Source organism: Lissotriton vulgaris, chromosome 7 (genome assembly GCF_964263255.1).
Source record: "Lissotriton vulgaris chromosome 7, aLisVul1.2, whole genome shotgun sequence".
Classification (NCBI taxonomy): Eukaryota; Metazoa; Chordata; class Amphibia; order Caudata; family Salamandridae; genus Lissotriton; species Lissotriton vulgaris.
The window spans coordinates 137,779,532-137,923,710 of record NC_141695.1 but is presented as its reverse complement, the minus strand read 5'-3'; positions in this window follow the sequence as shown (position 1 = coordinate 137,923,710).

The following is a 144,179-nucleotide window of genomic DNA, read 5'->3' as shown; positions in this document are numbered from 1 at the left end:
TCTTATCAAGCCACGCAATAAGCTTGCCTGCCTTATCCCCTGCATCGTAGATCCTCCCCTGCTGTTCTCTGCCCATCACCTTGGCTGCGTCAGTAGCAGTGGCTTGGTACTCCGCCTGCTTGAGCGAGAGAGCATGTAACAGGGCAGGCACCGGATCAGTCTCCAAGGTCCTCAATCTCTGACTCCAGCCGCACCACATCCTCATCTCTGCGTCTGCACGCCTCGGCTATTAAGGAGAAGGCTTCTCCTCTCAGGACAGTTTTGAAGGCCTCCCATAGGGACAAGGCCGACGTCACAGAGCCCGTATTTTCGGAAAAATATAGGTCAATGGCTTTAGCCAGGAGGTCACGAGTTTTAGGGTTACGGAAGTACCATGGATTGACCGGCACTACTCTGGAGGCTGCTACGATATCAAAATCAAAGGACACCCAGACTGGGGAATGGTCCGATATGCCTCTGGCCATCAAGCGGGCCTCAGAGATGGCTGATGCATGGGCAGCCAAAGCCAAAACGTAGTCAATCCTGGAGAGGCTGCCGTGCGCACCGGAGTGAAAGGAGTATTGCCGCCGAGCGGGATGGAGAAGTCTCCAGCAATCAATAAGCCCCATGGTATTTAAGAAGTCAGGAAGCCAGGACTGCGCACTACGAAGATCTCTGGATAGAAAACGGTCTAGGGTCCCAGATCCAACCGCATTGAAGTCCCCGCCAACTATAAGCAAGCCATCCGGCAGGCCCAAAATGGCGCCCCCAAGATCTTGAAAAGTCGTCGTTTGTAGGCCAGGGGGACATAAACAGAAACCAAAACCAGAGTACGTCCCTCCCATCTGCCTGTGACGGCGACGTAACGTCCCCTATCGTCAACCACACTAGTCTCCACCTCAAACGGGAGAGACATGCGCACCATGATCCCCGCCCCTCGGGACACCGAGGAGAACCCCGAGTGTGCCACCATTTTAAACCCTTTTCTGTTGAGTGCATGGCATGTATTGCCAATGAGATGAGTTTCTTGCAGCAAGATGACATCGGGTACACACCTTTTAAACATTTGCAACACGACCCCTCACTTATTGCGATCACCCAGCCCATTAACATTCCAACTTAGAACATTTAACTTCTAACCCCCCATCATCAATGTACGGGCCCCCGCCACCCCCACAGGGAACAGTCGCCACTACATAATCAGCAGAAGAGTAGTCACCTTGCCATGGAAAAGAAAAGAAAAAGAAAACACAGAAGAAACAGTTAGCCCAACCACCCCCCCGCCCTGCACCCCTACATTAGACTAAAGAGCCCCCCCAACTAGCAGTGTGCCTGTCGCCCCAAAAAACTAATCTACGAAAAGCCCCTAGAGGAGAAAGGAGTCAGCCTATCTCTCCCGTTTCCCCCGTTCCCTGAGAAAGATCATCAACAAAGTACAATAGTCCGCGACTGACTGCGTGTGCAGACTCATCCACCGAAGACGGTCCGAAAGGGATCACTCACTCCTGAAGATCTGGGCCGCCCGACGCCCCTTCCGACCTCGGGCGTACTCCGACGTTGGGGCAAAGTGTCCAGCCAGTCCCCAGCCGCTTCCGGCATGTCGAAGAACAATGCCCGGCCGTCATGTTCAATCCGCAGTTTCGCTGGGAATAGCATAGAGTACTTCATCCCCAACTCTCTCAGCCTACGCTTCACACCCATGAAACTTTGCCTATGCTTCTGCACCGCTTGGGTGAAGTCCGGGAAAAAGTTGATATCAGCGTTCTGAAACTTTAGCGGCCCACCTCTCCTCGAGGCCTGCAGGATAGCGTCTCGGTCCCTAAAATTGAAGACCCTGGCAATAATTGGGCGCGGAGAGGCCCCCAGTTTCGGCCGGCCTCCAGGTAGTCTATGCGCCCGCTCCACCGAGAATAACTTGCTTAGTCCACCGGGAGCTAAATGATTCTGAACCAGGTTCTCGACAAAGAGATCGGTAGCATCCTCCTCTGGGCCCTCCTGACCTCCAATGATACGGACGTTCTGGCGCCTGGCCCATCCTTCGAAATCATCGAGCCTGCGGGCAAACAACATGTTCGTAGCTTTCAGATCCCGAATCTCCGACTTCAGGTCTTTCACGTCAGAGGTTAAACTCGACGATTTTATGTCAAGTGACTTGACTCTGTCGTTAGTCTTGCCGAGATCGGCTCTGATGAGGTTGATCTCGATGGCCAACGTGTCGACCTTGTGTGTTAGCACCTCATGTTGCTTATGCATCTCAGCCTTGATGCCCGCAATGGCTCCCATGACATCCCGGAGGGTGGGTTCTGAGTCATCCGGTGACACATCTGGCTGCGTGTCTTTAGTGCGTCCTGTGGCTCCGGGCTATCCCTTTGGGAGAGTGTAGCGATCGGAGATAGTGGGTTGAGAAAGGGACGGTTTTCTGCTGACTCTGGGTTTCCCTTTGTCCGGATAGCCCCGGCCCGCCATGTTGGGTAAAAGGGTCGCTCAGTCAGGAAGATAGCCTGGTCGTCCTTGAAGCCCCAAGTCGGTAGGAGACAGTATTCGCCTCCACCGCTCCTCCAGCACTTCGATCCGCAGAGTGACCTGGCCAATATTTCAGAACGGGGCGGCCTCTCCCTCCCCGGACTGCCACCGTGTAGCAGCGCTGCCGTCGCCCACGTAATTCCGGGCTGTAATGGCGTCGTCGTCCCCAATCTTCAACACAGTATAACTTCACCTAGAAAACTCGGATCCGCAATCGGAGAATGAGTCCCGTATCAGCAGCAGTTCAGCAGCATATTCCCACTATTGTGGGACAGGATAGGTGGCAGGATTAATTCGGAGGATCGGAGGGTCTTCGGAGCTCCGAGCTCACGCGGCCATCTTGGTTGCCCGCGAAGCTCCTCCCCCTCTCTTTAAAACTTTTTAACCACCTTCACACTTGTGTTTCAGGCCTACAATTCCCCAGTCACTATCCATATACTCCAGCAAACACAGTGTGACTGCTGTTGCAACCCCATAGTGACTCTTTCAGTACCATGTAGTAATTCATTCACTAAAGTAAAAGTCAACCAATTAAGAATTCACCCAGTGTCTTTTCTTATATTACTGTAATCATTCAGTCAGTAAGCATGTACTCATGCATTGAGCCAGGCTGTAGAGAATAGAGTGCTTCAAAGTGCTATGCATTATGCATGTAGTTGTGTAATGAACTTCACATTTGTGCTTCAGGACTACAATTCCCCTCTCACTATCCATACCAGGGGTCTCCAACCAGTAGGTAGCCCACCAGCACCCTGAAAGTAGCTTTCAGAGGTGAAGCCAAACCAAGCCAATCTCAGACATTCTGTGTTTATTAAAGAAGGCAGCACTGCTCATTTCACTACCCTTAAGAGTTACAGACAGCCAAACCAATGGCAAGGCCTGTTGATAACACTCAAACACAGACTGTTGTGGCGTTTCAATCAATCAATCAGACATGTATAGAGTGCACTACTCACCTGTGAGTGTCTCAAAGCGCTGGGGGAGTGTGTAGGGGGATTTGAGCAGCTTTGGTCATTCTAAAAGCCATGTCTTATGGCTCTACCTGAATGCTTTCAGTTTGGGGCTTAATCTGATGCTGAGGGGGAGTTTATTTCAGCTGTTGGCCATGATGTAGGAGAAGGGTGTGCCTCCTGTCTGGTTATGTGGATGCAGAGGGTTTCGGCCAATGCCTGGTCAGCGGAGTGGAGGTTTCTTCTAGGGGGTGAAGAAGGAGATTAAGGTATCGGAGTTAGGTGTTGTGGAGGGCTTTATAGGTGTGTGTGAGCAGCTTGTGGGTTACTTTTTTCAACGGGGAGCAAGTGGAGTGCTCATTTATGATGGGTAATGTGGTCTTGTCGTGGGATGCTGAGCATGAGTCTGGCTGCGGCGTTCTGGACAGTCTGAAGTTTGTGGAGGAGATTTGTTGATTCCGGCATAGAGAGCATTCCCGTAGTCCAGCCTGCTGTTGATGAGTGCATGGGTGACGGTCTTCCTTGATTCGGGGGTGGGTCCATTTGAAGGTCTTGCTGAGTGTGTGGAGGGTGTTGAAGCATGTGGAAGCTGCAGCGCTGGCCTATTGGTCTGTCACATGAAACATGTTTATCCACTTTAAATCTGAGTTGGGGAGATTTACTGCTGTGGTAATTTCGTTTGTGGCACTCTGCATGTGATGATTTGAATTTTAGTTGATTACAAACATTTAATATTGATAAACGTTTTCCTAGCATTCTGCTGATAACTTCACCTGGAATTTTTTTGGGTGGTTACTACTAATAATTGTGCTTAGGGTGATCATAGTGTAATGTTAATACATACCCCCAGCACAACCCCTGCACTTCACAGACATCACTACACTACATACAGATATTCACACAGTTCAGTCACTATCCAATATATTTAGTGAGATACTATAAATTACTCAAATAAACAATCAATTACACTGCTACTAAATCCTCTATCCAGATTTTTTATATCTACTCATTCTTTAATGCAGATTGATATATATATATATATATATATATATATATATATATATATATATATATATATATATACATATTTAAATAACAAAGCAAACCACATTCACTGGATGTCATCAGTGATGTCATCAGTGATGTAATTTGAGATATCATCAGTAATGTCACTGACCATGTCATGAATGATGTAATATATATATATGCAAAGAGCTGCGTATGAAGGGGCTGTATTTAGAAGGAAAGGAAAAGTCATGCAGGGTAACTTTTTCTCTCCTTGTAAATATGGAGGAGCCACCAGTACGTCGCAAAAAGTGATGTACTGGTGGCGCAGAGAGCTTGTAAATCTGCCCCAGAATTGTTTTCATTTCTCCTCATTTTCATTTTTTTCTTCCAATATATGCTACAATGCACAGCATACATTGAAGGAGAAAAATGCCTTCACTGATTGTATTTGTGCAGGAAGGTGTGTCTTCTTGCACAAAAACAAACTCCACACAACACAGATATTCTTGCACCATACTGCAAGGGTGCCTGTATCACCACATGCCTGCAGTTTAGCAGCAGTGCAGAGGCAAGCACATACTTCCAACATATTTATGTACATATGTTGCATCCCTAGCTTCGGAAGTAGCTCAGCACGCTGTAGCTAAAGAGCTTACAGTGTCATGCTACAGCACTTCCTTAAAAATATTTTTCTATTTTCTACTGCAGTTATACATTCACCATATGCCACAAATGCATTCTTTAGTCAATTATGCAGTACGTATACATTTATTTAAACTTCGACACACTAGCATATATATTTAGCCCTTTCGTTAACCAAAGTAGTTAGTTCTGAAAAGAACTTTTTTTGAGCTTTTATATTCCTTTTTTTCTTTTTTGAATGTTTTCTAATTCTTTTGTTTGTTTTAAAAAGAAAAAAATAGTCAACAGGACGACCAAAAATATGAACTTTGAGGGAATAAAAAAAAAACCTAGCATCAGTGGTTATCAATTGCTCAGCAAACTAGGTCTAATGATTGCGCCCCATAACAAATTAAGCAATTGCACTTCACACAGTGCATTCTAACTTTCACAAATTGCAGACGTATGTCTAGTGGTAGTGTTGAAGGTGATGCCCCAGAGGTACTTGGTATTGCCGGTGGTGGAGGTGCATTTTGGCGCAGTCTTCTACATTCTTCGTGAGCACAGTTCACAGGATGCATAGATTGGAGGTGCTTGGGCATACTAGCAGTGCCACAGGAGTATTTCTTGTTTGGATCTTCTCTGGACAGTACTACCTGGCAAATCTTGCATGTTACTTTGGTGGCATTACATTTCTTTTACCCCTCCGGAGAAGTAAAACAAATCCATACGATGGATGTGTATCTTTCGGGAGGGGGAGGTTCTGGGAGTAATTGTTTAGCAACAAAATCATCAGAATCAGATGATTCTTGCAGTTGTGTAGCCATTGTTGTCTCCAAAAAAGGAATTCCGGTTTACAGTGAAGAAAAAGTGACGTTCTTTTCAGGACAGGTCTTCTCCTAAGGAAGGTCTAAGAAGAGTAATTAAAATGGGTAGGGTTCTTCAATTGTTAGAACAGCAAGTGTTATAAACTCATCAAATCTCTTTTTTTGGTCACATGAGATCCGCCTTTGGTGCGTACACACAGCACGCACCTAGCGCAACTTTTTTTGCCTTAATATTTTTATTAAATACATATATATATATATATAATATATATATATATATATATATATATATATTATATATATATATATATATATACATTTTTTTATATATTGAAAAATGTTGTGGAAGTGGCGCTCCCACCGCGTTGAACACGTAGATGACATCATGCGGAAATGCGTGTGCGTGGTGTGATAAGTATATGTTGCGTATGCGCTTGAAGTCGCGTACGGGTTGCATAGCCATCAGGCATGAAAATACGCACCTATCGCACACCCTACAGAGCAATTGTAAAATGGCGGCTACGTTTCACGGAGTATTTGAGAAAGGTGCGTTTTGCAGGCGCGACTCCTCAAAAAAATTGAAAGAAAAAGAAAAAAAATATTATTGAAATATTTAAAAAAATATAAAATATATATATATATTACATTTTTTAAAAACAATAAATTAAAAATGTGAAATGTAATCTAAAAAATAAGATATCTAAAAATAAATAGATTAAAAAAATATAGTAAATCAGTATCAAAGAAATAAATATAACAATTGATACATTTAAAAATTGTCATTGAAACAATCTTTCAAATTCACTGAAAAAAACCATAGGTTTCAGACATGTTATAAGTAGGAATTAGCATTTAAAAAACCTTTGAAATTCACTAAAAAAACCATAGGTTTCAGACATGTTATAGCTAGGAATTATCATTTAGAAAACCGTAGAAATTCACAGAAAAAAACATAGGTTTCAGGGGTGTTATAGTTAGCTGGACATTTCAATCGTACAAATCCATTGAAATTCCACTGTTATAGATAGTTCAGCTAACTATAATTCGTGCGCACGCAATGCACTGCTGATGACGTTACATATTACATCACTCATGACATGGCGCTGGACTAGGCTTAACGCAAAGGAGCTTTGTATTATCCGTTGGCGTCCTCCAACTCCTCTAGACCACCGACACTCCTCCGGATACATCACAGCGCCTTCCAATCCTTGACTGCGGGGGGGTGCGCATAAACAACTCCTTCCGGGCTAAGCTCAGTATCGCGTCCGCGATGTCGGCTGCAAATCGGCCAACCTCGAAACACAGGGAGAGTGCTTAATGGCGAATACAGCTGGACCCCGCCACAAATTGGATAAAGAACCACAGTCCCAAAATGCATCCTCCTCGGCAATAATCAGGTAAGGAACACTAGAGCTGAATTTTCTTTAAGGCGCTTTATTGTAGTTAAAACAGCATGACGTGTTTTGGCCGCGTTTCCACTGCCTAAATTCCATGACACGCTGGGTCGAATAGTGACAATTTATTGTGAAGAAGTTCCGGTCATTCCTTAACAACTACACTGAAACTAGAAAACATACTCGGATATGCGACCAAAAGTAATAAATATTAGTAAAATACAATGCATAAATTCATAGTATCTGCAAAGAGGTAGTGAATACTGTCATAAACACAACAACCCCCTGCTAAGCCAATTGATTACAAACTGATATAAATGACAATTCTGTATTTATCAAGTGATAAAATTCAACAATTTGTAAGCACAATTGTAAAACACATAACATTTCCAGCATTATATCAAAATAGTATGTGATTCCAGACTGACGTGCAAATAGCAAGGATCAATAAAGGACATATACAAAAAATTTAATCCGTTGCCTGCTATTTAACTCAGACTGAGGATATAAAAAAACGTTGTGGGAGACTATGGCTAGCTACCCTTATTTCAATAAGAACATTTCTGATATTGTGCAGAATTGACACCACTGGCAAATTGATCTAAATATCGATAAACAATGATTGTTCGAAAAACAATACTAAATTGCACAGTGAATGGGAGCGAAAATTACAAATCACATGTAATATTAAACCCATAAAAAACATGCAAAATGTGCAAAATAGAGCAAATGTATTTATTTATTTGGAATTTTATATAGTGCGTAGTTACCCTCGGGCGTCCCAGCGCTTATCCAGGCAGCAACAATAGCCACTGAGCCAAAACAGTCACATCACATAGGGAATAGATGAGTTTTCAAGGGCTTCCGAAAGCGGAGAGTGCAAGTCTCTAAGCGCATCCTCAATGGAAGCGCGTTCCACAGAGTGGCTGTGTGGACCGAAAATCTTCTACCACCAGTACGGGCCTTATTAACCCTCGGAACCTGAAGCAGATGTTTTTGGTCGGAGCGCAAAGCTCTGTTGGCTTTATAGGGCATCACTAACTTCCTTAGGATGGGGGGTCCCTTCCCCTGGAGGATTCTATGTGCTGTACAGAGAGCTTTGAATTTAACCCTCTCCCGCACTGGGAGCCAATGCAGTGTCTTCAGGGCGGATTTAGCTGACTGCCTCCTTGGCACGTTCGTCAGCATCCTAGCCGCAGCATTTTGGACCCGCTGAAGCTTGTTGAACGTTGCTTCAGGAGCGCCCAGGAAGATAGCGTTGCAGTAGTCGAGCCTTGAAATAATCAACCCCTGAATAATAAGCTTCCTCGATGTCAATGGGAGAAGAGGCAAGACTTTACGCGCTGAACGGAGGAGCCCGAAACAGACCCCTGCCGTTTTCTTAGCCTGGGTCTTAAAGAGAGGTCTTGCTCCAACCAAACCCCCAAGCTCTTGATCTCCTGCTTGGGTCTGGGGAGCTCACCCAGGCAGCTAGGCCAGATGGTAGAAGGGAGTGCGGGAGTCTTATGCCCTAGCAGCATTATTTCGGTCTTAGAACCGTTTAGTTTAAGCGCCGACTCGCACATCCAAGTGTGCACTTTAGCCATACATTGGCGCAAAGACTCCGGGTTCTTCACCAATTGGGACAACGCGACCACCAGCTGAGTATCATCAGCATAGTTGACGATTTTTATCCCAAATGGGGCAACCACGTCCCCCAGTGGGTCCATATAAACATTAAATAATGTTGGGCTTAGAGAGGAACCCTGTGGCACCCCACACTGGAGGGGGATAGATGTTGACCGTTCGCTGCCCTCCCAGACCTGATAGGTCCGGCCACACAAGAATGACCGAAGCCACTGCAACGCCACTACTGACACCCCCGCATTGGACAGCCATTGGATCAACACTTGATGGTTACAGTGTCGAAAGCCGCACTAAGGTCCAGGAGGATCACTGCCACTGACCCTCCTGAATCCAAGATGCTCCTGGCTTCCTCAACGACTGCCAGTAGGGCGGTGTCTGTGCCCTGCCCTGGCCGAAAACCCATTTGTGACTCTCGTAGCAGACCGTTGGACTCCAGAAAGTCTGACAATCGATGGTTAACCACTCTTTCTGCGATCTTACCTAGCCCCGGCAGGAGAGAGATAGGCCTGAAGTTTGCCAAATCTGAAGAATCGAGATTAGGTTTCTTCAGGAGAGCCTTTACCACTGCCCTTTTCCAGCTCGGCGGCACCACACCTTGGGCAAGGGATGTATTAATCAGGTTCGTTACAGGGGCCGCAATAACAGCTGCCACCTGTTTCAGAAACCTCATTGGGGCCGGATCCCCAGGAGAACCACTCTTCATGGACCCCAGCTCCTTCATGACTTTTGCCACAGATATTGGACCAAAAGTGTCCAGTAGGACACGATCTCCTCCTACCTGACTGCCAATGTCTGCGCTCGGTGCAACCTGAGGCAGGGCACTTATGATGTTCTCTATTTTCAAGTGGAAGTACTCTGCCAGTTCGCTGCACTTCTCAGCTGGGTTATCCTGGATCAGCGGGGGTCAGGGATTTGAAGGAGCTCCTTTACTACTTTAAAAGTCTCTCTAGAAGAGATTGAGGAACTTTTTATTTTTTCCTCGAAAAATTGGGCCTTGGCACCGCGAAGGGTGTTTTTATATGCTCTCATTGCTGCACGGTATTCATCCCGACTAGCCTCCCCCCAATCTTTCCTCCAAGCCCTCTCCAACTTCGTACATCCTTTCCTAAGGATTCAGAGTTCCGGTGAGTACCATGGGGCAGACCCCATTCTCGTTCCCCTCTTTGCCACTCTCTTTTTCAGGAGGATGGCATCCAGGGAATTGGTTACCCACAGATCAAAATCCGAGTCAGCCTCTACCGGGTCCGAGGCTAAGAGAGGGCACGAGCTCTCAAGTTTGGCAATCCAATTATCCACTGATAGCTTGGACCAGGCTCTCTCCAGGGTGTACACTCTTGGGGAAAGGACAGTTCTTGGATCCACTTGCAAGTTTACCGGGACTAAGAAATGGTAAGACCACGGTAGCGGACAAGCGGGCAGGGCCCTAAGGTGCAGCAAATTGTCACATCCAGCCCCCTTGTTTAGCACACAATGCAATGGACTGGGGCAGGAATACAAACAGTGCAAAGGAAAATCTTATCACCTCTGTTTGCCAGTTAAAACTGGATACATACCTGGTTCTTACCTACTGGTGGTCGCCAGTAGGTAGTTATAGTTAAGACCTATTTTCCATAGGAAATCTGCAACATTCTATCTGAAATAACTTCGGCGCCGGTTGACGAATCTTTGCGAAATTTTCCAAACTGATGGGGCACTCTGGTCCGCTCCTATCCTGAAAGTCTTGGGGTGATTCGTGAAGAGGGCGCTGAGAAAAAAGGGGGGCACCAAAATGTGTTTTATAGGTACCGTTCATCGCGGCTACAGCCCAAACCGCTGAACGGAATTACACCAAATTTGGCAAAGTTGTAGTCCTTGGTTCCAACTCGTGCCTTTTGCTTATATGGTGTAAATCTGTTCAGTAGTTCCTGAGAAAATTACAATTAAAAGTACATAAATATCTATGGCCTTGGTGGATGCGCGGATTATAAGCGCACTGTCTTGATCACGCGCAGAATGCTGATTGGCTGTCAAATGGTTATCAACATTCAAAACCCGGAAGTGTTGGCAGCCATTTTGTGCCTCGGTAGGAGCGAGGATCTAAAAATTAGTTGAACAAGTGTTTAAAATGTATAGAGGGGTCAGGTAAGAAATATTTTGACCTTCTCGACCTACTTAGGGGGTCGCACAAGAACCCCTGGGGACCCCCAAAAAATAATTCTTTTGAAAAAACCGAGAAATGTGCTGTGGGTGCATGGATCCGCTGTAAAAGAAATAAAAGCGGGCTCATGTGCTTGTTCAAAAGTTATCTAAATAGGAAGGAGGAATCCGGGTGTCTAAAATATTGTGTTTGAAGCGGGGTGGGTATACCAAAACGTGTTTTCCTAATGAAATTTTCCATAGGTACCGATCATCACGGCTACTGCCCGAACGGCTGAACGAAATTATACAAAACTTGGAAAAGAGGAAGTCCTCTGTTCAAACTCGTGCCTTTTCCTTAAATGGTGTAAATCCATTTAGTAGTTTCTGAGAAAATTATATTTTAAAGTACAGAAATATATATATATATATATATATATATGAATGAATGAATTTCTAATTTATATCGTGTTCGAATGTCCGAAGGCGTCTGGGCGGTACAGCGGAGGAAAGATACCAGAGAAGAGAAGAAAGATTAGTGCAAGAAAAGCCAGGTTTTTAACGCCTTTCTGTAAGAAAGAAGAGTTGTACTGTTCTTTATGGATATCGGAAGTGTGTTCCACAATTTAACAGTGTGGAAGAAAAAGCTGCTTCCTCCCCAGCGTACCCTCCTACATTTGTATACCTGAAGAAGTTTGCTCATGGCTGAACAAAGTGTCCTGTTTGGATGATACAATAGTAGGTGTTGTTGAAGGTATTGAGGTCCTGTCCCCTGGAGGGCCTTGAAAGCCAAACATAAAGCCCTAAATTGCGCTCTCTTTTTCACTGGTAACCAATGAAGATGTTGAAGGCCATGGGACACAGACTGGAACTTGGGGATGTTCAGCAACATGCTGGCAGCGGAGTTTTGAAACCGTTGATGTTTGAGAAGGTGTTGTTTCTGAATACCCAAATACAGGGCATTGACATAGTCCAGTCTGGTCAATGCCAAAGATGTTACCAGTGTTTTACTGCAGATGGCGGAATACAAGGTTTCACCTTCTGAATTAATTTTAGGGTTAGATGCACCTGAAAGGCAACCTTATTAATTCGAGATTGAAACGTGAGACCTTCATCAAAAATGTCTCCCAGATTTTTGGCCTTTTTTACTGGGGGGTGTTCCCATCGTCTGAGACCACCATTTCTCAGACCATATGGAGGGACCAGAGCCCAGGAGAAGCACCTCGGTTTTACTTCCATTCAGCCTTAGGCAGTTTGTACTCATCCAGTGATCCACGCAGGTCATACACCGACTGAAACGAGCCGCTATTTCATCTAGATTGCCAGAAATAGAAACTACGATCTGGGTATCATCGGCGTAGGATGTCTGCTAAGGGGATAACATACAGATAGTACAACGTAGGGCTCAAAGATGAGACCTGCGGCACCACACAAAGAAGTGAAAGTTGCTTCGAGCATGAGTCATCAATCTGAATAATCTGACGCCTATTGTTAACCCCTTGCATGTTGGTGACGGGCGGGAGCCGTCATGGCACACAGTGCTCATGTGCTGATGACGGCTCCCGGCCGTCATGTCCGCACCCACGATCGGAACGTGCAGCACAGGCACAGAATCACGGCAGCATGCAAGGGGTTAAGATAGGATGTGAGCAAGCTTGAAGCCAAGCCTGAGACTCCTAACTTCTGTAGCCTTAAAATACGAATGTCATGGTTCACGGTGTCAAAGGCCGCCGAAAGCTCCAAAAGGATCAAGGAGGCCTTTGCACCGGAATCCAGCGAATAGCAAAGCTCCTCTGCTTCCATGACCAAGGCTGTCTCCATGCCATGCCCCTGCCGGAAACCATATTGTGTGGAATCCAGCAAGTTTTCTAAGGCAATGAAGAACATAAGTTGGAGGTTCAGGATTTTCTCCAGAACTTTAGCTGGAAACAGGATCCTAGCTATAGGTCGATAGTTATTATGTTCACTAGGATCCAGGCCAGGTTTTTTCAACAGGGTAAGAATAAAGACCACCTTTAATGCCTCTGGAAAAATTCCAGAATTGAAGATCTCGTTAAAAAGCAAACAGAGTTGTTCGCTCATCTACTCAGCAGCATATTAAAATATTTTTGGTTTTGGGGGACAAGGGTCAGAGGGAGCCCCTGATTTCACCAATCTGACTATTTGCAAAACCTGTTCTATATTTGGGGGGATAAAGGCAATCAGGTCCTGATCGAGCTGTCTCGGGGAAAGAGAAGGTTGGGTCACTAGAGCCTTTTTTTAAATTTATTTTTTATAACACTTGTAAGGCGCACAGCTACCCACAAAGGGTTTCCCGGCGCCGGACCAGCAAAACACAAAACACAACTGGATAGAGAACAGTCAAAGCACTTATTTGTCAAACAACCAGGTTTTTACGCTTTTTCTGAATTTCATATAGCTTTCCTCCTTGCGAATATGAATGGGCAATGTGTTCCACAGAGTTGGGCCCTCATAGGAAAAGGATCTCCCGCCTATTCTAGCCCGTTTGAACCTCGGCACCGCAAAGTTCGCAGCTGTGCGTGAATGAAGACTGCGATTGGGAAGGTAGGGCTTCGCAAGGTCCTGTAGGTATTTGGGGGCAGTGCCAGCTTTGATTTTAAATAGGTAGTTCAGGGTTTTGAAACAAATCCGGTTTTCAACCCTGAGCCAATGCAGGTCCCTAAGATGTTTGGTGATCCTAGCGGATCTAGGGATTCTGCAAAGCAGTCTGGCAGCAGCGTTTTGCACCAGTTGCAGACGTCTTATTACTGCTTTGTTTGAGCCCAGGTTATTGTTATTTCCACAGAATGTCTCATAAATAGAGAGCACCTTATCCCTAAACAAATCTGCCAATTGAGTGCAGAAGGCAGCATTGCTGTTCAATGTGGCTATGGTCAGAAGTGTCACTAATTCCTTGAATACTGAAAAGAGTGTTTTACTTGATTTACCTGCCTGCTTAATTTTGTTAGAGAAAAAAACTACATTTTTTCTCTAGAATCATTTTTTTATAGACAGCCAATGCCTGTGTATAGCTCACTTTTTCCATATCCCCATAAAATTTTCTCCAGTGCCTCTCAGCCCGTCTACATTCTTGTTTTTGAATGCGCAATGCATCATTGAACCAAGGTTCTGATTTCTTCGACCGTTTGATGGTAAATGTTTTTTCAGGGGCCATGTTGTTTACCGCTGTTATTATCCAATTATTAAAAATATTGATGGCTGTATTTACTTCAGGCATTAGTATCAGTTTGGAGGCAGCTAAAGTTGATTGCAATTGCTGTGGGCTAATTTCCTTCCAGTTTCTCCCTTTAAAGGACCTGGAGGCAGAATGAGGGCGAGTGAGAGGATGGGATGAAGTGAGTAGAAACTGAATAGCCCTATGATCTGACCACGGAATTGGCAACATCTCCTGCACTTTCATGTGAGGGTTAGATGTAAATATACCGTCTAAGATGTGTCCAGCCTCGTGGGTAAGATGTTCGACCAATTGTGTCATCGAGGTGTTGTCCATCAGCTCTAAAACCGAGTTTGTATGTTGATCATTAGTGTTTTCAAGATGGTAATTAATGTCGCCTAAGATGGAAAATTCCTGATGGTCGACACTGGCCTCAATGATATGGCCGATTGTCTCTACAAACTTATTTTTAGCTCCTGGTGGCCTATAAAGCAATACATCATTGAATGTATGTAATAGTGATTCCAAATGAAAGTAGTTCGCACTCAGGGCCACTTCCTACGGTAGAGCTTTTTATCGTTAGATTATCCTTAACAATAATCGCTACGCCCCCTCCCCGTTTTTCCTGTCCATCATTCCTGATTAGTAGGTATCCTTTGGGAATAGCTAATGAAAGCTCTAAATCAGATGTGGATATAGAAAGGGGGTGGTGATGAACAGAGTGTCTGAATTAAGCAGACCACTCTTACCCAGTCAAGAGATCAGGGCTTGATCCATCACAGTTATTTAGCTCACTGCATCACCCTTCCCAGTATAGGAATTTGCTTGGTAGTTTGGTCTGGCCTGTTCCCATGATGCACTGGGCCAGGGACAGATTAATTTGCATGTAGCCAGGTTCTGGGCTGGGATGGTACAGTGAGCTAAAAAACGGTGATTGATCAAGCCCTGATCTGTTGACTGGGTATGAGTGTTCTGTTTAATTCAGATACTCTGTCCATCACCACCCCCTTTTCTGAATCGTTTTGTCCACCATAAGCGTGGAAGGGTATACTCAGATGTGAGTCCCTTGCTCATTGCACCATCAGGATTCAAGCAAGCCGGGCCAAAGTCGGCTGTAATGCCAGAAACCGGTCCCCGGAAGCTTGTTTCCTTCCCAGTATAAGAATTGGCTTGGTAGTTTGGTCTGCCCTGTTCCCATGATGCACTGGGCCAGGGACAGACTAATTTGCATGTAGCCAGGTTCTGAGCTGGGATGGTGCAGTGAGCTAAAAAACGGTGATGGATCAAGCCCTGATCTGTTGACTGGGTATGAGTGTTCTGTTTAATTCAGATACTCTGTCCATCACCACCCCCTTTTCTGAATCGTTTTGTCCACCATAAGCGTGGAAGGGTATACTCAGATGCGAGTCCCTTGCTCATTGCACCATCAGGATTCAAGCAAGCCGGGCCGAAGACGGCTGTAATGCCAGAAACCGGTCCCCGGAAGCTTGTTTCCTTCTCAGTATAAGAATTGGCTTGGTAGTTTGGTCTGCCCTGTTCCCATGATGCACTGGGCCAGGGACAGACTTATTTGCATGTAGCCAGGTTCTGAGCTGGGATGGTGCAGTGAGCTAAAAAACGGTGATGGATCAAGCCCTGATCTGTTGACTGGGTATGAGTGTTCTGTTTAATTCAGATACTCTGTCCATCACCACCCCCTTTTCTGAATCTAAATCAGATGTGTCATCCGCCCAAGTCTATGTAGCAAATGCCATATCTGTGTTGTGAGCCTCCAGTAATTCCGCAAAAGCAATGTTATGTTTAATCAGAGAGTGTGTATTAAGGAATAGGCCTCGCAGGGATTTTTGTGCGACTGTATGTGGATAGAAAGCCTGCTGTGCTCTGAGACTGCATCTTGTTTTTGTGAAGAGGAACTTCATGTCGCACAGAGGACAAGCCACAGGCTCTTTCAGTGGGTCCAGTTGCGGACAAGGTTCCTTTAATTGGGGGTTAAGATTCATAAGAGTGTCTCTTGTGTATTTTAGAATAGGTTTTATACTTGGCGAGGAACAAACAGGGGGGGTGGCCCTGGGCCCGGTCTAGGCTCAGACGGGCTTGCCTTTGGTGCTCCTTCAGCGCGCCGGCGTCGCATCTGCTGAGCGTTCATTCTGGCATGCTGCTTAAATAGCAGAGAGCCAGGCGACCTGCGCACACATCAGCTGATGCCCAACCCGGAATTTCTCAGCAAGTGCATCTGGTCCCTTAGCCCACCGCAACAAACGGCAGAAGCCGCAGCGGAACGAGGCAGGGACGGAAGTTACCAGACTATGTCTCAGCCCTCGTAGTCAATAAAGATTGATACGTTTTATTTTTAAAAGAATGAAAAAAAACATGGAAGGGCAAATTCAGATGCTATCCGAAATATGGCCTCGGGGGATCTGCGCATCTTGCGCGCACTATAAGCGCACCATCCCGATCACACGCTGAATGCTAACATTCACAACCAGGAACTGTTGGCAGCCATTTTGAGCCTCAGTAGAAGCGAGGGTCTAGTTATGGGCGTGGTTCCGTCGTGAGCTATATGAGAAATCAACTCATTCGGGTGTCCGTGTTGCAGTGCTGCCGTCACTCGGGTCTTAAACGCAAATATGTCATATGGCCGGGATGCCCGCCACCCCCTCCCAACACCAATTCCCCATGGGAGGAGACAGACACAAGTTTGAGCTTTTTGGAAGGCGGGGGGGAGTTACCCCCCCCGGCCGTATTTATTAAAATATGAAACAAAATTTAAAACTTTAAATAAAAACGTTTCATAAATTATGTACAATTTTACTTTCATTACATTTTGATGAACACATGTTCTTTGGCTAACCTTAACAGATCTCTAATACAAAGGTTTCCTAGCCGAGTCTAGCATCCTGAAAATGCATACATTCTAAAATAAAATTGTACATCCTAGCATTAAGGGCCAACGGCAAGGTCTTAACCGGTGTCAGATCCCTAGTACCAAACTCCCGCCTTCACGGTGTGAGTGGCGCATGCGCAGAGGACTTTACCCTCGTTGCCAACTGTAACTTCCCTTGTCGTGGGAGCCCCCTTTCACTCAACGCCATCTTAAAGGTCGTCCGAGTTCCCGTGTGAGGTATCTGTAAGAAGGACAGCGTGGACTCCCCCCCTTCCCCACACTCTCTTCCGCCGGAGCGGATATCCGGCCCCCGGGAAATTCGTAGGAGGGGCATATAGCCGTCTCCCCCCTGGGAGGGGCCTATGGCCGTCTTCCCCTAGGCGACCCATCCGTAGTGGGTGCCGCCTCCCCGTGGGAGGGGCCAATGGCCGCCTCCCCCCGGGCGCTCCCATCCATACAGGGTGGCGCCCCCCCTAGGGACCTTGAAATTACTGCTCACCGATCATGACCTTACCGCTCGACCAAAATAAATACGACAGTTGTTTTACCTACTAAGGAAAGAAAATACGACTAATCTGCCACAGCTTGACGATTCATCAACTTTTTCATTTCTACAAAGGGAAAACAGTCCTAAAGCACAAGACAATTTATATTATGTGATACACTCCTTCACTTTTTCTACAAGGGAAAAAAGGCCTACACACTTTTACTCAATCCAAGGCATACATCAATTCTGTAAAATGTGACTGCATCTCTTTAATACATTCAAATATCACCAACAATTACTTTATTCACACAAACATTGCAAGAAGGGGCTGGTGGGTGGGTCAAAATTGCTGCTTGTTCCGTCGAGGGCTCACGAGCAACGAGTGGTGCAGCCTTCGAGAAACCCACCTGCCAAACTCTCCTGGGGATCAAGTGGGACCAGGCAATTGTGCACCCCCGGAGCCTCCTAGCCAACCAGCTGACTGCCGACAATATGTGTTCCACTAACACCCGTCTTCCCAGTCTTACCAAGTCATTGCCCCCCAAGTGCACTATGATTACAGATGGCGGTGACCTTTGCCACCCTAAGAGACTCTCCACAAACGATTGAAATTGGTCAAAACAGAGGCCTCCCTTCCCATGGAAGGTTACTCTGAACCCGTATTCCCCAGATGCGTGAGTCCCGTCACCTGCCATGAATACGTCCCCGGCACGCCTCACGTATGAGTGGCCCACGACCCATACCACTTGCTCTCCAGTCGGTGATCCTCGACCGCTGGTCCTTTGGTGATGGGTTGATCCCAAATTCCGCCCCGCGTCACAGGCTTGCGAAACTGTAATTCAAACAAAAGACAACAAGCGTGAGTGCATTTTATCAGTCTTTTACAACATGAGCAGTCGCACATACCTCTTGAAACAGTTCGAGGACCACCGGCCTAACTGTTTCACTTCTTCCGCACCCAGACCCCGAGCCGTAGCCTCAGTAGCGGCCCCTATTCTGAATGAGTGGGTCCCAAAATCGCACGGGTTCAAGCCCGCCGCAGCAATCGTAAGTGCCAGCACCCTCTGAAACTGAAATTTCGTCAACGGGGTGCCGTCCTTGTGTCTAAGCAGGCTCCCTCCCCATGTCGCCGGCCTCTGTGCCAGGTATTCCTCTAAATACCTTATCGGACAACTGGGGCTCCCTCGAGCTCGCTGCACAACAACACTACTCCCTAAAGCTTCCTGGTCTGTCTTGGACCTGGCTATCGAGATTAGCATAGAATCACCCCCTATTTGAACGTGATCCCTGCATAGGCCTCCCTCCATATCCTTCTTGTTCCTCGCCACAAGTTCACTTACCCTCATGGCCCCATGGAATGCCAATGCGAAAGCCGCTCGGAACAGAACTACCTCGGAAGGGGAGGAGCATGTCTCATCCAGTTTTGCTAGTAGCAGAGACAATCTCTCTAAACCAATCGGGTGCCTTGTATCTTGTCTGCGACCCTCCAGGCGTTGCCAACCGCGGAGCGCCTTCCTGACTAAAAAGGAACCCGTCGGGTCCCGTATACTGTGGAGATGTGCCATGAATGATATGGCCGCCCTATGTCTGTTGGCAGTTGCGGCTGATCGGCCTTCTCTATGAAGCGCCACTAAGTACCCCAGGAAGGATTCCTCCTGCCCCCAGCTATGTCTCCCTGCCGGCCCTAAAAAGGCGCAGTATGAACGAAATGCTCCCTCATAGGCTTTCCTCGTCCTGGGCGCTAAGCTGGCTGCCACGAGGTCCTGTAATCCGGGGCACCGATCAGCCATAGTGCTTCGGGGAACGGTGCCGCCACTAGATCTGCTGTAGGTAGATAGCCCCTGAAAGGCTGCATGTGTGAACGAGAGAGTGCATCAGCTGCATTATTCAGTAAACCCGGCACATGTTTTGCCCTGAACTGTACATTCAATCTCATACAGCGTAATACAATTTCTTTCAACAGTCTCAAGATCCACTTGCAGCGTGCTGCCTGCTGATTAATGCACTCGACCACTGTCATATTGTCAGACCAAAACACTACTGAGCGGTCCCTAAAATCTTCTGGCCATGCCAACAGAGCCACCCAAATGGGAAATAGCTCCAAGAACCCAATGTTACCTGTTAGGCCACTGGAGTGCCACCACGTCGGCCATAATTGCGCCGACCATCGGTTACCAAAGATTGCGCCACATCCCACGCTCCCAGCTGAGTTGGTCCATAAACCCAGTTCATCCGACGATGCTGGGGGTTTGTTCCACGCCACCCAACCGTTGAAGTCCGCCAGGAATGCCAACCAAACGCGCATATCCTGGCGACCCTCTGCCGACAGTATCGTGCAGTGGTGTCCCTCCTTGAGGCCGGCCATAGCCTGTGCAATGGAACGTGAGAAGGGGCGAGCCATCGGTATTACTCTTAAGGCAAAGTTAAGCTGGCCCACTGTTTGTTGTAACTGGTGCAGGGTCACCTTTTCTTCGCCCAGGCATTGTATTAGGGAAGCCCTGAACTTGGCTACCTTCTCCATTGGCAGACGGTAGCATCCCTCCACAGAATCGAGCTCAATTCCCAGAAACTCCAGTGAAGTAGATGGCCCCACTGTCTTACCTGGTGCCAATGGGACCCCAAACTCCTGCATGAGAATGCAGAAGTCCTGCAGTGCCTGTGCACATTTCGTAGTGCCTGCCGGCCCTAAGAACAGGAAGTCCTCTAAATAGTGCATCAACTTTCTATGCTCAGTGGCCTCGGTGAACGCCCATTCTAAAAAACAGCTGAACATTTCAAAATAAGCACAAGAAATTGAGCAGCCCATGGGCATGCATTTATCCATGTAATACTTCCCTTGGAACGTAAATCCTAGCAAGCGCTGGTCCCGCGGGTGTACCGGGAGCAACCTGAATGCTGATTCGATGTCTGATTTCGCCATCAGAGCACCGGGGCCCAGGTGATTCAGTAGGTCAACGGCATCGTCGAACGATGCGTATCGAACTGAACAGACTTCCAGGTCAATGGCTTCATTCACCGAGGCCCCCCTCGGGGCCGACAGATTGTGAATGAGTCTATACTCCCCTGGGTCTTTCTTCGGAACCACTCCTAGAGGTGAACACACGAAATCCGCCACTGGCGGGCATGGAAAAGGTCCTGCTACCCGTCCCAAGTAAGCATGAGCGGATTTTGCGGATTGGCAATCCGCGAATTTGCGGATTTGCGAACTCGCAATCCGCAAAATCCGCGAATTCCCGCGAATTTGCGGATTTTTTTTTTTTTTTGTGTTCGCCCGTGTTTCTGCCAGTTCGCGAGGGTTTTTACAATTTCGCAATTTGCGAACTTACCTGTCGGGTCGCAAGTTTTGCGAACTTGTTGTTTCTACGTGTCCAACCTGTTTGGGACACTCTTCTTCATCACTGCCACTCTCTGTCACCACTGCCACTCTCTGACTACTCATGCCACCCTATGGCCCACCCATGCCACCCTCTGTTTCATCACCACACCCTCTGGTTGTCCAGTGTACATTATTTTCGGCAAAGCAAAGCACACCTTCCCTGCCTCAAGTGACCTGAATTAATTTGGGGCTGATTAATGTGTCACAGAATATTTTTTTAGCTGGCACCTGCTTCCTTAGTGCGCCCTGATTAGTGATCTTTTGCACTTGCTAAGTGCTTTCATTGTTGCAAAATTAGTTACAACACCTGCCCTGCCCCAACTGACAATAATGAATTAGGGGCTGATTAATGGATTTTAACTTCCAGCCTGGCTCCTGCTTGTCTCCCTTAGCTGTAATTCATGACCTTTGTGGCATATGTGTAACTATTCTGAGGTTCAGAGCAGGGTCACATAATAGTTTCAACTGGCAACTGAACTCTGGAGGGGCCCCTCAGGAAGCACTACAGGAAATGGCTACTAATGATGTGCCTGAACTTTTGAACCTGGTAAGTAGTTACTTTCAGTTTTGCTTAAATCGTATTTCTGCAATTTCGCACTTATTCGCGGGGCGCGAACTCACGCGAACAGTGCGAGCAGTGCGAGCAAAATCCGCTGCTCGCGGATTTGCGGATTTTGCAGGAAATTCGCAAATCTCGCGGATTGCGGATTTCCCGAAAATCCGCAAAATCCGCGAGCGGAACGGATTTTCCGCCCATGCCTAGTCCCAAGCTGACCTCTTTGGTAATTTTCTTGGCTGCCACTGCCGGGTTGTGTTGAACAGATAGCTGATTTTTACAAAAGGGGCTCCCCCGAAAATTCCCCGCCGGGATGTTAAAGCCATATAGGAAACCATTCCTCAAAATCCCGGCGGATACATGATCAGGGTATTTGTTCAGCCAGGGAGTCAAAGTCATGATGTCGATGGGTGAAGATGATTGCTTCCCAAGCATCACATCAATCCTGCTTGGATCCCCCCTTTCCTCTCGAACTACCGCTCTTGGACCTACAGCTACTTTCTGGGTGTGAGGAGTTCCCACAGCCCGCACAAGCATGCCGGAACCTACATGTTCCCTGGGGCCTGTTACAGTTACCTCTGTTGAACCCCCAACAAACCCCGCGCTTGCCCCCATTCCCGTCGGTCTTGGGCTGTGATTCCCCATCGGCGCTTGCTCGAAAGGGCTGCGCCGGCCTTTGTTGAACTGTCCCAGACCCGCTCCCGCCTGGCGAGGACGTACCCGCCGATCCAGGCAAGAGCTGTTTGTGCCATGACACCGTGTCGAGACAATCCCACGTTAAAGTTACATCAAACTCTTTAGATTTTCGAAAGTTAACATCGTAACCCTTCCATTCATTCCCCCCGTACATTGTATAAAAATCCATGATCCTGTTCTGGTAACATGATAGATCGGGCAACACTTCAGGTTTACGTTCCCCCATTACTGCCGTAAATATATGGTCTCGTCGACCCTAAATTCCGCCATCATGGCCTGCCATACGCTGGGGTGCCATAAATCTTTCTGGGTCTTTGCGTACTCTATCTCACGATGGTCGGTCAACAGTGAAAACATATTAATATATTTGTCCCCCATATCATTTCCTTCGTGGCCGCCGGGATGTGCTGGGCCAACCTTTACCGCCTCGAAGGCACTGAACTCTCCCCCACCATTGGCAATGGGTTCTTACCGGGTTCAACCGCCGTGTCTGCTGTCTTTTCTCGGCCAACCGCCGTCACTCCCGGTGCCACCTGTGGGGGAATAGAAGGAACATTCGCCGTCCCAGCTTCCCTTGACTGCCGTAACTGCTCAATTATTATTCTGGCTTCTTCGGCCGGATCCCCCGCAGCCACTGCCCCCCCTGTTTTCTTCTTTAGCCAGGGTAACACTGCCGCTAACTGAAGGGCCAGTTCTGGGGGCATCTGATCATCCTCAACCGGCGTTATCACAACGGGGATTGGTAAACCCACATCCGGACTTGGTACCGGGCTGTCCACCGGTGCGACTGGGCCTGCTAGGGGCACCTCCGGGACTGGGCCCTCCCCGGAACCCGCCCTCTTCTTACTACGCTTCCCCCTACCCTCTGGGGCGACGCCCGGCAAGGCCGGTCCTATCACTTTCTTAGGCCGCCCGAGAGGTTGTTCTGGGCTGCTATATGTTTCCTAACTTCTGCCAAGCCCCGACCGATCGAATCCACTTTACCCAGTTTTCGGTCCATTACCGCCATTCGGTTCACCAAAGTGCGTAGCATCTTCTCCATCTCGGAGCTCTTTCCCGCTTTTTTGGCAACAATGACTTCGGTTACTCCGTCCGACTTGATCGACAAGGTCCTAGATCCTCCACACGCCTGATACTGAAAGAGAAACAACAAAGATTACAAGTTCTCAAAATTGCTGCTTGTTCCGTCGAGGGCTCACGAGCAACGAGTGGTGCAGCCTTCAGAGCACTGGAACAAGAGGACGCTTTCTTGGATTCCTGCTCTATTTATCTGTCTGCGGGAGGGCGGGGGCCCTCCTCGGGTATGCCCATCTGGGCGCGGTCTTCCGGGCGGGTATCTAGGACAACCCCTTCTGGACGGGAAGGGCGTGCTCCGGCTACGCCGCTTTGGGCATACCAGCTGAACCACGACCCCCGCCCAAAATGGTCTCCCGGGGGATCGGGGCACCCATCCATATGTTCGGGGGGACCGAGTGGTCTTCCCTTTCCATTATATCTGTAAAGTCCCACAATATGGCTAACATGGAAGGTACAGGGTATCACTAACCCTATATTCATTCATAGTTGCACACATGAAAGATGGTGGACATGACGTGTTTCTGCGAATATGAATGTTTGTTGTATATTCCGTGGAGTGTTGTAGCTGTAATAATAAATGGCTGTGCAGTTTTTGGTACATGAAATGCAGATAATATATATATATATATCTGAAAGAGACACGTTAGTGATAGATTCCTTACCTTAGAATATCCCCAGACGTCAGACTGGATCCGGAAATTTTTGCGTAGCAGTACTCTTGCGCGTCAGCAGGCGTCGTCTGCTGCTCCGTGTCCGTCGTCGGCGTCGTGGGCGCCGTGATGACGTCGTCAGAGTACTTAGACGCCGCCTCCGCGTGCTGACGTCAGTTCTTCTTTTTTCCGCGCCAGCCAGCGCAGATCTGGAAAAAGCAGTTCCCTAGTCATTTTTTGACTAACTTTTTGGATCTTTTGATCTATTTCGAAGTCTTCACGACTCCGACGGTGCCGTTAGGGATGCCCGGCTTCAAGCACTGCGGCGATTGCGAACGCCTCATGTCGGTTACGGATCAGCACCGCCTGTGCCTGACGTGTTTGGGCGTCGACCATGACGACGAGGCCTGCCCCGACTGTCGGGCCCTCTCGAGAAAGGCCAGGCGGGAGCGGTCCCGCAGGCGACTCGAGATCCGCCAGTCGGCCCCGCGCCGTGTGAGGTCCCGGTCCCACGGGAGGTCGAGGGACAGGTCGCGGGGGCGGAGCCGTCACAGCTCCGGGAGTCGGCGCCACTCCTCCGGGTCCAAGTCGTCAGGTAAGAAGCATAAGAAGTCGAAGAGACATCATCGCTCTTCCGACTCCCCCCGACGCTCGCGCGATGCGGCCGGGGGTTTGGGTGACACCGCCCATGCGGCTCCCCCCGGTCCCTGGGCTGAACGCGACGCCGAGAAGATAGAGCGCTTCCTCATGGCCATGAGGTCCCTTTCTTCTCCGACGGGTTCCGCGGCGCCTTCGGGCCCAGCGAACCCGTCTGGGGGCCCTAGTGGGTCGGGGGCTGCGACCCCGACGCCGTCGGGTGCTTCGGCCTCGACGCCGCCGGCGTCTTCGGCGCCGCAGGGCTCCACGATCCCGACGCCGCTGCTGCCCTCGGGCTCAGTGCCGCAGGGTTCAGCGGTCCCGGCGTCGTCAGTGCCTTCGGGCCCGACGCCGCAGGGTGCCGTTCGGCCCTCGTCGGGCGCTGGAACATCCCCGGTGGACCTTACGACCCCCCCGGGGTCGGTCTGTGTGGTGTCCCCTCCGCCGACGCCGTCCCCAATGTTATGTTATGTTATGTTATGTTATTTGTACACTTCTATAGCGCACAGCCACTCCACTGGAGTATCCCGGCGCTTTAACGAAGACTCCCAACCGAAGATGGGGAAAAACATAACACCAAAAGGGCATACAAACACAGAAACAGCATCAAGATTACGGGAAGAGCCAAGTCTTAAGGGCCTTGCGGAAAGACAGAAGACTAGCAGTCTGTCTTAAAGAGATTGGAAGATCATTCCAGGCATGAGGGGCTAAGTGACGAAAAGACCGTCCTCCTGCTCTTGCCCGTTTGATAGTGGGAACACTCATTTTTGATAAGGACGAGGATCTAAGAGATCTAGGAGGGGTATACCAAGACAGTCGTTTGGAGATATATTTGGGGCCTATGCCATGCAAGGCCTTGAAAGTCGTGGTCAATGTTTTAAATAAAATCCTTTTTGCAACTGGGAGCCAATGCAATGTGGCGAGAAGATCCGTGGCTCTGGCTTTCCTTGGAAGACCAAAAATGGCACGGGCTGCAGAATTCTGGGCGATTTGCAGACGCCTGACCAGATATTTGGGAAGTCCCAGAAACAAAATGTTTGCATAATCCAGCCTGGAGCAGATCAGTGCCTGGACAATCATTTTTCTGTGCTGGATAGAGACTAGGGGGAGAAATTTGCGAAGCATCCGCAGGATGCCGAAACATTTCCCAGTGAGAGATGAAATATGTGGTCCGAAAGATAGCTTGTTGTCAATCACCACTCCCAAATTTTTGGCTTTCACAGACGAGCTAGTGGGAGGAGACATATCTTTCGGCCACCAGGTTTTCCAATCGGGTTCAGATGTACAGCCAAAGAAGAGCAACTCCGACTTGTCGGCGTTGCACTTCAGCCCATGGCGTCCAAACCACTCAAAAACAGCACTCAAACATCCGTTGACCTGGACACCATCAAACTGACCATCCCTGTTACTTACAAAGAGGAGCTGGGTGTCGTCAGCATAGCTGACAATCCGGGCGCCAAAAGACTCCGCTGTCACCGCCAGGGGGGCCATAAAGATGTTAAACAGGAAGGGGCTCAAGATGGAACCTTGAGGGACCCCCACTTCAAGTGGTGACATTTCAGCAGAGAAGGGTGGCGCCCAGATTGTATGCCGGCGGTCGGCTAAGAAGGATTTAAGCCAATTCCACACCGTTCCCCGCAGACCAAAGTCCCAGAGTCTGGAAAGAAGAAGTGCGTGGGGAACGGTGTCGAACGCCGCCGACAGATCCAGCATAATCAGTACCACTTTTTTACCAACATCCAACTCCTCCCTGATGGCATCTGTGACTTCAAGGAGCGCGGTCTCCGTGCTGAAATTTGCACGGAAGCCAGATTGAGTACTATGCAACAGACCCCTTTCCTCGATAAAATTGGAAATAGATCTGTGAGCAAACCTTTCAGTCACTTTGGCCAGAGCAGGGAGTAAGGAGATGGGTCTGTAATTTGCATGGACTGCAGGGTCGAGCGCAGGTTTTTTAATAAGTGGCAAGATCATGGCACTCTTCCAAGCTTTGGGAACTACCCCGGAAGAGAGTGACAGATTCAAGATGGGATTTATCAAGTCATTAAGAACAGGTGCCATATTTGCTAGACACTTGGCAGGGCAAGGATCCTGTGGAGATCCGGATTTGAGACTTGTCAGAATAGCAAGAGAACTCTCATGATCTAATGGGGGAAAATTGGACAGAAAGGGGCCATGATCTGGCAAGGGACACCCCAGACTTGTCGTATGCTGCTGGAAAGTGGCCTGGAGAGAAGATTGAATAGAGGTAATTTTCTGTACAAAATAGACAGCTAATTCCTTCAACCAAGTTTCGGAGTGAGCATGGGTCGGAGTATAAGCAGAGGGAGAGGTGAAATCTTTAACCACCCTGAAAATTTCCTTGCAAGAATGCTCCGCTTCATTTATTCTAGATTCCAGATAGGATTTTTTACCATCCCAAATTAATTTATGGTAGGCTCGAGTCAGCGTCTTAAAATGTAGCCTCTCAGAAAGATCATAGGATCGCCTCCATGCTCTTTCTGCTTTCTTAAGATCTTGTCGTGCTTTTTTTAGATGAGGGGTAAACCAAGGAGCAGATGTTCTCTTGTCTGCAGAATTATGTGTCTTGGCCGGAACCAAGCTCTCTAGACGGTCTGTGAGCCAATTTTGGAAGAGATCGATGTACTCCTCTACATTGTCAGAGGTGGGACACGGGAAGTTAGTTAGAACATTTGATAGCATCTCTCTAGTAAGAAGATGGAAAGATTTAGAGAGATGCTTTAGCGACCCTACTGGTTTGGACCGTGATGGAACCATGACAGAGATGGAAAAAGTGATGAGAAAATGATCTGACCACAAAACTGGCATGGGAGGGTCAACACAGATAGGAAAAGTAGAAAAAATCTGGTCGAGCGTGTGGCCTTTATTATGAGACGGTCCTGCCACATAAGGAGATAGGCCAAACACGGAAGTAATATCTAACAGTTTTAGAGTGTCCGGATCCGAGCTATTATCCATATGGATATTTAAGTCACCTAATAAAAAGCAATGATTGGACCTAAGGCATGGTATTGATAGGGCTGCCTGTAGTTCTTCCAAAAACAGCCCCACCGAACCTGGTGATCTGTAGACCAGGATACCAGTACAGGCCTGGGAAGATGAGAGCTGGAGAGTAAAGCCTAATGCTTCGCAGCCCTGTATATTATCTACTGAGAACGTATGGCATACAATATTCTTATTAACTATAATTGCCACTCCACCACCTCTACCAGATGACCTATCTTTCCTATAAATGTTATAGGCGGAAGGTACGGCATTTGCCAAATCGGGAGAGGAAGATTCGGACAGCCAAGTTTCCGTAAGGAACAGACAGGATATCTTAGAATCCTGTAACATATTCCAAATGTCTAGAGCGTGGCCGGGTAGGGATCTAGTATTCAGTAGTAAACATTTATGCTGAATGGGTGGGCTGACCTGTGTAAAAGATTTCCGATCAGGAAGGCGCCAGCCACAAGTACTACACCCAATGCCTCCTCTCTATGTGTTCCGGCATCGGGACGGCGCCTGTCGGCACCGATCTCGACGCCGTTCGGGGATTTCCATCCCTATGAACCATCCTCATTCACTTACGACCCTGAGTCTCAGGAGATGGGGGAAGAGGAGGATTGGGAGGGGTCTGAGGACCCTCTGACAAGGGAATGTCAGTCTAACATGGACTGGACAGGAGACCTTGGGGAGGCCAGTGGCCTGGACACCTCTCCAGACACTGGATTCGTCTCTCCTCCTTCCGTGGCTTCGGAGGAGGGCGCGACATATGGTGTGGTGTTGAAGAGGGCTGCTAAGGCATTGGGCCTTGAGCTCCCCGTCGCGGCCGTGAGGACTAACCTCCTCACTGAGGTCCTTAAGCCGCAGTCATGCTCCATGGAGCCTATGCTGCCGTTTAATGAGGCCTTGTTGGACGTTCTTTTGGGCACTTGGTCCAGGCCCGCTACAGGTTCGCCTGTAGATAGGAACGTGGCCAGACGCCACCGCCCGGCTCCGGGCGACCCATGTTTCCTGTCCACCCACCCCACCCCCGAGAGTCTGGTTATCCAGGCCTCTAACTCCCAGACCGCCTTCCCGTCGGCTCCCCCTGACCGGGAATCCAAGAGGTACGAGGCCTTTGGCAAAAAGGTATTCTCGTCCCTTAGCTTAGGACTGCGGTCTTCCAACACCGCATGCCTCTTGGGCCGTTACACCCATTCTATATGGGAAACGGTGGCGGAATTGCTGCCAGAGTGTCCGTTGGAGGTACGGGCCAAACTCGGCCAAGCCCTAGTGGAGGGCCGGGACGCAGCGAAGTATTCGATCAGGTGCGGACTGGATACAACTGACTCGCTGGGCAGAGCGATGGCTACGACGGTGGCGATTCGACGCCACGCCTGGCTCAGATCCGCCAACTTCTCGGCTGATGTCCAGAATACCCTCATGGACATGCCGTTCGATGGCCGTCGCCTCTTTGGCGACAAGGCAGACCACGCGCTTGAGCGCTTTAAGGACTCCAGGGCTACGGCCAAGTCCTTGGGCCTCTCGGCCCCGCGCCAGCAAGTGGGTGCCTTTCGTGGCCAAGGAAGGGGCGTCCCCACGCATGCCGCCAGCCACTCGCCGCAAACTGTCGTCCAGCGCGGCGGCGGCCGTGGAAACCGCCGTGGAGGCGGTCGGGGAGGCAAGCGGAGCCAGTCCACACCTGCCCCCGCAGCATCCGCCTCTAAACCCTCCTAGTCCGTGCTTTTCGGCCCATGTGACGCCAGTGGGGGGCAGGGTTCGCCATCACCACTCTCACTGGCGCACAGTCACTTCGGACAGGTGGGTGCTGCAGATCGTCCGAAGGGGCTACTCCCTCCCCTTCGAGACGACCCCTCAAGCCATGCCACCGCAACACCACCGCGTATCGGGGGATCATTTGCGGCTCCTGCAGGAGGAAGTTTCGGCCCTCTTGGCCAAGGGGGCCATCGAGCGCGTTCCTGGGCCAGAAGTAGGTCGTGGTTGCTACTCCCACCACTTCCTGGTACCCAAGAAGGGCAAAGGGGGCCTACGCCCTATCTTGGATCTGAGGAACGTCAACGGCTTCCTCCGGAAGGAGAAGTTCAAAATGCTGACCTTGGCTCAGGTCTTGGCTGCCCTAGACCCAGGAGACTGGATGGTAGCGTTGGACTTGCAGGACGCATATTTCCACATCCCCGTCCTGCCGGCCCACCGGCGTTACCTGCGGTTCACGGTAGGCCACGAGCACTTTCAGTTTACCGTGCTCCCCTTTGGCCTTACCAGCGCCCCACGGGTGTTCACGAAAGTGATGGCGGTGGTCGCAGCTCACCTGCGCAGGTTAGGGGTGTCAGTCTTCCCCTACCTAGACGACTGGTTGTTGAAGGCGGGCTCGCCCCAGGCAGTCGTCAGCCACCTCCAGACAACGGCGGATCTCCTGCACCTGCTGGGATTTTCCATCAATGTGCCGAAGTCGCACCTGTGTCCCTCTCAGAAGCTCCTTTTCATCGGAGCGGTTCTCGACTCGGCGCAGTTTTGGGTTTACCCGCCCGAACAGCGGGTCCGGGATATACAGGCTCTGATTCCGGTCTTTCGGCCGTTATCCCGGGTTTCGGTCAGGTTGACGCTGCGGCTTCTGGGGCTGATGGCCTCCTGCATCCTTCTGGTGCATCACGCACGGTGGCGGATGCGGGCTCTGCAATGGGACCTGAAGTTTCAGTGGGCCCAGCACCGGGGCGACCTGTCCGGCCATGTCCTGATCTCGGAGGGCACTGCGAGACAGCTGCAGTGGTGGCTCACGGACCGCGATTGGGTCAACGGCAGATCCCTCTCCCTTCCCCAACCGGAGCACGTAGTTGTGACGGACGCGTCCCTCCAGGGCTGGGGAGGCCACTTGGGAGAGGCAGAGATCAGAGGACTCTGGTCTCCGGCGGAGTCCCGGCTCCATATCAACCTGTTGGAGCTGCGGGCGATTCGTCTGGCACTGAAAGCATTCCTCCCGTCTGTCCGAGGGAGCGCAGTGCAAGTGTTCACCGACAACACTACCGCCATGTGGTACTGCAACAAACAGGGCGGAGTGGGGTCGTGGACCCTTTGCCAGGAGGCTCTGCGTCTCTGGCAATGGCTGGAACATCAGGGCGTGACTCTGGTGGTTCAACACCTGGCCGGTTCTCTGAACGCCAGGGCGGACGAACTCAGCCGTCGGTGCTCGATGGATCACGAATGGCGTCTGAACTCGGACGTGGCGCAAGGCCTCTTTCGACAATGGGGAGAGCCTTGGTTAGATCTATTCGCCACCGAAGAGAAAGCGCAATGTCATCGGTTCTGCGCGTTGGAATTTCCAAGGCAGCACTCGCTCGGAGACGCTTTTCGTCGCGAGTGGAGCTGCGGTCTGTTGTACGCCTTTCCGCCTATACCACTTCTGCCCAGAGTGCTGAAGAAGATCAGGCGCGACCGGGCACAAGTCATCCTTGTGGCTCCGGACTGGGCTTGAAGGTACTGGTATCCCGAGCTACTCAGCATGTCAGCCGATCCCCCGATTCGTCTGCCTCTTCAGGAGGACCTTCTGTCGCAGCAGCAGGGGACGGTCCTCCACCCGAACCTGTCCAGTCTCCACCTCCATGCTTGGAGATTGAGCGGCGACAGTTGAGGCCATTTGACTTGCCTCCTGAAGTTTGCAACATCATTCTGGCAGCCAGGCGTCCCTCCACAAAGACGGTATACGCCTGCAGGTGGAACAGATTTGTGGCATGGTGCACAGCAAAGGCTGTGGATCCCCTCAATGCCCCTCTCTCCGAGGTTCTTCTCTTCCTTCTTTCTCTTGCCCAGCAGGGCTCTGCTCTGGGCACTCTCAAGGGCTATCTTTCGGCTCTTTCAGCCTTTCTGAGGCTGCCTGACCAACCTTCTTTGTTCAAGTCCCCTATTGTTAACAGATTCCTGAAAGGCATCACTCATACCTTTCCTCCTGTTCCTTTCGTGATGCCTCAGTGGGACTTGAACCTGGTTCTCACCTTTCTGATGTGCGCTCCCTTTGAGCCGCTTCATAACTGTCCGCTTCGCCTTTTTTCTTTGAAGACTGCCTTCCTGGTAGCCATCACCTCTGCCAGGAGAGTGAGTGAGCTCCAGGCCCTCTCTTGTAAGCCTCCCTTCCTGTCAGTCCATCCGGACAAGGTTGTTTTGAGGACTAGGCCCTCTTTCTTGCCAAAGGTGGTTACGGCCTTCCACATTGGGCAGTCCATCACATTGCCCACCTTCTTTCCGCCTCCGCACCCCTCGAGAGAGGGGGAGAGGCTCCACCGGCTGGACCCAAAACGTGCGCTCTCGTTCTATCTGGATCGCACACGCCAGTTCCGGGCGGATGATCAACTCTTTGTAGGGTACGCGGGCGCTAAGAAAGGGAAAGCGGTGCACAAGAGGACCATCTCACGATGGATTATCATGTGCATCCAGGCGCGTTACTCTTTGGCTAAGAAGGAACCACCTGTTGGGCTGCGGGCTCATTCCACTCGAGCCACGGCCACTACAACTGCCTTGGGCCGAGGTGTGCCCTTGCAGGACATTTGCCAGGTGGCTACGTGGGCCTCGTTGCACACGTTTGCTAGGCACTACTGCCTGGATAGTCAAGTCCGGAGAGACGGTTTCTTTGGCCGCTCGGTTCTCCAGGACTTTCTGGTGTAAATATTGGTTCGCAGGCCCGCCACCACGGAGATGGTATTGCTGGGGTATCTATTCTAAGGTAAGGAATCTATCACTAACGTGTCTCTTTCAGATGCACAAGTTACTACTTGTGTAACGATATATCTGTAAGAGACATTAGTTAGTGATAGATTCCTTACCGACCCACCCATCCTCCCCGTTCTGCGAACCGATATCTAGGGTTAAGGTCATCCCCTTTCAGGGCCCTAGTTTCTTGGCACCAGTGTCGGTTTTTGTCAAGGCTCTGCGCTTCTGGCGCGGAAAAGCTGTGGCTAAGAACTGACGTCAGCACGCGGAGGCGGCGTCTAAGTACTCCGACGACGTCATCACGGCGCCCACGACGCCGACGACGGACGCGGAGCCGCAGACGACGCCTGCCGACGCGCAAGGGTACTACTATTCTAAGGTAAGGAATCTATCACTAACTAATGTCTCTTACAGATATATCGTTACACAAGTAGTAACTTGTGCATATATATATATATATATATATATATATATATATATATATATATATATATATATATATATATATATATACACGTATGTGGTCATTCAGGTACACTGTCCGAACTTGGTGCTGGAAATCAGTGTTCGAGGCTCGGAGTTGGTTGTATACGCTATTTATAGCACAATATAATGTGGTTTGGCGCAGGAGCAGCATTTTACAAACGTAATAAATACACAGACTCAGATAGATAGTTGAAGTGCGTACGGGCACGTGTGCTGAACTCCATTTTATTACGCTGCTGTTGCTAACAAGTAGAATAGTAATCATGATGTCATACATAGATATTCAATCGTAAATGGTTTATGACTTCTGCTGTACAAAGGTAGGAGAACTACATGTGAAATACACAGAAGATTATATCGTAAAGACCCACTAAGGTAGGGTCGGTTTTTGTGGAAACTGTGATAATGCGTGGTTCAGGCAGACCGCACTGGTAAGAATGTCTTTTTGCTACTGAATTTTGCCTTAATAAGGTCACGTGGCGATTATTTATGATGCACTGAGTTAGTGGTATGTATGGTACTCAGTGTGTTGCCTACTGGACTGCATGATCTGTAATCACGATTAAAATAAAAAATTAAACATGTATGGAATTAATTGTCAAAATATGTATGTTTTAGAGATATTAAAGTTCAAGTTGTGACCTGTGCTGTCCGCAGTGTAGACTACCATTGAGTGTGCCTTTGCACTTGCAGCGTGAATTTTGTTTTTTAACTAAACCTAGAACTGATATAAAAAAAGTTTTTAAAGGAAGGCTAGTAAAGGGATATTGTGTACGTTTGAGGGACGTTATACTTTGTTTGGTACTGCACTCTATAAATAATGATTGAGAATCAGTTGAATTATGACTGAATACAGCCATGTGGAGATGAATTATGGTGCACTGAGTTAATATTAACTTTGTAACTGAGCGTGTACATAACCTGTGATGATGCGTGGCCCAGGCAGGCCATACTGGGGATAATGTTTTTTGACTACTGTAAGTAAATCTTCATTTGCATAGTTAATTAAAACCATTGCAATACAAACATATATATATCTAATAAAACTGTCACATACATGCGTAAAACCTTTTCCGTCAAAATACTTAAAAATCTTAAAACCGTGTTAATAAATTTGCTGGTTTTGGGCTTTAGCAGCATAACAAAATTTCGGTTTATTTTGTCTTTTGAAAGAAAAATTAAAAATGTCAAGGCAGCGACGTCTTAATGTTAGCTTGTAATTTCTGACGGGGTTCCTGATGTTTCTATTTCTAGCTTTTTGCTTTCACAAAGTCTCAAAAACTTGACTGCTCTGCAGTTCAGTTGCGGATCACTAGGTGCAAAGCATGCAATCAGAGCTTGCCTCCTTGTTCGAATTCCTTGTTGAATAAATATGTGTTTCCACAAATTATTTCTTTCTTTGAGAAGTTCTTTACAAGAGCATAGTAGATGCAGCAGATCTTCCTGAGCCGTTCCGCATAATTGGCACACAAGACCTGCTTATTTCCATAGCCATGGTGGAAGGTGCTGAATACAAGGAAGCAGGCCGAATCTGTATTTCATAAATGAAATTTTTATATTTTTGTCAAATCCCAGATTAAAGTAGGCTTGCATTCCTATCTTCGAGTATGTATTCAGAGTCATCCATCCATGAACTCTCTGTGAAAGTGCGGCCTTGTCCTCCAACCATGACAGTAGTTTCACCGTCTTCCACACTGTTTTTTTAAAAATTACGGTGGTTGTCGGTGTTTCCCGAAGTTGATTTAGCCCTAATTTAGATAGGCTGCTATGAAGATATTTCGCAGCTGGTAATTTGGTGTGCATTTGTAGCTCTTTCCACGGCTGGTCATTTAATGTTCCCGGAGGAGTTTTTCACACTTTATCCCATGTGATGACATAGGCCCCTTGTCTGGCAATTGTTTGCTCCGAGACACCAAACTCTAGTCTGATTTGAGCAGGTGAGGTGTATTTCGGGAGCCCAAAGATGACCCTCCATGCAGTAATTACAGTGGCGTTGAGTATTTCCGCATCCTTGCCTTTCTGTGCCTCGCTGCCATAGGTGATTGATGGTAAAAGATTTGAATAAACCACCTCTGCGAGTGGCAGGATAGAAGGGCCAGATAATTTGGTGTTTAGGATTTTTAGGGACGTTACTATTATTAAACCTTTTTGCCTTTTGCTATTCCTCTGCGCCAGGAATTGTCCCCGGAGTCCAGCTTCACACCAAATTATTTATATTCTGTTGCTCCTTCTGATCTGGTCTCCCCCCCAAAGCCAGGTTGCAGTTTGTTGCCTTTTTTACTGATTATCATCGTTCTCGTTTTGTCCAAATTGACCGTGAGATCATTTGATTGTGAGAAATCCTGCATTGTATTTAGGAGATTTTGCAGCCCTACTTTAGTTTTGCTAATCAGGACTATGTCGTCAGCGTAAAGAAGATAGGGAAGGGCCGTGTCTCCTAATTTTGGGGCATGTGAGTTGCAACTGTGGTTAGCAGTTTAACTAGATCGGCTGTATACACATTGAAGAGAGTGGGTGCCAAAACACAGCCCTTTTTCAGACCATTTTCCGTGGAGATTCTTTTTGACAGGAAAGTCCAGTTTCCCAATTTTACCTGTAACCAAGTGTCCGTGTGCAAGTTTATATCAAGTTGAGTAGGGGCTAAGGAAGTCCCCAGTGATGTAATTTGAACTACAGTCTTATGTGATTGACACGATCAAATGCAGCCTTGTAGTCAATAAAGCAGAGGTATAATGATGATCTTGTTGCTGCTGCCTTGTCCATGAGCATTGCCATGCTTAATATATTAGGTGTTGTCCCAACTGATTTTGGAAAACCTGTCTGTTGGAGAGGAATTGCAGATTTTTCTTTCACCAGGCCTGCAGGTCCTTCAATATCAAGCCTGCAAAACATTTTGCTTTGATGTCCAGAAGAACCACCAAGCGATTATTTTGAGGTTTCATCTTATCGCCTGATTTATGAATTGGGGAAATAATTGAGCCTTTCCATGAGCTGGGCAAGCTATTCAGCGATCTGATTTCTCTGAAGAGTGAGTCCAGTGCTTCTGCCCAGAATGTTGCCTCCTGCTTGTAAAGTGCTAGCGGGATTCCATTAGGGCCAGGAGCACCTTCTTTTCTCCCCTTTGTTATTGGCCTTTTAATGGCATCAATTTAAGCCATTTGATGCTCTTTATTTGTTAGATCTTGTTCTCTTTTCCCAAAATCGGCAGGATCAGTTTCAACACAGGCCTTGAGATTGGATTGAAGATCGAGTTCGTTTTGGCAGACTTTGCGCTTCATGCTATATTCGGTGCCTTGTTGAAAGTGGGACCTGAGGTATTGTGCCCAGGCTTCCTCTGTGATGTTTGTGGAAACGCCGTCATGATTGTGGTACATGAATTGGTTTATGGTACCCCAGAATCTGATGCTGTTCTTATGTTTAACATCAGCATGTAGTTTAACCCACAAATCCTCTTCTATTGCTCTATTCGTATCCCTTTTTAATTACTGATGGCTACCCTTTGTTTCGGTAGCTCGTGTAAGTGTGTTACGTCGCTGAGCTTGTGTAGCAGGTATCTCATTAATTTTTGGATCCTTTCATGCAAGCTTGATATCTTGTTTTGCTCTACGCGATATTGGTATGATGCCGCTGAATCTATGGAGGTTAGGTGGTTTAATATTGGTCACATATTCCTCCATTGCTAATATGACGTTTCTCCATTTCTCCACTTCACTGTCTCCAGTCCTTGCAGCATGAAGTTGTTTTGCAATTTCAAGCATCCCGTGTCCTGGGGCTATCTTAAATTTGATTTTTAGGTTTATGGTGGTAATTATTCCTTGAGGTTCCCGGCAGTGTTCGAATGTTGGAGTAACTGTTCTCAATTCTATTTCTCGCGGCCGATGATCACTGTCTATTTTGTTGCCCAGCTTAAACAATGCAATTTGGTGATAAAGACTTAGGGAGGCAAAAGCATTGTCCAATATCGAGCTTGTTTTTGTTGAACTATATGTCGTCACAGGAGGATTGTCTTTCGGTGATCTTCCATTTAGTGCCCTTAAATTGAGATGTTCCAGGACCTCTAAGATCATTTGCCCAGTTTTAGTTTGTTTGCCCACATGATGTTTACCTTGCTGCCGAGATGTTCCAAACTTCATTTTGGGTTACACTTCTTCGTCCATGGAGGATCCCATCAAATTGTGGTTTAAGTCGCCCGTTAGGATAAGATCAGTTGTGAGTCCCTCACTTATGCATGTTTCCACAACGTTGCACATTCCCTTAGCTTGTTTGATTTTATTTTTTGGTTGAATATACATATCTAACAACATAATGTTAGAGTCCCTTTTGTTTAGTGTAGGTGTTGAGAAAAGAATAGTAACTGCTAAGGTTAATTGTGTTGTGGAATCAAAAATGCGTGCAGAGTGGGCAACTGCATTTGCAACATATGTGACCAAACCTCCTTTGAGATGCCCATATTTTGCTCCCCTGATGGCTTTTGTGAAGAAGCGCAGAAATCATTGGAGATGAGGCGGGTCGGTCATCCATGTTTCTTGTAGTGCCACTATGTCAAAGGCCCTGACATAGGTGACAAAATCCAAGTCTGCTAATTTGTTGGCAAGCCCGTTGACATTCCAGGAGCAGAGCAGAGCATTAGGGACAGCTGTCCCTAATGTGTTAGCTGTGTTTTGTTGTTAGCGCTTTGTCAGTCTCTTATGCTGTTTATGGTTCTGGCGAACCATCTTGTGTCTTCTTCCTGAGGTTGGTTTATTTTGTTGCTTTTACAGTGCCCTATGGCTCCTCTCAGCACTGATATAGTTGGTCTGCCAGCAGCCGTATCTGGCACCCTCTGGGGTTCAGGAATTAGCCGATCAGGATATCCTGGCTTGAAGTACGGGGTGATAATTATCCCCCAGGACTTTAGGATGTCGCTTTCTTTGAGAATGTTTATTTTGTGTGCTGTTAACGGAGTGAACCATGTTGTTTTTCACCTGCCTTTGAATCCCCGCAATTTATTAATTCAATGAACTCCAAATCACTCATCGTTATGTCTGCCAGTGAGATAGTAGCCGCAGTATGTTGCCTCAGTTCAATATGTCGTGCCTTCCTTTGGAACTGTATTCGGGTTTGAAACATATTATGTTTGTTCCACTCGCCCCTAGCCGTTTGTGGATATCATTGTGATTTTCTGGGGATGGCGGGCTAGGCTCATTTTGTGAGCATCTCAGTTCTGTTTGAATTGTTGCTGTGTGGTCTAGGCTTATTTGCTGTTTTGGGCCGGGACTGGGTTGGTTTTGTGTTTGAGTTGTCATAGTTTTCCTATTTGTTATTTGTGAGGTCAAATTACCTAGGGGCGAGGGCTGATTATTTTGTGTCAACTTTACTTCCCTTTTATCTGTGTGTTCGCTGGGAGAAGTGTCATGATTCCCCTGTTTTGCGTTCCACCTAGCTGTGACATTTCCAATTGTGGTTGAGACCCCAGGGATGTTGCGGTGTCTGGGATCCTGAAAGGTCTCTGTGGTTCTTGTTCTAGTCCCTTTTTCTCTGACTGTTCTGGATTGAGTGTGGTTTACGGTGGGATTTCCCATCAGACTAAATTGGAGAGGGTCAACTTCCTCTTTTGCATCCTCAGGAGCACTGATTTCTTGCTTTCTGCATATTTGTGATGCTGTTAATTCTTTCTTGTGAAAAGATATTTTGTTGCATAGTTCCACTTGGCACTAGCGGCGTCCCTTCTTGTTCCGAAGCTGTCCCAAAGAGTTGTTGAAATCCCAACCTGCACAGATTTTGTTTCTTGTTCTGACCTTTCCTTTTTTGTGCACGTCTTAGTTTTGCATTTAGTTTCACTTCCCCGGTAGCTGCCTCTGCTTGTTCTTTTTGGTCTTCCCCATGGCTGTGGATGAATGGCAATGCTATTATTTGCTTTCCGTTGTCGCTGTTGAGGTTTTCCTCTAGTTGTTCTGTTGGGGTTGATTTTTCCTCCACGTTCACTGGCCCATACAGTTGAATTATTTCATCTTTGCCATGCCCAGGCAAAATTTGTCCGTTTAGAGGCTGTTTGATTTATTTGTTTGTTGCCTTTTTCAGTTGTGCGCATAGGTCCATCAGCATCGCTGGCAGAGTTGTCAGCTTATCCACAATTGGGCTGCATCCAAAAGTTAGTCGTTTAGCTAGAGCTTTTCAACATTGTGTTCAGATTTCCCAGTCTGCCATCGATCGATAACACATATACTGCCAGTGCGTTCAGTAAGGATAATTGTATATCCATTTTGTCAGTCTGGTACTGCAAGGCCTCAACCAGGAGCTGCACTGTTTTGAGCAAGCTTGCCCATGGGTCCCCTCGGGCAGTTTCTTGTCCCCTCCTCTTCGGGGCTGCCAGCCTCACTGCAGGTTTTGTTTCCTGTACCCGTTTTTTGCATTTTCTCCTGGTATGCTCTGATTTCACTGGTTGTGCAAGTGGGTAGCTTGCATCTGTCTATTTTTGAGTTTCCTGCTGATCCTGCTAATTCGCTTCTGAGTGTGTCCCCCCGGTAAGCTGACAGGAGAGCTTCCCACTCATCCTTATCTAAAAATGATTGTTGGTCTGGTTCTTCTGGGTCTTCTGATTCATCCAGCAGCAAGCTTGATTGCGACAGCGCAAGCTTTTCTTGGGGTCGTATAGGGGTAAGGCATATTTTGTCTTTTAAGACCAGCGTATCTTTCAGGTTTTTGGGTGTTAGTCCCCCTTTAGCCTGTGTTCTTCTTGTGCTCTTTTTCAAGTTGTCCTCAAGGGGATCGATCTTGGTTCCAAGCTGGAGGATATCTGTTGTATTTCCTAGCTCAAGAATGGTCAATGGCTCTAACGATACGCAGTCATTTTTAAGTTGAATGAGGGGTCTGGGCAAAGTAGATGCAGGGATGTTATGGGTACATGCAGGACTGACAGGGCTGACATCAGTACTTCTGCGAGTGTCTGTTGCCAATTGTTCACTTTTGTTGTGCTCTAACATAGGCCCTCCATTTTGGGGCGAGTTTGGTGTTGACTCTGGTGTTGACTGTGGGTGCCACTCATTTGACTTTGCCCCCTCTTGAGTTTTGAGAAACCTGCTTGCAACAGGTGCTGGGGCGTGTGAACATGTCACTGTTTTGTCCCCCTTCCTATTTGTGCTGTAGGTCCTTTAATCCTTTCTACCTTCCCTTTATCAGGAAGACAGGGAAGGAGTGGTGTTTGAAGTCCCGCAGGCACAGCAGGGTGTGAGAGCAGGGTGTTGCCTGCGTTTTTTTAAAAAGCAAAATTTGGTGTCGTTTTTCTCCTGAAAAAGGCAATTTTGGGGGGTTTTAGACTCTGGCGACACGTTCCTGATTCCCCTTGTGTCTGTTGTTATTTCAGTTATGGTGCCTTCTGGCTTCACTGCCTGCATTGCCAGTCTGGTCTTAACCTGAGGCTCTCCCTCTATGGATTCTAGAGATTTCCACTTAGTTTTCCGCTTGGTTGTATTACTTAAGTTTCTGCTGACGTTTCCAGCTTTGGTTGCAGATTTGAGCACCCCGCGGACCCGCCCTGATCTCATTCCCCCAGATATATAGGTTCTAGTGAGGAGTCTGTCTTCTGTTTCAAGTCTAATCTCATTCCTTGTTCCTTAGTCCAGGCTCAATCTGTCTCAGGCTGGTGAAAGTTGGTGGAAAGGTGGTGGAGGTTGAAGAGGTTAGTGGAGGTCTGTTAGAGGTCTGCAGGGGGGAAAGCAACTTCACCAGAACTGCAACCATGTCCTGCAGTGGTCAGTTTCTTCGTTTGCTAGTTATGCTGCCGGCAACACTACCGACCTGCATGCTGTGTCTTTTCTTTGGACTCTAGGGGTTCCAATCAGCAGAGGCTTCCCCCACAGTTCCCCCTCAGCCCGGTTATTCGTTTTTAGTAGTGCAAGTTCGCTGTTAAGTCAGCTGAAGCAGTGGAGAATTAAAAGGAATTTTAAGGCAATTGTGGCAGTTGAAACAGTTGTAGCCCCAACCCTTTGTCTGCATACAAGGCTAGGCTGGGCTAGACAATGTTTTTTATCTCACTGGGTCTTTTGCTGGGTGCTGCGTGCAGGGACGCACTCTGAAGGTGAGCCACACTGCTACATACTCACCACTGCTCTTCGCTGCCACCCACTACCACCCGCTGCCTGCTTCTCATCACTGTATTGCAGCCGGGGGTAGAACTCCATCTTCACTCCCTGGAAACCCCCTGGAAACTGCCTCGAACTGCTGCGGGCCTCTGCAGGAAGCAGTGGTGCTGTAAACTCGCTATAAAACTGCATGGCACGGGCAATGAGGCTGTGAGGCTGGCGCCGGGTTCTCCAAGGGGTCGAGTGCTCCGGACTCCATGCGGCTTTTAGTCCGGGCCAAGCCCCAGAACCCTCCAAAAGCCTTGCCTCTCTTCGCCTCTCCGCGTTTCCTCTCCGAATGGTGGCGGCGGCGGTGGTCAAGCAAAAAATCAGGACTGGACTTTCAAGGAGGTGCAAAAAACCCAGGAAGGAGATTGCTTGAGGCTTCAGGATTTTGGGTGTCTGAAATTTTGGTGCATTTGCTGATAAAACAAATTTGGTCTGAATAGTAACCACATCTGTCCGGGGCTATTTAGCCAAAGGTACGAACGCTACCCCCTCCTGTATTAAGGCGCAGGGATGCTGGTACGCTAGTCTGAATTTTGCCTTAATAAAGCCTTGTTATTATTTATGGTGTACTGAGTTAGTGGTACGTCTGCTGTTTAGCGTGTGCTCACCCTGCGATGATGCGTGGTCTGAACGGGCTTCACTCAAAGTATTGACTGTTGCATACTAGACTGCATGTACTTTGAGAGGAAACAAAAAAATACCATGGATGGTTATCAATTCTTCTGCAACAAAATGATGAGAATCAGCTGATTCTTCCAGTGGTGTAGCCATTTTTGTCTTAAAAAAAGAAATTCAGGTTTCCAATGAAGAAAATGTGAGGCTCAAATTGTGACATATGCTGTCCACAGTGTAGACTGTCATTAAGTGTGCCTTTGCACTTGCAGCATGAATGTTATTATTCAACGACTTCTATAAGTGATATAAAAGAAGTTCTTAAAGGAAGCATACTAAAGGGATATAGTATAGGGTTTGATAAATGTTATACTTAGTTTGGTATTGTACTCTGCAAATAATGAATCAACAGTCTAATTAATTGTGAGCTCTGATGACCGCAGTGTAGGCAGGAGGCAGTGGTTAGCAAGAGCTCAAAGCCACTTTGCGTTGAGTAGAGCTGCACAGTATTGGTAATTTAGTGTGTTTGTCCAGCTGGCGATGATAAGTGGTGCGTAGAGTTAGTGGCACCTGAAGCAAGAAGGTTCTGTGGAGTCTGCGATGATGTGTGGTCCGAGCAGGGCGCACTGGTAGCAAACCTTTTAAAATCAAGTTTTCTTATAAATACTGGTTGTCCTTTTACGGGAGTCAGTTACAGTAGATGTCCAAAAACTATGATATGTTTTCTTCAAAATAAGACATCTGACTCAATACGGTCACGTGGCGATGAATTATGGTGCACTGAGTTAGTAGTAGCTTTGACACTGAGCGTGTATGTAACCTGCGATGATGCGTGGTCCGGGCAGGCCACACTAGGAGCAATGTTTTTTGCTTAGTGAATTGTGCCTTAATACAGCCAAGGGGAGATGACTTCTGTTGCAGTGAGTTAGTAGTACCTGAAAAACTCAGTGTGTGCCCACCCTGCGATGATTTGTGGTTCTGGCGGGTCGCATTGGTACAATGTCTCTTGCCTACTGGAATGAATCATGTTCAATTGCCATTCCACCTGAATCGTGAGCCCTCACAATGTAGATCGAAGGCAGTAGTCAGCACAAAGATCAAGAAATTCTTTTTGTAATATCCTTTAACAAAATCTGAAGACATAAAGTACAATTATCTCTACCTTAAATAAATCAAGGCTACATGTCATGCTGACTGTAGTATAGATTCAAAGCTGAATTGAAGGTGTGAACCCTGCTGTCCGCACTGCAGATCGAAGGCAGTACTGAGCACAGATATGGACGAATGATTTCTTTCTCTTATTTTAACAAAAGCTGAGCACATACAGTACAATTGTCTCTGCATTAAAATAATGAAGGGTGAATTCCCTACTGTCCGTAGTGTAGATGCAAAGTTGAATTCAAGTTGTGAACCCTGCTGTCTGCAGTGTACATCGAAGGCAGTAGTCAACACAAACATTGATGAACGCGTTTTTGTCACAGTTAACAAAATCTGAGGACACAGTACAATTGCCTGAAATAAATCGAGAATGAATATTGTCTATTGAACTGATGCATTTCTGGTATCAAGTAGTGAACTCTGTTGATCTCAGTGTACATTTGAAGGAAGTACTCAGTACAGACAATGAGGAATGTCCGTAGTGTACATGGAAAGCTGAATTCAAGTTGTGAACCCTGCTGTCTGCAGTGTAGATCGAAGGCAGTAGTTGACACAGATATTGAGGAATGCTTTTTTGTCACATACTTTAACAAAATCTGACGACATAGTACAATTGTCTCTGCCTTAAATAAATCAGGACTGAATTCAATGTTGTCTGTAGTGCATATCCGCAACTGGTATCTACTGACCACACTGTAGATCGATGGCAGTAGTCAGCACAGATATTGACGAAGAATGTTTGTTACTTATTTTAACAAAGTCTGAGGACATAGAGTACAATTGTCTCTGCCTTACATAAATCAAGGCTAACTTCAATGCTGTCCATAGTGTAGATCCAAAGCTGAATTTAAGTTGTGAACCCTGCTGTCCGCACTGTAGATCAAAGGCAGTAGTCGATACAAACATAAGTCTGCTGTGCTGTGGCGCTGAGTTCGCAATGGGCCTGTATTGAGGAGGCACATGGTCTTGTCGGCAGCCAGGTGGTAGGTGAGGACGTTTGCTGTGGTAGAGAGCCCGGGGGCCGCGTCATGTAAGCGCGTCGGATGCTTACGTTGCGCGATCGTATTCGCTCGAGTGCTTCCGGGTGCGCTTACGCCGTGCGTATCACGCAGACGCGGCTACGCGATACGTCACGATTATGTTTTCGTTCGCGGCAATAGAGCTAATGGGACGCTCACCGGTGCGCGCCCCGGGGCGCGCCGGAAAACTGCGCTTTCCGGTGCGCTCACCGGGAGCGCTCCAGGGCAAAATTCTTTTTTAAAAGAAAGTATTATATAATTATACAATATAGGATTCATTATAAAAAATATTACATTTTATAGGTTTGAGGCCCTATATATAGTTAGGAATTAGCATTTAAAAAACCTATGAAATTCACTGAATAAACCATAGGTTTCACACCAGTTATAGTTAGCTGGAAATTTTACTGACATAAAACCATTGAAATTCACACGTTATAGTTAGTTGAACTCACTATAACTTGCGCACCTGCAATGCACTGCTGATGATGTCACATATTACATCACTCATGACATGGTCAGTGACATCACTCATGATATCACTGATGACACCATCCTTGTGACAGACTGACAGACCTCCTTTCAGTGTAATGTAACTCTTGAAACACATTTTCAAAAATAGAAACTAACATTTTCAAAAAAATGGAGATACCCATACCAGTTACAACAACCAATTCAGTAATACCACCATCTATATACACATCCACCCATTCACCAACAGTTCTATATAGTCACTCATACATATATTCACTCTTCATATGTAGTGAAACACCTATACATCCTGATACACACCGACAGTCATCCAAAAGTTACTCACACACATAATCACACATGCAAATAAACTATTGAACATCCATTTATTTGCATATACAGCTATACACACACTACCACCTTACTTCCAAGGAAACTTACACATACTTACTCTCTTAAACAATCTCGTCGCTCCTGCCCGAGTGGTTGCTCCCTGGTCTGCCTGTCTGCTGTAACGCGGTATTGGTGATCAGCGCTGCATAGCTTGTGACTATTGTATTGCACTTTTACCTGAAAACGTATTTGTTTAATTTCTGCCTGTATTAGCACTATTTGCGCGATTTCCCCCGACGCCCTGCTCTGCTCCCCCCTCCATTTTGTCTCCGGTGTTGTTGTTGTCCTACACCCTGAGCCCGCCCCGCCTCCCAGCTGAGACGCCCTCCCACTACCTATTTCAGCGCCCCCTGACCTCGTAGCGCTGTGACTCCTCGTCGCTCCTGCCCGAGTGGTTGCTCCCTGGTCTGCCTGTCTGCTGTAACGCGGTATTGGTGATCAGCGCTGCATAGCTTGTGACTATTGTATTGCACTTTTACCTGAAAACGTATTTGTTTAATTTCTGCCTGTATTAGCACTATTTGCGCGATTTCCCCCGGCGCCCTGCTCTGCTCCCCCCTCCATTTTGTCTCCGGTGTTGTTGTTGTCCTACTCCCTGAGCCCGCCCCGCCTCCCAGCTGAGACGCCCTCGCCCCTCCCCCCCCACCATCCATTTATGGCCAATGCCCCCACGCGCAGCGTCCACGCGCTACGGCCACGCCAAAGGTGCGCCAAAGGTAAGCCCGTCTACGCCCGTCCGCGCCTGGACCGCGCCCAGCGCCAGACCCCCTGGCCCTCACACTGCCCAGCCCTCCCGCATTACCTACGATGCCGCCACCCTCCTAGCCCTTAACCCCGGTCGCGCCCCCAACTGCGTCCAAGCCGCTCCTGGACATACCCATGGACCTTTCTCCTGCTACTCCTGCAAATTCATAGGCACCGACATCATCTCCGCTACGACCACACCACAGATTCCCGACCCCAACCACCTACAGTGCATCCTTCTCAACACTCGTTCGGTCCACAGACACGCCATTGACCTATGGAATCTACTAGACACCATCTCTCCAGACGTCGCCTTCCTAACGGAAACATGGATGAACGCCTCCTCCGCCCCTGACATCACCATCGCCATCCCAGAAGATTATAAGATCACACGCAAGGACCGTACCGGCCACACAGGAGGAGGAATCGCTATCGTCCATAAGAAATCAATCCGCATCTCAACCAGCACTGACGCCAACCTCGCCAACTCCGAACACCTTCACTTCCAGATACACATCGACCCCAAAACCACACTCAGAGGCACCCTCCTCTACAGACCACCAGGACCCCGCGCAAAGTTCGGTGAAGACATCACGGACTTCATCACTCCACACGCTCTCCCCTCCAAAGACTACATCCTTCTGGGAGACCTCAACTTTCACCTTGAAAAGATCAACGACCGCAACACCACCACCCTCTTGGATAACCTCGCCAACCTCGGACTTAAACAACTGGTCACTTCCCCCACCCACATCGCAGGTCACACACTCGACCCCATCTTCACCTCCAGCAATCATGTCTCCTTCAGCCACACTACGGATCTCCTCTGGACTGACCACAGCTACGTTCACTTCACCTTCAACAAACCAAAACCCACCAACCACATCCAACCAACTCTGCAAAGAAACTGGAACAAAATCACCACTGACCAAATCTCCGCATCGCTCCTTCTAAACACCCCAGCCCACTCTTCTAGCGCAAACGAAGCCGCCGCCAACCTCACCTTATGGTTATCCAACACTGCCGACACCTTAGCACCACTGAAGAAACGTCAAAGCAAACCTGGCAGCAAAAAGGCCTCTTGGTTCAACGATGATCTCAAGAAGTCCAAGAAACTATGCTGCTCCCTTGAAAAGGCCTGGAAAAAAGACCCTACCACTAGCACCAAGGACGCCTTCAAAAACGCCACCCGCACCCACCACCAACTAATCCGAAAGGCCAAGAAAACAGCATTCAAGGATCGACTTGACAACAACGCCCACAACAGCAAGGAACTTTTCAACATCGTCAAGGAATTTTCCAATCCCTCGGCCAACTCCAACGACATCACCCCCTCTCAAGCCCTCTGCGACTCCCTAGCCTCATTCTTCCACAACAAGATTGCAGACATCCACAACAGCTTCGACAACCAACCCGGAAACCAACCCACCCTACCTTCTGCTGAACATTCTCCCCCCGTGAACACCCTTTACGACTGGAACCCAATCTCCACTGAGGACACCATCCGCCTGATGAATTCCATCCACTCAGGATCCCCCACAGACCCATGCCCTCACCACATCTTCAACAAAGCAGACTACGTCATAGCACCGCACCTCCGAGACGTCATCAACTGCTCCTTCAACTCCGCCACCTTCCCGGAAGACTGGAAACACGCTGAACTCACCGCCCTTCTGAAAAAACCCACAGCGGACCCCACCAAACTCAAAAACTACTGCCCCATCTCGCTCCTTCCTTTCCCGGCCAAGGTCATCGAGAAAGCTGTCAACAACCAGCTCGCCGCCTTCCTCGAAGCCAACAAATCCCTCTACTCCTCACAATCTGGCTTCCGAGCAAAACACAGCACTGAAACCGCCCTCATCGCAGCAACAGACGACATTCGAACTCTACTGGACAATGGAGACACAGTCGCCCTCATCCTCCTCGACCTCTCTGCAGCATTCGACACAGTCTGCCACAGCACTCTTTTACAACGCCTTAATAACATCGGAATCCAAGGAAAAGCACTTGAATGGATCACCTCGTTCCTCACCGGAAGAACACAGAGAGTCCGCCTTCCACCATTCAAATCCGAGGCCACTGAAGTCATCTGTGGCGTACCACAAGGATCCTCACTCAGCCCCACCCTCTTCAACGTATACATGAGCCCCCTCGCAGCCATCGCCCGCCAACACAACCTCAACATCATCTCTTACGCGGATGACACTCAACTGATCCTTTCTCTCACCAATGACCCCAGCACCGCCAAAACTAACCTACACGAAGGAATGAAAGAAGTTGCCGAATGGATGAAACAAAGCCGTCTGAAACTGAACTCAGACAAAACTGAAGTCCTCATCTTAGGTACATCCCCCTCTGCATGGGACGACTCCTGGTCGCCGGAAGCCCTCGGAAAAGCACCCATCCCGACAGACCACGCACGGAACCTAGGCGTCATCCTGGACTCCTCACTCTCAATGAACAGACAAGTCAGCGCCGTATCCTCTTCCTGCTACAACATTCTTCGCATGCTCAGAAAAACATTTCGCTGGATCCCCACCGAAACAAGGAAAACAGTCACCCATGCTCTGGTCACGAGCCGACTGGACTACGGAAACACCCTCTACGCAGGCACTACCGCCAAACTCCAGAAGAAACTCCAACGAATCCAAAACGCCTCAGCCAGGATCATATTAGACATCCCGCGCAACGAACACATCTCTGGTCACCTTAAAGACCTCCACTGGCTACCCGTCAATAAGAGGATCACTTTCCGACTGCTAACCCACGCACACAAATCACTCTACGACATCGGACCACAATGCCTCAACTCACGACTGTCCTTCTACACCCCCTCCCGCCAACTACGTTCTTCCAACCAAGCCCTCGCCACTGTACCTCGCATCAACAAGACCACCATGGGAGGCAGATCCTTCTCATACCTGGCTGCTAAAACATGGAACTCACTCCCCGCTTACCTTCGCCTTACCCAGAACCACCTAGCATTCAGAAAGGAACTTAAAACGTGGATATTTGACAAGTAATCCTCCCCCCCCCTTCCTAAGCGCCTTGAGACCCCCTGGGTATGTAGTGCGCTATATAAATTCTCTGACTTGACTTGACTTGACTTATAGAAAATATACTTATTTAAACAAGAACTCTTTCAATATCTCACTCTGACATATACTCACTTATATACATCAATACTCACATATACTAGATTAAAACATATGTAGTTACTGATAAAGACACTAGTGAGACAGTCATTCACTCACTAACACACACATATACACACTCATCCACCCATACAGTCCTGCACATATGCTGTCTTCAAAACACATACAAACAGTGAGTCAGTCATTGATACATCTATGTGCTAAGTAACACCCCCACCAAACCATACAGACACTCATACTGATACAAAAAAAACATCTAATAACCCATATACACACACATGTAGCTACTCACCAACCCATGCATCCACTTATACACAAAGTGAAACACTGATACAAACATTTAAATATTTAAACAATACTCGCTAATATATGTATTCACTAAGATACACTTAATAAGCCAGTTAAACAATCAATTTAAAAAAAAACATCCATTAAGACACTTATTTAAACATTTATTCTTCCATCGACCTTTACATATACATATATAAAACATATTTATTTTTCAGAAAGACACACATTCACTGGATGGTGTCATCAGTGATGTCATGAGTGATGTCACTGACCATGCCATGAGTGATGTAATATGTGACGTCATCAGCAGTGCATTGCAGGCGCGCAAGTTATAGTGAGTCCAACTAACTATAACTGGTTTGAAACCTATGTTTTTTTCTGTGAATATATATATATATATATAGATATATATACATACATGTATATATATCTATATATATATATTTATATATATTTTTATAAATAACCTGTGTGGGGGGTCCCCATCACACGCCCCGGGGACTGCCACCGCCCCGGGGCACTAAGTCTTTAAATTCGGGGGTCTGTTAAAGACCCACTAGCCCTGGGGAGCACCGCCCCCGGGGCTTTAAAAATGTTGGGAGAGGGCCGCGCAGCCCCCCTCCTGGAGCCCTTGATGGCCCTGGAGACTACTGTGTCCCGTGGTGCCCACCCCCGGGACACTGTAGTTTGCTATGGCAGGTCGGGAGCCTTGCAGCTCACGCCCTGCCATAGCAAACTGCTTTGGTTTTTGGAAGAGAGAGCAGGTCCTGCTCTCTTTTCTAAAAACCATAGACGATTGCGTTACCACATGGGGAGCTGCATCTTAGCAGCAGCTCGCTGGCTCCTGAGGGACGGGGGAGCCGGCGAGACCGTGGGGGGATTGGGGACCCCCCCACAGTCCCCAGCGGAGAGGGCCAAGCCTAGGGAATGGGGTCCCTGGGGCCCCCACTGGCCCGGGAGGGGGGCAACGCAGCCCCCTTCAAAATAATTTTTTTTAAAAAAAGGACATGGCCCGGAGGATGGGGTTCCCGGAGTGGATTAAGGCATCGGGAGGGGGGCCACGTGGTCCCCTTCCAATTTAAACAATTATAATATTTAGGGGGCAGGTCCTGGGGGATGGGGTCCCCAGGGCCAATAAATTAGACAAAGAAGGTGGGCGCCCCCTGGCGCGTTTGCAGATGGGGAACACATTCCCCTTGAATACTGGGGGGCCCCTGGGGGCCAACTAGCCCACCAGGAACCTCCAGTATGCGCCAGGGTGCTGCGTTGCAGAGAGGTGTTCTGAGGCCACGCCCCTTTTTAAACCTCTCTGCAACGCAGCTCTGTGGTGCTTACTGGACGTACCTAGTGGGCTAGTTGGACCCTAGGGACCCTCAGGATTCAAGGGGACTTAATCTCTCAACTTAGAAAGGCCACAGGGCGCCCTGCCATAGCAAACTGCTTTGGTTAACACAGTGGTGAAGGGAGGGGACGGTGCCAGAGGTGACTTGTGCAAACACGCCCTGTGGCGAGTTTTAAGTTGGGGAAATAATCCCCCTTCAATCCTGAGGGAGCCTGGGGGCTAACTAGTCAACCAGGTGCTTACAGAAGGCGCCACTGCACTGCGTTGCAGAGAGGTGGTGCAGTCTGTGCCCCTTTTACACTTCTCTGCTATGGCGCTTACTGGGCGTACCTAGTGGGCTAATTTGCCGCTAGGGACCCTCAGGATTCAAGGGGACTTAATCTCCCAACTTGTTATGTTATATTATGTTATACTCTCTTGTATAGCGCTCGAATCACCTTGTGGCATCTCGGCGCTTACTCAGACCCCACCCGAGGAAAAGAACAGAGAGGAGGGAGCCTTTAGTACAGGAAAGCCTTTAGGTGTTTCCTGAAAATTTGATACAATGGGATTTCTCGCAAGGAGACAGGAAGGATGTTCCAGTATTTAGGGGCCAGGTAGGAAAAGGTCCTACCTCCTGATTTGTGGAGTCTGATACAGGGTACATGTAATAGTGACTGCGAGCTTGATCTCAGTGATCAACTCGGAATGTATTTTACCAGCTTATTTTGCAAATATTTTGGGCCCTGACCCTGAAGGGCATTAAAAGTCAGACAACAGACTTTGAAGAAGGATCTTTGCTTTATAGGCAGCCAGTGCAGCTTACTCAGCAGAGGCTGCGAAGGCGATCTTGCCGGCATGTTCAGAACCAACCTGGCCGCCGTGTTTTTGATCACCTGTAATTTTTTAATGGATGTTGTCCCGGCTTCTGCTAAAAGGGCGTTACCGTAATCCAAACAGCTGATGACCATAGCTTGAGTCAGGGTCCTGCGATGTTCTAACGGAATAAAAGGGAAGATATTCCTCAGCAGTCTTAGCCTGTAATAACATGACCCAGAGACAACGGCTACTTGATCTTGCATAGACAGAGAATGGTTAATCTTGATACCAAGGTTATTAACACACTCTTTAGGTGTGGGAGGGGCACCCAGTTGTGAAGGCCACCACTCCTTGGAATATGCTGCCTTAGCCTTACCCAGCAGCATGACTTCCGTCTTTCCAGGATTCAACTGGAGAGAGTTGTTGGTCATCCTGTTAGAAATTTATAGAATACCTATGGAGAAACGTAATCTGTCCGCCTCCTGGTCTGGGCCGATGTTAAACAGCAGCTGGGTATCGTTGGCATACGAAATCGTTTAGAACCTCAGAGCTTCCACTACCTTAGCCAAAGGAGCTATATAGATGTTGATGGAGCAAGGTGAAGAACAAAATGTTGTTCAAACTTGCAAAGTTAATCTCCCATAATGATTAATTACACTAACAAGCATGTGGTGAAATTATTAATCAACTTAGTTTAAAATTGCGAACATTACTGATTGCTTTATGTTTCAAACGCAAAGAAGAAAATAATAAACTAACTTTGTCTATTGTCTTTCTTAATATTAAATGCGGCTGTTTAACTAATGTTTAACTAATGGCATGTGCTTATTATGTGTCCTTATGTTATGTCTTTCTGTGACAAAAGCCTTTGGAGTTCGTGCAGTTCCTGAAGGAAAGTAAATATAAAAAGCTGCCTGTCTGTGCTTCAGCTAGGTAACACAATTAACCCTGTTAATTAGTAAAGGGGGAGGGTAACAGAATGGGTCTCAATTCTTTAATTAATTGATGTCTTGTGTTTGTTTAATAATAGTTTGCAAAGTGAGGCCTGAAAAATGGCTTGGAAAAATATGGCTGACAGAGACACAGAAGTGAAACCTTGTCCAGAGTGGAGCCTTATATTTACGTAATGGAGATTATTGCTGCACAAACATAATTTTTTTTAAAGAACTGTCTTTTGCTTGAATAAAACGTGCTCATGGAGAGAAGGCCCAAGGACAGGAAGAGAAAGTCTCTGCCAAGATTAGAAAGTAAAGTTCTGAGCTCGAAGAAAGCAACATTTCCGAGGAAACGGAGAAACTTGAAATTGTATGAACAATAGGGTTTGTATAAAGCCTGGACTTGGTCAAAATATGAAGATGACCTAACGTGGACTGACATGGCTCAGCCAATGGGAGCCTTGGATTTCGTTGAAAGAATGCAGAATGTAGAGAGTTTTAGATAGAGAAAAGGTATAAAACCTGACATCATGAGCAGGGCAAAAACTCTTGCTCCTGATTCCTGAATGGCGTGCTGTTGGACTTTTGGCGCATGTAAGGACAGCAGACTTTAAATGATATTTTCCTTTTCAGATGGAATGAGAAATAGACAGGGAAATAGATTTAGGGAATGGAAACTTTTATTTTGCTAATATTTCATGTTTCTGATCTTGCTTTAATTAATGTCAGTTCATTAATATAATTCCTTAATAAAATGTTGCTGTCTTATTTGCTAATAAAATAAAGATTCTAAAACGTAAAAGCTTTTTCCTTATGAATAATAACGTTAGTAAAAATTAGATTTGAAAAGACAAGCTGGTCTTGTTTATTCATTGTCTAGTTACTATCAGTTGATCCATTTGCCTTAAGTGATCTGGTTTATTAAAAGACAAATGCTTAAATCCATGGTAAGAGATGATAAACTGCAGTTGTATATAATATTGTAAATATCATGTGAATAGTTTCATAAATCGCACCACTAGATTCAGTTGCTCAAAAATTGTCTCATTGGTGTTATGGGCCTGTATATGTGTTTTATGATTAATGGTGAGTATTGAGGTATTAGATAGCGTTTGTGAGACAGTTCGCTGGATCAATAACTTGGTAGCAGAGTTCGGTTACTATGGTAACTGACATGTTACATGGTAATTACATAAGATTCATGTCTAAAACATGTTAAGTTTGTTCAGTTGTTACATGTAGTCGAAAGGTTTTTTTCCAGCAGTGTGAAAATTCCTAGTTGTGCCGGCATGAGTAGTGTGACAGGTGAAGTTACACAGTGCATTTGTTCTGTTTCAAAATAGTGGTATCGTCGTATATCACAAGTGTTGTGGACGTACAGCACAAGTTTAGGGATTTTAGGTGTGTTAGGTAGAATGCATAGTGAGGGTTGTCGAGGAAATTGTATCTTTTGAGTATAGAGACACCTGTCCTGTTTAAAAACTCACTGTGAAAAGAGTAGTAGAATTTATCCAAACTTGAGTGAAGGGTAAGGAAGCGTCGTCAATTCTTACTGGCGAGTGAGGATTTCATTGGTGGGTTAAAGTCCTACTGAGATTTCATGTATGAATGAATGGGGATTCTTTCCGTATAATTGTCTGTGTTAGAAGGGTGGGGTAAGGCTATTTACTTTATCAATGAATCTAATATTCTGTGAAAATAGTGTTGTCTATTTCACGCAAAAGAATACTTGAATGATTGAGAAAACTATTGCTTTATTTTAGTGAAACAGACAAATGGTTTGTTTATGTGGAGTTACTAACTGAATTCTATTGAAAGATTTGTAAAATATGGCGCTGTTAAAATATTTTGTAAGGGAGGGGTCAGTTCAAGGAGTGGACCGGAGACAGCGAAGCTGCAGAGGCAGCAAACGTCACAAGGGTCGCGCTGTGATTGGCTAACATACGTCACAGTATTCGCTCACAGATTGGTTCATGTAACGAGACGAGCTTATAGGTGATTGTCTCATCCTGAAAAGCAGTAATTCTATTGGTTGAGCAGAAGAGTGACGTAGCTTAACCTGATTGGTTAGTTAGTGAGTTTCGCGCACAGATTGGTTGGTGTTGCGGAATAACAACTTCCTTGTTAGTTATTACGATCTTTACCGAAGCAAGGAAAATTTGTTTAAAAGACATGGATTATTATTACATGAAAGGGAAAAAGAAACTTACATGGTTTCAGAAGTTGAAAAATAAAATTAAATCTGACAAGAAAATTTCAACGTCAAACGGAAGATTACTTCATAAGTACAAAACACCTGCAGCTTATATGTTAGGAGAATATGGTTATCATACTTGTCTTTGAATTGAGAATTGGATGAAATATACTGAAAATGATGGTGTATTGGCATAGCCGGAAGATGGATCATTTAACATAGCGGTTTTGAGAAACTTAAGAGAAAGGATGATGGGACGTGTACCAAAGTCTAGACCTACTCAATTTGAAGCTTTAGTTGAATGGGAGGATGACATTTTTGATTTAGAAAGAGAGAGTAGAGGCTTACCAAAGAGAACAGGATTACTGGATAGGGAAACACATGAGGCATATCAGGATGATGAATTATTATTTATTTGCAAAAGCATAACTTGGAAAACGAAAAATAAATATGACCTATTAGAGTACATGGCTTTTGAATTAGAAATAGATTTGAGCAAGCAGAAGAGTTTGCAGAAAAATTATAGGGTGCATTTCTCTGAAAAAGACATTGAAAATCTGAATACTACAGGAAGAATTACTCTTATAAAATAACTAGCAGCCCGTCCCGACGTTGTCCGGGTATGAATTGGTGCCGGCCAGTAGTATATTGTTTTGTAGGATTTCGTTTTGATAGCATTTCTTATCTGTGACAGGCCTGTGAAACGCTCCGATTCACAGTGCACTGCTGATGCACTTAAGAGTGCGCGTTCAGTAGTGTGTGAACTCGAGTTTCCCTACTTTATTTTTCCTTGCAATATTATATAGCACGAACTCAACAACATGGCATGAGCACAATTTACATTACAGAAGAACACATTCATTTGTGGTAGGCACGGGGAGACAAAGCGATTTGCCTGGAATCACAGGATGCTGAGCTGATGCCGAGATTCGAACGTAGCTTCCCAGCTCTAAAGTTCGCAATTCTAGAACTTGTGGCGGGAGATGTGTCTAAAAGAGTATGTCGGTGCTGGTCATCAATGAGAGAGACCGGTGCATTTTTCAAATGGGTGGTGAAAAAATATGAGTATGTTGCTGGAGATGTGGGCCGCTGTGCCACCAATGTACTTACCGGGGAAGGGTAAACACCCATTATTCCGCAACTTTCTTTCCGCATACCATCGCCTCCGCATACTTTCATTATGAAAGTACCATGACTCCGCAATGCCATTATAACGCATGGCATTACATTTTATATGCTTTTACCACGCATACATTTACAATGAAATTCGTTGTAAATGCATGAATGGTAAAAGCATGTTTTTTAATGTTTGGATAAGGTAAGTATGGGTATATGAGTATATGTTTTGGGGTACTGAGGTATATGTTTTGGAGTGTTTGGCTATTTTAAGGGTTCAGATATAGTTTTGGGTTATGGGGTACAGGGGTAGTTTTAGGGTTCAGGGATAGGTATGGGTTTTGGGGTACAGGGGTATTTTTAGAGTTCAGGGCTAGGTTTGGGTTTTGGGGTATAGGGGTATTTTTAGGGTTATGGGGTAGGTTTGGGTTTTAGGGTACAGGGGTATTTTAGGGTTCAGGGCTAGGTTTGGGTTTTGGGGTACAGGGGTATTTTTTGGGGTTCAGGGGTATGTTTGGGTTTTGAGTTACAGGGGTATTTATAGGGTTCAGGGTTAGGTTTGGGTTTTGGGGTACAGGGGTATTTTTAGGGTTTAGGGATAGGTTTGGGTTTTGGGGTACAGGGTATATTTATAGGGTTAAGATGGGTTAGTGTTTAAGGGTGTTGGGGTATTTTAAGGAGTAAGGGTGGGTTATGATTATGGGGTGCAGGGGTATTTAAAGGGAGCAGGGTGAGATTAGTTTTTAGGGTGTAAAGGGTAATAAAATAAAATAATAAATAAAAATAATATAAATAATGCAATTTAAAAGAAGAAATGTTTTAATTAAATTAAAAAAGTGTATATATATATATATATTATATATTATATATATATATATATATATATATATATATATATATATATATATATATATATATAAAGGGCAGAAAAAACGGGCACTAGACCCTTAAGCCAGTTCCCATTCCTAACACACTGACACTGAAGAGTATCGTAGTGATAATTGTATAACCTTTAGTTTAAAGTGGCACCTATGTACAGAATAATGCAAGTAAAAGTATATACACACATGAGAAATTGTCAAATCAATGATGATTCACACATCGCGCAGAGCCATCCTGAAAATGAAGGTGGCAGCTACACGAGTTTCACAAGCACCAAACTTCGGTAGACAAAGTTTAAAACATTGATACAATGCAATGAATTATTGTGGTAAATGTTTAACTTGTTCTAATTTTGTTTTACAATTGTTTGGCGCTTAGATAAAATGCTATGTACAGCGCATTTTCAAGCATTGTAATTAAGGTTGTAACTTTTCTGTGGCCATGAAGTAATGGTTGCCATGAAAACAGTGAAGCAGCCCCATTGACCAATGAGCACTTTGCATGTTTAAAATGCACTCACTCACTAAAATTCTCTGTTGTGATCAAGACGGTTTCATCCGTCGAAACGCGTCAAACTTTGCACTTGGAAAAATAAAAACTTGTTTTTGAAAGAAGACCCCACGGTGTCAGCGCCTGTTTACGATCGTGTAAACAACAGGAGTGGAAAATATATATATATATATATATATATATATATATATATATATATATAAATACACATATACACAAACATATTTTTTATTTATTTATTTTTTGATTTTGTAGAGCGCGACAGCTACCCATAAAAGGGTTTCCCGGCGCTGGACGGGTAGGGTGATGAATGGACAGGTGAACAGTGCTGATTACTGGTTAAAAAGCCAGGTTTTGGTGTTCTTATGAAAACGGGCAAAGTTGGTTTCCGTCCGCACATGAAGCGGCAAAGAGTTCCATAATTTTGGGCCAAGGAAGGCAAAGGATCGGCCACCCATTCTGGCGAGTCTAATTCTCGGTACACAGAAATACTCCATGGAAGATGATCGGAGTTTCCGCGGAGGGTTATAGGTATTAACAAGGGCTTTAAGGTACTGGGGAGCTGTGCCTGCTCTGATCTTGAACATATAGCTCAGGGTCTTGAATTTAATACAACTCTCGACCCTGAGCCAATGAAGATCGCGAAGGGGACCAGAAATGTGACTAGATCTGGGGATGTTATTCAGCAATCTGACCGCAGCAGTCTGGACCAGTTGAAGACGCCTGGTCACTGCTTTGTTTGTCCCTAAGTAGAGGACATTGCCGTAGTCCAGCCGAGACGTTATCAGGGCGTGGATAACGGTTCTTTTGGTATCAGTGGGTAACATCCAGATGATCTTTTTAAGCCAACGCAAAATTATGAAGCAGATGGCTGAAACCTTGTTGGCCTGGTGTTGCATGGTCAGGGTATTGTCAATAGTGAATCCCAGATTTCGAACAGATTTAACCGGCAGGGGTATGGGGCCCATCTCAGGGGGCCAATGTTTGGGGCTCCATAGATCTTTTTTTAGCCTAAGATTAAAACTTCGGTATTACTTCCGTTCAGTTTTAAAAGATTCTGGTTCATCCAGCCCGCAATTTTTCTCAAACCAGATTGAAGGAGAGATGCTGAACGTTGGGTAGAATCTGAGAGAGAAAACGCGATCTGGGAGTCATCTGCGTAGGTGAAAAGAATAAGGCCTTCTTGTTTTGCTAGTAGGGCCAATGGTTTCACATAAAGATTGAAGAGAAGGGGCTGAGTATCGAACCTTGAGGAACAACATAGGGAGACTTGTGGGTTTTTGATGTAGATGAGTTAGAGAAGATCTGGAAGGTCCGATTTGAAAGAAAAGAGACCAGCCAGCTACACGCCGCTTCGCCTAACCCTATTACGGTCCGTGTTTCTATAAGTATGGGATATGAGATGGTATCAAATGCGGCACTGAGATCGAGTAAAATCAGTGCCACAGTGTCTCCTCTGTCTAGTAGCTGGCGTACATTTTCTGTGACTCCTAACAGAGTTGTCTCGGTGGAAAAACCGGGACGAAACCCTGATTGAGAAGGGTGGAGTATAAGATTGTCCTCTACAAACTGGGCGAGATGGGAGTGAACATGCTTTTCCAGTATCTTGGAAAAGGCCGGCAGAAGTGAAATAGGCCGGAAGTTGGAAAGGATTGTGGGGTCAGCTGTAGGTTTCTTTAGAAGGGGAGAAACCATAGCATGCTTCCATCTGGCCGGGACGATAGAATCCCGTAACGAAAGATTAAGAGTTTTACAAATTATGGATAAATGGTCCGAGTTAAGCTGTTTTAGGACAGACATGGGAAGAGGGTCAGTGGGAGAGCCTGATTTTAAACTCCCTATAATTTTAATAAGTGAATCCAAATTGAGACTCTGCCAAATATTCAAAGTTTCCTGTGTGTGAGTCTAATCGGTAGATAAGGAACGGGACGCTAGGTTCAACATCGGAGAATGTGGATGTTGGAAGCTATTGCATTGCTGAAGGGCTATATCTTGATAAATGGCTTCAATTTTTTGCGTAAAAAATAAGGCTAATTCTTCACATTGATTATTATTCAGTGTGGGTGGTTTGCCTGCTGTGTCTGAACCCCCAAGTTCTTTAACCAGGGAAAACAGTATCTTAGATTTATTGAGATGGTTTTGGAGACATAGTTGGCTCTGGCCTTCGCGCAAGCCTTGTGATAATTTTTTTATTCTTTTTTATAAGCGATTGCATGTTCTGAGGAATAATCCTTTCTCAGGCTACGTTCCAATCTTTTGCATTTGGATTTTGCTGCTTTAAGCGATTCATTGAACCAAGGGGCTGGGGTCTTATGCATGTTGTATTTTTTCTTAGACAAGGGGAGACTGGCGTTAATCGCATCGGAGAGCCAGACGTCAGTTAACACAGAAGCGCTTTCGACATCCTCCATTGTGGATAAATCTAGGGGAAGAAGTACATCCAAGGTCGACTTAAGACAATTCATGTCTAATTTTTTCCAGTTTCTTTTTAAAATGCTTGCTGTAATCCTTGCGTTAGAAGAATTTGCTGTGGAAGTAATGTTAAAGTTAGCAAGGAAGTGATCAGACCAATAAAGAGGAAGAGCAGGGGTGCAGTGAATGTGGGGAAGGTTGGAAAAAATAGGGTCAAGAAGATGACCAGCTTTGTGCGTGGGTCCTGCATTGCAGAGCTGAATATTCATGGCTGTGAGATCGGCTATGAAATTACTATTTGTCAAGTTTAGGGGGTCTTCTAGATGCAAATTCAAGTCCCCTAGAAAAGTAAAATTTGGGGAATTCACGAGTAGTGGGGCCACGAAGTTGGGGAATTGTCGGGCCCATTCATTCGGGGGCCCCGGAGGTCTGTACACTAATAGCCCAGAGAGAGTAAATTGCGAATGTAACGAACGTTTGAATAGTGCTATCTCGCAATTAGATAAGGTCAGAGGATCCAGCTTACATTGAAATGTATTTTTAAAAACTACAGCTATGCCTCCTCCTATACTGTTATTAGGTCTAACTGCTCTGACAATCGCGTAATTGTGGGGTAAAGCCTCCGCAACGTCAGGGCCTGAGCTGTCATGTAGCCATGTCTCCGTAAGGAACAGGGCGTCAGGTACCTCATTAGTTAGTAGATCGAAGATGTCCCTTTTATGTTTGCCTAGTGAGCGGCAGTTAAGGCTAAGAAAGGAGAACTTTAAATCGGATTTAATTTCTGGGAGGAGGCGGCGGCATCTTTGAGACGGACCTAAGAGAAATTTACAAGATTTGCAGACTTTCGAACATGGGGAGTCCGGATGGAAAGTGTTACGATCAAGATTACAATTACTTCTCAGTCTGTGGAGGTCAGCTGCGGAGTAGGAGATGGATTTCATAGGGAGTTGGGCGGGGGTCATAGCCCCTAGGCCCGTTTGGGCGCGGACGGGCGCAGACGGGCTTGCTTTTGGCGCGCCGCCGGCGCGCCCACTGCGCGCGTCCGCTGCGCGTGCGCTTGTCCTGGGCTCTAAGTAATCTAGCGGCCCCCAGAGACTGCAATGCTGACCCCGACATCCGCCGGAAGTGTAGGAGTTAGTGGAAAGACTCCTGTGCCAGCACTCCGATCAAGCGGCACAAGCCGTGTCGGACCGGGGCTGCGGGAGAGTGTGCAAGTAAGGTAAGCACAGAATCACAAGGTTAAAATCATGGCATATACAGTATTAAAAAGCTAGTATTTTTAAAAGATATCTCAAAGTGCAGGAAAAAGCAGGAGCTGACGGTGTCACACCGCCTACCGTGTCCACTGCACTCGCGCTCGTCCTGGGCTCTAAGTAATCTAGCGGCCCCCAGAGACTGCAGCGCTGACCCCGACATCCGCTGGAAGTGTAGGAGTTAGTGGAAAGACTCCCGTGCCAGCCCTCCGATTAAGCGGCACAAGCCGTGTCGGACCGGGGCTGCGGGAGAGAGTGCAAGTGAGGTAAGCACAGAATCACAAGGTTAAAATCATGGCATATACAGTATTAAAAAGATAGTATTTTTTAACATATATTTTATGTTTTAATAATGTACTTTTACAATGTATATGACTTTACCACACATGCATTTGCGTTATAAAGGCATGCTTGATAAAGTCATATGCGTTGTAAAAGTTTTAGAAATGATGTCTTTGCGGAGTAATAGTCCTGTGTTGCGGAGTGATGGTATGCAGGATGTTGGTTTGCGGAATATCATCACATATTCCCAGGGGAAGGGATAGTCCCTTTCTTGCTATTTCCCTGGAGGCGGGCCTTTTGTCCAGATGTGCGTGGCGCGAGGCCTGTGCGCAACAGAAGTGGAAAATCTCCAGTGTGCGCTTCAGGTGTCACCGGAAGTTAAGGCAAGATTACATTTCCTGCACAATGGCCCCTGTTTGCGCTCCTTGCGGCCCTTCGGAATAGCGCCATGTCTGACCTCCATGCAGTAAAGCAGGTGCACATCACTGGGAGAGCGGGGCAAGCACACCCGGAGCTGGAATGTACAGAACATGGGAAGAAAAAACAATGAAATATTGGGCATAACGCTCGCTTTTTTTCCCATAATCCCGCACCCCGCACACGCCCACAGCACACGATATGGCATGAAGGGCGGAACGTAACACACGGCCCCATCGTTTGCCACGCCCACTGCACACGCCCACAGCACAACGCAGACACGCCCACAAGGGACTACTGGCACGGTTCTTTTACGTTTTAAATTTATATGGTGGGCGTCTGCATAGCCTATGTCCTTCTGCTGCAACTGCCCTTTCCAACGCTGTATTGAGTGTTGTGATTGGTGCTATGGTTCCTGACATTACCCGCCTCAAAGGTTTGGGCTCTCTCTTCATTATATAGTATAGATTAGTTGTGATTTTGAGAAAATGGGGTGAATTAAGTAAATGGAGAGCAAAATGGGCAAAGAAAAAAGATGAACACACAACAAGCTTAGCTTTTCCTTTCAGGGAAAAAGAGAAAGTAGCAAATGAATTTCCAATGAGAGAAATAGCAGGAGTAGGCTATGTGCATGTTCCATGGACCAGACAGGACATTTTAATGTTCACCAATGATTTTCCCCGATTGAGAGAAAAACCTTTAGAATAGTATCGACAGGTAGACAGATTTGTGAAGGTCTCAAAAGTCCTGTGGGTTGATCTTGATGGATTTTTTGACATAGTTGTCCCATCAGATCTATGGACAGAATGTAACATTTCTATAGATTGGCCTAGAGAAAAACCTTCTCGAGACAAGGTAACAGGTGCACCTTCATCAGATGTAATGAAAATGTATATAAAGGTGATTGAAGATAAAATAGACAGAACAACCCAAGAGCCGAAAGAATCAGTACATTCATTTCATGAAAGATTACTGCTGGTATTTAAACAATACAGTGGTTATGAACATTTAAGTGAAAAGTATATGAGCCATTTTATATACAGATTTGTATATGGCTTAAGACCTGAAATTGGTGAAATGACAAGATCTGGAATAATGGGCTGGCAATCACTTACAGTAGATGATATTTTGAGAAAGGCAAAATACTGTAGTGATGAATTGGATGCGAAACAAAAGAAGCTGAAAGAAAAAGCAATGTGGGCACAGGTAAAAGTGGCTGAACAGCAGATAGCAACTTTAGCAAACAAAAATGTTGATCAGAATCAAGGGAAATTTAATGGTAATTATAATAAACAAAAATTGATGGGAAATATAGAAGAATTAAAAAAGAAGCTTCCATGTTTTAATTGCGGCGAAATTGGACACTGGAAACGCGAGTGTAAGAATCCGCCCAGAAATTTTGTAAAAAATACATAATTAAATCCACAGATGCAGAATGAGATAAATGAGCAGCAACAGCTACAGCGACACATAGTGAATCACCAAAGACAGATTCCACAACCGCCTCTTCCAAACTGTGTAAATGTGCAGAGGTACAGTACAGGAACAGGATTCTGCGGAGGTGAACAGGTGAACAGATCGCCAAGAGTGAATGTGTCAAATGTTTCTCAACAATATTGGTTGAAAGAAAATGAAGGGAGTGATTCTGAGGATTACTTATGACAGTGCCTGAGAGAGGAGGAAGAGTGTGTGCTTGGAGTCACTCTTGAGGTAGATCAGTCTGGTCCATTTGTAAACGGTAAAGTGAATGATGTAGAAATCACTTTTCTAGTGGACACAGGTGCTACCCGTTCTACTGTTGATGAGTGGAAATAGAAAACCTGCCTCTCTCTGGTGACACCATCCAAGTAGTTGGCGTAGCGAATCAACAGATTAAAACAGATTTAACAGAACCAGTTAAAGTTGAAATTGGTAAATTTAAAGACAAACATAGATTTGTAGTCTGTAATAGCAGTCCTGTAAATTTGTTAGGGAGGGACATCCTTTGTAAAATGAACTGTAAAATATATTGCTCACCGGATGGTATTGAGCTCCAAACTCAAGAAGAAGATGGCCTTTACAAGCTAACAATGTTAATGGTTGAAGCAGAAGAAAGTAAATTATTTCCTGCCTTTGACAAAAATAATTTACCAGAAGAACTAAAAGAAACAGTCAATGCTAAAATTTGGGATTTAACTGGAGACGAAATGGGTTTGATGAAACATGTAGATCCAGTAAAAATAACAGTAAAACAAGGAGTAGATTATCCAAATATTCCTCAGTATAAAATGAAAGCAGAAGTTATTGAAGGTGTCATACCTGTAATTGAAAAATTTATAAAACAAGGTGTTTTGAAAAGAAATTGAGAGCAGTCCATGTAATTCACCAATTATGGGGATTAAAAAGCCAAACGGAACTTTCATTATTGTTCAAGACCTGAGAAAGGTTAACCAAATAGTTGAACCCTAGCCCAAGGCAAGAGAATAACTGTTTATACAGCAGAATCAGCCCTTGAGGCATTAACAAGTCCATGCAATCTGAATGCAGTGGCATTAGATCCAAAATGGATACAATGGGAAAATTCTCTTGCTACAGAAGACGTGAAATACTATTTTGACCCGAAACTGAAAAAAAGTAGATGATCTTGAATACGAACAAGAATATCCTCTGCCAATCGACATTCTGGCTCTCAAACAGTACCCATGTGTAATCTACATGAACAGATTTGCACAATACTACGATGTAGAGAAAAAATCCTACAACGCTGCGTGCACGATTGTTAAAGGTTGCTGGCGCTTTGGTAAATTCAGACCAAAAATCACCAAAACTGAATCACTCAGAAACTGTTCAGCTCAGCGAGCTGAAATAAGATCTTTAAAGATGGCACTTGAAAATGCTGATCGTGAATTCCGACACTAATAGTGTGCGATTCGCATTTCTGCGTCTAGTCTTACAATAATGACTTGCAGAACTGGGTTCAAAACGATTACAAAGATGACACAGGTGCCACAATAAAGCATAAAAAGCTCTGGGAACAGGTAGTTCTTTTACAGAAAGAACTACAAAAGACTCACGTGATACATACACTGAGTCATCGGCGTGATGGCGTTCACGTTGCAGGCAATTAATTGGCTAACAGAGCCACAGCTGAAGCGGTTCAACCGGCTTCCGTAGCCACAAACAAGCGTTCTAGAAAACACATAGAATGAGAAACCATGCTGGCGGTAAAAGCCTCATTAAAGGGCGATTATGCAGCATTACCTCTGAACTATCCACTCAGTAATACATACATAATTGATGCAAACTCCGTTCTTTTTGCTCAAATCCCTGGAGTGGGGGATAGAGTAATTCCAAACACGAACAGGAGAGTCTTCTTGATTGAAGACGCACACATGGGACTGGGTCCAAGGCACCAAGAGATCTTGAAATCTCTAATAGAATTACAATCATTATACTGGTGGCGGGAATGAGCATGCAAATTTACAAATTTGCAATGGATTGTCCAGACTGCAACAGAGATCGCAGTTGTGAACCGGACCAGACAATTGCCAGGACACCTTGATTAGAAAGCATCAGGCGATCTATACGCAGAAATCCAGCAGGAGAAATGCGTCCCAATAATTATTAGGACTAGGTTCACTTAAAATGTAGACACCTGCGCTCTTCTGAAGCCAGAACTGTTATACAAGATTTACGAGTCTTTATCGGCACATACGCAATTGGCATGCTACATTCTGACCAGGGTCCTGCGTTTAGCTCTAGGGCTTACAAGGAGGCCATGGCCAGCATGGGCATTGCATTGCAGTACTCTTCTCCCTTCCATCCTGAGGGAAATGCGGTAGTGGAAAGAAAAAACCGGGACATACCGCAATCTATAATGGCAAGGGTATTAGGTTCGGGTTATGGGTGGGTCAAACATTTAACAAGTGTCCAACGTAGTCTTAATAATCTGCCAAGAAATTCTCTGAAAGGTCTCACTCCATACGAACTATTGTTCGGTACTAGAATGCACATTTAGGATCTTGATAGTCACACTTAAGTGGTAGAAGAAAAAGCCTTTGATTTCAAAGACCATTTGGCTGTTTTACAGGACTTAAATGAAACAAGAAAAAGCCTGAGTAATATGAAGTTGAAACAACAGCCGACAGCCACTGAAAAAAACCCACCTGTCCCAGCAAGACCTGTCTGGATTCCAAAGATTGGGGATCTTGTCGGAGAGAAGATCGCAGTGAAGAAGGAATTTGGGCCTTCTTACAGAAAAACAGTACCTGTCTTAGCTGTCAGCGGAACAAGATCAGTTGTACTACCGCCTCTTGTTGGTAAAAAGGAGAACAGAGTTGTATCCATCGACCTGGTAAAACCACAATCATTTGGCCAATAATAAGTAGTAGGTCCAGTGGACTCCCAAGAAATAGCATAATACCGAAATTTACAACAATCCAAGAGGTTCAAACTGAGAGACTAATCACATTTGATAAACCTGCAGTGAATAAAAAAGGACTATGCAATAAAGCCATGGAACGTGTGCCTCTTGAAACCCAAATTGCAACAGTTCGTCAAGAAACACCAGTCTACAATGATGTAGCCTCTGACTATGCTAATGAAACAAAGAAAAATGCAAAAGCAAATGAAAATCCGGAAAAAAATCCAATAATTGACAGAACTGCATCTGGCTACTTCATCAATTTCGATGACTTTTCTGAAGATCCAAGCGAACATGAAGAAACGCCAGCCAAAATAACTTTCAAAAACAAAGTAATTGAACTTTTTCACCAACTAAAAGAAACATATCTGATTTCACCATGGATTGAATTTTGGATTGTTTTAGGTGTATTCTTTTTCTCTTGCTTTGGCTCATCATGGTTCTATGTTTGGGAAAATTCATTGATGGAAAATATAGTACAATGGACACAGCTAGTCAGAACATCAACTTGGTCCTAAATCCTCACACATCCTCTCACATCGAGAAAAGAGAACTGTCATCAGTGAACATCACAGCCAATCCAATTCCCGGTGGGGTAGCATGGGACAAAACTGATTATGACATTTTTGGCCCGGTTGAGCTCTTGAAATATCCACACCAATTCAAGGTTTCATTTAGTGACTTTGTGACACCAAGTACTTTCTCTGATGATTGGGACTTTGAAAACATTAATAATATGATGTCAGATTTAGTAATGTCAGCCAAATTTACAGAACATGATAACTTACAGGGTTCATCGAATTATAAAGAGTTATACTGTTATAATCATTTTGGTGATCACTATTTGCATAAAACTTCTCAGCCTAGAAATGTTTTATCTTATAACCAATGGGAACACTGTCCAACTCCACCAAAAGGCAGCTCAAAAACATTTTATGAGAAATTCCAGTACTTCTCAGGGTTTAACAACAGTGATCCAGAAACGTTTTATTTTAAAATGTTAATTAGGACAGGAATGAAAACAATGTTGACAAATACTAAATTGATTTATTCTGAAAAATGTTATGACAAAATGTCTACATTTGGTTTCGAATTTTGGAAAAACAACATTGAAACAAAAACGATCTGGGGTACCAAAGATTGGCAAGTACAAGGTCTAGAAGCATTATTTAGGGCCTGCATGATCCCAGAACAAATGATATTCTTGAATGACACAATTCAACAAACTACATGTCTTGGCCTAGCTAAGATAAAGGACTTAAATGCACCGTCTATTCCGAAACCCATAACTGATAGTTATAGCACTACAGATGTGGAGATAGACGTATCGCATATTTTACACCAAAACAAAACACATCCTGATTGGAAAAAGTGGTTGATCTGGCCCACAGACACAAATAACTGTCAAGATAGATTACTGAACAAAACAAAGGGGTTCAAAATGACCAGCCCAGACCTAAGATACTCCCAGAGACAACATCCAGGGATAATTACAACATACAGTGTAGGGAAACTATACCTTGAGTGGCTACAGAAATCCACACTGGCTGAAATTAAGCAACACTTGACTTTACTTAAAGACGGTGCTGACTTGCGTGATTTCATACTGGGACCACGCAAACAGCGTCAAAAACGTTTCATAGCGGCCGGTATACACGCTGCGTACAACGAAGCTTGGAAAGTAATGCAAATTGAAACAGCATAAAAAATACGAGAAATTGATCGTATAAATTTTGGAAAATCACTTTCTGTAGTGGACAATGGGTTAACGACTCTGCCCTCCAGAATATATTCACTGGACAGCATTGTATCATCTGCTATTGATATATTAGAGCAGGACTTACTAATGTTACCACATGGTCAGTTCCAATTACATTCTATTGTACAGCTTGGCTGGACGTTGCAAAATCTGCGTTCAGGCTACGTACCATGGCGTTTAATCAACACAACGTCATTATTCGGTATCTTAAACCTTTCTGATAAGCAAATCAGTTTGGCATAAAAAGGAGCAGACTATACGATTCTGAGCATTGAAAAACTTGAGAGATTACCATTGACAATGTCAGAAAGACCTGTCATTGAATGGATATTACACGGAACAATTACAATTCTGATAACAACTTTCCAGTTTAAATACTGCCAAGAGTATATACCAGCGGGCCAGTATGAAAGGTTGGGTAAAGAATACATCAAATCAACCTGGGATTTACCTTATACACACAAATGTTTTATGAAGGAAAAAAGGAGGTATTCCTTAGTGGTAACAATTGTAAAAAATCACTAAGCGGTACACTTCTGTGTCAAGGTATTAACTTGCATGAAGCCTGCGAAGGGTCTTCAAATAACCTTTCATGTCACCTGCATGGCACGTCTGCAAAACAGATAGAGCCATTTTTTAGACATATTTGTAACAGGAGTTACGTTCTGATAAGTGACCACAGCTGTTGTGGAATGGTGCCAGGAAAAGCCTACCTCGTGACCGTTACTTCCAGGGTCGTTTGCTGTATGCAAGTATTGTATCCACACATCAATCCAGATATGGGGGCTGCGTTATGGCCTTCCTTGAATATTCTTCTATTCGAATTGATACTTTAAGCAGAATGAAGTTTATTCTTTTACAGACAACTGTGCCTTTAATGTCATCAAAAGAAACGTATGATCTGCAAGTGGCAAGGACATCGGCAGAGATACATTCCCTTTTATCGACAAATTGCCCCGTGCATTTCGTAGAAATGTTAAGCCAAATCTTAAACATGTGTGATACCAGTGGCATCGCACATGTATTTAAGACAGTTTTTTCAGGACTGTTAGCACCCTTTGAAAAAGTTCTGGGCATCTTCCCGAATTTTGTCCATTTTGTCTTTGGCGGCGTACCCTTAATCTTGGGACTCGTGGCAGGAATTTTATTTTTGTTCCTTCTGCTCCGACATGGCAAGCCAATCCACAGACAAGACTCCAGCAATGATGGATGAAACGATCCTAGCAATACGATACAGGAACCGTATCACTATGGTCCTCGGATTGACCCGGCTAAGAGATCTTAGTACCACCTGGTTTCTTTCATTCAGACCAATCTGGCAGGATTGCATCTTACCTGTGCTTCGATGTCTGCTATGCGGAGAATGCGTGTTGGACGTCTGTCTTACACTACCATCGGCAAGACCAATGGATATCGATACTTTGCTAGGTCCTGTAATGACTCATGCATCGTGTTGTCCCCAGCGGCTACCTATTCTGATGACAGCATTCGTTGAGACTTCACCACTACGAGTAGGTGGCGGTGAGGTACGAGAGGAAAGCAGCACCGAACAGGTACATCCTTCTGTGAGCATTGCTGATCCAAACATCGATGATAGCAATCACGCACAGAATTGCACTGTTGCAGTATTTTCAAACTTGGTCGAACTTTTACCTGATGTTGTAGACCAATTTTTTGCAGGTCTGTCTGATATGATGTTCTCTCCAGTCAACGAGAATAACTTTTAAAAACAATGAGCACACAGCGTTCCCTGAAACTCTGAATTCGGCCTTCAGTTTTCATAAACAAAGCTACTGAAAACATTTGGAACTATTTTTTCCCCTGAAAGCGAAATAATTTTTTTCCATTTTCCAAAATATTTACCTTTTTTTGGCACATGGTACTCTGCTTAAAGTAGAATTATTCTTAGAAAACAGAGCTTCTATTTTTAGGATACTAGAGACAATATTTTACCTCAGCCTCATGTATAGCATTTTGTATAAATATGTGATGGAATGGTGTTGACCTTCTTTTCTGTATTCAGAGCCATTTCATGTGTAATTTTCACAATTCGTTAAGCTGATAAATATATGCATTTAACTGAATGATGACACTGCTTGAAAAACGTACAGTACCAATACTCATTTTTCGTGTATTTACCATATTCCATTTCAAATGCGAAATATGTTCTTTGGGGTGGGTTGGAAAACACACATGCATCGTTATATGTTTACTATTGCTTAGTTTTTAGTAATGATGGACATTAATCCGTGGGGTGGGTGTTGTATTTCTATCTAGGACCCTAATTCGATATTCCCGATTTATGCCCTTATGTGGTTATAACAAAGTATATCCTTATAAAGGCATAAGAATCATATCCATATTTAGTGATAGCCCATGCGGTTCAAATACGGCAAGGCTACTCCCCTAGACTCCTAGAAAGTACAACGCGTTCTTTAAATAAACCAAGCCTCCAGCAGCCCGGGAAATCACCCCTGCTTTTGTTTTGATTTGAACAAGAACTCCTGGAATCCAGAAAGAACTGTTAGTTCTTAGTGGCGTCTTATGTCCAACCTTACGTCAAACCCGGCACCTTTCAGGTATAAATATACCAACAGTTGCCTTAAGCAAAAACACGGTGGTTTGGAGCAGAGCAGCTATCTACTTGCCCGAGAGCTCAGCTGATTCGAGAGCCCACGGAAGCCGCCCCTCCCGTTTGACGCACTGAGAGAGAAGCTGTCTTTTTCTCCAGCCGAGAAAATCCAGCTCCGGTGTTTCCAGCCACCCTTGCGGGTTGCTGGGAGATCGAGTCCTGAAGAAAGAGATACCAGACCTCCTGCATTCTATTATCAAGGTACGGAGCTGACTAAACCCTAAAGAGAATTCTTGATTCAGATTCTTGGCAAAACCAACTTAACCAACTTAAGTTAAACTGCTACTTACTCCTTCCCAAGTTTTAGGCTTAGGTCAGGTACACTGGAGTAGGCGTAGTTAGAAGCACCAGTTGAGTACGTTAGTCAATGTTTTTATGTATGTATATATTTGATCTATTTTAAAGTATTATATGGCTAAGAAACCATATCAATGCTTTTACAGTATTATTTCATAATACTACTTTTACTGTACGCACTTTACTTTATAATAAGTATTGCAATTGTGGCAATTCATTTTTCTTGTATGAGAATGAAGACTGTTCAATAAATACCACATTTTATTGAAAACGCCCGTCTCTCTATTTCTCTGCACTCTGGTGAAACGGTGCACGGTTGACTGAGTGAAATAGCTGCCTATTGTTTTCACACAACTCTAGAGATACACTCTTTATTCTGAGGGAGGAAAGTTGTAATCTTTATATGGTTGTCAGAAGCGAATCCCTTCTTGTTTAAATCCGGAGAGTTAACTCTTTCCTGAACATTCGAGAACGTTTCTAGTGACCTCTGAGCTAGCTGGCAAAACTAATTAAGTCTAATATAGTCAGTAGAGACCTAGTCAACCTCAGTCCTACATCTACACTGCTGTTTATATTATTCCAATGCGCAGAGCCTATTGGGAATATAGGAACTACACTACAGAGTTGGTGGCTACGAGTTGGGAGGCCCAATAGTATAGGTGAATGTTTGGCAGGGCAATACCCCCATCATACCATCCCTGGGTTAATTTATTCAGGGCAATCCGTGGTGCCTTACAATCCCATAGGAGGAGTCTCAGATCATCCTCCAACACACGGAAAAAGGAATCCGAAATTGTGTAGGGACAATTTTGGAGGACATACAAAAAACGTGGGAGTGCTAGCATTTTAAAGAGAGCTGCCCTGCCGGGGAGGGACAAGGGAAGCGTACGCCAGTGGGAGATATCACTATGGAGCCTCTGGACGGACCCTTCAGATTATGTTCGTAAAAGAGTTTGGGATCAGGAGTTACAAAAATGCCCAGGTACTTAAAACCGTCGTTGGCCACAGCAATGGTGAACCCCCGCGGGAGCACGGGCGGAGGACGGTGGAGACTAAACAGGGCAGAATTGGACCAGTTAATTGAAAAACCAGAGTATTTCCCAAAGTTCCCAAGGACATGGATCAAACTGTTAATGGAGGATCTGGGAGAGGAGACATACACCAGAATGTCGTCCACGTACAGGGAAACTTTATCCGTTGTGTCTTCATCCAATTTCAGTCCTTTAATTGAAGCATCTGTTCAGATCCAATGAGCCAGAGGCTCCAATGTAAGCACAAATAGAAGGGGGGAGAGGGGACATCCCTGCCTGGTTCCCTTATGCAGTTGGAATTGCCTGGATGTATGGGCGTTAACTCGCACCTGGCCTAAGAAGTCGGTGGATAGCAATCGGACCCACTGGATAAAAACCGGGCCAAAGCCAAAAAGTTTCAGGACCTCAAAAAGGTAGGACCATTCTATGGAGTCGAATGTTAGGGTGGCATCTAGGGACAGAATCGCAGCATCCTCTTGTATATAGGGTTGCCTACCCATTACGTTATGGAGCCTATGGAGGTTTAAAGCCGTATTACGGCCCGGGAGGAATCCTAACTGATCGTCATGCACAAGGGAGGGGAGGACTTTGAGGAGTCTGGTGGCCAGAAGTTTGGCCAGAATCTTAACCTCAGCATTAATAAGAGAAATCGGCCTATAGGAGCCACAGTCGGTGGGCGATTTTTGGGCTTGTGGATAACTGCTATGGAGGCTAGACGCTGGTCTTATGGCAGGCTGCCACGTTTAAGACTCTCCTCAAACATAGCTTTTAGGTGCGGGATCACTTCTTGGGCCATCCCCTTTAGGAATTCGATGGGGATACCGTTAGGCCCCATAGCCCTGTCCGAGCTGATAGCAAAAAGGGCCCTCGTAAGTTCCTCAGTCGTGAGGGCTGCATCTAATGCTTCCCTGTCCACATCGGAGATAGTAGGTAGTCTCATCTCCTCCAGAAGGAGGCGGGATTCGTCCCCAGAGTAGTAAGCTTTCGAGGAGTAGACCTCCTCTAGGTGGTCAGCAAATGCCTCTGCTATGTCCTGGGGATCAGTGATACGCGAGGCATCCATTCGAATCGGCAGTGGAACCCACCTAGATCCCTGTTCACGGCGTTCCAACCATGCAAGCATTTTACCCGCTCTGTCTCCTAACTCATAGACCCAGTGGCGAGTTTGCAATAGTTTCGCCTGAGCCTTTTCTAAGCCTAGCATTCTGTATTCTATTTGTCTGAGTTGGAGAAGGGCAGCGGGCTCAACGGAAGGGGTAGTGTTTAGGTGAGATTCTAAGTTTAGCAGTTCTGACTCGGTTTGAAGCAACAATTCGGCCTGCTTGTGTTGATATCCGATTTTTAGAGCGATTGCCGTCCCTTTAATGACAGCTTTGTATGCTTCCCAGATTGTAACGGCCGATTGGACTGAGCCAAGGTTCTCGGCGAAATAGTATTCGGTGTGTTCGAGAAGGCTGTCCCTGATGTCCGGAACCTTCAGGAGCCAAGGGTTAATAATTATGGGGCCTCTAGTCATCTGTCGGTGGTAGGTGAGTTCGACAATAAGGGGAGAATGATCCGAGATACCCCGGGGGAGTCCCCTTCGATTGTGAAAGAGGCCTATGTCTACAGTATGGCAGAGGAAATAGTCTATACGAGACATACTGCTATGAGCGTTGGAATAGTGTGTAAAATATGGGACATCGGGATGTGATGCTCGCCATAGGTCCTCCAAACCAATCGTCCGCGTAAAGTCCAGGAGGTCAGAGCCATGCTTATGGGAGCCACGTTAGGGGTGTCTATCTATAGTGTCATCCATCGGAATGTTAAAGTCCCCACCTATGACCAATGTACCCTGGGGGAGGTCCACCAACCGTCGTTCTAGAGTCGTCAGAGCGTCTTTGCTCAGTGCTGGCGGGATGTAGGCTGAGATAATGTTAAGGTGCCGCCCCGCCCATGAGGTCTCAGCCACCGCAAAGCGGCCCAGAGGGTCAGACCATGTTCTAGTACATGTAAGTGGAAGAGTTTTCCTGACAAGAATACTGGTACCCCAGGAGCCTGAGGTGAAACCCGCATGTATCAGTATTTTGTATCCCCCTCGATGTAGTGCTCGACATGTGTTACCCATAAGGTGCGTGTCTTGGAGTAATACTATGTCTGGGGCGTGACGGTTAAGGTCTTTTTATCTTACTACCAAGACCATTGGCTTTCCACGTCATGAGGGTGAGCGTCCTAGTATGGTTGTGCGTCATGTTGTGTTGTATAGTGAAAGAAGTGGGGGCCGGATCTTAGCCAAAAATTGTGACAGTTGGGAACTGAGGTCAAGGACAGATATCTGTATAGGATGGAGAGGCAATGGAGGCTGGACGGCTGTATCTACTATGCCCATAGGCAAGAAGGACTCTGCACTAACAACAAACAACAAAAACAGCAAAGAGGCCCAAGTAAAATGGATAGACATCCGAACAGGACCCCCTTCCCACCCAGCCCAACCCCCCCTCCCAGCCCCCCTGCCCGCGGACTTGAAACTATCCACTCCCCAACTAGGCAGAGTGCCTGTCGCCCTCCCGAACATCTATGGGGGTGCGTGGAGAGCCAAGGGAGCCCTCGCTGTAGGAGAAAAGGATTGTCAAGCCTTGTGCATTTTTAGAACAGAGTAAACAAGAACAACATTCAAATTTTTTTAGGAAACAGTAAAACAAGCAGGATATTCCATAGTATCTGGGCCAGCAAAAAGGATATGGGTAGATCGTAAGTGGGCATTAGCCAATGAACTCAGTTCGATCCGGAGTAGGAAGTCGCAGTCTCATCAGGCTAGTCCCAGGACCGCAGCTTGTATTGACCACTGAGATGGAGCGAGCAGTCAAGAAGGACACACCAAGAGTGCGCCCAAAGAGGAGTCCAATTCGACTGAAGTCAACACTGAGCATCGTGACTGTTCCATAGCACCACAGTAAAACAAAACCTGGGCTGATCCCAGCATTGAGGCCAAAAAGGTCTGAGGTAGGATCACTCTAAGTGAAGTGGCTGGCCTTGAAGGGTAGGGCGTTTATTTTGGGCTGACCCATGGAGTGAGTCTAGTCGATTGAAAGCATCATTGGTCACCGGGTGCAGTTTCCGTGAATAAATTCTGGCTTTCTGGTAGTATTTCTGGACCGGAGTGGTCTGCCGATTTTCTGCGATGATTGTTGGTAGTAGAGGGCTGACGTCACCCCTCAAGCCAGTCCCACACCTCAGCAGGGGATTCAAAGAACCAAGTCCTGGCATCCAATTCCATGCGCAGTTTAGCGGGGGCAGCTTGGAATATTTGATGGATTGGGCTCGGAGTGCCTTCTTTACCTCAAGAAAATTGCGCCGATGAGCCTGGACCTTCATCGTGTGATCGGGAAAGATTGTGACCTCGGCATTGTCTATTCGTAGCGGTGGTCCCGCGCGTGCCGTCTGGAGGATAACATCCCGGTCGCAAAAGTTAAATACACGGGCAATAATAGGACGGGGGAGCGCCCGGCTTCGGCCTGCCCCCAGGGACCCTGTGTGCCCGTTCAATGGAGAAATAGTTGGAGAGCTGCTTCGGTTGGAGATGTTGCAGTATTAGTTTCAGCAGAGTAGTTGCCTGCCCACACCCTTTTGGATACTTAGTACTCTATGTGTAAAAACTGTTTAAACAAAGTGTGTGTGCTGTTTGGGCAAAAGGCTGCCAGCCTAATTGAGAAAGCAACTTCTGGTGGAAAAACCACTAGTATACCAAACGCACAACAAAAGTAAAGTTTGTCAATATGAATACACTGAACTGGTACTAGTTTAAATCACCAATAATCAAACAACGTTACACTTTTTAAATTAATATTAATTCTGTATTATGTGTTTTTTTGCATTTTCAACTAACACATAAAACATTAGTAACAAAGCATTTGCTAGTGCTGAGACAAAATCATTGCAATGCGGAGCCGCGCAGAGCGGCCATTGTGGCAGGGTGGCGCTCTAGTGCTCAACCACTTGTAATGTATTTAGGGCTCAGACGGGCCGACGCGCTCGAGAACAAACACAACTTCTCGCGCTAGCCCCACAAATCCAAATACGCTCCTGATGCTTTTAAACTGGTAAATGCATATTTGTTCATTTTTAAAATACTGCTTGCGAAACGATCTGCATACTTGTGACAGCGTGCTCTTTGATTGATTCGAGTGCTCTCCCCGGTCCACCGCAGCAATCTTGTGCTGTTTGTGTGGAGGGAGGCACTCACTTCCTGGTGGAGCCGCGCAGAGCGGCCATTGTGGCAGGGTGGCTCTCTAGTGCTTAACCACTTGCATACGTCTATAAAACATCATGGCGCCTACGCCCAGCGGACGAGCGCAGCGGGCGCGCCGATGGCTCGCCGAGGGTGTGCCTAAGGCAAGCCCGTCTGCGCCCGTCCGCGCCCGACTGGGGCCACGGGCGATGCTCAAAAACATATTTATTCGGCGGGTGAGCTCCTTTCCCTTAGACCTCCACCCCACCTCTGCCCTCCCATTGCTTCTCATATACAGAGACGTACGGCTATTTACGGCATCCCTCAGGACACACTAGCTTACTCAAACGTTACATACTCCAATACTTCACTGGTCAACGATCCTCAAACAAAGCTACGGTGCCTATACCTTAATACCAGATCTATGGTTAAGCACCAAACGGACATCTTTCTATTACTCACCACTGAAAAACCCGACATCCTCCTGGTCACTGAGACTTGGCTTTCCCAGGACTCATTGCCAGACATTCTCGCTGCGCTTCCATCCGAGTATTATATTATAGCTGAGAAACGTCCGATGGGCAAAAGGGGTGGTGGAGTAGCAGCTATTATTCGTAAAGAGTATAAATTTATACAACTGCCTTCTCTGACCTTAAGTGACACAGAGAATATAGTAATGAAAATGGACACAGCTGGCGGGGCTCTATTGGTTGTCCTGCTCTATCGACCTCCTCAAACCATGATCACTTTTCCAATATCTTTGGCAGAACAGATTGCACACCTTGTAACCAAATATCCAAAAATACTCCTAGTCGGGGACCTAAACTATTGGTTCGATAATATCATCAGTGATCCCCAGGCGATGGAACTCTCAGAAATACTCTCAAACATCAACTTAACTCAGCATATACATGTGGCCACGCATGAAAAAGGTCACACGCTGGACCAAATTTGGGCGCTTAATCTCCCCTGCTTATTATCGTCTATTATGCCTTGCATTTGGTCTGACCACTTCCTTATTCAGTTTGCGCTAACTATTGGCGGGCATACTAAACTGGCTCCCATGGCGGGCGGAGAAATTAGGAAATGGAAAGCCATTAATATACCTGCCTTTATTAAAACACTGGCATCCACGGTGCCAGCACCCAATAAGGAGATAAACCTTATGGAAGAGGAGATCTCAAACTGGCTTTTAAGGCTACTGACTCCCATGTGCCCTTAACAAAATTCACACGTGCACGCACTAGGGATGCTCACAAGTCGTTCGCCTCGGACCTTAAGAACTTAAAACTCGAGGTACATCAGAAGGAAAGAAAGTGGAGAGCAAAATACAAGCCCCAAGACAAGGAATAATATACCGCGGCTCGCAGAAATTATTTGAAGACCATTCTACAAAGTAAAATGAATTATTTCTCTGGGAAAATTTTAAACTCTCAAAATAAAACCAAAGACACCTTCAACACAGTAAATGATCTGTGTAATAGCGAAAGAACTGTGCTTCCTTTGACGACCTCGCAGGAACTTTGTGACTCTTTAAATGATTTCTTCATAGATAAAATTGCTATAAAAAAAAAGAATATTCAAAATTCCCCTGTTGGGGATCTTATTGAAGACATTTACTACAATCTAGCCACTTTAGACACTGTACCATCTATTGATGAGAAGACCTTTTCGAGACTTCTTTCGCGTGCCAAATCTGGCTCGCCCTCTGATAGCTGCCCCCCATATTCTAAAGGAGGTGTGTTCAGCTATTCCATCAGGAATCCTTCCTCTTCTGAATGAATCACTAATACAGGGCAAGGTCCCTGATAGGTTTAAAAATGCCACTGTGATCCTATTACTGAAAAAACCAGGAGCTGACCCCCTAGATCCAGCCAACTACAGGCCTATTTCCCTCCTCCCTTTTTTCTCCAAACTCCTGGAGGCACATGTATCCAGGTGTCTGTCCAACTTTATTGAAAGTTCGGAATATTTGGAACCAAACCAAGCGGCATTTCCACCATCTCACTCAACGGAAACTGTCATTCTGGCTGTCCAGGACACGTTAAGATCTAATGCCGATAAGGGTATCCATCAGGCCCTGGTGCTCATTGATTTGTCGGCCGCGTTCGACACGGTTGACTATAACATTCTGATCAACCGTGTCGAGCAGGCCGGCCTCAGGGGCCCCGCATTGAACTGGATTGCCTCTTTCATCACAAACCGTACACAGTCAGTGAGATTAGGATCTTTTACAGCTCCCAGGATGTCATCTACCTGTGGTGTTCCCCAGGGTTCGTCCCTTTCCCCTCTTTTATTTAATATTTATCTTCGTTCACTGATTTATTCTTTAAAAAATTACAACCTTACCCTGTACAACTATGCTGACGATCTTCAGTTAATCATTCCCCTAAATACTCCGAACTCAGCCGTCGAATGTTCGACTGTAATGTCACATATACAGAGATGGATGACCCTAAACCATCTCAAACTTAACCCAGGAAAGACAGAATTGATCTTGCCTGGGGAAAGTGGACTGAGCTGGGGTCGACAGTTTTGGCCAACTGATATGGGAGCTCCTCCTACAAAGACCCAATCGGTTAAAAGTTTAGGGATCATACTTAATGAGGATCCATCTCTTAAAGGACAGGTAGGAATGGTAGTTTCTTCTAGTGTTTTTCAACTCAGGAAGATCAGGAAAATTGCCCACCTTCTAACACATTCTGCACTCATTCAGGTAGTGATTGCCCTTGTCCTTTCCCGGTTGGATTTTTCTAACAGCCTGTATTTGGGTCTTCCGACTGGCCTACTAAAACGCCTTCATATGGTTCAGAACCAGGCGGCAAGGCTCATCTGGAAGCAACCAAAGTGGCAATCAATCAGAGCTGGGTTGGAAAAACTCCACTGGTTGCCAGTGGCCCAGCGTATTGCTTTCAAGGCAGGGTGCATTACCTTCAGGGCGCTCCTTGATAATGGCCCCATATTCATTAGGAAGTCCATTACCAACTATACACCTCAGCGCAACTTACGCTCTACACATCTAAGTCTTGCAAATGTCTCTTCATTTAAGAAGAAACGCCAAGGTGGCAGCTGTTTTCCCCATCTGGCTGCCTCTCTTTGGAATGCTCTCCCACTTCCTATTAGACAGAGCAATGATCTACTGACATTTCGAAAATCTTTAAAAACGTGGCTCTTCCAACAGGCTTACGCTTAGAATTGTGTCTAGTGTCTTGAACCAATAGCGCCAAGAAACCCAAGGGTGTATGTGCGCTCAAGAAATTGTCATTAACATAACATAACTATTGCTCCAAATCAAATGAACATTGCGGTCAATCAATCTCAAGTACATCATGTTATTATCACAACCCGAAAAAAATATTTTAGTGTAAGCCCAATGCATTTCGGGAAAATCCCTTCTTCACAGACACTGTGGAAATAATAAAAAAACTTAATCAGCACAATACTTAAGAAACTGAATTCATATGTACAAGCTATTATTAAATACATTCAATGAAAAAATGACAGATCAAGATGCATGATAGAACATCGTATTGTGTTCTCTACACAGGCCTGATGTTCTTATTTGTAGGTCAAGTCAAAAAATAGCTGGAATAAGATGCAAGTAACATAGGAAAATGGGTGCATTTAAGGACCTTCACCAAAAGTTCCCAAGTGTTGGGTAAATGCTAATTTATTGTCAATTATATATGTGCAAGATACAGATCCTCCACCGTAAGTATTGCAACTCAAAAATCGCCTAGCGAAATAACACTCACTTACAATTACGATTGTGAAAAACCGGATCGTGTGAAATCCTGTTGGAAGTCTGGCACAATGAGTTCTATATTCGTCCAAAATAAAACCAGACACCAATATCAGCGCTACATGCCACAGGGTTACAATTTGCAATTAGTTTGTTAGCCAGGTTTACTTGTAAGAAACTTACGGCAATAAGTGAAGCTCTAGAAAAACTCCCAACTGGGTAGAGTAGTCCAAAACCTGCTGCTGTTTCCTCAAGCATCACCTAAAATACGAACCCTTTCTCAATTCTTTATACAACAATTAAAAAAACACCTTGATATCCATCATTCTGAGAATGACTAAACTGAATCAAAAACTCACCAAACGGTCGAACTGCTTCCTCCTCTAGACAAATCTTTCTATCCTGTTAGTGATACTACTGGGGCTGGTTTATGTAAGCAATCTGTAATTAGAGTAATGAACGCTGTAAACATATGGGCAAGACGTTCTATAGTCACCAAATTAGAATTAAATTAAATTAGAAATTAAATTAAGAGATCTGTAGCGGGCTCCTCCAAACGCTCCGGAACTCCCAGGATGCGGAGGTTGTTGCGTCTCGCGCGCCCTTCATAGTCGTCAAGGAGCGCCCCCATTTGCAAATTTTGTTTTTGGGGTTGAGCCACTTGTTGCTGGAGGGTGGAGGTATCATCAATAAGCGCTGAGGTCTTGAGTTCCATGTCTTTCATTTTAGTGTCCATTTTACGAAGGTCTGCACATAGGAGTGTCACTTCAATGTTCACGGAGTCGATACGGGTCTCCAACGAGGAACGGACCCCCGCGATAGCCTCCATCGCGTCCTCCAAAGTGGAGGGTTTCGCTGCAGGAGGAGGGGTGGTCGCATTTTTAGATACAGAATCAGGGCCAGCGTCTTTAGATTCTCCTTTCGAGCCCCACGATAGTTTGTTGATCTGCCGCTGGTTGGAGGTTCTATTTCCTTTACTGGAGGCCATCACGGAGTCCGGTGCGCGGAATACGTCCTAATGGCGGAGGGGCAAAGAGCGTGAAATCGAGATGGGGCCGTCGGCGGCCTCGGGATGCGGGTAGTTCCACCCAGCTGGGATAATACCTCCAAAAAGTCTAGGGACTCTGCGGGGCCGGGAGAGGCGAAGCAAAGCAACCAACGCGTGAAGGGGGATAGCAGGAGCTCCACTCACTTTTTATGGCATGTGGGCCAGACTTTGCAGCTCTCAGCACCACCGGGGGAGATCCGACCTGTCCGACCAGGAGGAGTGAGGGGGGCCACCAAGGGCAAAGTCTCCGTGTAGGCGCCCAGGATCTGTAGAGGGGGCGGTACAGCCGAAGCGCAGCCGAAATGCAGGTAGGAAGGGCCCCTGATGGAGTCCAAGGTTAGGCCCAAAACAGCAGTCAGTCGGTGCCGTGGTAGAGTGACCAGTTGGCACCTCCGATTCGGGGAGGGCAGGATATCCCACTGCGAGAGCCACTCCAGCACCACGGACACCAGATGGTGGAGCGGGCCAGCCAGGCTTTGGAAGAGGACTGTTAAGTGTTGCCCTCCGCAGACCCCACTCAGGGCCCAGCTTCCCCCTGGTTAATTCTTGCAGAGTAGTCTCCAATAGCTTTGCTAATTTCCTCGTGGCAGGAGCAGCATGTCTAGGCAGTGTAGGCAGGCGGCATCTCAGGTCAGTAGGCCACCACCCCTCCAGGCAGGATCCGGTGTCAAAAGAATCTGGTAGGCTGTCCCCGGCAGCAGGCCCAAAGCTGTGGACTCACGTAGGAGTGGCCGCGGGCGTCAGGGCGGGCCCAGATTTGATCAGTTTTGGAGCCTTTCGTGGGGCCAGTCAGGTAGAAAACAGGCCTGAACAGTAGGCAATCGTCTCCCCTAGTTAGCCGCAAAACTGTTTCCGGTCACGGCCGCCATCATGGGCCGAATGGGAGTCGGACTCCGGAGGCGAGCCCGGTGATAGTGAGCCTGGAGGTCGGCGGAGACAGGATGAGGGATCCCAAGTGATCAGCAGAGCAACGGACCACGATTACGGCGAAAATCAGTGCACAGGCATATGATCTATGCACAATACAGCAGAGAGGGCCGAGGAGCCGCTTTACAGCGCGGCCATTCCACTCGGCAGCAAGCCACGCCCCTTCCGCGCATTTTTAAGTTGGGAAAATAATTCCCCTTCAATCCTGAGGGACCCTGGGGTCCAAGCAGCCTACCAGGTGCTTCCAGTAGGCGCCACTGTGCTGCGTTGCAGAGAGGTGATCTAGGCCATGCCCCTTTTTACATCTCTCTGCAACGCAGCTCTGTGGCGCTTACTTGAGGTACCTAGTGGGCTAGTTGGACCCTCGGAACCCTCAGGATTCCAGGGGACCTTATCTTCCAACTTAAAACGGCCACAGGGCGCGTTAACATAGTGATAAAGGGAGGGGGTGTGGCCTGAGGTGATGTGTGCAAACACACCCTGTGGTGCATTTTAAGTTTGGGAAATAATTCCCTTTCAATCCTGAGGGACCCTGGGGCCAACTAGCCCACCAGGTGCTTCCAGTAAGTGTCACTGTGCTGCGTTACAGAGAGGTGGTCAGGGCCTTGCCCCATTTTACATCTCTCCGCAGAGCAGCTCTGTTCCGCTTGCTGGAGGTGCCTAGTGGGCTAGTTGGACCCTAGGGACCCTCAGAATTCAAGGGGACTTAATCTCCCAACTTAATACGACCACAGGGCGTGTTTACACAGTGGTGAAATGAGGGGACTGAGCCTGAGATGACGTGTGAAAACACACCCTGTTGCGCTTTTTAAGTGGGGGAAATAATTCCCCTTCAATCCTGAGGGACCCTGGTGGCCAATTAGCCCACCAGATGCTTCAAGTAAGCGCCACTGCGCTGCTTTGCAGAGGGGTGGTCCAGGCCATGCCACTTTTTACACCTCTCTGCAACGCAGCTCTGTGGCGCTTACTGGAGGTACCTAGTGGGCTAGTTGGACCTTAGGGACCCTCAGTATTCAAATTAACTTAATCTCCCAACCGAAAACGGCCACAGGACGTGTTTACACAGTGGTGAAGGGAGGGGACGGGGCCCGAGGTGATGTGTGCAAACACGCCCTGTGGCGCGTTTTAAGTTGGGGAAATAATTCTCCTTCAATCCTAAGGGGTCTGAGGAACCAACTAGCCCACCAGGTGCTTCCAGAAAGCACAACTGCTCTGAATTTGCAGAGAGGTGGTCTAGGCTGTGCCCCTTTTTACACCTGTCTGCAACGCATCTATGAGGCGGTTACTGGAGGTACCTAGTGGGCTAGTTGGACCCTAGGGACCCTCATGATTCAAGGGAACCTAATCTCCCAACTTAAAGCGGTCACAGGGCGCGTTTAAATAGTGGTGAAGGGAGGGGACGGGGCCTGAGGTGACGTGTGAAAACACGCCCTGTGGCGTGTTTTGAGTTGGGGAAATAATTCCCCTTCAATCCTGAAGGACCATGGGGGCCAACTAGCCCAACAGGTGCTTCCAGTATGCTCCCCTGCGCTGCCTTGCAGAGAGGTGGTTTAGGCCGTGCTCCTTTTTACTCCTCTCTGCAACGCAGCTCTGTGGCGCTTACTGGAGGTACCTAGTGGACTAGCTGGACCCGCGCAGCGGTCACGCGCAGCGGGCGCGCCGATTGTGCGCCGAAGGCGCGCCAAAGGTAAGCCCGTCTACGCCCTTCCGCGCCTGGACCGCGCCCAGTGCCAGGACCCCTGGCCCACGAAGACCCCGACCGACCCGCCTGACGTACACCGCCGCCACCCTCATCGCACTCAACACCGGCCGATTCCCAGGATGCCACCAAGCCACACCACGACGCACCCACGGACCCTTCAGCTGCCACGCCTGCAAGTTCACCTGCATCCGGACCTGCCTCGCACCAGCACCCGCCAAGTCGAACACCAGCAGCACCCACCTCAAGTGCATCCTGCTCAACACCCGCTCCGTCCACAGACACGCCATCGAACTCTGGAACCTCCTAGACGCCACACCAGATGGGAGGAGGCATTGCCATCGTCCACAGGAACACCATCCGTCTCACGACCAGCACCGACAACACCCTGACCACCGCCGAACACCTGCATTTCCAGATCCACACCGACCCGAACACCACCCTCAGAGGCACCCTGATCTACCGACCTCCGGGACCACGCACCCAATTCAGCGAGGACATCGCCGACTTTGTCAGCCCGCATGCCCTCCCCTCCGCTGACTACATCCTCCTGGGGGACCTCAACTTCCACCTGGAGAACAACAACGACCGCAACACCAGCACCCTGCTCGACAACCTCGCCAATCTTGGACTCAAGCAGCTGGTGTCCACCCCCACCCACCTCGCCGGACACACACTCGACGCAGTCTTCTCATCCAGCACAGACATCGACTTCAGCCACGCCACAGAGCTTCAATGGACGGACCACAGCTGCGTCCACTTCACCTTCAAAAAAACGACGACCCACCACCACCAGCAACAGGCTGCCCGCAGAAGCTGGAACAAGATCACAGCAGACCAGCTCGCCACCTCCTTGAGCCAGCACCCTCCTGCCAGCTCAGCGAACCCCAGCCAGGCCGCCGACAACCTCACGAAGTGGATCAGCAACTGCGCGGACGAGCTCGCCCCGCTGAGGACCCCGCCCAGCAGACCCGGCAGCAAGAAAGCCCCATGGTTCACCGACGAACTCAAGAGCTCCAAGAAGAACTGCCGAGCCCTCGAGAAAGTCTGGAGAAGGGAACCTACACCGGACAACAGGACCACCTTCAAGCTGGCCACCCGGAAGCACCACAAGCTGATCCGCGCCGCCAAGAAAACTGCATTCAAGGACCGGCTGGACAACAACGCACACAACTGCAAGGAACTCTTCAACATCGTGAAAGAGCTATCCAACCCCAGCGCAGGAAACAACGACATCACCCCATCGCAAGACCTCTGCAACTCCCTCGCCTCATACTTCCACAACAAGATCGCGGACATACACAACAGCTTCAACAACTAACCAACGCACACCACGACCGAACAACCACCCCCCACCACCACCCTCCACGCCTGGACCCCGATCAGCACCGAAGACACCATCCGCATGATGAACTCCATCCACTCCGGATCGCCGACCGACCCCTGCCCTCACCACGTCTTCAACAAGGCCGACGCTGTCATTGCACCCCACCTGCGAGACATCATCAACACATCCTTCGACACCGCCACCTTCCCTGAGAGCTGGAAGCACGCCGAACTCAGCGCTCTACTCAAGAAACCCACAGCGGACCCCACCGAACTCAAGAATTACCGCCCCATCTCGCTCCTCCCGTTTCCAGCCAAAGTCATCGAGAAGACCGTCAACAAGCAGATGGCCGCCTTCTTCGAGACGAATGGATCCCTCGACCCCTCACAGTCTGGCTTCCGAGCCAACCACAGCACCAAGACCGCCCTCATCGCCGCCACCGATGACATCCGAGCCCTGATGGACAACGGAGAAACAGCGGCCCTCATCCTCCTAGACCTCTCCGCGGCATTCGACACTGTCTGCCACCGCACCCTAGTACAGCGCCTCAGCAACGTCGGAATCCAGGACAAGGCGCTGGAATGGATCATCTCCTTCCTCGACAGAAGAACACAGAGAGTCCGCCTACCAACCTACAAGTCAGAGGCCACCGAAGTCATCTGCGGCGTCCCTCAAGGATCCTCACTGAGCCCCACCCTCTTCAACGTCTACATGAGCCCCCTCGCGGCCATCGCACGCCAACACAACCTCAGCATATTCTCCTACGCCGACGACACCCAGCTGATCCTCTCACTGACCAACGACCCCGCCGCCGCCAGAGCCAACCTGCACGAAGGGATGAAAGAGGTAGCCGAGTGGATGACGACCAGCCGCCTGAAACTGAACTCAGACAAGATGGAGGTCCTCATCCTGGGCTCTTCACCCTCCGCCTTGGACGACTCCTGGTGGCCTCCCGCCCTGGGCACCGCACCCAAACCGACAGACCATGCCCGCAACCTGGGCTTCATCCTGGACTCCTCCCTCTCCATGACCAGGCAAGTCAACAACGTCTCCTCGGCGTGCTTCAACATCCTACGCATGCTACGGAAGATCTTCTGGTGGATCCCCACCGAGACCAGGAAGACCGTCACCCAGGCCCTCGTCACTAGCCGACTGGACTACGGCAACGCCCTCTACGCTGGTATCACCGCCAAGCTCCAGAAGAGACTCCAGCGGATCCAGAACGCCTCAGCCAGACTCATCCTCGACATCCCACGAACCAGCCACATCTCCGGACATCTGAGAGACCTACACTGGCTCCCCGTCAACAAAAGAATCACCTTCCGCCTCCTCACCCACGCACACAAAGCCCTACACGACCAAGGCCCGAGCTACCTCAACAGCCGAATCAACTTCTACGCTCCCAAACGCCACCTCCGATCAGCCAACCACGCCCTCGCCGCCGTCCCCCGCATCCGAAGAGCGACTACAGGAGGAAGGTTCTTCTCCTACCTGGCCGCCAAGACCTGGAACTCCCTCCCGACCGACCTGCGCCTGACCCAAGACCACCTCTCCTTCAGGAAGAAGCTGAAGACCTGGCTGTTCGAGCAGTAGCGGCACCCCCCACCCCCAGCGCCTTGAGACCCTACGGGTATGTAGTGCGCTCTATAAATGTCTTTGATTGATTGATTGATTGACCCCAGGGACCCTCAGGATTCAAGGGGACTTTCTCCCCAAAACGTCCACAGGGCGTGTTTGCACACATCTCACCTCAGGCTCTCCCCTTCCCTTCATCAGTGTGCAAATGCACCCCGTGGTGCGTTTTAAGAGGTAGATTTAATCCCTCTACCCTATGTCGTACTAGGGGCTTGCAGAGGAGGTCATGCTAATCACAGGGGTACCCCAAGGCATAGTGTTCCCTAGTGTATGTAGGCGTTTTCACTGTATTCTACATGTCATTTAGCATACCACCGACATTGAGACATGGACATTTGTGATCGCCCACCTCCCCACAGAAACCAGGTGAGTGTGCTGTCCAGTTCCCTGAACCAACCACTCGAGAGATGGACTGTGGTGTTCTGCATAATGTAAAGAATGCGGGGAGGATCATCATTTTGAAAAGGGCGCTCCTGCCCAGCGGGTTAAGGGTAAGGGATTGCCAGTTCCTAAGGTCGGTTTTCATTCGGGCGACCAGGGGGCAACGTTGAGGGCCCATTTGAGCACCAGCAGGAGGTTTACCCACACACCCAGATAATTGAATGATTGCCTCCTGAGGGGAATTACCGCCTGCCAGTCGAAACATGTCCGAGAGGGGTGTAGGGGGACCAAGGTGGACTTCGCCGGGTTAAGACGAAGACCCGAGACCTGCGTCTGCATATAAAACAATTTATATCCACCTGGCTCTGATCCCAGACCCAACCCCGGATAAGGGAGTTCTGCCCGATTAACACCACCAGGAGCTCCATCACTAGCGCGAATAAGAGTGGTGAGAGGGGGCAGCCCTGGCGGGTACCTCTCCGGATCAGAAATGGTTTGGAAAGCGCACCGTTGACAAGTGGCAGGCTCTAGGGCTGTTATAAAGAAGCCGGATCAGGCGGCGGAAGGGGAGGCTGAAACCCATTCTCTCCAGAACATTACTCAAGTACCCCCAGTCCACTGTGTCAAAGGCCTTCTCAAAGTCCATGAGGAGCAGCACCAGGTACGGGGATAGCCGATGACGATGTGCCAACGCCAGGTGGAGGCGAATACAGAGGTGGGTATCCCTGGCAGGCATGATTCCACATTGATCAGGATGGACTAGGTCTTGCAGGAGGGGCCTGAGTCGCTGAGCTATCATAGTGGAAAAGATTTTAATTTCTGTGTTAATCAGCGAGATCGGGGGGTAATCAGAGCAATCCAGGGAAGGCGGCTGTGTCTTCGGGATGACCACAATGGTCGCCACATCAGATTCAGATGGGAAGGACCCGTCATCAACCACCTGGTGGAAAAGCTCCACCAAATGGGGGACCAGGTCATCCCAGAATATAGCATAATATTCCTGGGGGAACCCGTAGGGTCCAGGCGTCTTGCCAGAGTGCAGCAAGGTAAAAGCCCTGTGAATTTCTTCTGGGGTGAGAGGGCCATACAGGGTATCCGCAGTTTCCCAGGGAGACATGGGAGGTTAGTTCCAGACTCCTCCAACAATCCCGCGAGGGAGGCTCTGGGGGGACGTGCTGCATATCGGGCCACGTAATAATGCGCAAAAGTTTGCGCGATGGCTGACGATGTCACTTGATGGGTCCCTGTGACCGTTTGGATCTCCGGGATGATGCAGTGGGCCCTGGGGTAAGACACCAGGTTGTGGAGTAGTTTACCATTTTTGTCCCCCCAGTCGTAGATACGGACCACCGAGGAGCGCAAGAGCATTTTGGCCGACTCCAGGGAGAGCCCCCGAATCTCATCCTGGACAAACGCCAGCTGACTGGAGGAGTCAGTAGTGCCATTGGTCAGCTGAGCACGTTCCAGTTGAACAGCTCATGACTCCAGCTGCACCAGCTGGGCGACTTGGGCTGCGCGCTTGGCATGCACTAGCCCCCTGGCTAGTGCATGGCACCCCATCGAACCACCGCCTTACCAGCCTCCCAGAGCGTTCCCTGCGAAGGGACCGATCCTGCGTTAGCGGAAAAGTAGCGGGGGACCCGGGCAGGATCTCCGCCCCTGACACCAGCTGTCAATCTGTGGTGGGCATGAGGACTAGGTCTATGTGGGAGTGGGTATGATAAGCGGCCGACGTGTGTGTATATTGTTCCCTGAGGGGGTTCCACACCGTCCAGACATTGCAAAAACCCATAGCTGAAGTCCATCCTACAAGGCTCTTTGCGGAGGCCAGCCGCTGCACCGACGGAGTACCTGTCACATCCCTGGAGGGCTGTAAGATAGCATTGAAGTCCCCCCGATGACAGTAAGGCACTGGGGAAGGGAAGAGACCACCTGCGTTAGGCGCAGAAGGGTGATTGTCAAGAGCGTGGAGGAACATAGGTGCAAAGAAGGTTCACAGGATTTCCTTCAATCATCCCCGCCACGGCCACATACGTCCCCTGTGTGTCAAAGGCGGTGGTAACCAGGATGAAGGGAAGCCCTCGTCTCAGAAGAATGGCTACCCCCCTGGAACCTCGGGCAAAGCCAGAGTGCCAGACTCGGTCAAACCCATAGTGGGCTAAGAAATGGCATTGTGAATCCAGGGCGTCAGGCATGTGACGGCGGGCCGACCGAAAGACAGCAGTACGTTTAATGCAGTCCAAGATGCCGTTCACATTCCCGGAGAGGATGTGGAGTGGTCTGTTATAGGCGTGAGGCATGTATGAAGGTGAGACTTGATGTGATGCAAGTGCATGAGGAGAGCCGTGTACGGTCAGAGGGCAAGCTCCAGCCAGATCGGGGCGCAAGGGCATAGATAATGGAGATAGGGATGCGTGTGCCAACTGAGGAAGAAAGAAGGACACATGACTACCAATAGGAATAAAATAAAACATCCAGTGGACGGCCAAAAACAACAAACTCCCGGGAGACAACGGTCTCCCCCCCTCCCTCGCCACCCACCTCCCCCTACCCTATACTTCGTAAAGGGAAGCATCTGTTGCCGTAAACAAGTCACAAGCACCTCACAAGGAGGTAAACAGCTAAACTTAAAATGGTTAGCAACCACAAAAATGGGACATGGCTGAGTGGGACCCCCCTCCATGTGTTCCGATGAAATGCTAACAGCAAGGTCAGAGAAAAAGGAACGGGTATTTGTTGACTAGAGTGTTGGAACCCAGGATTACATCAAAGGTGAGTACCCCACCAAACCAGTCAGGTGAGTTCTGTAAGAGCTTGCTTGGGGAGTCAGAGGCAAGCACAATGATGAAGAGCCCTGGAGCAAAGACCCAGGCTCCGGAGGCAATGTCGATCATGACCCGGTGTCCACATCAGAGCCGCGGATCACAAGCTCCCGGACAGATCGGAGTCCGATGTGGCACGTCTCAGAGTTGCACTGGGTCCAGGGACGCTGCCCAGGTCGATCAAGGAGGAGGACAGCGGCGGGGGAGTAGATCCCTGCTCCCGGGTCTGGATCGGAGAGTGTTGGGGCTGTGCCTCCGGCGACCGGGAACCACCACCTCGGCGACCGGCCCTTCTCTGGGATCCGGTCCTGCGTCGTCAGGGCTTCAGCGCGAGCTGACTCAGCTGCCCTGGGGCCCTCCGGGAAGGAGAAAGAGTCGCTCCCGGCAGGAGGGGCCGCTCCTCCGTGAGCCATGTCCACGCGGCCTGGGGAGAATCGAAGAAGACGGTCTTGTTTTGAAAGATCACTTTGAGCCGGGCCGGGAAGAGGAGCCCATAACGAAGGCCCATTGCCCTGAGTTTTTGTTTGACTTCGTCGTAGGAGCGACGTTGTGACTGAACCTAACTGGAGTAGTCCGGAAACATCATTATCTTAGAGCCCTGGTAGTGCAGCGGCCCCAGCTCTCTGGCCGCTCCCAGTATGGCGTCCCTGTCGCAGAAGTTAAATAACACGGAGGATGATGGGATGAGCAGAGGCACCAGGCAGTGGTTTAGGGGCAAGAAAGCGATGGGCTCGCTCCACCACAAACCAGATACGGGACTCCGCCTCTGTGATACGTTCCGTGGCCTTGCAAAGATCTTAATGAATTAGGGCCATGTCTATCCGCACCTCCCCTATCTTGCTTTCTACAGATGTTTGGGATGCGCTTATCACTTGTAAGATGGTCGAAAGATCTCCCGGCTGGGCCAGAGCCAGTCAGCGTTCCACCGCTGGGCCCTCGATCCGACTTCACTATCTGCTCCATCGTTGTTTGGGTTGTGGGGCCAGAGGCCTGGAGAGTGCGGGGTCTGCCCATAATCTTCAGACGGCCAACCAACACGTGCTAGGGAAGGATTGGGTGGGCTTCCCAGGCAGCGCCCCACCACCCGATATGATGGCCGAACCTCACCCCCACACCCGGCCCATCAACACCAAAGACTTCCAAACGTAATCTCCAGTGGGGGAAGCAGGGGGCGCCACCCGAGGAGATGGTCGACCCACCCGGGACCTGACTGCAGCGTGGTGCTCCACTCGGGAAATGGAGGCGTTCCCAGGCAGACCCCATATAGTTAAGTTGTAGGGGTAGGCCCAACAGCTGGTCCAAGCCCCTCCGCACTCCTCCTCAGCCACAGGGGCCGCCAGGCAGGTTAAGGCCACTGTGGTCCCCTCCTGGGAGCCCACTTATGCCCTAGCTCAATGAGTCCAAGCCAAAATGGTGGGGGCATACGATCTCCGTCCCCCAGGGAGAAGATGGTTCACAGGGCTGCCACACACGGACCTCCCGGTGGTCCGCATTTCTCCGTAGAGGAGCCCCCTCGCGGAGGTGCACTGGCGCGGTCAGTGCAAGTCCAAGGCCTTAAGGTGGACAGCGTGGGCCCAGTCGTGCTACACCCCCGGGAGCTCCTCACCCCAATGGCGCATCCAGCCAGCAGGTCCACTCCGCGGATCAGCACTCCCACGTCGGCGCCGTCCGGCCAGGTGCCGGCAGCTCCCACAGCCTCCTTGACATCTCTGCAGAGCCAGCTGCTGCTGACTCAGCGCCGCCAGCTCCGCTCACAGCTTCAGGATGGCCCGGAGGCCTGACTGCCTCACATGCGCGGCCCAGGGCATCCGGACCACAGGCGTCCTCCCCACTTGCAAGCCTCCAGCTCCGTCAGGCAGCCCACGGCCCCAGGGCAGGAGCGCGGCCCTCCGGATTGGTCGTCCACGACCACCAGCCGTGGGAAGGGAGATCACCGGACCCCAAGGGCACAAGCGCCCGGGCCCCGGTCCGCGTTACCTGGGGGCCGCCATCTTGGATAAGCCAGGCCGCGAACAGTAAGGGGCCAAATGAGAGGAAGGGAGACCCAGAGCGGCCCCCCAAGGACACCGGGGGGCAGCGTCGGTAGATGGATGGACAAGATGTAGGCTGATAGCGGCAGATGCGAGGCAGATGACGGAGGGGGTCCGTCGCACTCTCAGATGACTGAGGGCACGCCCCCAGGTTTCAGTTATCTTAAAGTTAGAAATTAGCAGTTAAAACACCTTTGAAATTCACTGAAAAACCATAGGTTTCCGGCACGTTATAGTTAGAAATTAGCATTTTAGAAACCTTAGAAATTCACTGAAAAAACCATAGGTTTTATGGGTGTTATAGTTAGCTGGACATTTCACTCGTACAAAACCAGTGAAATTTCCCCGTTATAGTTAGTTGAGCTAACTATAACTTGCGCCCCCGCAATACACTGCTGATGATGTCACATATTACATCATTCATAACATGGTCAGTGACATCACTCATGACATCACTGATGACATCTCAAATGACATCACTGATGACATCACTGATGACATTATTCACGTGACAAGCTGATACACCTCATCACACACTAGTATAACCTTTGATCACTCACTATAAAATACAAAGAACCATTTTTTAAACCATTGACATACCAAACCAGTTACTACATACCCACTTACTGATTTCTAGGTCCCTCCGTCATCGGCCTCGCTTTCTGCAATCTCTGGCACCCATCTGTCCTCCCCACATGCCTGCTGTAGCCCCTGGTGTGTGTGGGGTGTCCTTTGAAGCAATTTGTGAACTGGGTCGCCTCTGGGACAGCCGGCCATCTGCTGCAACTCAAGGGCCCTTGAATGCGAAATGGTGGCCCTCGTCGTGCTGCGCCGATGGGTCAGATGCTCCTGTCCTGGGGGTGCACCTTGAGATCGCGGCTCTTCCTTTGTCCTGCAGCCGACCCCAGAACCTCACAGATTTCGCTTGGCCTCTGGCTGCCCACCGACCGCCAGGGGCACTCCATTCTTGGCTGTGGGGCTCTTGTGTGCCCGAGCCCATGAAAGAGGCAGGGTGGCCGACGGTGGAGCTGCATCGGCTCGGCTCTGGGGCCCGGCATCTACTGCTGAGGTGAGCCGGCGAGGAGCGGACCATGCAGTGGAGGCTACCGTATCGGGTAGCAGGGAGTTCGGCTGTTGTGCGGCCCTCTCGGGCCCCCTCACCCTCCTCCAGGTGCATTCCACTGGTCGTGACTGGAGACCCTCGGCAGCGGGTGTCGAGCTTCGGGGGCCTCTTCCTCTCTACGTCTTCCCCACAGGAGGTGGTCTCTTGCTTGGAGCTGCTGTGGCCCGGGCCTACATCCTCTCCTGGCCGAGTGCTTCCTTGTGGCTGGGTGGCCTGCGAGGTCTGCGGGGACGAGCTGTCATCTGTGCTGGTGAGTGGGGAGTGGGTCCAGGGTTTTGCAGCATTATCGTGCAGCGGGGTCTGGAGGTCAGTATTGGGCTTTCCCGTCGGTGAAGCTCACCTACCACCCCTCCACCTTGAGGCCTTTGGAAGTTCTGCCGGTGCTGTGACTTGGTTGGGCGGGTCCCCTCCTCCATAGTGCTCTTGATCCAGTGGACATGGCACTTGTCTGGATCCTGTGGACTTGGCTCTTGAGGTTATGCAGAGGGTGGGGGGGTGGGGCCTGGAGCTGCTACCCCCCAGACTTTTTCACCTTCACCCAGATCTGTGAGGCCTACCCCAGGTAGGTCCTTCTATCAGCAGCCAGTTTGGGTGGCAGGTGGTGGGGTAGGGCTGGGTGGCTCCGGCACCCCTCGGTTATTCCCACTATCTCCCTCCTGGATGAAGACTGGCTTGGGGCTCCCAGGTGAGGGCGCTTGTGGCTTCGCCTTCCAATTTGCTAGACAGCTCCTTTCCATGCCAACTGGGGGCCCCGGGGTTGCCCCTTTTGATCTTCTGACCCGTGGAGCTGCTCCTGTCCCAGTGGCTGTTCCATGAAGATTCCCACGCCAACGGTCGGGACCTTGGGCTGGGGTCTGTGTACTTTCTTTCTTCGACCCCTGCGATTTCCTGTCTGCCAAGGAACGCAACAGGGGTGCACTCTCTCTCCACTACTCTTTGCCCTAGTGATGGAGCCCTTAGCTGCTTTAATAAGGTCCGAGAGGAGTGTGCATGATTGGGCCTGACCCAATGAAAAGGCAGACAAGATCGCCCTCTACGCGGATGATGTTCTTGTCTATCTGGCGGACCCTACCGGGTCTGTGCCTCAATGCCTCGGGATTCTCCAGTCCTTCGAACGGCTTTCCGGCGTCCGGCTGAACCCTGGCAAGTCAGTCCCGGTACCTCTACACCTATCGAGGGAATGTTATTACTGGCAGTCCAACATACCAATCCGGCACCAGTCGTTTAAATACCTAGGGATATGGGTGACCCTGCTCCCTGACTTGGCTTGGGCCCTTAAAGTCACTCCTTTGGTTAAGAAAGCCGAATTGAACCTACAGAAGGGCAGACGTTACCTCTGAAGCCTTGTTTAAAATGATGATTCTTCCCAGGTTTCTCTACGTCCCTCTGCTTCCCTAGGAACTGGGTCCGAGAGCTAGACAGTATGGCCTCTAAATTCCTATGGGGGAGAGGGAGGGCTCGCCTGGCCCTAAACACTTGTAGGATACCATCCTTTGACAGGGTTCTGGGGATGACTCACTTATATCTGTATTACCAGGCAACAGGCTTACTCTCCATACATGATTGATTTAATGTTGGGTGGTCTGACCCGGCCTACAGGCTTGAACTGCCCCTGCTGCCACTGACTGACATCCAATCCATGCTTTATGGGGACCCCAATCCTTCCCGACTGCCAGAAGTGTGGCGTTTAGTGCTCCATGCCTGGCAGGCAGTGCTGCAGCACACCCAGTGGATACCCAAGTTGACCCGGTGCACCCCTCTCTGGCACGGCACCTGGCTTAAGGAGGTGAGTGACCTACAGGGCTTTCGCTCCTGGGATCTTATAGGGATCTTTCAGCTGGGCTACCTGTGGACGATTGACCATATGCGTTCCTTTGCGGATCTATGGACCCGGTATTCCCTGCACCAGTCCCAGTTCTACAAATATTTTCAGCTGCGTCATGCCCTCCACGTACACCTCTCTGAGAGCACGCGGATCCCTGAACACAACCCGCCTGAGGCGCAGATCATGCTTGGGGATCTGGGGAAGGGGGAGACTCCTGTATCTACAGCACACTAATTAATAATACCCCGACCATGCTCGACCGAATCCGGCCTCAATGGGAGCAATGGGTGGGAACTCTGGACGATGTGGATTGACGTGATGCCCTGATGGCCCCCCAGGTCTATCACTGCTACCACCAGCTTTCGCTTGGTTCAGCTATACTACTTGCATGCTGCCTACCTGACCCCAGCCTCCCTTCATCCGGCTGGTGCTCCCCTGCATGCACCAGGTGTGCACATGATCCCGCCGACTTCTTCCACATGGTGAGGGTTTGTCCCAAATTGACGCGGTTCTGGGGTGACATTGAAGAAGAGCTTATGGAGGTGCTGGGTTGGGTGGTCCCCCATGATCCTAGATATGCACTTCTGGGGATTACGGATGGGCCAGACGTCTGCATGATTGAAAAACTGTTTTGTCACAACTGCATTGGCTGTGGCTAAAAGGGACATAGCTGCCTCCTGGATATGTCTGGATTCTCAGAGTGTTGGACGATGGCAGAGCGGGAATGACTGGTGCGCCGCGCAGGAGAAAACATTGTATGAAGCACGCGGTTGTCCTAAGAAATATCGCAGAGTGTGGGGGAAGTGGCTGGGGGACTGATTTAGAGTTATGGAAATGTTCACCTCTACTATTTTGTAACCTGCCAGATTCGTACATCGGTAAAGTCTTAACCTTTTGTATATACCTATGCTTTTATGCATTGCAATATGTGGCTGATTTTGTGTGTGAAAACTATAAAAAGTTGTTTATAAAAAAAAACCTTAGAAATTCACTGAAAAAAACATTGGTTTCAGGGTTATTATCGTACAAACCCAGGAAATTCCCCCGTTATAGTTAGTTCAGCTAACTATAACATGCGCGTCCGCAATGCACACTGCTGATTACGTCACATATTACATCACTAATGACATTGTCAGTGACATCACTCATGACATCTCAAATAACATCACTGATGACATCATCCTTGTGATAGAGTGGCAGACCTCCTCTCACCCTTATATAATCTTTGATGCACACACTCAAAAATAGAAACGAACATTTTCAAAACAATGGATACACTAATGCCAGTTACAACTACCTATTCAGTAATTCCAAGATCTACGTACACATCCAGTCATTCACCAACAGTCTTATACAGTCACTCATACATGTACTCACTTAATATATGTACACATACACCTATACATCCTGTTACATACCACCACTCATCCATAGTTACTCACACACATAGTCACTCATGCTAATAAAGAATCAAACATCCATTTACTTGCATATACAGTTATAACACACCAGCACATTTACTTCTACAGAAACTTACACATACTTACTCTTTTAAACAATCACTTATAGAAACACATACTTATTCATACATAAACTCTCACATATACTCACTTATATACACCAATACTCACATATACTAGTTTAAAATATATGTACTTACTTATAAAGAGACTATTGAGACAGACATTCACTCACTAACACACCTATACACACACTCTTCCAACCATACAGTCCTGCACACATACTGTCTTCAACACATACAAACTATGCATCTATGCACTAGGTAATACCCTCCACTGAACCATACAGACACTCAGACACTCATACTGATACTCGAAAAACCAAGTAATAACCCATATAGACACTCATGTAGCTACTCACCAACCCATGCAGTCACTTATACACAGTGAGAGACTGATACAAATATTTACATATTTAAACATTACTCAGTAACCCATGTATTCACTAAGATACACTTAATCAGTCCGTTATACAATCAATTTTACAAAAAAAGAAATCATCCACTTAGACACTTATATACCGATTTATTCTTCCATCGACCTTGAGATATACAAATATAAAACATTTAATTTTCTGAAAAACACACATTCACTGGATGATGTCATCAGTGATGTCATTTGAGATGTCATCAGTGATGTCATGAGTGATGTCACTGACCATGTCATGAGTCATGTAATATGTGACGTCATCAACAGTGCATTGCGGATGCGCAAGTTATAGTTAGCTGAACTAACTTTAACAGGGAAAATTCTCTGGTTTTGCATGAGTGAAATGTCCAACTAACTATAACGCCCCTGAAACGTATGTTTTTATCGGTGAATATATATATTCCTCCACCATTACCGGCATAAAGATCGATCGCTGTCAGAGGCCGGTCCGAGTTGGGTAGCCGGTACCCCAGTAAATTCTTTCCACAACACCTCCAAGTAAGGATAGTACTCGGACACCCGGATTGCCTTGCAAGTGAAAATTTATTCTGCAGGTAAAAAAACGACGCGTTTCGCCATTACGGCTTGCTCACGCTCGCCCAGTTACTTTAGACGCCATCTTAAATATGTGAAAGATACAAAACACCAATGTGTATAGTGTAAATACTGGCGGACATATTTGAATGGAGTACAAGCAATAGTTGTATATGTCACAAAATAGGTTTTGTTCGCACTACTACATTATTACATTGGATCGTAATTCATATTAATGTGCAATGTACGTTAATACAATGTGCATTCAATTCAATTCAAATTCCTTATTCGGTACTTAAAAAGATACCATTAAAGTGCATAGCAAATACATACATACAATTTATATAAAAACAGTTAAAAATTATTAAAAATTTCATATATATCTACAAAAAGGTACAGTTTGTCATTTTCAGGTAATGGGGGTTTCAGTCTGCGTTCAAGTGGAGTCTACAGATATTTCCCTCATGTTTCTCAATTTTATAGCAGATTTAATAAAGCTAATAACACTTAACAAAGTATGAGGATCTGGTGCCTTTTGCAAAAATAAAATGGCATCTTTGGCGTGCTTAAATTTTCGGTTTTTCAAGATCCTTACTAAAAACTTCTTTCTAGGTTCTGAAAAGCGGGGGCATAATAAAACAAAGTGAAGGGTGTCCTGCGGAGACCTAGAGTCGCAGCCGCAGGGGCCCTTCGCCTCTACCGTAGATGCGTAACCAGCAGGACTTGCCAATAAATGATGTAATAAATTCAAACGAAACCTGGTCATGTAAAATCTTTCCTGCGCATTGTACAGTACAGCCAAATATGGTTCCATTTTAAAATTTGTGGTTACCATGAGCCGCTACCGAGGGTTTTTTGTTTTCAGTGAGCGCCCTCCTATCAGTTGACCATGCTTCAAATGAATTTTTAAGCAATGTTTTGTTCTGTGTGGTCAGCTGCTCTGGGTCAGTGAACATGTTTTTGCAGCCAATGCGGACCAGGGTATCCCTAACGTATTTTAACCACGTGATTTGTTCCCATTTGTCCCGGTTTAGACAGTCCATAATTATCTGTCTACTAAAGCTGGCTTCTGGGTTTGTCCATATCCTGATCGAGGCCATAAGAGGTCGAATCTTGATTTTATCCTCGATATAGGGTTCTCCCAGTTCCAGATGGGTTATATGTGCCGGGGTACTCTGAGGGACCTTAAGTAGTCTTTTGAAAAATGTATTTTCCTCCTTTTGTATTTGTTGTATGTGATTAATTTTGCAGCCCCACACTTCTGCTCCATATAACACTTTCGCGCAGGATACAGCTTTGTATAAGTTTAGTATCTGTTCCGGTGACCACATACAAAGCCTCCTTCCATATGCCATTATAGCACCCGTAGAGGCCACCAATTTGGATGCATTCAACATATTCAATTCAAACGAAGAATGTTTCCAAATCGTGATACATGCGACATAATTGCAGCAATGTCATACCAAGCAGCCGGGTGAAATTTGTGGGCATGGAAATTCAATTATTATTGTTAAAATTCGAAACCCTAATTTTGCCCACCAATACATGTCACATGATCGTAAACAATCTATGAGTCCAGATCTCATTGGGTCTAAGCGCGATCATTTTGTATCAACGAATTTCATTGGTTGATAACGCGCTATCTGTTCCCATGGCTACAAACAGTATGTATACACCTCTGTATGCATTGCCTCTAAGCCCCAGTGGGTTATAAACACTGTTAAAGTTATATAGTCTTAGTCCATGCCCATGTGGGCTAATAAACAAGAGGTCAGACATTATGCAAATGTTTGTTTGTAGATGACCCATTATCCGTAATCAGGGCGCCAGATGGTAAATGCATATCAATAGTTCTTCTAAGCCCAAGTGGGTATTGGTCTCAGTACGGTCTCAATTCTAATAGCAGTCCATGCACTTGTGGGCTATTACAGCAAGATACCAATCCTTGTACAGATCCCAACGGTTTGATCCTAGTTATCATCTGTAGATAAAATTTATCTTAAGTCCATATCCCAGTTGGCAACTGAGTAAATTTCCGACCCCATTCTGAAAATAATTTAAAAAAACACGTATATTAAAAACATGTATGTTAAAAACAAGCAGACTGATACACTGATAGTGAAAATTCAAATTGTCAATTGCAGTTACTCGTACAGATGAATTGATAGCTCCTCGTTTACATTGAGGCCTTTAGGTGTTAAACAGTCAAAGTCGATTATATAGCGTGATTCCAATTTGCGAAGAGATTCCCTGTTACCCCCCCGCACACCCAAATCGACACAGTCAATTACAACCATCCGCACTAGATTTTCATTTTGCATGTGCATTTCTCGAAAATGGGGTGCGATGGGATACTGTTTGTTGTTACTCCTTATGGCACGTAAATGTTCAAGTACCCGTTTTTTAGCCTCATGCTTGGTGCTGCCTACATGCCATTTTTCACAAGGACGAATCAAGACATATACACTATATGGGGTAGTACATGAAAGTCTCTTCCTTATTACAAACTCCCTAGATGTATTCGGAATCAGTAATGTCTAGACATCTTTGCTGTTCTTACAGGCTTTACATTTATGACAGCATTTAAATCCCTGGAATTTGCTTTTACCATCAGGATCCAAACTGGTCACATAATTGTGACTTAATTTGTCACGTAGAGATCTGCTTTTTCTAAACGTGATCTGAGGGTTGTCATTCAGTTCTTTCTTTAAATGATCATCAGTCATGAGTACATGCCAATGTTTACGAAAAAGTCTGTGTATCTCATTGGCTTGACACGAAAATGTTGTGATGAATCTTATACTGTTAGAATCCGCTTGATCTTTATTGGGATAGAGTAGTTCATCCGAGTACTATCCTTACTTGGAGGTGTTGTGGAAAGAATATATATAAATTGATATATATATATATATATATATATATATATATATATATATATATATATATATATATATATATATATATATATATATATATATATATATATACATATATATATATATATATACATATATATATATATATATATATATATATATATATATATATATATATATATATATATATATATATATATATATATATATATATATATATATATATATATGTGTGTGTGTGTGTGCTGAGACTCCAAGTTGAAACCTCCAATCCCATAGAACCGGCGAAGCAGGAGACAGACCGGGAACTTCAGGTAACTGATTTTTATTTGCAGATTTTTCTGGTGCAACCAACCATGACTCGTTTCGGGCTATGCAGTCCTTGTTCACATGTAGATATAGATATAGATATAGATATAGATATAGATATTTACATACACACATGAAAGAGTTACCCCTTTGGATGAGCCACAAACTATTTATTCTGGAAGCTGCAACATGGAGGGTGAGCACGCGCAACAGTTCAGTTGGCGACGCGTTTCGTGAACAAACTCACTTTATCAAAGGCACGATAATTTGAACAAACACAGAGCATGTCGGGCACTTTCACATACTCATGGAACCTGCTCAGTGGGTACTGGCAAAGCCTGCTGGTACCTGTAGTGTCGGATGTGTTCCTTCAGTGAGGTGCTGTGCACTGCCAACAAAATATCAATAAAAACGCCAGTGGGTATGCGAAAATGTCACTGCAAACCAAGCTGCTCCATAAAACTTCCAGCATGACCTCCTGTTAATAGGCAGTGAGAAAACACTATCCCACTAAACAAGCCTGGATAAGGTGATAGATGCATGAATGTCAATACATTTCGACATTGTTCTTTAAAAACTTACTATTGCAATTTACATTGTATGTAAAAAAATTGATAAAGGCAATAATTAATTAAACAATAATGTACTCAATCAATGATTACAATGAGTGAATGGCAAATTAGCGGGTAATGTACCCTATGCACAATAGGTGGATCAAAATTAGTTGAAGCGAATGGTGCTGTATACATTGCGGAATACTGGGTAATGTACCCAAATGCGAAGCAGGTTAAATCAGACAGGTATACCACATAATTCATAAATAACAGGTAATGTACCTATACAATAACCCTGCATGATTAAACACAAGTCGCTAAGACCGTTTTCCTGGAGGGTAGTGAGAAAAGGGGGGAAGGGGAGGTGGAGGGAAAGAAAGGGGGGAGGGGGAGAAGGGGAGGAAAGGGGGAAAAGGAGGGAAGGGGGAGGGGGGAACATAGAAGCAGGGTGCCTCTCATCGTCTATATCAAGATAGAGGGGCAGAGGTCTACTTCTGTTCTCCCCGTCCCTGTGCCGCTCTCCCCGTGTTGTTGTCCCGCGCTGGGTCCCCGTGATTGTTTTTTCCTGCTCTGTGCCCCCCGTGACAGCCTTTCCCGCTTGTGTCTCCCCACGCTCCCTCCCGCTGCTCCCCTGCGGCCCCGCCCCCTTTTCGTTGGTACCCGATCCCGTTCCCCGTTCGCTGCCCCGCTCCCACCTCCCAGCTACTCCTCCCTCCCACTTCGCCATTTATCACACGCAGTGGGGGCACCGATGGTGCGCCAAAGGCAAGCCCGTCTACGTCCGTCCACGCCTGGACCGTGCCCAGCGCCAGACCCCCTGGACCCCGCCGGAGCCAGCCCACCCCCGACGGAGATACAACGCCACCACCCTCCACGCACTCAACACCGGCCGACAACCAGCCTGCTATCACGCCACCTCAAAACGCACCCACAGAGCATTCACCTGCCGGGACTGTAAGTTCGAAAAACAAAACAGGTGTGTGGAGGGTCGAGGGGAATCTTTAACCGACCCGATACAGCCAATTAATGCTTGCTACTTAAGGGGACAGGGCGGTACAACCTATACCTCCACTTCCGCTCGCTGCAAGCCAGGAGGTACCGACGGATAGGTGAGCCGCCTGCTGCCCCATTTCTTACCGTCTTTTGAACCGGTCTTCATTTTATCAGTTACATTCTTGTCCCTAGCAAGGAGACAGGGTGGACACATTCACTCTTAAGGAATGGGACGTGTAGTACAGATAGGGTCAGCACATCCACTGTTAGCTAACATGCTATGTAATTCCAAGTATATTTAGTCTCTTGTTGGTTTTCTGTCATTCATGCTCCTAAGTAATGAAGGAACTATATGAACATGTGTGCCATAGTTGGCCACTTTTTGATGCCTTACAGCATCCTCCATTATTGTTAATATACTATGGCCTGAGGTCAGTGCACAGCTCTTTGTCTGTCACTAAAGGATAACCTATTGAGTTATGCACACCAGTGTATGTAGGATGCCTTGATTGGACTCCATGGGTGTCAGGACTTTGGATAGGTAGTTGGGTTGGTTTCACACGTCTGTTGGGATATAAGTGTAGAGTTATTGGACTGGGTACAGCAAAGGAGTGTGCTTACTGTACCCCTTTTTCTACACTACAGAGCGGGGCCTCATACTCCCGAGCGGTCGCCGGGTGAGGTGAGGTCTTCACCCACACAACGCTGGGTGAGTATCATCGTGAGGAAATGCCTCATGGTGATGAAGCTAGTATGCTTGTCTAGAATGCAGAATGCAATTTGTTCTTGCAAGTGTGGCGAATCGGCCTCTGTGTACATATGTGGTTGTGGGTGTAGAGTTGAGTGTTGTCTGACCAAATGTTTTCATGTCTCTTGATAGGAAGAAAACACTTTGATCTCCCTCCAGTGGACACCTAAGTATTGAAGTTCCTGGTAGACGAGTAACTAATTTATTGTGTTGTAGTACATCTTTCACTTCAATGTAAGTGCAGTAGCCACACTATGTTCAAAGGTCCTGAAGAAAGCCGGGGTAATTGCCCCTATGGCTGAAACATGTCGACCGCCCTGCACTGTGCCAGTAGGCATTTTTTTTACGTGGCGCTTTTTTAACTCTTGGCACATGGACTTTTGTCAAAATTCTCCTCGAAGTCTGTGTAGCCATTTTTATCTATCACCATCACCTCAGCACTGCACTTTTTCACCAGCATCACACTAGGATGTTTATTATGACTACATCACTGGTATCCATTCCAATACCGGCACTACAAGGTCGGATGGAATGTTCAGCAATCCCCACATGACGTAAAATCCACCAAAAAGGGTGGTCTGATGGGAATTGCGTAGGTTTTTGTTTAACAATTTCTGTTAAATGTGTTATTAATGATTACATGTTGACAGCAACCTTCATCTACACATGCACCATGTGTCGCCGCTGCGACTGGTATAGCCACACATGATTTCCAGACCTGGTCTGCTCTTTTGTGTATTGTATATTGGCATAAGGGGTACGAGCAGACAGGTCGTTAAAGATTCCCCTCGACCCTCCACACACCTGTTTTGTTTTTCTATGTTTAGAGCAACTGTTTAGTTGCGGGTCAATTTGATATAGATGCGAACGCAGTTTTGTTTGCATCCACAGCTCTCCCAACTCAATTGTGTATGCTGCCCTCCTGCCTACATCTCCTGACACTCTATTATAATAACTTTCCCTATGTGCAACTAATAAAATCAGCAAAGGGGCTCAATTTAGCGCCATTTTTATGATGGTAATCTCTCTGTCTATACCACCAATGCAAGAAACAGTCTTGTTTATCTTTCCCCTCTAGACACCTATGGTTGTAGAGTCATTTCTGGCAGACTTTCCATGATACAATACATGTCTGGAGACTATTTAGGATTTATTACCTGCTCAGACGATGTGTTTTCTGACACACGTTTTATTCACATACCCTTCACACATGCTTTTCTGACCTATTATAAAAAACTTGGATCGACTAAATTAGACCCATTGAATACCTGGTTACTCTATACCAACTTAATAATATCTCGAAATGTGAGTCTTCAACAGCGCATATCCCTTTGATGAGCGCTATGCACTGACGCTACAGTTGGGCGTTTACGCTCTACTGCGCATGTGCGGTAGAGAAGCGGCTCGGTGTCATCGCGCATGCGCGGAGAAGTAGTACCATCTCTTGCGCTGGTTCGCGCTTGAATCTCCTAACCGACCCGATACAGCCAATTAATGCTTGCTACTTAAGGGGACAGGGCGGTACAACCTATACCTCCACTTCCGCTCGCTGCAAGCCAGGAGGCACCGACGGATAGGTGAGCCGCCTGCTGCCCCATTTCTTACCGTCTTTTGAACCGGTCTTCATTTTATCAGTTACATTCTTGTCCCTAGCAAGGAGACAGGGTGGACACATTCACTCTTAAGGAATGGGACGTGTAGTACAGATAGGGTCAGCACATCCACTGTTAGCTAACATGCTATGTAATTCCAAGTATATTTAGTCTCTTGTTGGTTTTCTGTCATTCATGCTCCTAAGTAATGAAGGAACTATATGAACATGTGTGCCATAGTTGGCCACTTTTTGATGCCTTACAGCATCCTCCATTATTGTTAATATACTATGGCCTGAGGTCAGTGCACAGCTCTTTGTCTGGCACTAAAGGATAACCTATTGAGTTATGCACACCAGTGTATGTAGGAGGCCTTGATTGGACTCCATGGGTATCAGGACTTTGGATAGGTAGTTGGGTTGGTTTCACACGTCTGTTGGGATATAAGTGTAGAGTTATTGGACTGGGTACAGCAAAGGAGTGTGGTTACTGTACCCCTTTTTCTACACTACAGAGCGGGGCCTCATACTCCCGAGCGGTCGCCGGGTGAGGTGAGGTCTTCACCCACACAACGCTGGGTGAGTATCATCGTGAGGAAATGCCTCATGGTGATGAAGCTAGTATGCTTGTCTAGAATGCAGAATGCAATTTGTTCTTGCAAGTGTGGCGAATCGGTCTCTGTGTACATATGTGGTTGTGGGTGTAGAGTTGAGTGTTGTCTAACCAAATGTTTTCATGTCTCTTGATAGGAAGAAAACACTTTGATCTCCCTCCAGTGGACACCTAAGTATTGAAGTTCCTGGTAGACGAGTAACTAATGTATTGTGTTGTAGTACATCTTTCATTTCAATGTAAGTGCAGTAGCCACACTATGTTCAAAGGTCCTGAAGAAAGCTGGGGTAATTGCCCCTATGGCTGAAACATTTCGACCGCCCTGCACTGTGCCAGTAGGCATTTTTTCTACGTGGCGCTTTTTTAACTCTTGGCACATGGACTTTTGTCAAAATTCTCCTCGAAGTCTGTGTAGCCATTTTTATCTATCACCATCACCTCAGCACTGCACTTTTTCACCAGTATCACACTAGGATGTTTATTATGACTACATCACTGGTATCCATTCCAATACCGGCACTACAAGGTCGGATGGAATGTTCAGCAATCCCCACATGACGTAAAATCCACCAAAAAGGGTGGTCTGATGGGAATTGCGTAGGTTTTTGCTTAACAATTTCTGTTAAATGTGTTATTAATGATTACATGTTGACAGCAACCTTCATCTACACATGCACCATGTGTCGCCGCTGCGACTGGTATAGCCACACATGATTTCCAGACCTGGTCTGCTCTTTTGTGTATTGTATATTGGCATAAGGGGTACGAGCAGACAGGTCGTTAAAGATTCCCCTCGACCCTCCACACACCTGTTTTGTTTTTCTATGTTTAGAGCAACTGTTTAGTTGCGGGTCAATTTGATATAGATGCGAACGCAGTTTTGTTTGCATCCACAGCTCTCCCAACTCAATTGTGTATGCTGCCCTCCTGCCTACATCTCCTGACACTCTATTATAATAACTTTCCCTATGTGCAACTAATAAAATCAGCAAAGGGGCTCAATTTAGCGCCATTTTTATGATGGTAATCTCTCTGTCTATACCACCAATGCAAGAAACAGTCTTGTTTATCTTTCCCCTCTAGACACCTATGGTTGTAGAGTCATTTCTGGCAGACTTTCCATGATACAATACATGTCTGGAGACTATTTAGGATTTATTACCTGCTCAAACGATGTGTTTTCTGACACACGTTTTATTCACATACCCTTCACACATGCTTTTCTGACCTATTATAAAAAACTTGGATCGACTACATTAGACCCATTGAATACCTGGTTACTCTATACCAACTTAATAATATCTCGAAATGTGAGTCTTCAACAGCGCATATCCCTTTGATGAGCGCTATGCACTGACGCTACAGTTGGGCGTTTACGCTCTACTGCGCATGTGCGGTAGAGAAGCGGCTCGGTGTCATTGCGCATGCGCGGAGAAGTAGTACCATCTCTTGCGCTGGTTCGCGCTTGAATCTCCTAACCGACCCGATACAGCCAATTAATGCTTGCTACTTAAGGGGACAGGGCGGTACAACCTATACCTCCACTTCCGCTCGCTGCAAGCCAGGAGGCACCGACGGATAGGTGAGCCGCCTGCTGCCCCATTTCTTACCGTCTTTTGAACCGGTCTTCATTTTATCAGTTACATTCTTGTCCCTAGCAAGGAGACAGGGTGGACACATTCACTCTTAAGGAATGGGACGTGTAGTACAGATAGGGTCAGCACATCCACTGTTAGCTAACATGCTATGTAATTCCAAGTATATTTAGTCTCTTGTTGGTTTTCTGTCATTCATGCTCCTATGTAATGAGGGAACTATATGAACATGTGTGCCATAGTTGGCCACTTTTTGATGCCTTACAGCATCCTCCATTATTGTTATACTATGGCCTGAGGTCAGTGCACAGCTCTTTGTCTGTCACTAAAGGATAACCTATTGAGTTATGCACACCAGTGTATGTAGGATGCCTTGATTGGACTCCATGGGTGTCAGGACTTTGGATAGGTAGTTGGGTTGGTTTCACACGTCTGTTGGGATATAAGTGTAGAGTTATTGGACTGGGTACAGCAAAGGAGTGTGCTTACTGTACCCCTTTTTCTACACTACAGAGCGGGGCCTCATACTCCCGAGCGGTCGCCGGGTGAGGTGAGGTCTTCACCCACACAACGCTGGGTGAGTATCATCGTGAGGAAATGCCTCATGGTGATGAAGCTAGTATGCTTGTCTAGAATGCAGAATGCAATTTGTTCTTGCAAGTGTGGCGAATCGGTCTCTGTGTACATATGTGGTTGTGGGTGTAGAGTTGAGTGTTGTCTGACCAAATGTTTTCATGTCTCTTGATAGGAAGAAAACACTTTGATCTCCCTCCAGTGGACACCTAAGTATTGAAGTTCCTGGTAGACGAGTAACTAATGTATTGTGTTGTAGTACATCTTTCACTTCAATGTAAGTGCAGTAGCCACACTATGTTCAAAGGTCCTGAAGAAAGCCGGGGTAATTGCCCCTATGGCTGAAACATGTCGACCGCCCTGCACTGTGCCAGTAGGCATTTTTTCTACGTGGCGCTTTTTTAACTCTTGGCACATGGACTTTTGTCAAAATTCTCCTCGAAGTCTGTGTAGCCATTTTTATCTATCACCATCACCTCAGCACTGCACTTTTTCACCAGTATCACACTAGGATGTTTATTATGACTACATCACTGGTATCCATTCCAATACCGGCACTACAAGGTCGGATGGAATGTTCAGCAATCCCCACATGACGTAAAATCCACCAAAAAGGGTGGTCTGATGGGAATTGCGTAAGTTTTTGTTTAACAATTTCTGTTAAATGTGTTATTAATGATTACATGTTGACAGCAACCTTCATCTACACATGCACCATGTGTCGCCGCTGCGACTGGTATAGCCACACATGATTCCCAGACCGGGACTGTAAGTTCACCTGCCCTCGGTCCCGCACCATGCCCGCCAGAACCGGCGCCAACAACAACCACCTCAAGTGCATCCTGCTTAACACCCGCTCCATCCACAAACACGGCGTCGAGCTTTGGGACCTCATAGACACCACAGCGCCAGACGTCGCCTTCCTCACGGAAACCTGGATGAACGCCTCCTCAGACCCCGATATCGCCATTGCCATCCCAGACGGCTACAAGATCATCCGGACAACAGAAAACCGTCCGCATCACGACCAACACCGAAGACTCCCTCACCGCGCCGAACACCTTCACTTCCAGATACACACGACCCCAAGACCACCCTCAGAGGTACCCTCATCTACAGACCCCCGGGACCATGCACACACTTCAGTGAAGCCATCGCAGACTTCATCAGCCCGTTCGCCCTCGTCTCCTCCGACTACATCCTCCTAGGGGACCTCAACTTCCACCTGGAGAACAACAAGGACAACAACACCACATCCCTGCAAGACAACCTCGCCAACCTCGGACTCAAGCAACTGGTCAACACCCCCACCCACCGCGCCGGCCACACGCTCAACCCCATATTCTCCTCCAGCAACCACATCTCCTTCAACCACGCCACCGAACTACACCGGACCGATCACAGCTGCGTCCATTTCAACTTCAAGAAAACACCACCGCCAGAACAAGCCCCCAAGATGTTGGAGCAAGATCACCACTGACCAGCTCACCACCTCCCTGAGCCAAAACCCACCCGCCATTACTTCGGACCCCAACGAAGCAGCCCGAAACCTCACACAGTGGATCACTGACTGCGCTGATTCCCTTGCTCCACTGAAGAACCCCCAAGCAACCCGGACAGCAAGAAAGCCTCATGGTTCACCAACGATCTCAAAGACTCCAAGAAATCCTGCTTTGCCCTCGAGAAAACCTGGCGCCACGACCAATCGGCGGAAAACATGACATCCCTCAAGAACGCCATCCGCAAACACAACCAGCTGATCCGCACCACCAAAAGATCATCTTTCAGAGAACGGCTGGACAACAACGCCCACACCAGCAAGGAACTTTTCAGCATCGTGAAAGAGCTTTCCAACCCCAATGCAAGCAACAACGACATCACACCATCACAAGACCTCTGCAACTCCTTCGCCACGTTCTTCCACCGCAAGATCGCCGATATACACGACAGCTTCGGCGCTTAGACCACAGACCCTACCACCGAACCAGCACCCCTCACCAGCACCCTCTGCACCAGGACCCCTGTCAGCACGGAAGATACCACCCACACGATGAACACCATCCACTCAGGCTCCCCATCCGACCCCTGCCCACCCACATCTTCAACAAAGCAGACTCCATCATCGCACCCCAATTCTGGGACATCATTAACAACTCCTTCGCATCTGCCACCTTCCCGGAGAGCTGGAAGCACGCAGAGATCAGCACTCTCCTGAAGAAACCCACCGCAGACCCCACAGACTTCAAGAACTTCCGCCCCATATCGCTCCTCCCCTTACCCGTAAAAGTCATCGAGAAAACCGTCAACAAGCAGCTGACCGCTTTCCTCGAGACGAACGGCTCCCTCGACCCATCGCAGTCCGGATTCCGAGCAAACCACAGCACCGAGTCCGCCCTCATCGCAGCCAGCGATGACATCAGGACCCTGCTGGACAACGGGCAAACTGCCGCCCTCATCCTCCTCGACCTATCTGCTGCTTTTGACACGGTCTGACTACCCGCCTCCACCACGCCGGAATCCAAGGAAAGGCACTGGAATGGATCACCTCCTTCCTCTCCGACAGAACCCAAAGAGTCCGTCTCCTGCCCTTCCATGCAGCAGCCACCAAGATCATCTGCGGCGTACCCCAAGGCTCCTCGCTCAGCCCCACCCTCTTCAATGTCTACATGAGCCCCCTCGCATCATCACACACAAGCACAACCTCAACATCATCTCCTATGCCAACGACACCCAACTGATCCTCTCCCTCACCAACGACCCGCCACCGCCAAAGCCAGCTTCCAGGAAGGCATGAAAGACGTCACAGAATGGATGAAGCTCAGCCGTCTGAAACTGAACTCAGACAAGTCGGAAGTCCTCATCCTCGACCCATCCATCTCCGCCTGGGACGACTCCTGGTGGCCCCCGGCTCTGGGCACCCCCTCACCCCCCAATCCCACCGACCACGCACGCAACCTGGGATTCATCCTCGATTCCTCCCTCACGATGACCAGGCAAGTCAACGATGTTACTTCTTCCTGCTTCAACACCCTCCGCATGCTCCGAAAGATCTTCCGTTGGATCCCCACTGGAACCAGAAAGATGGTCACCCAGGCCCTCGTCACCAGCCGACTGGACTACGGGAACACCCTCTATGCTGGGACCACTGCCAAACTACAGAAACGACTTCAGCGCATACAGAACGCATCCGCATGACTCATCCTGGACATCCCCCGACACAGCCACATCTCCGCCCACCTGAGAGACCTGCACTGGCTACCCGTCAGCAAGAGGATCACGTTCCGGCTCCTCACCCACGCACACAAGGCTCCCCACGACACAGGTCCCGAATACCTTAACAACCTCCTCATGTTCTACACACCTACCCGCCAGTTCCGATCCGCCAGCCGCGTCCTCGCCAACGTTCCACAAATCCGCAGAACCACCACCGGAGGAAGATCCTTCACCCACCTGGCGGCCAAGACATGGAACACCCTCCCCACCCACCTACAACTGACCTAGGACCATCTCTCCTTCAGTAAGTACCTCAAGACCTGGCTCTTCGAGCAGTAGCGCCTTGAGACCCTCGCGGGTGAGTAGCGCGCTCTATAAATGCTCTTGATTGATTGATTGATTGATTGATGTGAGAATCTGTGTCAATTCATATTGGAAAGGGTGAATACGAAATAACGAGACATTTATACAAGGGGAAGGAGGGACCAGGGAACTGTGTAAAACCTATTAAATCATAGGGTTGAGGATTCCTACACTAAGCCTAGTGAGGAAAAAGAGTCACAACTCCATAGAATCTCTAGAATATACAGCAAGTTAAGGACTCTTCCACCCAAATTCACAGTAAAGACCCAGATATATCCGTAACCTAAAAAAGTGACTGCGTTAAAAACAGACAAGCTGATCAACATATCAGGAGACAGGGAGGAATAGTGAATTGTATCCATTTCACTTATAGCCTATATGCATGGTCAATTCAACTCCAAAATTCATTCCATTGGAAATTTTTGTATCGTGCTCTAAGATGTAATTGGATTTGGTGACTCGTAACAATTTCTCACGATCCCCACCTCAGGGATGTGGTGGTATTTTGTCAATCCCATAGAATCTGAGTATATTCACATTACTTTGATGCTTGTCCTGAAAGTGTCTTGCAAAAGGATAGTTGCAATCGACATTAGTCATTCAGCACCCGTGTTTTTAGCTGCAATTTGGTGCTCCCCACATAGTTCAACCCACATGGGCATTCCAGAATGTAAATACAGTGATCACTGGTGCAGGTTATAAATTTATTGATTTCTTTTTTCTTTTTCTTATTTTCACTGTATCTGCAGGCCTCCCAGGAATTACATGTCCTGAAGCCTTTAGCCTTTCCCAACCATCTGGTAGTCGTGGAGGTTTGTTTATAACTGTGAACCAGCAGATCTTTTAGGGATGTAGATTTTCTATATGTTAACAATGGTACTTTTCCCATGTCGGGACCAATTATAGGATCCATTTCCAACAGACCCCAATTATGAGCGGTGATCAATCTAGGGGCCCCACCATTGCCGGTTACCTGATTCTGTGTGATGCCTTTAGCTTTTTCAGCTGCTGCCTCATTTGTCTCATATTTGTATCTCCTTTGTCTGAATGTTTTCATCATAGTGTTCTATCATATGGCAACCTTGTCTTCTCTACTGCAGTTCCTCCGAGCCCAGAGGAACTCGCCAAAAGGAATACTATTTTTCAAAGGGGTTGGGTGACTTCTACTGGCATGGAGTAGGGTATTCCCAGCCTCCTCCTTGCGGAAAAAGCTAGTAACCATTTGTCCCCCCTCAATACGGATTGCCACGTCCAAGAATTCACAATAGGAACGACTAATTGAATGGGTGAATTTAAGATTCAAGTCATTCTTTCCCAGGTCATTGATAAATTCCATGGCAAGATCCACGGAGACATCCCATATCAGGAACAGGTCATCAATGTACCTGATCCAGATAGGGATGTGCTCCGTGTATCTATCATTGGCACGCACCCATACGACTCTTTCCTCCTACCAGCCCAGAAAAAGATTTGCCAGGCTGGGGACGAAACACCTGCCCATCGCAGTCCCTGTCTTCTGTCGGTACAGTACTTTATCGAAAATGAAGAGGTTCTCATTCAGGCAGTATAGCATCATGATTTTAAGCATCTGGGTGTGATCACAGAGGGAAATGTGTCTTTCATTCAGAAAATACATGCATGCTTCCACCCCCTTCTTTTGCTCAATGCAGGTATAAACGGAGCACACATCCAGTGCTATCATATGGTAATTATTCTCCCAAGTGATGTCATGGATGCGGCGTAAAAAGTCAATACTATCACGGCAATAGGATCTCAATTTGACAACATAAGGCGATAAAAATAAATCCAGAAAAATTGAAGTATTTTCTAATAAACCCCCATTGGACGACACATTCAGCCTCCCTGGTGCTCTAGTCGGATGTTTGTAGATTTTGGGGAGCAGATAAAAATAAGGGATGCGTGGATTTTTGTTTCTCAAAAATAAAGACTCGGCTTGATCCAGCAAACCCTCCTCCCTCCATGTTTGTAATAAACCATGAAACTTTACAATAGAGGTTTGATATACATTCCAACTGATATTTTCATAACACAGAATATCCTGTAATTGCCTTAGTGCCTCCTGATTATAATGTTCAGTGTTCATGATGATGACATATCCACCCTTATCAGAGAGGTTTTATGGTTATGGTTTCATCATCCATTTATGTCTTTAGGGCATTTCTTTGTGATCTAGATAAGTTGTCATGATATGGTGTATTACATTGATCTCTAATTTTGTTGATCTCCCGTATCATGATGTTGTTAACGGCTTTGATATTATCATAAGGGACATTAGGGTTAAATGTAGATTTTGATCTTAACCCTGTACGATAGGTAGCATCTGGCCAAAAACCCAAAGCAGACAACATTTTACTTTTCTCTATCGGAGAGAAATCATTCATGTCTTCCTCCATTTGATTTAAATCCAAAATAAGATTGGCATCATCCAGATTTAGGTCTGATACTTCCTCCGTAATACAGCATCCGATTCTCGGGGTCTTTGTCTTTATCGCAATCTTACGCATTTTCATCAATTTTAGCTTGCGAGCATACAGGAAAAGGTCAATACAAATTGTAACAAAATCCATATCATTGGTAGGACAGAAAGATAATCCTAATTGTAGGAGTGATTCCTCCTCCTTGGTAATCTCTCTGGAAGATAGGTTGAAGACTGATTGACTAGTCAAACTCATTGAGTCCAGCACAGTATTTATAGGGGTTGTTTTCCTCCCTCTTCTGCTTCTTACTCGCCGTCTTTTTTAGTTGTTCATTTTCCTTTTCCTCTTCTTGTGCCGCTTCCTCTTCCCCTCTTCCCTGGTTGTTTTTCTTCCTGTTCCTTTTTCTGTTAGAGAATTTGGAATTCTTGGAGGAAAGTGAGGGGGCGCACACCTAAAGGGACACTTCCGTCTTCTGTGTCACAGCACAGATCTGAACTGGAGTCAGTTGATAATATGTCCTATTGCCTTTGTCTTTGGATTGTATGAATATTTCTCCGTTGCCCAGTCAAATATTTTGGCATACCTCAGAATGCGACCTTCAGAGTCATCTTTTTTATCCCTTAGGAATTTGCGTTGTTTTTTCCCTTTTATTGTATCTTCGTAATTCTTTAACTTAATTTCCGACTGCTTTTCAAAATCCGCAACTGTTGTATCACCTTTCAATTTGCTCAGTTCCTGTCTAAGTTCTGCAAGTTCTTTTCTTGTGGTTTCAAGATCAATCTGGGCGTATTTAATCAGAATTGCCAGCATACCCTCACATGTTTTGGCCATGAATGTGGCCCATTCCTTCAAAATAAATCATTATTGGACTAGTCCTGTGTGGTGCCGCTTTGGAGTTATTTTAAGATTGCTGAAAGGAGGACTTTGTTGTGTGAAAAATATATATATATTTATTACCTACTGGCGGTCGATTACCAAAAACTTTGGCGCCAATTGATGAATCTTTGCAAAATGTTCCAAACGTTTGGCCAGCTCTGGTCCGCTCCTATCCTGACAGTTTCACGGTGATTCGTCAAGTGGGGGGCAAGAAAAAAGGGGGGTCCCAAAATGTGTTTTCCCCGTGCAATTTCTCATAGACCTTTAGCCACAGCTACAGCTTGAACTGCTGAACGGAATTTCGTCAAATTTGGCAAAGAGGTAGTCCTCAGTACAGACTTGTGCCCTTTGCTTAAATGGTTATAATCTGTTAAGTAGTTACTGAGAAAATTACAGTTAAAATCATTTATATATCTATGGGTGCGGTGGATCGGTGGAGTCTGCGCGCATCGTCATCGTACAATAAGAGCACCCTTCAGATCACAAGCTGAATGCTAATTGGCTGTCAAGTGGTTGTCAACATTCAAAACCAGGAACTGTTGGCAGCCATTTTTTGCCTCGGTAGAAGCGAGTTTAAGGAAGTCAGTGGAATATGTGTGAAAAACGTAGAAAGGGGGCAGGGTAGAAATAATTGTACCCTCTAGACCTGCTTAGGGCATCCTAGAAGGACCCCCAGGGCCCACAATTTCTTTTTTAAATACCCGGTAAGTGCGTGTAGGGTGCGTAGACTCTGCCATAAAATAAATATTATAAAACTGAGCTTTTTTTATAATTAGCCCCTGGGGGGGCTAAATACTGGGGGCAAAATTATGAAATTTTTGGGGGGCCAGCCCCGAGGATCGTCAACCCAGGGGCTAAAAAAAAAATGGTGGGGGGAGGGGTCCAAGGTCCCCAAAGCCACGGGGACCACCACCCCCAGGGGCTTTATGTATTGTGGGCGGGGGAATGCGTGGCCCCCCTCCTGGAGCACTCGAGAGCACCGGTACCCCCGGGGCTCCAAAAAACAATGATTGGGGGGGCTGCAAGGTCTCCACTCCCCGGGGCTTTATGTATTGTGGGGGGACAGGCTCCTGCAGTGTCCCAGGGTGTCCATCCCGCCCTCCTATAGCAAGGAAATCTTTTCTCTCAATCTAAATCAGATTGCTTTTCCACATGGAGAGCTGCATGTTAGTAGCTCCCCATGTGAAAAAGCAATGCCGTCTCTCAAACGCGTAGAAGTTGTGCACCAAAGCGCTGGAGTCGCGGACTCCACAGATTATGAGTTGTGCATCCAGCGCGTGCCCCCCCGTGGGTCGCACTGAGCGCTGCGCTGGGTGCGGGACTTTAAATTTTATAGCCCTATCAGTAATTTCTAATATCCCCGGGGACCCTATCCCCCGGACCGTATAAAAAATGTTGGGGACTGTGGGGGGAGCCACAATGCCCTAACGGTCCCACCGGCTCCCCGTGTTCTTTGGAAGCCAGCATTGCTTTTCCACATGGGTAGATGCTAACTTGCATGTGGAAAAGCAATCTGGTTTGGATTTTGAAAGTAAGAATAGATTTCACTGCTGTGTCTTTCAAAATCCAAACTAAGTGGTCGATTAGGATGGCGACGGACGCGAGGTGGAGGGACCGTCCGCAGTGGCAGCGGCGTTCTCTCCATTGGGATTAGGATGTGACCGCCACCCTGGTGGTCACATCTTGTATATTTAACATTGCAGCGGATGCTGCTTTAAGCAGCACCCTCCGCAAGGTTAAATATGCATGCTTTGCATTTGCATGTACAAAGCGCCAGGCACCGTGCGGTGCCTGCCGCTTTGTACATGCAAATGCAGGGTGGTACCCCCATGTGCACCCCACCCCTGACACCCTGGGGGCCCGCAAAGGCCCCCCAGAAGCTAAGGTCCACATGCTTTTCCACGGTGGAAAATCCGCCGCGGAAAAGCATATTTACAAACCCATCGTAATTTGGCTGGCGGTGTCGTGCATACACCGCCACCAAATTGCGACCAACACCCGTGGATCAGCGGCGGATGGACCTGCCGTCCGCTGTGATCCCACCGCCATCATAATCTGGCGGTAGGTGTTTTGAAGGTCCGCAGCGGTGAATCCGCATCCTCTGGGCCGGAGGTGGCTTCCACCGGCCCGGAGGATGCGGATTCACCTCAATCATAATCGACCCCTACTTTTGTTATGGGAGGGCGGGAGCCGCGAGACTCCCACCTTCTCATAGCAAACCGCAGTGTCCCGGGGGTCGGCACCCCGGGACACTGCAGGAGCCGGCCCTGGGGCATGGCGGTCCCCAGTGCCTTCAAGGGCTCCAGGCGGAGGACCACGCAGTCTGCCTCCTACAATACACAAATCCCCGGGGGTGGTGGTTCCCGGGGCTTGAGGGGGGTCGTTGAGGTCCCCACACTTCTAATTTTGCAGGGGGGGGGGCTTGGAGCCCCCCACAACCCTTTATTTTATTGCCCCGGGGGGTGGCTAGCAGTCTTGTAAAGGAAACAGCAATGTTGAGAAAATCTTCCGGATTTTTAAGTCCATTTTCTGCATTTTTGTTGTAGTTTGCAGGCGTCAAAGCGACAACAATTTTAACTCTGTCTTTGTAAATATGCCACTAAATTGTGTAATGTCGAAAATCTCGTCTTCCATTTAAGTAGGCACAAAGTATTTATTGAAGTTCATTGTGAATCGTAAAGCAACACTGTCTAGTTGTGATCGATAAAGAGTTGAATGAGTTGTATACTTGTTTTGTTCGTAATGTGCATATGGGCAGATTTACAAGCTCATTGCGTTACTATTGCATCACTTTTAAGATGGGAAAGTGGCGCGAAAGTTGCGCAAGGGGTTTTTAAATCTGGGACACAGTTTTACTCTGCTATCCTTTCTGTAATGTAGAGGATCCTTGGTAAATATAACGGTTTCTGTACAGCTAGTACCTTTCAACCCTAGCCCCAAACAGCTTTCTGCCTGTTACTATAGTAACAGTTCATGGAACACCTAAATGAGCACAGAGGTTAGAAGTTCACCACAGTATGTTGCTAATCGAAACAGTTACTGTGCTGGAGTTTTAAAACTTTTCCATAGGAAGCGTTAGACATAGCTGTAGACTTTGGTAAAGATCTGGTAAAGAGTTATCCTCAGTTTTATACTTCAAATTGTAAATATCATTTCTCTTTTAAAATGTTTTCTAACTATGTCATTATCACACTAAATAATAGGGAAATGTTGTCAGAAAAGAAGACGTATATGCTTTTTTTTATTAACTTTTATTAAAACAATAATAAATAACTGGAAATGTAAGTTAAAGATAACAATGTAACAAAAAACTAGAAACATAACTTTAAAAGAACAATTCAACAAAATGTGATGTGGACTCCAATAAAAGGAGGGTAGGTAATCTGCAAAACAAGAATGAAAATAAGTGTTCAAAATTAGATCGATGTGACTAAATGAGGTCAAACATTACAAGTTAGGGTAACACTTTGCGATATTTGGTTATTTGCATGTCTGCAGTGTGCCTGATACATTTCACCTGTCTTTTAGGCCCGAGTTCAAGAGGTGTCTTTATGGAAGTGCCTAATGCGTCAGATTTACACTATGGCCCAACAGGTCTTTAAAAGGATTTAGAGATGAGAGAGAATTAGGTGTGAGATCAAGTCATTATGCAATATTCTTTAGGGCTTATTTAAAAATACTCTTGCACCACTTTTGTGTTACTTTTCCCAATTTGAAAGTGACGCATAAGTGGCGCAAGGGGCTTGTAAATAAGCTCTTTTATTTATAACGCATTTGATCGGAGGCATTGTATATCTAGGCCGCTCTGCTTACCCTGTGTAAACACTGTGACCAACAGAGTTCACAACTTGAACTCAGCTTTGGTTGTACACGGCAGAGTGGACAACCGCGTCCATAACTTTAAAAGAGAAAGAAAAACAATGTGAGAGAGAGAAAGAGAGAAAAAACAACATTAAAACTGTGAGAGAGAGAAAGTTATAGATGGAACAGTTAACACTGGAGAAAATACTCGTAGCTCACCTTTTGCCTCCATTGTGTGTCCAAGCACGTGCTGGTTCATAGTGCACCCTCCAGTTTAGTGATCTGAAAGATAGTATATAGAGTTAGTAATAGCATGGTACATACAACTACACACGTATATGTTTTCTTTATTTATTTGTACACTCAGGATAATGTATATCATCAAGTTCCACTATAAGGTGGTGTCTGTGCGCTGTTTTTCTTCCAAAGTAGTATATCCCATGCACTCCCACTGCATAGCGGTGACTTCTTAATATTGTGTACCCAGACTGTTGCACCCCATTGAGTCGCAGAGTCCAGAGAGGAGTGTTTTTCTTGTGAAGTAAGAGGGAGATTTACAAGCTCCTTGCACAACTTTTCCCATGTTAAAAGTGACAGAAAAGTGATGCAAGGGGCTTGTAAATCTGCCACTAAGACTGTTGTAACCTATCTATTCTCACAGCTCTGAGGTAATTGTACAGTGCCCCAGTATTAGATTCCCATGCTTTGTATCATTCCCCGTTGTCGGAATGGGAGTCTCGGTAATAAAAAATACCATAGTCGTAGGTACAAAAGAGAAAGGAAAGGCCTAGGCCTCATTCCCTTTTGTAGCATATCAGCCTCTTTTTGTAAAAGAGACCAAACTCTAGGCATCAGCCAATTAGAAGAGCCTCACCCCTAGAACCTTCCTGAAGGAACCTCAGAGCCTCAGGTTCAGGAAGTTACCCCCACCACAGTGGAAAGGACAAGGCAGAACTGGTTTCGCCTCCTATGGGTGAGAAGACAGACCCAGCCTTCAAAAAACCCTCCTCACATTCTTCAGAGAGGAGTTCCAAGTCCTCTACGACGAAGACTTCGTCGACGGTGGCTCCGTCGACGACAAAAATGAAGCCCAAAATCCAATTGGTCCCGTCGACGGGATTGTCGACGGGAGGGTCAGCGACGAAAGCTCCGTCGTCGTCGTCGATGAAGGGGTCGTCGACGGCAGTGTCGACGGAGAGTGTGCTGACGACATCGTCGACGAAGACGAAGACATCGTCGACGAAGAAACCATCATCGTCGACGGCAGTGACGACGACGGCAGTGACGACGACGACGTCGACGACGGTGTCGACGACGGTCATGTCGTCGACGAGTGCATCGACGATGACGACAATATCTACATCGTCGGCGGGCTCGTCGTCGATGGCGTCGACGACGACATCTGTAATTCCTATATCGTCGACGAGGATTTCTCCAGCGTCGACGGAACAACCGACGATACTGGCTGCGGAGAGACGGGTGACGATTTCTTTGACAAGAATCACGCCTGAGCTGACATCCCCGAGAAGGGTGACCTCTTTACTGCTGACTATGTTGTTGGACCAGGTGGACTCTGAGGGAGACGGGCAGGATGCTTTTGAATATGCCAATAGCCCATCTCAGCTTCTCATCAAGAGTCAGGACACAGATTCAGAGGAGGCATATGGACAAGGCGAAGGTGAATATCACCATACAGCCCACTCTAAAAGCTATGAGCCACAAGAGATGGTTTCAGTTCCGACAAAATTCCTGCATGACCTACACAAGATGCTGCAGTACTACAAGTCGAAAGCTGAAAGACCAGCACCACGTAGGTCTGCTCCGTCGACACCAGTGAGGAACCAATCATCTGTAGTCCCTCCGGTGCACCCGATACAGACACCACCTCAACCGCAGTGGCCAGTGCCTCAGGCTACGTCGGAGCCAGCCGATGATCTGGATGGAGATAATGATGATGATAATGATGTATCATCCGATGATAATCAAGACTCGGATCAGGACGGGGATGAATACAATGACTTCATCATCCCAGATCAAGCTTCGCCTCATCAAGACTTAGGAGATTCTCCTCCTGCTGACGTCGGCAGTTTTCACCAACTGATGGAGCGTGCAGCTGGAAGATTTAAATTGGTAATGCCTGCTCAAACCACAGACTATTTCTTATACGACTTTAAAGAAACTCACCGGAAAACAACAAGGTCGATTCCAATCGTGGAACATTTGTGGGAGGAAGGTTTGAAGGCCATGAAAAACCCAGCGACGGTGGTCCCTGTGCTACCGAGCCTGGATAAAAAGTATAAAGCACCAAATGATGGACCTGCAGCGCTAACGGGCCATCCAAAACCTGACTCTGTTATCTCACAGGCAGCACAAAGGAAGTCACGGAACCTTTCTACTCCCTTGACTGCCCCTCCTGACAAGGATGGACGACGGCTTGATAACACGTGCAAGCGTTTTTCATCGATAGCTAGCCTTCTGGTTCGCGCCGCCAATGCTTTGGCAATATTGGGACGATATGATCGCCAGTTATGGTGTGATATAGCTCCATATTTAGAACAAGTTCCACCAGAGTCAGTGCTGGAAGCAAAGAAAACTTTGCAAGAAGGTGAGGCGGTCTCGATGGAAATAATAGACTGTGCCATGGACATTGCCACAACGTCCTTTCGGGCTTTGGCAGGAGCGGCAGTGTTGAGACGCCAAGGGTGGCTAAAGGCAACTTGGTTTAGACCGGAAATTCAAAACAAGATCCTTGATCTGCCCTTTGATGGCGAGGCCCTCTTCGGTAAATTGATCGATGATACTCTTCAAGAGATCAAAAAAGACACAGAAACAGCTAGATCGCTGGGAACCCTCCAGTATCGCAAAACTCCTTTTAGAGGTGCGAGAGGCAGAGGAGGTGGTTATAGAGGTTCATACCAACAACAGCAGCAGCGCTATTCTTCGAACAGCTCTGGATACCAACCAAACCAGCAGTCATACCAGCAAAGACAGGGCCAATCTTCAGGTTACTCAAGGCCTTACAACAAAGGCAAGCAGGCAGCCCGTGGACGGGACTCGTCCAAACTCGTCCAAACGCCAATAGCGGCCTCCTGGCTCTGCCTACTGTTTCCTCCTCCAAGAGATCATCAGTTGGAGGCAGGGTGTCAAAATTTCTTCAGAACTGGTCCCAAATTACATCGGACCGTTGGGTGCTCAACATCATAAAACAAGGACATACTTTGGGATTTATGGAAGTCCCTCCACCCAGACCCCCGGCAGCCATTCCATTGAAACATCTGCGTCTCCTAAGGCTCGAAGTACAACAAATGCTCCGCAAAGGGGTGATAGAGCCGGTCCCCTCCAACCAACAGGGCCAAGGTTTCTATTCCAGGTTCTTCCTGGTGAGAAAGACGCTGGAAAAATGGCGCCCCATCCTGGACCTCAGGGAGCTAAATGCCTATCTCATCTCCCTATCCTTCCGGATGGTATCCCTACAGGACGTTTTGAAAATGGTCAGCCCGGGGGATTTCATGGCCACGCTCGATCTGGAGGACGCGTACTTCCATGTCCCGATTCACCCAGCACACAGAAGGTTCCTACGCTTCACAGTAGCCAAGAGCCATTTTCAGTTCAGAGTTCTGCCGTTCGGCCTTCGCTCTGCCCCAAGGATTTTTACGAAGGTGCTGGCACCTGTGGCAGCATTTCTGCGAAAGAACCACTTCCAGGTCTTCCCTTACCTGGACGATTGGTTACTGAAGGCCCCGACCAGAACATTAGCGCAGGACGCGGTGCAGGCTTGCACCAATCTGTTCCAAAATCTGGGTCTCACTTTGAACAGGGAGAAATCCACGCTGATGCCCTCAAGAAGAGCACGGTTCCTAGGAGCAGTATTAGATTCAAAGCTCTCAAGGGCATTTCCAATTCAAGAGAGGATACAGAAACTACAACGATTGGCACGAGACCTTCGAGGAAAAAAGTGTCTTTCTGTACGCAGCTACAAGTCGCTGCTAGGGGTGATGTCATCATGTATTCCCCTGATTCCGCACTGCAGACTGCGGAGGCGTCCCCTGCAGGAGCAACTGGACCTCCAGTGCCAACAAGTACACGGATCGTTCGACGACAAGGTGGTTGTCACTCGAGAGATGAAAGAGGCAGTGATTTGGTGATCGCATCAAGACAATTTGAGCCAAGGTCTATCCTTCGCAAGCGTTCCATCACCTCACATACTGACAACGGATGCGTCATGGGAGGGATGGGGAGCAGTGATGCAGGATCTGCAGATCAGCGGCCATTGGTCTCCTCGCGACCAAAAGCTACACATCAACCTGTTGGAGCTGAGAGCAATCAGGCTAGCTCTTCAAGCCTTTCTTCCGCGACTCCAGGGTTCACAAGTGCTAGTCAGGATGGACAACACCACGGCTATGCACTATGTGAACAAGGAAGGAGGACCGAGGTCACTCCTCTTGTCGCGAGAAGCTCAACGGATACTGGAATGGACAATTCTTCACGGAATTTATCTGAAGGCGGAGCACTTACCAGGAGTGCTAAACGAGGGCGCCGACAGGCTAAGCAGACTCACCTAAGTCAGTCACGAGTGGGAGCTAAAACAACAGGTTCTGGATCTGCTCTTTCACACATGGGGCACACCAGAGGTGGACCTTTTTGCGACGCCAACCAACAAGAAGTGCCAAGCCTACGCCAGCAGGTTCCACCATCAGGGCTCATTGGGCAATGCCCTATCAATAAACTGGACGGGGAGGTTTCTTTACGCGTTTCCACTGATTCCCCTGATTCCACGCCTCATCAGGAAAATGAAGACGGAACCATGCAAGCTTATCCTTATAGCACCGGCATGGCCGAGACAATTTTGGTACACCGAGCTGCATCTGCTGTCGCTAGTCCCTCCAATATGGCTGGAGGAAGTTCCAGATCTCCTGAAAATGTCCGGAGGACAGGTTTGGCATCCAGACCCAAGGTCGTTACACCTGACTGCATGGCTCCTGACCAGCGAGAAGGAGATCAAAGACATCCTTTCCCAGGCAAGGGCCCCTTCAACAAACAAGACATACAGACTGAAATGGAAGAGATTCTGTATTTGGTGTAAAAAGGAAAAGGTTGATCCTTTCACTTCAAAACCTCATCAACTCCTGCCTTACCTACTCTCGCTAGCTAATTCTAATCTGTCCCATTCTACAAAGTCCATTTGGCGGCAATTTCAAGATTCAGAAGATCTGACTCTTGTCCTTCGTTATGGTCTTCAAGAATTGTCAAGCAATTCCTCAAGGGCCTGTTCAGGGTCTATCCGCCAGTGAGATCTCCTCCTCCGATGTGGCATTTAATCTTGGTCCTGGCTCAACTGATGAAGGGACCTTTTGAGCCTATTCACCGCTCAGACCTGAAATACTTGTCATGGAAGTTAGCTTTGCTCTTGGCCCTCACCTCGGTAAGGCGAGTGGGGTAGTTGCAGGCCCTTACTATCCAAGAACCGTTTTTGCAGTTCAAAAGGAACACAGTCATCTTGCGGACGAATCCAAGGTTCATTCCTAAAGTTCCTACAGACTTTCACTTAAATGAGCCAGTGATTCTAAAGACATTTTTTCCGAACCCAGTCACTCCAGCGGAAAAGACATTGCACACTCTGGATTTACAACGATGTCTAAAATTCTACATAGACCGTACCAAAGACTTTAGAAAGTCTTCGCAATTGTTCATTGCCTTTGGCGGTCCAAACAAAGGTCTCCCTCTGTCCAAACAGGGGATCTCAAGACGGATTTCGAGTGCTATTCTGCATTGCCACAAGATAGCAGGAAAACCTCTGGTGGTCAGGATCCGTGCTCACTCAACGAGATCAGTGGCATCTTCAACAGCCCTCTTTGCGGGGGTACATATCAAAGACAATTTCAGGGCTGCTACCTGGAGCAGCTTGCACACGTTCACTAAGCATTACTGCTTAGACTCATTGCAGCAAGATGACGCGGCAGTGGGCCAGGCTGTCATGAGAAACCTCTTCAAGTGATTGGTGAGCTTTCCTTTCTATCCCACCTTCCATGGGTAACACATTTTGTACTTTTATTTCTAATGTTATAATGTACTTCTTTACAAAATGTGTTTATGGTGTTTACTGCTTGCTATTCTGATACAAAGCATGGGAATCTATGAAAGTTCCAATACTGGGGCAAGAAAACAAGTTACTTACCTGTAACTTTGGTTCCCCAGTATTGGTAACTTTCATAGATTCCCATGCGCCCACCCACCTCCCCGGGGAAAGCTCAGCCTTCAGCAAGTAGGGTGTCTAGCACACAACGGCTACGAAAATCTGAGGCTCTGAGGTTCCTTCAGGAAGGTTCTAGGGGTGAGGCTCTTCTGATTGGCTGATGCCTAGAGTTTGGTCTCTTTTACAAAAAGAGGCTGATATGCTACAAAAGGGAATGAGGCCGAGGCCTTTCCTTTCTCTTTTGTACCTACTACTATGGTATTTGTTATTACCGAGACTCCAATTCCGACGACGGGGAATGATACAAAGCATGGGAATCTATGAAAGTTACCAATACTGGGGAACCAAAGTTACAGGTAAGTAACTTGTTTTCTTCCTACGCAGTGGAGCTGCTGCACACTACCCACTCTCTCCGTCCATAGATGACTTGTCATTGTATCGGAAACAAGCTTCTTTGCTCACCTTGTTCCATTGGCGCTTTGGGTGCGCGACTCCCAAAAAAAAAGGAAACAAAATAATTTAAGTATATTTTAAACAATATAAAATAATAAAAAACAATATATTTTATTTTAAAAAAAATAAAAAATATGTGTAATGTAATTTAAAAAATAACATCTAAAAATAAAAACATTAATAAATGTAGTGATACAAAGAGGGTGCACCACGTGTATTAGCAGCCTTTTCAGACGTTTCCTATACAGCAATCCCAAAATGGCGGACACGTGACACGCAGTGAATGAGCAGGGTACGCTTTGGGTGCGCGACTCCCCAAAAAAATAGGAAAACAATAATTTAAGTATATTTTAAACAATATAAAATAATAAAAAAAGATATATTTTTATTTAAAAAAGAAATAAAAAATATGTGTAATGTAATTTAAAAAATAACATCTAAAAATAAAAAGATTAATAAATGTAGTGATTCAAAGAGGGTGCACCACGTGTATTAGCAGCCTTTTCAGACGTTGAGCTTTGGAGGTGTTTAGGGGGTGGGGACAACAATTTGTGAAACACTACCTGTAAGTTAAAAAGGAAGTCTACATTGTGTGTAATGTTTTATCAAAGGAGAGAGGAAGTGAGAGAGTGACTGCAAAGAATATTCCCAGCTCACCTTTGTGTCACTGTTGTGTTTTTCACCTTGTGCCGGGACATAATGCACCCTGAAGCTCTACATCTAAAAGATAGTAAAAGAAAGATGTTATGATTTGTATTTGTTACTATCTGAATGTGGAGTAGAATTACAAGCCCTTTTACACACCTTCCCTCTCACATTTAAAAACAACAATTTGTACAGTTTATATACCGGACATTTGACAGATTATAAAAACGTTCCTGCTATTGGAAAAAAAAAATTAATGGAATAAGATTCGGTATATAGGACTGCGTTTGTCTAAATCGCTGCGTCGCTTTTTTGTATCCAGTCTGCTGCACCCCATCAACTCCCTCCGATGCGCACCCAGACCTCACTGCTCACCTTTTCGTGGACAGGACACCTTCTACATCATGCAGTCCAGCTCTGTCACCAAGCAATCTGATATATGGTGCAGAGTCTTGATATCGGTATTGCTAATGACATACTTGTGCTCCCATCATCATCGCTGGTTCCTCACCCTTTCAGTCCTTGCGGTACCACTAACTCAGTGACCAAAGATGCCAGACGTAGTGATGGGCCATTGTACTCAGTGGTTCGGGCCTACATGAACCACCAGGACGGACCATCAGAGCGCTTGCGATGGGAACAACTCTAAAATGGAGTATAGCACATGCGCTCCATCTTTTTTATTGGTAGGGTCAATGGTTTTGTACAAGTGAAATGTCCAGCTAACTATAACACCCCTGAAACCTATGTTTTTTTCAGGGAATTTCTAAGGTTTTTTAAATGCTAATTCCTAACTTTAACATATCTGAAACCTATGTTTTTTTCAGTGAATATATATATATATACTCCAATGGAGACGAACGACTGACTGCATGATGTAGTTGCTGAAGACATGGGGGTGCATAACTCTCAAAAACCATGTTGTAAAATCCTTACTTGGAATGTGGCGGGAATAACCGCTTAGGTTTTAGATCCTATTTGGCAGGGGTTTGTTAAACAATACGATATATTGGCCTTCCAAGAAACATGGGATACATCGACCTGTTTCTCATTGGACGGCTTTCTCAGTTTCTCTACCCCAGCAGTATCGGGTGTAAGAGGGAGAGCTAAGGGAGGTCTGCTTATATTGTTTTCGCTTAATCTGGCTGGGGTTTTTAAAAAAATAGAACCTGCTCCTATGAACACGTTAATAATTGAGTGGGCTATTTCGGACCACCAAACTTTTTTATTTATTAACTTTTATAACTCAAGGGAGGGCTCATTTGTGAATGAGCACCTGATTGCCCTGGCAGACTTTTTGTCAGTCTACAAACATGATTGCACTTCTGTCCCAGAGATGGTTATCCTGGGTGATTTTAATATTTACCCCTGTGAGGGGGACTGCTATAATAATATATATGGAGGATCACCTGTTGAGGGGATTCCCCACTTTGAACACAGTAAGGAGGGGGAGGGGCTTGAGAGCCTCCTTGCCAACTCAAATTTATTCGAACCAGGCCTCGGCAATAATGAGACTAGAGCGCCCACATTCATTGGGAGAGACGCAAATACCATCATTGACTATATCTTTGTATCACCTGGGGTGCTAGCGAAAACACAGGAATACAGGGTGGTGACCGCTATTTTTAGCGATCACAACCCTGTCTTACTGGCCGTGGACCTTGATTGTTTCTTGTCCGGAAGAAACTCAGGTGTGGTTGCCCCAAGAGATCTGTTAACCAAGGAGCAGGGCAGGAGGATAAAATGGGAGAAGATTATCCCCGAAACCTTCTTCAACACATTAGCGCAGGAAACGGAGGCTAAGATGGCAGTCTGCCTTGATCCCACTTCACCAGGGTCTGATGTTGTGGCTGCCTATGTTGAGATATGTTCAAGGATCTCCAAGAACTTGGAGTCCAGGAATGGCTCACAAGGTGTCAAGATATATAAATGGTTTGATAAGGAATGCTCGCTCACCCATAGTGCCTTACTTAAAGCACTTAAACACAGACCTAGAGATAAGGCACTCGTGGCGAGCCTTCGTAAGGAATATAAACTGGCACTTGCTAAACGTAAGAAACAAATCAAGGAGGAAGCCTGGGATAATCTACAATCTACAGACGTACTGAGGGATAGTAAAACTTTTTGGGCCATTATTAATCAGTCATTTTTCACCGAGGATGGGAAAACAGATATGGACTGTGTAATCGAAGATGAGAGTTGGCTTAACCATTTTAAACAAATCTATGAAATTGAGTCCAGGGTTTTAACCTCCTCAGACATAGCTGCTCCCCGAAATACTATGACCATTAAGTTTAATATCTCCGAGGTGGAAAGGGCGATTAAAGATACAAGCAAACATAAGGCCCCTGTCCCCGATGGGGTCCCTGCTGATCTTTACATTCTGTACCCACAATTTTGGTCTAAAATATTAACTAACGTCTTTAATGCAATACCTTCCGCAGGCTTCCCATCCTCCTGGTCAACCTCCATTATTGTCCAGATTTTCAAGAAGGGGAACAGGGGGGGTCCTGCTTGCTACAGGCCAATTTCCTTGTTGGATTCTGCCGTTAAAATCTTGGGCAGAGTCATCCTACAAAGACTTGGGGATTGGCTTGAGGGGAGTGGGGTTCTCTCTGACCTCCAGTATGGTTTTAGAGCACATAGGGGGACCATGGACCAATGTTTAAATCTTCACCTTATTATTAGTAAATACACAGTGGTGAAGGAGGGGCTTTTATATTTAGGTTTCATGGATTTATCCTCCGCATTTGATTTGGTTAATCGCTCTAAACTATGGTTTATTTAGCGGGACATGGGTCTGGACACTACTTTGGTTAATTTTTTACATGATCTTCATCAGAATTTGTCGGCTTCTGTTAGGGTAACAAGGGAGGGCAGGTGTACTGAGCAATTTAGATCAGGGAGAGGGGTCAGACAAGGTTGTATCCCGGCCCCTCTCCTATTCACACTCTACATCAATTCCCTGGGTAAATCTCTGGACCTAGCTACCTTGGACGTTCCGCGTATGGGAGGCTCATCCATCTCGGTCCTCCTGTACGCGGACGATGCCGTTTTACGTGCACGCACAGGCACCGGCTTACAAAGACTGCTAGACCACTTTGGCTCCTTTATGGAAGCCTTGGATTTAAAAATTAATACATCTAAATCCCATGTCATGGTAACTGGTCCACGCAGGAAAACTATGAAGATCAAAACCTTTAGATGTAATGAAACACCAATCTCCAGGGTACCTTTCTTTTGTTACTTAGGTGATGAAAGGGGAACCTGGGGTCCTCAGTTGAAACTTAAGGGCAATGTGGTTGTAAGATCTACCACAGCCCTTATGAATTTCTCTAAAAGACTTGGCTCGAGACCCATGGAGGCTATGATCGGTATCTATAAATCAAAATGCTTAGCAATTGCATCATATGGGGCCGATATTTGGGGCTATGTACCAACATCAGGCATTCAAACTATAGAAAACAAAATTTATACGAACTCTTTTGTCACTCCCATAATCATCCCCTACATATTCAATTTATTGTGAATTGGGTTTGCGATATATCACTGATCTCTTAAAGATGACCCCCCTGCTACGATGGGTTAAAACTTGGACAAATGAGGAGATCACGCTGAACCACCTCATACTTAAAGACTGTATGGCCTTGGATAAAGCGGATAGAATACCCTGGCTTGCGTATGTTAGAGCGGAATGCGTGAGGCTGGGGCGTCCGGACATGTATTTATTACCACAGGGCCTCAGGAAAGAGGATGTAGGGTGGGTCAGGCTGCATTTCCGTAAACTGCTGGAGTCACAAAGGGAGGAGGTCGAACTTAGGAAACCAACTGGCAATATCCCCAGTCATGGAACCTTATTAAAAATACGTGACTAAAATACGTGACTAAACCATACCATCGTTTTCTCTTACTTAGGTTCAGGTTCAACCTCATTCACCTTGTGCTCGGCGCCTATCCAAAGTGGAGGACCCCAGAAAATACCCCACCTTGTAACTGTGATAGTTTTTCTACACAGGACACGCTTCACTTAGTGATGTTTTGTGAACATTATCTGGTGGCCCGCAAACATTTTTTATATCCAATCCTGAGAGATCTTAATTTTGTCCAGGTGAGGCCTGCCCTCTTATATCTTCAAATGCTCAACTCTGTGCAGGTCACATACAGTGTAGCCAGTTTTTTGGTAGCGGGAGCCCGAATAAATAAAATAAGACTCACCCAGACGAATAATCAACTAGGTTGATATTTTGCCAACTATGTTTTAGGACAAAATGTATCAAGAACAGTGGGAAACAGGGGTGGTCTCTCTGAATTTTGACTGCGTAGTATCTACTCTTTGTATCAAAGATTTTAACTGTTTTATCCATGAACGAACTGTAATCATGTGTATATTTGTATATTTGTAAATTTTAACTTGTATAATGTATGTATGTTTAATAATGAATTGTGAAGATCCTGCCTTGAGTTAGTGTTGCTTTCACCACATCCGCCCCAGCAAATGTGTGATCAATTATTGGTGTAAATTTAATTTAGTCATACCTCAATACATATCACACAGCCCGGCGGAAGAGGGTTAGGGTTTGATGAATGGTTGGCAAGGGTTATTTGAGGGAAAGGTTTGACAAAGACAAACACTATACTTGGACAACACACAATCTTGGCAGATGACCATCATAAATCTATCAAGGGAGAAAAAGGCAATACATGCATGATGATGGTTCATAATAAGTAGTACTAGACTAGTAGGAAAGGGCTGCATTATATATTAATTATTATTATGCAATTGCCTTGCCTGTCTGCCTTCAGAGAGATCCAAATTACATACAGTTTATGTTCTGTTGTATCTGGCTTCCTTTTAAAGCTAGCAAGGAAAATTTAAAAAAGCTGAAGGGGTCAATTATAAGCAAAGAGTAAACATAATAAACAACAAAGCACACAGTCGTAATGATTGAAGAGAAAACATTATTCAAATTAATTAAAAGATGATGAATGATACTAAGTTACTGTATCTATGTTATGGTCAAATTGAGGAGTTGCATCTCAGCAATACTCTTGGTCCTCACTTCCATGGAAGCTCCGTCCGCGTCAATCTTGGGTGCCACTGCCTGCCTGGCGGTTGCCGATTGGTAAGATAAGTGTGAGCTGTTTTTCCCAGTATATCACAGGGTAAAGGCCGGCCTATGAGTGTAGAAGGAAAAACAAAATGAATATTGAAAAAATCAAGGAAAAAAAATGCATAAATTACGGCAGAGTGCAACAAGAACACTTTCAGAGTCGGCATGGCTAAATCATGTCTACTACTCTGTTTCCAGCATTAACCTGCAACAACAACAGGACAGAGCAGCCCCACTGCGCACATCCAACCTCCACTTAGATTTTGAGCCAGACAGAGAACGCATATACAGATACATAGCATTTTCCAAATTATGTAACTAAATCAATGCTCGGCTGTCAGTCATACCACTACACTCTCCTCCACCACTACACAGACATGTAAGTCTGCTGTGGTTGTTGACTTGTTTACCTTTTAGGCCACTTTATGAAATGCCCCAAGTTATTCCATCAATCATCTCCGATCCTACTGACTGACTGCGATGATTATAGTATGGTTATCATCATCATGGTGTCCAACTCTGTAGTGTACCGAGTGATTTCAGAATAGATTCTGTATTCAAAAATGCAATGGATCAGCCTGCAGTAGAAGTACAACTTTGTTAGTAAACAACAAGAAGGGAAACATTGACTTGGGGCACTTTTTTGTGTGTAGATTAAATAATACTAACACTAACACCAATCACTCAGAGTCAGCGCCGAGTGAATGCCATCCACCATTACCTGTTGTTCTTAAGGAGCAGTCCCTCTTGGCTTGGAAAGGAGGATAGTTATAGTCATGTTCTTTGGATGGACTCATAGAGGCAGGCACACATTTCTTGTACTATTCTCCATCCAATGTCTGGCTTGAGGGAAATGGATTTAGGGCGAGTCAGGATGGAGCAGGGCTTGGAGGAGTGGACTCACTTCTGTAATAAATACACACAGTTGCAACTCCAATACTGCAAAAAAAGAGTAAGACGGTGGTGACGGATTTGTAGTGATTGGAACTAGAGAGACAGAGACACACAAATAATAAAAGTAAATAAGGAAGAAAGTAAGAAGTTGAAATGAAAGCCTAGTTGTCACTGTCAGGGAAGTCAATCAATCAATCAATCAGGGAATTGTAAGCTCGCTACTCACCCGTGAGGGTCTCAAGGCGCTGAGGGGGGCCACAGATCTGTTTAGCCGAAGAGCCAGGTCTTGAGCGTCTTCCTGATGGTGTTCAGGGAGGGGGCTTGTATGAGGTCTGCCAGTAGCTCGTTCCAGGTCTTGTCAGCAATGTGAGAGAAGGATCTTCCACCTGCTCTGGCTCTGTGGATGTGCAGGGTTTCGGCCAGTGCGAGGTTGGAAGATTGGTGGTTCCTTTTGGGTACGTGGAGGTTGATTCTGTCGTTGAGGTATTTGGGTCCGTTGTATTGTAGGCATTTGTAGGCGTGAGTGAGGATTTTAAAAGTGACTCTTTTCTCCATGGGGAGCCAGTGGAGACTTTGTAGGTGTCGACTGATGTGTTTTGTGTTGGGGGATGAACAGGACGAGTCTGGTGGCAGTGTTTTATATTGTCTGGAGTTTGCAGAGTAGGAACGTGATGATGCTGGCATAGAGTTTACCCCCGGCGCTGTGCTCTGCCCTCCCCTCCGCTGCCATTTTGTTGATGTTGTTGTCCTCGTCAGCCCGCCCCGCCTCCCAGCTGAGACGCCCTCCCACTAAGCTTATACAGCGCTCCCGTAGCAGGAAGCGCCGTGATCCCCTCGCTGCTGCTCACTGAGAGGTCGCTCCCCTAGTCTCTCCAGAGAGACCTGGTATCGTTTGCTGCCTGCATTTCAAATTGCTTTCTTCGTGTGTTGCCTGCACTGTTGTTGTTTATATTGTAGTGCTTCGCCTCGCGTCCACGTGTTGCCTGCCTCTGTTGCTGCTAGCGCTTTGCATCGCCTCCACTGCCTTGACTTGTAATTAATATTCAGAGCGAGTTTACCCCCGGCGCTATGCTCTGCCCTCCCCTCCGCTGCCATTTTGTTGATGTTGTCAGCCCGCCCCGCTTCCCAGCTGAGACGCCCTCGCCCCTCCCCCTCCTCCATCCATATATGACAGGTGTTATAGCGCGCAGCGTTTACGCGCAGCGATCGTGCCCAACCCGCGCCGAAGGTGCGCCAAAGGTAAGCCCGTCTACGCCCGTCCGCGCCTGGACCGCGCCCAGCGCCAGACCCCCTGGCCCCCGTCCCTCCCAGCCCCCCCGCATTACCTACGATGACGCCACTCTCCTAGCCCTTAACCCCGGTCGCGCCCCCAACTGCGTCCAAGCCGCCCCTGGACAAACCCATGGACCTTTCTCCTGCTTCTCCTGCAAATTCAGCGGCACCGACAACATCTCCGCTACGACCACACCACAGATTCCCGACCCCAACCACCTACAATGCATCCTTCTCAACACCCGATCAGTCCACAGGCACGCCATTGACCTATGGAATCTACTAGACACCATTTCTCAGGACATCGCCTTCCTTACGGAAACATGGATGAATGCTTCCTCCGCACCAGACATCACCATTGCCATCCCTGAAGACTATAAGATCACTCGCAAAGACCGTACCAGCCACACAGGAGGAGGAATCGCTATCGTCCATAAGAAATCTATCCGCATCTCAACCAGCTCTGACGCCAACCTCGCTAACTCCGAACACCTTCACTTCCAGATCCACATCGACCCCAAAACCACACTCAGAGGCACCCTCCTCTACAGACCACCAGGACCCCGCGCAAAATTCAGTGAAGACATCACGGACTTCATCACCCCACACGCGCTCCCCTCCAAAGACTGCATCCTTCTGGGAGACATCAACTTTCACCTTGAAAAGATCAACGACCGCAACACCGCCACCCTCGTGGACAACCTCGCCAACCTCGGACTTAAACAACTAGTCACTTCCCCCACCCACATCGCAGGTCACACACTCGACCCCATCTTCACATCCAGCAATCATGTCTCCTTCAGCCACACCACGGACCTCCTCTGGACTGACCACAGCTGCGTTCACTTCACCTACAACAAACCAAAACCCAGCATCCACCTCCAACCTACCCTGCAAAGAAACTGGAACAAAATCACCACGGACCAAATCTTCGCATCGCTCCTTCGAAACACCCCAGCCCTCTCTTCTAACGCTAACAAAGCCGCCGCCAACCTCACCCTATAGTTATCCAACACCGCCGACACCTTAGCACCACTGAAAAAACGTCAAAGCAAACCTGGCAGCAAGAAGGCCTCATGGTTCAACGATGATCTCAAGAAGTCCAAGAAACTCTGCCGCTCACTTGAAAAGGCCTGGAAAAAAGACCCAACCACTAGCACCAAGGACACCTTCAAAAACGCCACCCGCACTCACCACCGACTAATCCGAAAAGCCAAGAAAACAGCATTCAAGGATCGACTTGACAACAACGCCCACAACAGCAAGGAACTTTTCAACATCGTCAAGGAATTTTCCAATCCCTCGGCCAACTCCAACGACATCACCCCCTCTCAAACCCTCTGCGACTCCCTAGCCTCATTTTTCCACAACAAGATTGCTGACATCCACAACAGCTTTGACAACCAACCCGGAAACCAACCCACCCTACCATTTGCTGATCATCTTCCCCCCGTGAACACCCTTAACGACTGGAACCCAATCTCCACTGAGGACACCATCCGCCTGATGAATTCCATCCACTCAGGATCCCCCACAGACCCATGTCCTCTCCACATCTTCAACAAAGCAGACTCCGTCATAGCACCGCACCTCCGAGACGTCATCAACTGCTCCTTCAACTCCGCCACCTTCCCGGAAGACTGGAAACACGCTGAACTCACCGCCCTTCTAAAAAAACCCACAGCGGACCCCACCGAACTCAAAAATTACCGCCCCATCTCGCTTCTTCCATTCCCGGCCAAAGTCATCGAGAAAGCTGTCAACAACCAGCTCGCCGCCTTCCTCGAAGCCAACAAATCCCTCGACCCCTCACAATCTGGCTTCCGAGCAAAACACAGCACTGAGACCGCCCTCATCGCAGCAACAGACGACATTCGAACTCTACTGGACAATGGAGACACAGTCGCCCTCATCCTCCTTGACCACTCTGCAGCATTCGACACAGTCTGCCACAGCACCCTTTTACAACGCCTCAATAACATCGGAATCCAAGGAAAAGCACTTGAATGGATCACCTCGTTCCTCACCGGAAGAACCCAGAGAGTCCGCCTTCCACCATTCAAGTCCGAGGCCTCTGAAGTCATCTGCGGCGTACCACAAGGATCCTCACTCAGTCCCACCCTCTTCAACGTATACATGAGCCCCCTCGCGACCATCGCACGCCAACACAACCTCAACATCATCCCTTACGCGGATGACACTCAACTGATCCTTTCTCTCACCAAGGACCCCAGCACCGCCCAAACCAACCTACACGAAGGAATGAAAGAAGTTGCCGAATGGATGAAACAAAGCCGTCTGAAACTGAACTCAGACAAAACAGAAGTCCTCATCTTAGGTACATCCCCCTCTGCATGGGACGACTCCTGGTGGCCGGAAGCCCTCGGAAAAGCACCCATCCCGACAGACCACGCACGGAACCTAGGCGTCATCCTGGATTCTTCACTCTCAATGAACAGACAAGTCAGCGCCGTATCCTCTTCCTGCTTCAACATTCTTCGCATGCTCAGAAAAACATTTCACTGGATCCTCTCCGAAACAAGGAAAACAGTCACCCATGCTCTGGTCACGAGCCGACTGGACTACGGAAACACCCTCTACGCAGGCACTACCGCAAAACTCCAGAAGAAACTCCATCGAATCCAAAACGCCTCAGCCAGGCTCATATTAGACATCCCACGCAACGAACACATCTCCGGTCACCTTAAAGACCTCCACTGGCTACCCGTCAATAAGAGGATCACTTTCCGACTGCTTACCCACGCACACAAATCACTCTACGACATCGGACCACAATGCCTCAACTCACGACTGTCCTTCTACACCCCCTCCCGCCAACTACGTTCCTCCAGCCAAGCCCTCGCCACTGTACCTCGCATCAACAAGACCACCATGGGAGGCAGATCCTTTTCATACCTGGCTGCTAGAACATGGAACTCACTCCCCGCTTACCTTTGCCTTACCCAGAACCACCTAGCATTCAGAAAGCAACTTAAAACGTGGATATTTGACAAGTAATCCTCCTCCCCTTCCTAAGCGCCTTGAAACCCTCTGGGTATGTAGTGCGCTATATAAATTCTATGACTTGACTTGACTTGACATTGTCTAGTCTGCTGGTGATGAGTACGTGGGTGACTGTCTTCCTTGACTCAGGGGGGATCCACTTGAAGGTCTTGTGGAGGATACGCAGGGTGTTAAAGCAGCTGGAGGTGATGGCGTTGACCTGTTGGTTCATGGTGAGTGATGAGTCGAGTATGATGCCATGATTATTGGCGTGCTCTGAGGGGGTAGGTGGGCTTCCAAGGGTGGTCAGCCACCAGGTGCTGTCCCATGCAGAAGGGGTGGTACCAAGGACTTCTGTCTTCTCAGCATTGAGCTTCAGGCAGTTGTTGGTCATCCAGACTGCAACATCTTGCATTCCTTCCTGGAAGTTGAGTTTGGCAGTGGTGGGGTCCTTGGTGAGGGAGAGGATGAGCTAGGTGTTGCCGGCATAGGATACAATGTTGAGGCCGTGTTGTCAAATGATGGCTGCAAGTGGGGCCATGTAGATGTTGAAGAGGGTTGGGCTCAGGGATGTACCCTGTTGGACTTTGCAGGTGATTTTCGTGGGGTCAGAGAGGAAGGGTGTGAGTCTGATCCTTTGGCTTCTTCCGGTGAGGAATGATCAGATCCAGTCCAGGGTGTTTGCCTGCGTCATATAGTCTGGCAACTAGTTTGCAGTGGGAGACGTGTTGAATGCCGCTAATAGGTTGAGTAGGATGAGGGCTGCAGAGTGGCCTTGGTCTAGGAGGGTGCGGGTGTCGTCTGTGGCGGCAAGTAGGGTTGTCTCTGTGCCGTGGTTGGTTTAGAATCCAGATTGGGACGGGTTGAGAATGGCGTTCTCTTCAATGAATTGTGTCAGTTTCCTGTCGACTGTTTTCTCCGCAACTTTGGCTGTGAAGGGGAGAAACAAGATGGGCCGATAGTTCTTGAGGTCGGTGGGGTCAGATGTGGGCTTCTTGAGCAGAGGGTTGACTTCCTGTTAAAGGAAAAATGCCTGGGTGTGATAGCAGCTGTGACTCTTTGGTAGATGTGAGGGGGCAGGAGTCGGTGGGGGCCCCAAGTGGATGCTTTTCATGGTTGAGGCAGTGTCTTCGGCTGTGATCAAAATCCAGTTGGAGATGGTGGGCTGGATGGTGTTTCTTGGGGGCGGGGGACCTTCTGTGGCGCCTGGTCGATGGTCGATGAAGTTGTCGTAGAGGTTTTTTATCTTGAGGTGAAAATAGGTGAGATAAAGTCTGTGATGGTGGTGGTGAAAGGTTTTTGAGGTCTGGGGGTCTGTAGATGAGGGTTCCTCGGAGTGTGGCTTTGGGAGTGGTCTGGATCTGGAAGTGCAGGTGTTCGGCGTAGGGGGAAGGTTTCGCTGGAGGTGGTGACACAGAGGGTGCTCTTGTGGGCAATGGCGAGGCCCCTCCTGGGTGGTTGGGGTTGGGGTGGTCTTTCCTCTGGACCTGGTATCCGTCTGGGATGGCGGTGCTGATGTCGGGGGTGGGGGATGCGTTAGTACAGCTCTTTGTGAAGAAGGCAATGTCAGACGAGAGAGAGTTGAATAGGTTCCAGATGCCCATGGCGTGTTTGTGTACAGAGCAAACGTTGAAAAGGATGCATTTTAGAGTGTCGCCGGTGCTGGCGTCGACAGTGTTGGAGGTCGGAGTGGTGGTGAGTGGCTGGTGGCAGTGGAGGCAGGAGAACTGGATGTGGGTAGTAGAGCTTGTCCTCAAACTCTGGTGGTACCCCAGAAGTAGGTAATCTAAGACACTACTTTCATGACCTAAATTGCCGTCAACATCTTCCTGCTGTGCTACTTCAGGTATGGTGTAATCCAGTCCAGATAAAGTGCTGATTCATTTTGATCATGGTTATCTTCTCCACGTTTTGGGTGAGATACTGGTCCTTTTCACTGTTACAACAGCACCAGCAGCACTGAAAACACGCTCAGAAGAGACACTTGTGACAGGGCAAGCCAGATAGTTTATCAACAGCATGCTGAACGCTTTGTTCAGCCTCTTTTGCCTTAGCTTCAGCACTTGACCTAACAAGCCCTTGCTGTAGAAACCATTCCTGTGCCAATTTTGGTGGGGTTCATGCTCTTGTTGTTGATGTTGTCCGTGGTGTTGTTTGCGGTTTTGGCTCAGAGTCATCTGCACTGCCCTCAGGCTCTGAAGTTGAACTTGACTGGCTGGCCTGCAGTACTTGTTGTGGGCCTCTAATTCCCAGCTGTTCTTTTTCTAAGCGACAGGCTTCTGCAGCTTTCCAAGTTTTGTACTTGGCAACATCCACTTCAGAAAAGGGAATCAATGTATTAGTGTTCCGTTCTGCTTTGTACCATGGATCCAGAATTGTGGCAGCCATGTAACGGTTGATGACACAATTTCTCTTTGCACCCTTGCATTTTCAGATAAGAGAATTGTTAAGCTATCCACCAACTCAGATGCTCCATACCTGTGTACATTGCAGACACCCCCTTTAACTGGTCCTGTAGCATATGCAACAATGGGATAGCTTGGCCCATAGTGCAGTCCTCCTTGATGATTTCACGTGTGAAGAGCTCGAAAGGCAATTAACTAGGCCCCATTAGTGCATCTCAACGGTCATACCTTTCACAGTAGCATCCCTTCTTTGCATGACATATTCATTGATTAGTCTGTACTGCTCAAATAGACGTTCAAGCATGTAATAAGTGGAGTTCCATCGTTTGGGCACCTCCTGGAACTCTAGGCTCACGTTGAATGATCCTCAGCTGCTTCCGGGCTTTAAATGAATGGCTGAAATGTGTGCAGATTCTTCTGCAGGTAGTCAGTAAGTTGCTGACTCGGTCTTATTTTTTCAGAAAGTCTTGAACAATAATATTAATGTAGTGTTCCAAACGCAGGACCCTGAAAAAGTCCCTATTGGACATTGCCCTAACTATATTACTATATTGTCTGTGGCAATAAAACCAATGTTAAGCCCTCTTGAGTGTAGCCATTCAAAGACCTTGCCGTTAAACTCTTCCAAAATGTTTGCAGCAGTATGAGATTTCTCCATGGTGAACATGGCTACAGTTGCATGTTTCCGAGTGGCATTACAAATCTCAGCAGTGTCAACATCTGTAGATATCTTTTCTCTAACCCCCACAAAAAAGATCCCGTGTGCAGTGACGCACATGTAATCCGTGGCTTGGCAACTGGTCCACATGTCTGTTGTGTTGTGTGAACAGATCCCTGCTGCAAAGCTTGTCCAAGCAATTCCAGCATGTTGTGACGTAGTGCTGGAACAGCAACTCTGGTAAAATAGGACCGGCTAGGAATCTTCCATTTTGGGCAGATGGCTGTCACAAATTCAAGAACACCCACCCCTTCCACAAAAGAAAAAGTGAGGAGGCCCAGCAATAACATTTTGACCAACTTCGCCTTATACTTATACATATTGCGATTGTACTGCCCTTTCTACCTAAACATGCTGAGATCGGTAGGCTGGATTTTTTGTCTTTTCTGATGCCACTGATGCTGGTGACTTCTTGGTACAAGATGTTGTTAGGCTTATCACTGCATGTTTTTTCATTGTGGTACTCTCTTGCCTTACTGTCTCAGCCTGACTCTTACGCCACTCAGATGTTGCTGAGGCTGGTGAGGATATGGGGGGTACCATTTCACTGGTGGGGAAAGGGCTACTTTGTGTTCCAGAGAAAATGTCTCCCTCTTGTTCATCTTCTACGGCAATTGTATCTTCTACTTCTTCATCACCACCAACAGCAATGGGTGCTGATTTTTGGCTTTTAAGGTGCGCCTCCCACTAGATAAAGAGGTGTTTTTTCTGATGGGTTGTTTGGCCTCCGGTACCATAGTTTGTACCAAGCTTACCCCGACTAACACCTTGTCCAAAAATGGAGCATATTGGTTGGAAACCCCATTGGCAGACTAGGCCACATAGTGAATCAATTCAAATCAATAATTTTGCAAATGAATTAGGAAATATAGTGAACTGTGATGCATTTTCTCCTGGGTAAAAAAAGAAAAAAATGCATGCAAATCAACAACAAGGCATGGGCACCACAAAGAAGGCTTGCAGGCCTAATGCACAAGCACACTGGCTGCCTTCACAAAATGTCTGCCAGTCACATGGCCAGGCCACAACAAAATGAAAGGGAAGACAGACAATGCAGGGCCATGGCAAAAGCACACTGTCTGCCTTCACAAAATGGCTGCCAGCCACATGACCAGGCAATAACAACAAGAAAGGGAAGATAGACAATGCAGGACTTTGGCAAAAGCACACTGGCTGTCTGCACAAAATGGCCGCCAGGCCAGGCCACAAGAAGAAGAAGAAGAAGCCAAGAGGAACAAAGGAAAAACATGCAGGCCTATGGAAAAAGCAGCAGACTAAGTACCACCACAAAATGGCCACCAGTCACATGGTCACACACAACAAGCAGGAGGCCTGGAAAACAATGAACTCAAGCAGGCCCAATATGGCCAGACAAGAAGTCATGCTAAACGACGTAGCTTTAATGCAACAATGCAAAAACAAAAAACCACAAGGCTAAAAAAGGTTTGCAAGTTATACAACAGCCACACCACACACATCCAACAAAAGCATTTATTGAACACACATGAACAAATTGAAATACCCCCAAAAAAACACATTTTGCTATTCAATCCAATGCCACTCTAGCCCTAAATGGTGTTTAAAATCAACAGACACCACAGAAACAGTTTTTTGATGCGCATGTGAGTAGCTCTGGGCCTACTGGCTGAAAGGCAATAGTATTGGAAGACTACTGGGCTAGTGAATTAAATAAATATTGCAAATTAATTAATTGAAAAATTTGGAGAATATGCAGTGAACTGTGCACAATGTTTCCTTTTTAAAAGATTAAAAATGACTTACAAAGAAACAACTAGGCTCCTACTGAACTACAGGCCACCCACATTTTTAATTAAACGATGAAAAGTACCAAATAAATGTAGGTGCAATGCTCCTATCAAACAAACAACACCATTTTTTCAACTTACTTGTGAAATCTCAGATTCAAAAGTCCTCAAATCCAATGATATATAATGCAACAGCCACAAAGAGTGATCCTTCTAGCTCCAAATCCAAATGAAAAGTGAACAGTAGATGGACAAAGCACTGGGAGGAGCCAGCTGGACAGGAACAGGAAGTTGGAGACTCTGAGGCACTTCCTTCCTCTTTAAAAAAAAAGTAAAAAAAGAAAAAGGAATTCTTGCACAAAAAAGTACAGTAAAATGTTAATTTTTTAAAATCAGAATCACCCTTTCGAGAAGGTTTTGTTGCTGCTCGAGAGAGATTCTTCTCCAGATTTGCAAATTCTGCCTATGCGGGATCGCGATCCTCGAAATCTTCCGCCAGAAGTCTGATGGCACACCGAATGATGTGTTCGCAATTGCACACTCTCGCGGGAACTTGCGGCCGGCTACCAATTCTTACCGTGCTTGTGAGCAAATGGCATCGCAGGCATCCCGGCAAGTCGCTTCCACGCGTGCAAAAATGCATTTTGAGATCGCAAACCCCCAAAAAACTCTGCTCCACTGCAGTTTTCGGTGTCTCCAATGTTCTACGTGGAACGCGGAGTTGGCGAAACTCTGCAAACTCCATGAGCTGAGCGGATTTTACGTCCAGGTTTGATCTTGATATTATAAAAACAAGCCATGTTGTTGTGTCTTGCCTAAATATGCTTAAGGCATCAGAGGGGCATGAAAAAGAAAGCAATCCGCAGGCCGGGATAATCAAAGTTTTTATTAAGTTTACACAAGCTGGTAAAAAAAAACCAAAATGTTCTATAGTCTCTGGGGTAGAGTGACAAGACGAGCAAAGGGGATATGATAGCATTTGCCCAGCTATTTTTCATTGCATTCAGTGGGAGAACTTCTAATCTGAATTGTATATGAAGTTTTTGTGCCTATGGGTGTTCGACATCATCCATATACAAGTCTCCCTAAAACAGCTTTTGACATTTAAAAAAAGTGGGGGTTAAAGTGCCAGGAGCCCTAACATTGATGCAGAAAAAATCAGCAAAATCCCAATACCCCTTTTTTACCAGGGGGACTCTTTTTTTGTAGCAGTCTGCAGGTCCTCCTATATTATTCCCAGGCCCAGTCTGAAAAGCCACTCCTTCACCTTCTTAAACCAGGGTAATTGCCCTGTGTGACTTTGGAGACTTAATAGTACCTCCACTGTGTCCTTAACAGGAATCTGGGTGCTGCTGGTCCGGAGTCTAACCCAAAACATTAGCACCTTGAGGACAGCAAAATGTGTAATAGGCTTTTCGCCAAGGTCAAGGCATAGGGGTAATATGAGCGTGTTCATTGGGAGGTTGAGAATTGCCCTTAAAAATGTTTTCAGCAACCTCTAAATATTTCAAATGCTCCAGTCCCCACAATTCTGCCCCATATATAGGGCTGCAACTAGGCCTTTGGCCTGGTATATTTCAAGGATAGCGGAGATTGGGCGGAAGACTGAGCGTTTGACCCTTTTTACTATTGCACAGTCCACATGCTGTAGTGTCAGTACGCTTTTCTGAATTTGGGGGTCCATGCTAAATTGTCACTGATTCTAACCCCCAAATAGTCGAAGGCCTTGACCTCTTCTAGGAGTTGGGTACCTAGCTTCACCTTCCCCTCTGTGGTTTGTGGGGATTAAAAACCATAAACTCCATTTTTGAACAGTTAGTTTCAAGGCTCCGATCTTTGCATGCTTCGGCAAACTTAGATAACCCCAATGCCCATTGGGGTTTTGGAAATGAGCAGTGTATCATCTGCAAACAGCTAATCTTGGTAGGTCCCCTCCACAATCATATACTTTACTTATGAGCCCATTAATATACAGGGTGAACAGAGTTGGGGCAAGCACATAGCCCTGATGCACCCCCTTAGAGACAGATATGTTATTAGTGAGACTGCCATCAGAGTTTCACCTGAGTTTGGCGTAATTGTCTTGGTTAAAATTAACTACTAATTCAAGTAGGTCGGAGAGGAGTCCTAGGTCCCTAAGAGCCTCCCAAAGTTTGTTGCGATCAATTGAATTGAATGTCGTTTTAAGATCGACAAATACAACATATAGATGACCCTTCATGGTCTTCACTTCTTTCCAAGTGAGCAGAAGGAATCGAAACACCTGATCTTGGGTGCTCGTAGATGCCCTAACGCCTGCCTCTGGGTGAGAGAGAATAATAATTTTCCTCTTTCTTATTTCAGAGACGCAATAGGATGATTTTGCAGAACATTTTCTAGGAGACATCTATGAGGCTTATTAGCCTGTAATTTGAGGAGTCCCCTTTATCTCCTTTTTAGGTTTCGACTGGGGAACAGAGCTTTTAGCTCCGCCCCCAGAGAAATCTGTAGTTTCCAGTATGGGTGCCTTGAATACGCCCCTCTGTTTCATTGGCTAGCTCCATAAATGGAGGCTAGCCATTGGAACAGAGAGGCGTCCGTCATGGCCGGACCAGATTCGGGGGCGTTCCCGAGAATTTTTGGCTTTTGGCTACGTCATGCTACGTCAGCCAAAAGCCGGGAACGCCCCCGAATCTGGTCCGGCCGGGCCGTGCTTGCTGCTGTCTTGCCTTCCTCCGTGTCCCTCCTCCCGCCGTCCCTCCTCCCCCCTCCTCCCTCCTCGCTGTCCTGTGCACGTTTCCCGCCTCCCTCCCGCCGTCCGTGTCCTCTCCCGCCCCCGTGTCCTCGTAGGTGCTTGTTGTCTTGTAGTTTCACTTTCCTCTGTGTCCCTCCTCCCGCCGTCCCCCCTCCCCCCTCCTCGCTGTCCTGTGCACGTTTCCCGCCTCCCTCCCGCCGTCCGTGTCCTCTCCCGCCGGGCCTCGTGCACGGCTGGCTAGAGTTATAACCTGTAATATACAACTGCTCCCTGCCATCGGGCGTGGACATTTTCCAAGTGCACGTTGGGCAGGCGGGCGACGGAAACAGCAGCCCTCCTGCTCGGGCACGGCACGCCGGCTCCTGCTGGGCCAGAAATGCTTTCATTCTGAGCCTGGATAGTCCGGCTGACGCAGGGATTCCTGTCCATCCTGAAAGGGAAACAAAACAACCGGAGAGGAGAATGTAAAGTAAGTGTGTAGAGTTGAGCGGCGACGCACCCGCGGGGTCAGGCGGGGAACACTTGGTGCCTCTGGACACCAATCCAGTTGACGAGCCGGAGGGTAGCTGGGGGCAGTGGCTGGCATCACACGACGCGTCATCACAGCAGTAATGTTATGAAGGGATGAGGGTGGGATGCTCGGAGTTTAACTTCAGTTTCGCGCCATCTGCGCTGTGATCCCGGCTGGCCGAGGAGCTCCGAGAGGAGGAGGGACTCCTATTGTGAAGGAGCCGCTCTGAAAGGGCTTTTGTGGAGAACCACTGAGTCATGAAGTCGGTGCTTTCTGACTAATGTCTATATATTGTTAAGTACCTGCCGGTCTCAGAAGCCAGTCCCCGGGACCAGCCAGCGCCGCGAGTCAGTGTGAGGAGCGCGCCAGAGACAAGTAAGGCACCTATATGTTAATACGAGCTGGCATGCGTACTCTGGCGAGTTATACCGCACCGAGAATAACTTAAGCCCGGTCCCGACCGGGAAGAGAACGTTTGGGAAGAGGGAATCTCTTTTTCATCCGTCAGCGTTCTCATCCTGTACTTTGCTCCTGTTTTTTTCTCCTCATTAACAAGCCACGGATTCACCCACCGCACTAAGCCGCCTGCCCAGATGGTTGGTCTTGGGTCAGCGGTGGGCAGTGCTGTAGGACCCACGGGAGAGCTGCTGCAGCCAGCGGTGGGCAGTGCTGTAGGACCCACGGGAGAGCTGCTGCAGCCAGCGGTGGGTGCGCAATAGAGATGCAGCAGCCAGCGGTGGGCAGTGTTGTGGGGTAAGCGGGAGAGCTGCTGCAGCTAGCGGGGGGCAGTGCTGTGGGTACATGGGAGAGCTGCTGCCTCCAGCGGTGGGCAGTGCTGTGGGACCCACGGGAGAGCTGCTGCAGCCAGCGGTGGGCAGTGGGTGCGCAATAGAGATGCAGCAGCCAGCGGTGGGCAGTGCTGTGGGGTAAGCGGGAGAGCTGCTGCAGCCAGCGGTGGGCACTGCTGTGGGTCTCCGCCTCACTGTGCTGTGGGAGAGCATCTATAATCCAAACTAGGCAGTGCTGTGGCCTCCTGTCACTTTCTGTCTACAGTTTCTGAATCCCCACAAAGACGTGCCGCGGTCACGACTCCTAACGCCAGAGACGACTCGGCAGTGCTCTTGGGCAGCTCAGCTCGCTGCCCCACTGCAGCTGACTAGCGTTCAAAGGTTTGCTGTGGTCACAGATGAGAAGGCGGACTTTGGGTGTTGAGCTGAAAATATCGAGCAGTTTCTTTGCAGCGTTCATTGCGTCTTCTTTTGGACAGATCTGGGAGCGCCGCCCTGCCCTGTCATCAGTGATGACCCGAGATGGGCTGCAGTGGTGTCTGTAGAGACGTGTGCGTTGGTGTACGTAGGGCAGAGACATGCAGAGCAACTGCATGAAAACACCATGAGCCCGCCCCACAAAGGGAATATGTATCACAAATTCTCAGTGCAGTTGCCCCTCTCCCCGAATGCACATTTTATGTATGTGCACAGGATTCACAAAGAAGAGTCTGGGATGCTCTTGTGCAACGCCGCGTCACGCTTACATATTTCACTTTTCTGCACAGCATGACTGGGCGCTTTACGGTGGGTGAAGTGGAGCACTCACATCATTCTCTTAGCATGTGCACAACAGCAGTGTCCAACAAGCGGCCAAGCACGGGCGGTGCAAACGGGACACGCCCACGAGGGAGGCCAAGGCCAGGCCTGTG